Below are 139,113 nucleotides of genomic sequence, written 5' to 3'. Positions count from 1 at the left end.
GCAATCCGCCATCCAGAAGCGGGTCAGCTTACTTTTTTTTGCCAGGGAAACGGGCCGAGGTTTGTGTCTGGGGGCCTATGGCTGGGAGTGACCGGCTGGCTCCTGAAAAGCTACGATAGGCAGGATGGTGACAAGACCCATGGTGGCACCAGTGCCAAGTTGGGCTGGTTTGATAGTACCAAGTGGCTCCTGCAATCTGCCATCAAAATGTTGGCAGGCGAGTTTTGTTTGCCAGGGAAAAGCGCCGTTGTTTGTGTTTGGGGGCCTGTGGCTGGGAGTGGCCGGCTGGCTCCTTAGAATTCACGATACGCAGGATGGTTTCCAGACCAGAGGTGGCACCTGTGCCAAGTCGGGCTGGTTTGATGGTGCAAAGTGGCTCCTGCAATCTGCCATCCAGAAGCGGGGTAGCTTACTTTTGTTTGCCAGGGAAAAGGGCCGAGGTTTGTGTCTGGGGGCCTAAGGCTGGGAGTGACGTCTGGCTCCTGAAAAGCTACGATAGGCAGGATGGTTACCAGACCCATGCTGGCACCAGTGCCAAGATGGGCTGATTTGATAGTACCAAGTGGCTCCTGCAATCTGCCATCAAAAAGTTGGCAGGCGAGTTTTGTTTTCCAGGGAAAAGCGCTGTTGTTTGTGTTTGGGGGCCTTTGACTGGGAGTGGCCGGCTGTTTCCTGAAAATCCACGATACGCAGGATGCTTCCCAGAGCCAAGGTGGCACCAGTGCCAAGTCGGGCTGGTTTGATAGTACCAAGTGGCTCCTGCAATCTGCCATCCAGATGCGGAGCAGCTGAGTGCTGTTTGCCGGAGAAATGGGCCGAGGTTTGTGTTTGAGGTCCTATGGCCGGGAGTGGCCAGATGACTCCTGAAAATTAACCATACGCATGATGGCTTCCTGACCCAAGGTGGCACCAGTGCCAAGTCGGGCTTGTTTGATATTACCAAGTGCCTCCTGCAATTGGCCATCCAGAAGTGGGGCAGCTGAGTTTTGTTTGCCAAGGAAAATGGCCATGGTTTGTTTTGTGTGCCCTGTGGCTGGGAGTGACCGGCTGGCTCCTGAGAATCCATGATACGCAGGATGGTTCCTAGACCCAAGGTGGCACCAGTGCCAAGTAGGGCTGGTTTGACAGTGTAAAGTGCCTCCTGCAATCTCCCATCCAGAAGTGGGGCAGGTGAGTTTTTTTTGGCCAGGGAAACGGGCCGTTGTTTTTGATTGGGGTCTGTGGCCGAGAGTGGTCCGATGGCTCCTGACAACCCACAATACGCAGGATGGTTCCCAGACCCAAGGTGGCACCAGTGCCAAGTCGGGCTGGTTTGATACTACCAAGTGGTTCCTGCAATCTGCAATCCAGAAGCGGGGCAGCTTACTTTTGTTTGCCAGGGAACCAGGCCGAGGTTTGTGTTTGGGGGCCTGTGGCTGGGAGTGGCCGGCTGGCCCCTGAAAATCCACGATAGGCTGGATGGTTCCCAGATCCAAGGTGGCACCAGTGCCAAGTCCGGCTGGTTTGATGGTGCAAAGTGGCTCCTGCAATCTGCCATCCAGAAGCGGGGTCCTTGAGTTTTGTTTGCCAGGGAAATAGGCGGTGGTTTGTGTTTGGGGGCCTGTGGCTGGGAGTGGCCGGCTGTTTCCTGAAAATCCACGATACGCAGGATGGTGACCAGACCCATGGTGGCACCAGTTCCAAGTTGGGCTGGTTTGATAGTACCAGGTGGCTCCTGCAATCTGCCATAAAAGGTGGCAGGCGAGTTTTGTTTTCCAGGGAAAAGCGCCGTTGTTTCTGTTTGGGGGCCTGTGGCTGGGAGTGGCCGGCTGGCTCCTTAGAATCCACGATACGCAGGACGGTAACCAGAACCAAGGTGGCACGAGTGCCAAGTCGGGCTGTTTTTGTAGTACCAAGTGGCTCCTGCATTTTGCCATCCAAAAGAGAGGCAGTTGAGTTTTGCTTGCCAGAGAAAAGGGCCGTGGTTTGTGTTAGGGGGCCTATTGCTGAGAGTGACCCGCTGGCCCCTGAAAATCCACGATAGGCAGGATGGTTCCCGGAGCCAAGGTGGCACCAGTGCCAAGTCGGGCTGGTTTGATGGTGCAAAGTGGCTCCTGCAATCTGCCATCCAGAAGCGGGGTAGCTTACTTTTGTTTGCCAGGGAAACGGGCCGAGGTTTGTGTCTGGGGGCCTATGGCTGGGAGAGACCGGCTGGCTTCTGAAAACCTACGATAGGCAGGATGGTGACCAGACCCATGGTGGCACCAGTGCCAAGTTGGGCTGGTTTGATAGTACCAAGTGGCTCCTGCAATCTGCCATCAAAAAGTTGGCAGGCGAGTTTTGTTTTCCAGGGAAAAGCGCCGTTGTTTGTGTTTGGGGGCCTGTAGCTGGGAGTGGCCGGGCGGCTCCTTAGAATCCACGATACGCAGGATGGTTCCCAGACCCAAGGTGGCACCAGTGCCAAGTTGGGCTGGTTTGATAGTACCAAGTGCGTCCTGCAATCTTCCATCCAGAAGCGGGGCAGCAAAGATTTGTTTGCCAGAAAAAATGGCCGTGGTTTTTGTTGGGGGCCTGTGGCTGGGAGTGGCCGGCTGGCTCCTTAGAATCCACGATATGCAGGATGGTTCCCAGACCCAAGGTGGCGCCAGTGCCAAGTCGGGCTGGTTTGACAGTGTCAAGTGCCTTCTGCAATCTCCCATCCAGAATCGGGGCAGCTGAGTTTTTTTTGCCTGTGAAACAGGCCGTTGTTTTTGATTGGGGTCTGTGACCGAGAGTGGTCGGCTGGCTCGTGACCATCCACAATACGCAGGATGGTTCCCAGACCAAAGGTGGCACCAGTGCCAAGTCCGGCTGGTTTGATACTACCAAGTGGCTCCTGCAATTTGCCATCCAGAAGAGGGGCAGTCGAGTTTTGTTTACCAGAGTAAAGGGCCGTGGTTTTTGTTTGGGGGCACATGCCTGAGAGTGGCCTGCTGGCCGCTGAAAATCCACGATAGGCAGGATGGTTCCCAGATCCAAGGTGGCACCAGTGCCAAGTCGGGCTGGTTTGATGGTGCAAAGTGGCTCCTGCAATCTGCCATCCAGAAGCGGGTCAGCTTATTTTTGTTTTCCAGAGAAAATGGCTGTGGTTTGTGTTTGGGGGCCTGTGGCTGGCAGTGGCCGGCTGGCTCTTGAAAATCCATGATACGCAGCATGGTTCCCAGACCCAAGATGGCACCAGTGTCAAGTCGAGCTGGTTTGACAGTGTCAAGTGCCTTCTGCAATCTCCCATCCAGAATCGGGGCAGCTGAGTTTTTTTTGCCTGTGAAACAGGCCGTTGTTTTTGATTGGGGTCTGTGGCCGAGAGTGGTCGGCTGGCTCCTGACCATCCACAATACGCAGGATGGTTCCCAGACCCAAGGTGGCACCAGTGCCAAGTCCGGCTGGTTTGATACTACCAAGTGGCTCCTGCAATTTGCCATCCAGAAGAGGGGCAGTTGAGTTTTGTTTGCCAGAGAAAAGGGCCGTGGTTTGAGTTAGGGGGCCTATTGCTGAGAGTGACCGGCGGGCCCCTGAAAATCCACGATAGGCAGGATGCTTCCCAGATCCAAGGTGGCACCAGTGCCAAGTCGGGCTGGTTTGATGGTGCAAAGTGGCTCCTGCAATCTGCCATCCAGAAGCGGGGCAGGTGATTTTTGTTTGCAAGAGAAAAGGTCCGTGGTTGGTTTTTGGGGGCATATGGCTGGGAGTGGCCGGCTGGCTCCTTAAAAACCTCGATACGCAGGATGGTTCCCAGACCCAAGGTGGCACCAGTGCCAAGTCAGGCTGTTTTTGTAGTACCAAGTGCGTCCTGCAATTTGCCATCCAGAAGAGGGGCAGCTGAGTTTTGTTTGCCAGAGAAAGGGGCCGTGGTTTGTGTTGGGGGCATATGGATGAGAGTGGCCGGCTGGCGCCTGAAAATCCACGATAGGTAGGATGGTTCCCAGATAAAAGGTGGCACCAGTGCCAAGTCGGGCTGTTTTAAGTGTACTAAATAGCTCCGGCAATCTGCCATCCAGAAGCGGGGCAGCTTACTTTTGTTTGCCAGGGAAACGGGCCGAGGTTTGTGTCTGGGGGCCTATGGCTGGGAGTGGCCGGCTGGCTCCTGAAAAGCTACGATAGGCAGGATGGTTACCAGACCCATGGTGGCACCAGTGCCAAGTTGGGCTGGTTTGATAGTACCAAGTGGCTCCTGCAATCTGCCATCAAAAAGTTGGCAGATGAGTTTTGTTTTCCAGGGAAAACCGCTGTTGCTTGTGTTTGGGGGCTTGTGGCAGGGAGTGGCTGGCTGACTCCTTAGAATCCACGATAGGCAGGATGGTTCCCAGACCAGAGGTTGTACCAGTGCCAAGTTGGGCTGGTTTGATAGTACCAAGTGCGTCCTGCAATCTGCCATCCAGAAGCGGGGCAGCCTAATTTTGTTTGCCAGGGAAACGGGCCGAGGTTGCTGTCTGGGGGCCTATGGCTGGGAGTGACCGGCTGGCCCCTGAAAATCCACGATAGGCAGGATGGTTCCCGGAGCCAAGGTGGCACCAGTGCCATGTCGGGCTGGTTTGATTGTACTAAATAGCACCTGCAATCTGCCATCCAGAAGCGGGGCAGCTTACTTTTGTTTTCCAGGGAAACGGGCCGAGGTTTGTGTCTGGGGGCCTATGGCTGGGTGTGACCGGCTGGCTCCTGAAAAGCTACGATAGGCAGGATGGTTACCAGACCCATGTTGGCACCAGTGCCAAGATGGGCTGATTTGATAGTACCAAGTGGCTCCTGCAATCTGCCATCAAAAAGTTGGCAGGCGAGTTTTGTTTTCCAGGGAAAAGCGCTGTTGTTTGTGTTTGGGGGCCTTTGGCTGGGAGTGGCCGGCTGTTTCCTGAAAATCCACGAAACGCAGGATGGTTCCCACAGCCAAGGTGGCACCAGTGCCAAGTTGGGCTGGTTTGATAGTACCAAGTGGCTCCTGCAATCTGCCATCCAGATGCGGAGCAGCTGAGTGCTGTTTGCAGGAGAAATGGGCCGAGGTTTGTGTTTGAGGTCCTATGGCTGGGAGTGGCCAGATGACTCCTGAAAATTAACCATACGCATGATGGCTTCCTGACCCAAGGTGGCACCAGTGCCAAGTCCGGCTGGTTTAATACTACCAAGTGGCTCCTGCAATTTGCCATCCAGAAGAGGGGCAGTTGAGTTTTGTTTGCCAGAGAAAAGGGCCGTGTTTTGAGATAGGGGGCCTATTGCTGAGAGTGACCGGCTGGCCCCTGAAAATCCACGATAGGCAGCATGGTTCCCAGACCCAAGGTGGCACCAGTGCCAAGTCGGGCTGGTTTGACAGTGTCAAGTGCCTTCTGCAATCTCCCAACCAGAATCGGGGCAGCTGAGTATTTTCTGCCTGTGAAACGGGTCGTTGTTTTTGATTGGGGTCTGTGGCCGAGAGTGGTCGGCTGGCTCCTGACCATTCAAAATACGCAGGATGGTTCCCAGACCCAAGGTGGCACCAGTGCCATGTCCGGCTGGTTTGATACTACCAAGTGACTCCTGCAATTTGCCATCCAGAAGAGGGGCAGTTGAGTTTTGTTTGCCAGAGAAAAGGGGTGTGGTTTATGTTAGGGGGCCTATTGCTGAGAGTGGCCGGCTGGCCCCTGAAAATCCACGATAGGCAGGATGGTTCCCACACCCATGGTGGCACCAGTGCCAAGTCGGGCTGGTTTGATAGTGCAAAGTGGCTCCTGCAATCTGCCATCCAGAAGCGGGGTAGCTTACTTTTGTTTGCCAGGGAAACGGGCCGAGGTTGGTGTCTGGGGGCCTATGGCTGGGAGTGACCGGCTGGCTCCGGAAAATCGACGATAGGCAGGATGTTGACCAGACCCAAGGTGGCACCAGTGCGAAGTTGGGCTGGTTTGATAGTACCATGTGGCTCCTGCAATCTGCCATCAAAAAGTTGGCAGGCGAGTTTTGTTTTCCAGGGAAAAGCGCCGTTGATTTGTTTGGGGGCCTGTGGCTGGGAGTGGCCGGGCGGCTCCTTAAAATCCACGATATGCTTGATGGTTCCCAGACCCAAGGTGGCACCAGTGCCAAGTCGGGCTGGTTTGATACTACCAAGTGGTTCCTGCAATCTGCAATCCAGAAGCGGGGCAGCTTACTTTTGTTTGCCAGGGAACCAGGCCGAGGTTTGTGTTTGGGGGCCTGTGGCTGGGAGTGGCCGGCTGGCCCCTGAAAATCCACGATAGGCTGGATGGTTCCCAGATCCAAGGTGGCACCAGTGCCAAGTCCGGCTGGTTTGATGGTGCAAAGTGGCTCCTGCAATCTGCCATCCAGAAGCGGGGTCCTTGAGTTTTGTTTGCCAGGGAAATAGGCGGTGGTTTGTGTTTGGGGGCCTGTGGCTGGGAGTGGCCGGCTGTTTCCTGAAAATCCACGATACGCAGGATGGTGACCAGACCCATGGTGGCACCAGTGCCAAGTTGGGCTGGTTTGATAGTACCAGGTGGCTCCTGCAATCTGCCATCAAAAAGGTGGCAGGCGAGTTTTGTTTTCCAGGGAAAAGCGCCGTTGTTTCTGTTTGGGGGCCTGTGGCTGGGAGTGGCCGGCTGGCTAATTAGAATCCACAATACGCAGGATGGTTCCCAGAGCCAAGGTGGCACCAGCACCAAGTCGGGCTGGTTTGATGGTGCAAAGTGGCTCCTGCAATCTGCCATCCAGAAGCGGGGTAGCTTACTTTTGTTTGCCAGGGAAACGGGCCGAGGTTTGTGTCTAGGGGCCTATGGCTGGGAGTGACCGGCTGGCTCCTGAAAAGCTACGATAGGCAGGATGGTGACCAGACCCATGGTGGCACCAGTGCCAAGTTGGGCTGGTTTGATAGTACCAAGTGGCTCCTGCAATCTGCCATCAAAAAGTTGGCAGGCGAGTTTTGTTTTCCAGGGAAAAGCGCCGTTGTTTCTGTTTGGGGGCCTGTGGCTGGGAGTGGCCGGCTGGCTCCTTAGAATCCACGATACGCAGGACGGTAACCAGAACCAAGGTGGCACGAGTGCCAAGTCGGGCTGTTTTTGTAGTACCAAGTGGCTCCTGCATTTTGCCATCCAAAAGAGAGGCAGTTGAGTTTTGCTTGCCAGAGAAAAGGGCCGTGGTTTGTGTTAGGGGGCCTATTGCTGAGAGTGACCCGCTGGCCCCTGAAAATCCACGATAGGCAGGATGGTTCCCGGAGCCAAGGTGGCACCAGTGCCAAGTCGGGCTGGTTTGATGGTGCAAAGTGGCTCCTGCAATCTGCCATCCAGAAGCGGGGTAGCTTACTTTTGTTTGCCAGGGAAACGGGCCGAGGTTTGTGTCTGGGGGCCTATGGCTGGGAGAGACCGGCTGGCTTCTGAAAACCTACGATAGGCAGGATGGTGACCAGACCCATGGTGGCACCAGTGCCAAGTTGGGCTGGTTTGATAGTACCAAGTGGCTCCTGCAATCTGCCATCAAAAAGTTGGCAGGCGAGTTTTGTTTTCCAGGGAAAAGCGCCGTTGTTTGTGTTTGGGGGCCTGTAGCTGGGAGTGGCCGGGCGGCTCCTTAGAATCCACGATACGCAGGATGGTTCCCAGACCCAAGGTGGCACCAGTGCCAAGTTGGGCTGGTTTGATAGTACCAAGTGCGTCCTGCAATCTTCCATCCAGAAGCGGGGCAGCAAAGATTTGTTTGCCAGAAAAAATGGCCGTGGTTTTTGTTGGGGGCCTGTGGCTGGGAGTGGCCGGCTGGCTCCTTAGAATCCACGATATGCAGGATGGTTCCCAGACCCAAGGTGGCGCCAGTGCCAAGTCGGGCTGGTTTGACAGTGTCAAGTGCCTTCTGCAATCTCCCATCCAGAATCGGGGCAGCTGAGTTTTTTTTGCCTGTGAAACAGGCCGTTGTTTTTGATTGGGGTCTGTGACCGAGAGTGGTCGGCTGGCTCCTGACCATCCACAATACGCAGGATGGTTCCCAGACCAAAGGTGGCACCAGTGCCAAGTCCGGCTGGTTTGATACTACCAAGTGGCTCCTGCAATTTGCCATCCAGAAGAGGGGCAGTCGAGTTTTGTTTACCAGAGTAAAGGGCCGTGGTTTTTGTTTGGGGGCACATGCCTGAGAGTGGCCTGCTGGCCGCTGAAAATCCACGATAGGCAGGATGGTTCCCAGATCCAAGGTGGCACCAGTGCCAAGTCGGGCTGGTTTGATGGTGCAAAGTGGCTCCTGCAATCTGCCATCCAGAAGCGGGTCAGCTTATTTTTGTTTTCCAGAGAAAATGGCTGTGGTTTGTGTTTGGGGGCCTGTGGCTGGCAGTGGCCGGCTGGCTCTTGAAAATCCATGATACGCAGCATGGTTCCCAGACCCAAGATGGCACCAGTGTCAAGTCGAGCTGGTTTGACAGTGTCAAGTGCCTTCTGCAATCTCCCATCCAGAATCGGGGCAGCTGAGTTTTTTTTGCCTGTGAAACAGGCCGTTGTTTTTGATTGGGGTCTGTGGCCGAGAGTGGTCGGCTTGCTCCTGACCATCCACAATACGCAGGATGGTTCCCAGACCCAAGGTGGCACCAGTGCCAAGTCCGGCTGGTTTGATACTACCAAGTGGCTCCTGCAATTTGCCATCCAGAAGAGGGGCAGTTGAGTTTTGTTTGCCAGAGAAAAGGGCCGTGGTTTGAGTTAGGGGGCCTATTGCTGAGAGTGACCGGCGGGCCCCTGAAAATCCACGATAGGCAGGATGCTTCCCAGATCCAAGGTGGCACCAGTGCCAAGTCGGGCTGGTTTGATGGTGCAAAGTGGCTCCTGCAATCTGCCATCCAGAAGCGGGGCAGGTGATTTTTGTTTGCAAGAGAAAAGGTCCGTGGTTGGTTTTTGGGGGCATATGGCTGGGAGTGGCCGGCTGGCTCCTTAAAAACCTCGATACGCAGGATGGTTCCCAGACCCAAGGTGGCACCAGTGCCAAGTCAGGCTGTTTTTGTAGTACCAAGTGCGTCCTGCAATTTGCCATCCAGAAGAGGGGCAGCTGAGTTTTGTTTGCCAGAGAAAGGGGCCGTGGTTTGTGTTGGGGGCATATGGATGAGAGTGGCCGGCTGGCGCCTGAAAATCCACGATAGGTAGGATGGTTCCCAGATACAAGGTGGCACCAGTGCCAAGTCGGGCTGTTTTAAGTGTACTAAATAGCTCCGGCAATCTGCCATCCAGAAGCGGGGCAGCTTACTTTTGTTTGCCAGGGAAACGGGCCGAGGTTTGTGTCTGGGGGCCTATGGCTGGGAGTGGCCGGCTGGCTCCTGAAAAGCTACGATAGGCAGGATGGTTACCAGACCCATGGTGGCACCAGTGCCAAGTTGGGCTGGTTTGATAGTACCAAGTGGCTCCTGCAATCTGCCATCAAAAAGTTGGCAGATGAGTTTTGTTTTCCAGGGAAAACCGCTGTTGCTTGTGTTTGGGGGCTTGTGGCAGGGAGTGGCTGGCTGACTCCTTAGAATCCACGATAGGCAGGATGGTTCCCAGACCAGAGGTTGTACCAGTGCCAAGTTGGGCTGGTTTGATAGTACCAAGTGCGTCCTGCAATCTGCCATCCAGAAGCGGGGCAGCCTAATTTTGTTTGCCAGGGAAACGGGCCGAGGTTGCTGTCTGGGGGCCTATGGCTGGGAGTGACCGGCTGGCCCCTGAAAATCCACGATAGGCAGGATGGTTCCCGGAGCCAAGGTGGCACCAGTGCCATGTCGGGCTGGTTTGATTGTACTAAATAGCACCTGCAATCTGCCATCCAGAAGCGGGGCAGCTTACTTTTGTTTTCCAGGGAAACGGGCCGAGGTTTGTGTCTGGGGGCCTATGGCTGGGTGTGACCGGCTGGCTCCTGAAAAGCTACGATAGGCAGGATGGTTACCAGACCCATGTTGGCACCAGTGCCAAGATGGGCTGATTTGATAGTACCAAGTGGCTCCTGCAATCTGCCATCAAAAAGTTGGCAGGCGAGTTTTGTTTTCCAGGGAAAAGCGCTGTTGTTTGTGTTTGGGGGCCTTTGGCTGGGAGTGGCCGGCTGTTTCCTGAAAATCCACGATACGCAGGATGGTTCCCACAGCCAAGGTGGCACCAGTGCCAAGTTGGGCTGGTTTGATAGTACCAAGTGGCTCCTGCAATCTGCCATCCAGATGCGGAGCAGCTGAGTGCTGTTTGCAGGAGAAATGGGCCGAGGTTTGTGTTTGAGGTCCTATGGCTGGGAGTGGCCAGATGACTCCTGAAAATTAACCATACGCATGATGGCTTCCTGACCCAAGGTGGCACCAGTGCCAAGTCCGGCTGGTTTAATACTACCAAGTGGCTCCTGCAATTTGCCATCCAGAAGAGGGGCAGTTGAGTTTTGTTTGCCAGAGAAAAGGGCCGTGTTTTGAGATAGGGGGCCTATTGCTGAGAGTGACCGGCTGGCCCCTGAAAATCCACGATAGGCAGCATGGTTCCCAGACCCAAGGTGGCACCAGTGCCAAGTCGGGCTGGTTTGACAGTGTCAAGTGCCTTCTGCAATCTCCCAACCAGAATCGGGGCAGCTGAGTATTTTCTGCCTGTGAAACGGGTCGTTGTTTTTGATTGGGGTCTGTGGCCGAGAGTGGTCGGCTGGCTCCTGACCATCCAAAATACGCTGGATGGTTCCCAGACCCAAGGTGGCACCAGTGCCATGTCCGGCTGGTTTGATACTACCAAGTGACTCCTGCAATTTGCCATCCAGAAGAGGGGCAGTTGAGTTTTGTTTGCCAGAGAAAAGGGGTGTGGTTTATGTTAGGGGGCCTATTGCTGAGAGTGGCCGGCTGGCCCCTGAAAATCCACGATAGGCAGGATGGTTCCCACACCCATGGTGGCACCAGTGCCAAGTCGGGCTGGTTTGATAGTGCAAAGTGGCTCCTGCAATCTGCCATCCAGAAGCGGGGTAGCTTACTTTTGTTTGCCAGGGAAACGGGCCGAGGTTGGTGTCTGGGGGCCTATGGCTGGGAGTGACCAGCTGGCTCCGGAAAATCGACGATAGGCAGGATGTTGACCAGACCCAAGGTGGCACCAGTGCGAAGTTGGGCTGGTTTGATAGTACCATGTGGCTCCTGCAATCTGCCATCAAAAAGTTGGCAGGCGAGTTTTGTTTTCCAGGGAAAAGCGCCGTTGATTTGTTTGGGGGCCTGTGGCTGGGAGTGGCCGGGCGGCTCCTTAAAATCCACGATATGCTTGATGGTTCCTAGACCCAAGGTGGCACCGGTGCCAAGTTGGGCTGGTTTTGTAGTACCAAGTGGCTCCTGCAATTTGCCATCCAGAAGAGGGGCAGTTGAGTTTTGTTTACCAGAGTAAAGGGCTGTGGTTTTTGTTTGCGGGCACATGGCTGAGAGTGGCCTGCCGGCCCCTGAAAATCCACGATAGGCAGGATGGTTCCCAGATCCAAGGTGGCACCAGTGCCAAGTCGGGCTGGTTTGATGGTGCAAAGTGGCTCCTGCAATCTGCCATCCAGAAGCGGGGCAGCTGATTTTTGTTGTCAAGAGAAAAGGTCCGTGGTTGGTTTTTGGGGGCATATGGCTGGGAGTGGCCGGCTGGCTCCTTAAAAACCTCGATACGCAGGATGGTTCCCAGACCCAAGGTGGCACCAGTGCCAAGTCAGGCTGTGTTTGTAGTACCAAGTGGCTCCTGCAATTTGCCATCCAGAAGAGGGGCAGTTGAGTTTTGTTTGCCAGAGAAAGGGGCCATGGTTTGTGTTGGGGGCATATGGCTGAGAGTGGCTGGCTGGCCCCTGAAAATCCACGATAGGTAGGATGGTTCCCAGAGCGAAGGTGGCACCAGTGCCAAGTCGGGTTGTTTTAAGAGTACTAAATAGCACCTGCAATATGCCATCCAGAATCGGGGCAGCTTACTTTTGTTTGCTACGGAAACAGGCCGAGCTTTGTGTCTGGGGGCCTATGGCTGGGAGTGACCGGCTGGCTCCTGAAAAGCTACGATAGGCAGGATGGTTACCAGACCCATGGTGGCACCAGTGCCAAGTTGGGCTGGTTTGATACTACCAAGTGCCTCCTGCAATCGGCCATCAAAAAGTTGGCAGGCGAGTTTTGTTTTCCAGGGAAAAGCGCCGTTGTTTGTGTTTGGGGGCCTGAGGCTGCGAGTGGACGCCTGGCGCCTTAGAATCCACGTTACACAGCATGGTTCCCAGACCCAAGGTGGCACCAGTGCCAAGTCGGGCTGGTTTGATAGTACCAAGCGCGTCCTGCAATCTGCCATCCAGAAGCAGGGCACCTTCATTTTGTTTGCCAGGGAAAAGGGCCGAGGTTTGTGTCTGGGGCCCTATGGCTTGGAGTGACCGGCTGGCTCCTGAAAAGCTACGATAGGCCAGATGGTTACCAGACCCATGGTGGCACCAGTGCCAAGTTGGGCTGGTTTGATAGTACCAAGTGGCTCCTGCAATCTGCCATCAAAAAGGTGGAAGGCGAGTTTTGTTTTCCAGGGAAAAGCGCCGTTGTTTGTGTTTGGGGGCCTGTGGCTGGGAGTGGCCAGCTGGCTCCTTAAAATCCACGATACGAAGGATGGTTCCCAGACCCAAGGTGGCACCAGTGCCAAGTTGGGCTGGTTTGACAGCGTCAAGTGCCTCCTGCAATGTCCCATCCAGAAGCGGGGCAGCTGAGTTTTTTTTCCCTGTGAAACAGGCCGTTATTTTGATTGGGGTCTGTGGCCGAGAGTGGTCGGCTGGCTCCTGACAATCCACAATAGGCAGGATGGTTCCCAGACCCAAGGTGGCACCAGTGCCAAGTCGGGCTGGTTTGATAGTACCAAGTGGCTCCTGCAATCTGCCATCAAAAAGTCGGCAGGCAAGTTTTGTTTTCCAGGGAAAAGCGTCGTTGTTTGTGTTTGGGGGCCTGTGGCTCGGAGTGGCCGGGTGGCTCCTTAGAATCCATGATACGCAGGATGGTTCCCAGACCAGAGGTGGCACCAGTGCCAAGGGTGGCTGGTTTGATGGGGCAAAGTGGCTCCTGCAATCTGCCATCCAGAAGCGGGCCAGCTTACTTTTGTTTGCCAGGGAAACGGGCCGAGGTTTGTGTCTGGGGGCCTATGGCTGGGAGTGACCGGCTGGCTCCTGAAAAGCTACGATAGGCAGGATGGTGACCAGACCCATGGTGGCACCAGTGCCAAGTTGGGCTGGTTTGATAGTACCAAGTGGCTCCTGCAATCTGCCATCCAAAAGAGAGGCAGTTGAGTTTTGCTTGCCAGGGAAAAGCGCCGTTGTTTGTGTTTGGGGGCCTGTGGCTGGGAGTGGCCGGCTGGCTCCTTAGAACCCACGATACGCAGGATGGTTCCCAGACCAGAGGTGGCACTTGTGCCAAGTTGGGCTGGTTTGATAGTACCAAGTGCATCCTTCAATCTGCCATCCAGAAGCGGGGCAGCTTACTTTTGTTTGCCAGGGAAACGGGCCGAGGTTTGTGTCTGGGGACCTATGGCTGGGAGTGACCGGCTGGCTCCTGAAAAGCTACGATAGGCAGGATGGTTACCAGACCCATGGTGGCACCAGTGCCAAGTTGGGCTGGTTTGATAGTACCAAGTGGCTCCTGCAATCTGCCATCAAAATGTTGGCAGGCGAGTTTTGTTTTCCAGGGAAAAGCGCCGTTGTTTGTGTTTGGGGGCCTGTGGCTGGGACTGGCCGGCTGGCGTCTTAGAATACACGATACGCAGGATGGTTCCCAGACCAGAGGCGGCACCAGTGACAAGTCGGGCTGGTTTGATAGTACCAAGTGGTTCCTGCAATCTGCCATCCAGAAGAGGGGCAGCTTACTTTTGTTTTCCAGGGAAACGGGCCGAGGTTTGTGTCTGGGGGCCTATGGCTGGGAGTGACCGGCTAGGTCCTGAAAAGCTACGATAGGCAGGATGGTGACCAGACCCATGGTGGCACCAGTGCCAAGCTGGGCTGGTTTGATAGTACCAAGTGGCTCCTGCAATCTGCCATCAAAAAGTTGGCAGGCGAGTTTTGTTTTCCAGGTAAAAGCGCCGTTGTTTGTGTTTGGGGGCCTGTGGCTGGGAGTGGCCGGGTGGCTCCTTAGAATCCACGATACGCAGGATGGTTCCCAGACCAGAGGTGGCACCAGTGCCAAGGCGGGCTTGTTTATGGTGCAAAGTGGCTCCTGCAATCTGCCATCCAGAAGCGGGGTAGCTTACTTTTGTTTGCCAGGGAATCAGGCCGAGGTTTGTGTCTGGGGCCCAATGGCTGGGAGTGACCGGCTGGCCCATTAGAATCCACGATACGCAGGATGTTAACCACAACCCTGGTGGCACCAGTGCCAAGTTGGGCTGGTTTGATAGTACCGCGTGGCTCCTGCAATTTGCGATCAAAAATTTGGCAGTTGAGTTTTGTTTACCAGAGAAAAGGGCTGTTGTTTGTGTTTGGGGGCCTGTGGCTGGGAGTGGCCAGCTGGCTCCTGAAAATCCACGATACGCAGGATGTTTCCCAGATCCAAGGTGGCACCACTGCCAAGTCAGGCTGTTTTTGTAGTACCAAGTGCGTCCTGCAATCTGCCATCCAGAAGCGGGTCAGCTTAGTTTTGTTTGCCAAGGAAAATGCCCATGGTTTTTTTTGTGGGCCCTGTGGCTGGGAGTGGCAGGCTGGCTCCTGAAAATCCATGATACGCAGGATGGTTCCCAGAGCCAAGGTGGCACTAGTGTCAAGTCGGGCTGGTTTGACAGTGACAAGTGCCTCCTGCAATCTCCCATCCAGAAGCGAGGTAGCTGCGTTTTTTTTGCTAAGGAATCGGGCCGTTGTTTTTGATTGTGGTCTGTGGCCGAGAGTGGTCGGCTGGCTCCTGACAATCCACAATACGAAGGATGGTTCCCAGACCCAAGGTGGCACCACTGCCAAGTCAGCTGGTTTGATACTACCAAGTGGTTCCTGCAATCTGCAATCCAGAAGCGGGGCAGCTTACTTTTTTTTGCCAGGGAAACGGGCCGAGGTTTGCGTCTGGGGGCCTATGGCTGGGAGTGACCGGCTGGCTCCTGAAAAGCTACGATAGGCAGGATGGTGACCAGACCCATGGTGGCAGCAGTGCCAAGTTGGGCTGGTTTGATAGTACCAAGTGGCTCCTGCAATCTGCCATCAAAAAGTTGGCAGGCGAGTTTTGTTTGCGAGGGAAAAGCGCCGTTGTTTGTGTTTGGGGGCCTGTGGCTGGGAGTGGCCGGCTTGCTCCTTAGAATCCACGATACTCAGGATGCTTTCCAGATCAGAGGTGGCACCTGTGCCAAGTCGGGCTGGTTTAATGGTGCAAAGTGGCTCCTGCAATCTGCCATCCAGAAGCGGGGTAGCTTACTTTTGTTTGCCAGGGAAAAGGGCCGAGGTTTGTGTCTGGGGGCCTATGGCTGGGAGTGACCGGCTGGCTCCTGAAAAGCTACGATAGGCAGGATGGTGACCAGACCCATGGTGGCACCAGTGCCAAGATGGGCTGATTTGATAGTACCAAGTGGCTCCTGCAATCTGCCATCAAAATGTTGGCAGGCGAGTTTTGTTTGCGAGGGAAAAGCACCGTTGTTTGTGTTTGGGGGCCTGTAGCTGGGAGTGGCCGGGCGGCTCCTTAGAATCCACGATACGCAGGATGGTTCCCAGACCCAAAGTGGCACCAGTGCCAAGTTGGGCTGGTTTGATAGTACCAAGTGCGTCCTGCAATCTGCCACCCAGAAGCGGGGCAGCAAAGATTTGTTTGCTAGAAAAAAGGGCCGTGGTTTTTGTTGGGGGCCTGTGGCTGGGAGTGGCCGGCTGGCTCCTTAGAATCCACGATACGAAGGATGGTTCCCAGACCCAAGGTGGCGCCAGTGCCAAGTCGGGCTGGTTTGATAGTACCAAATGGCTCCTGCAATCTGCCATCCAGAAGCGGGTCAGCTTATTTTTGTTTTCCAGAGAAAATGGCTGTGGTTTGTGTTTGGGGGCCTGTGGCTGGCAGTGGCCGGCTGGCTCTTGAAAATCCATGATACGCAGCATGGTTCCCAGACCCAAGGTGGCACCAGTGCCAAGTCGGGCTGGTTTGACAGTGTCAAGTTCCTTCTGCAATCTCCCAGCCAGAATCGGGGCAGCTGAGTTTTTTTTGCCTGTGAAACAGGCCGTTGTTTATATTGGGGTCTGTGGCCGAGAGTGGTCGGCTGGCTCCTGACCATCCACAATACGCAGGATGGTTCCCAGACCCAAGGTGGCACCAGTGCCAAGTCCGGGTGGTTTGATACTACCAAGTGGCTCCTGCAATATGCCATCCAGAAGAGGGGCAGTTGAGTTTTGTTTGCCAGAGAAAAGGGCCGTGGTTTGAGTTAGGGGGTTTATTGCTGAGAGTGACCGGCTGGCCCCTGAAAATCCACGATAGGCAGGATGCTTCCCAGATCCAAGGTGGCACCAGTGCCAAGTCGGGCTGGTTTGATGGTGCAAAGTGGCTCCTGCAATCTGCCATCCAGAAGCGGGGCAGCTGATTTTTGTTTGCAAGAGAAAAGGTCCGTGGTTGGTTTGTGGGGGCATATGGCTGGGAGTGGCCGGCTGGCTCCTTAAAAACCTCGATACGCAGGATGGTTCCCAGACCCAAGGTGGCACCAGTGCCAAGTTGGGCTGGTTTGATAGTACCAAGTGGCTCCTGCAATCTGCCATCAAAAAGTTGGCAGGCGAGTTTTGTTTCCCTGGGAAAAGCGCCGTTGATTTTGTTTGGGGGCCTGTGGCTGGGAGTGGCCGGCTGGCTCCTTATAATCCACGATAAGCAGGATGGTTCCCAGACCACAGGTGGCACCAGGGCCACGTTGGGCTGGTTTGATAGTACCAAGTGGCTCCTGCAATCTGCCATCAAAATGTTGGCAGGCGAGTTTTGTTTTCCAGGGAAAAGCGCCGTTGTTGGAGTTTGGGGGCCTGTAGCTGGGAGTGGCCGCCTGGTGTCTTAGAATCTACGTTACGCAGGATGGCTCCCAGACCCAAGATGGCACCAGTGCCAAGTCGGGCTGGTTTGATAGTACCAAGTGGCTCCAGCAATCTGCCATCAATAAGTTGGCAGGCGAGTTTTCTTTTCCAGGGAAAAGCACCGTTGTTTGTGTTTGGGGGCCTGTGGCTTGGAGTGGCTGGCTGGCTCCTTAGAATCCACGATACGCAGGATAGTTCCCAGACCAGAGGTGGCACCAGTGCCAAGTCGGGCTGGTTTGATAGTACCAAGTGCGTCCTGCAATCTGCCATCCAGAAGCGGAGTAGCTTACTTTTGTTTGCCAGGGAAACGGGCCAAGGTTTGCGTCTGGGGGCCTATGGCTGGGAGTGACCGGCTGGCTCCTGAAAAGCTACGATAGGCAGGATGGTTACCAGACCCATGGTGGCACCAGTGCCAAGTTGGGCTGGTTTGATAGTACCAAGTGGCTCCTGCAATCTGCCGTCAAAAAGTTGGCAGGTAAATTTTGTTTTCCAGGGAAAAGCGCCGTTGTTTGTGTTTGGGGGCCTGTAGCTGGGAGTGGCCCCCTGGCGTCTTAGAATCTACGTTACGCAGCATGGTTCCAAGACCCAAGGTGGCACCAGTGCCAAGTCGGGCTGGTTTGATAGTACCAAGTGGCTCCTGCAATCTGCCATCCATAAGCGGGGCAGCTTACTTTTGTTTGCCAGGGAAACGGGCCGAGGTTTGTGTCTGGGGCCCAATGGCTGGGAGTGACCGGCTGGCTCCTGAAAAGCTACGATAGGCAGGATGGTTACCAGACCCATGGTGGCACCAGTGCCAAGTTGGGCTGGTTTGATAGTACCAAGTGGCTCCTGCAATCTGCCATCCAGAAGCAGGGCAGTTAAGTTTTGTTTGCCAGAAAAAAGTGCCGTGAATTATGTTGGGGGCCTATGGCTGGGAGTGACCGGCTGGCTCCTGAAAAGCTACGATAGGCAGGATGGTGACCAGACCCATGGTGGCACCAGTGCCAAGATGGGCTGGTTTGATAGTACCAAGTGGCTCCTGCAATCTGCCATCAAAAAGTTGGCAGGCGAGTTTTGTTTTCCAGGGAAAAGCGCCGATGTTTGTGTTTGGGGGCCTGTAGCTGGGAGTGGCCGCCTGGTGTCTGAGAATCTACGTTACGCAGGATGGCTCCCAGACCCAAGGTGGCACCAGTGCCAAGTCAGGCTGGTTTGATAGTACCAAGTGGCTCCTTCAATCTGCCATCAATAAGTTGGCAGGCGAGTTTTCTTTTCCAGGGAAAAGCGCCGTTGTTTGTGTTTGGGGGCCTGTGGCTGGGAGTGGCCGGCTGGCTCCTTAGAATCCACGATACGCAGGATGGTTCCCAGACCAGAGGTGGCACCAGCGCCAAGTTGGGCTGGTTTGATAGTACCAAGTGGCTCCTGCAATCTGCCATCCAGAAGCGGGGCAGCTTACTTTTGTTTGCCAGGGAAAAGGGCCGAGGTTTGTGTCTGGGGGCCTATGGCTGGGAGTGACCGGCTGGCTCCTGAAAAGCTACGATAGGCAGGATGGTGACCAGACCCATGGTGGCACCAGTGCAAACTTGGGCTGGTTTGATAGTACCAAGTGGCTCCTGCAATCTGCCATCAAAAAGTTGGCAGGCGAATTTTGTTTTCCAGGGAAAAGCGCCGTTGTTTGTGTTTGGGGGCCTGTGGCTGGGAGTGGCCGCCTGGTGTCTTAGAATCTACGTTACGCAGGATGGTTCCCAGACCCAAGGTGGCACCAGTGCCAAGTCGGGCTGGTTTGATAGTACCAAGTGGCTCCTGCAATCTGCCATCAAAAAGTTTGTAGGCGAGTTTTCTTTTCCAGGGAAAAGCGCCGCTGTTTGTGTTTGGGGGCCTGTGGCTGGGTGTGGCCGGCTGGCTCCTTAGAATCCACGATACGCAGGATGGTTCCCAGACCCAAGGTGGCACCAGTGCCAAGTCGGGCTGGTTTGATACTACCAAGTGGTTCCTGCAATCTGCCATCCAGTAGCGGGGCAGCTTACTTTTGTTTGCCAGGGAAACGGGCCGAGGTTTGTGTCTGGGGGCCTATGGCTGGGAGTGACCGGCTGGCTCCTGAAAAGCTACGATAGGCAGGATGGTGACCAGACCCATGGTGGCACCAGTGCCAAGTTGGGCTGGTTTGATAGTACCAAGTGGCTCCTGCAATCTGCCATCAAAAAGTTGGCAGGCGAGTTTTCTTTTCCTGGGAAAAGCGCCGTTGTTTGTGTTTGGGGGCCTGTGGCTTGGAGTGGCTGGCTGGCTCCTTAGAATCCACGATACGCAGGATAGTTCCCCGACCACAGGTGGCACCAGGGCCAAGTCGGGCTGGTTTGATAGTACCAAGTGGCTCCTGCAATCTGCCATCCAGAAGCGGGGCAGCTTACTTTTGTTTGCCAGGGAAACGGGCCGAGGTTTGTGCCTGGGGGCCTATGGCTGGGAGTGACCAGCTGGCTCCTGAAAAGCTACGATAAGCAGGATGGTTCCCAGACCCATGGTGGCACCAGTGCCAAGTTGGGCTGGTTTGATAGTACCAATTGGCTCCTGCAATCTGCCATCCAGCAGCGGGGCAGCTTATTTTTGTTTGCCAGGGAAACGGGCGTACCTTTGTGTCTGGGGGCCTATGGCGGGGAGTGACCGGCTGGCTCCTGAAAAGCTACGATAGGCAGGATGGTTACCAGACCCATGGTGGCACCAGTGCCAAGTTGGGCTGGTTTGATAGTACCAAGTGGCTCCTGCAATCTGCCATCCAGAAGCAGGGCAGTTAAGTTTTGTTTGCCAGAAAAAAGTGCCGTGAATTATGTTGGGGGCCTATGGCTGGGAGTGACAGGCTGGCTCCTGAAAAGCTACGATAGGCAGGATGGTGACCAGACCCATGGTGGCACCAGTGCCAAGATGGGCTGGTTTGATAGTACCAAGTGGCTCCTGCAATCTGCCATCAAAAAGTTGGCAGGCGAGTTTTGTTTTCCAGGGAAAAGCGCCGATGTTTGTGTTTGGGGGCCTGTAGCTGGGAGTGGCCGCCTGGTGTCTGAGAATCTACGTTACGCAGGATGGCTCCCAGACCCAAGGTGGCACCAGTGCCAAGTCAGGCTGGTTTGATAGTACCAAGTGGCTCCTTCAATCTGCCATCAATAAGTTGGCAGGCGAGTTTTCTTTTCCAGGGAAAAGCGCCGTTGTTTGTGTTTGGGGGCCTGTGGCTGGGAGTGGCCGGCTGGCTCCTTAGAATCCACGATACGCAGGATGGTTCCCAGACCAGAGGTGGCACCAGCGCCAAGTCGGGCTGGTTTGATACTACCATGTGGTTCCTGCAATCTGCCATCCAGAAGCGGGGCAGCTTACTTTTGTTTGCCAGGGAAACGGGCCGAGGTTTGTGTCTGGGGGCCTATGGCTGGCAGTGGCCGGCTGGCTCTTTAGAATCCACGATACGCAGGATGGTTCCCAGACCAGAGGTGACACCAGTGCCAAGATGGGCTGGTTTGATAGTACCAAGTGGCTCCTGCAATCTGCCATCCAGAAGCGGGGCAGCTTACTTTTGTTTGCCAGGGAAACGGGCCGAGGTTTGTGTCTGGGGGCCTATGGCTGGGAGTGACCGGCTGGCTCCTGAAAAGCTACGATAGGCAGGATGGTGACCAGACCCATGGTGGCACCAGTGCCAAGTTGGGCTGGTTTGATAGTACCAAGTGGCTCCTGCAATCTGCCATCAAAAAGTTGGCAGGCGAATTTTGTTTTCCAGGGAAAAGCGCCGTTGTTTGTGTTTGGGGGCCTGTGGCTGGGAGTGGCCGCCTGGTGTCTTAGAATCTACGTTACGCAGGATGGTTCCCAGACCCAAGGTGGCACCAGTGCCAAGTCGGGCTGGTTGGATAGTACCAAGTGGCTCCTGCAATCTGCCATCAAAAAGTTTGTAGGCGAGTTTTCTTTTCCAGGGAAAAGCGCCGCTGTTTGTGTTTGGGGGCCTGTGGCTGGGTGTGGCCGGATGGCTCCTTAGAATCCACGATACGCAGGATGGTTCCCAGACCCAAGGTGGCACCAGTGCCAAGTCGGGCTGGTTTGATACTACCAAGTGGTTCCTGCAATCTGCCATCCAGTAGCGGGGCAGCTTACTTTTGTTTGCCAGGGAAACGGGCCGAGGTTTGTGTCTGGGGGCCTATGGCTGGGAGTGACCGGCTGGCTCCTGAAAAGCTACGATAGGCAGGATGGTGACCAGACCCATGGTGGCACCAGTGCCAAGTTGGGCTGGTTTGATAGTACCAAGTGGCTCCTGCAATCTGCCATCAAATGTTGGCAGGCGAGTTTTCTTTTCCTGGGAAAAGCGCCGTTGTTTGTGATTGGGGGCCTGTGGCTTGGAGTGGCTGGCTGGCTCCTTAGAATCCACGATACGCAGGATAGTTCCCCGACCACAGGTGGCACCAGGGCCAAGTCGGGCTGGTTTGATAGTACCAAGTGGCTCCTGCAATCTGCCATCCAGAAGCGGGGCAGCTTACTTTTGTTTGCCAGGGAAACGGGCCGAGGTTTGTGTCTGGGGGCCTATGGCTGGGAGTGACCAGCTGGCTCCTGAAAAGCTACGATAAGCAGGATGGTTCCCAGACCCATGGTGGCACCAGTGCCAAGTTGGGCTGGTTTGATAGTACCAAGTGGCTCCTGCAATCTGCCATCCAGCAGCGGGGCAGCTTATTTTTGTTTGCCAGGGAAACGGGCGGACCTTTGTGTCTGGGGGCCTATGGCTGGGAGTGACCGGCTGGCTCCTGAAAAGCTACGATAGGCAGGATGGTGACCAGACCCATGGTGGCACCAGTGCCAAGTTGGGCTGGTTTGATAGTACCAAGTGGCTCCTGCAATCTGCCATCAAAAATTTGGCAGACGAGTTTTGTTTTCGAGGGAAAAGCGCCGTTTTTTGTGTTTGGAGGCCTGTGGCTGGGAGTGGCTGCCTGTCGTCTTAGAATCTACGTTACGCAGGATGGTTCCCAGAGCCAAGGTGGCACCAGTGCCAAGTTGGGCTGGTTTGATAGTACCAAGTGGCTCCTGCAATCTGCCATCCAGCAGCGGGGCAGCTTATTTTTGTTTGCCAGGGAAACGGGCCGACCTTTGTGTCTGGGGGCCTATGGCTGGGAGTGACCGGCTAGGTCCTGAAAAGCTACGATAGGCAGGATAGTTACCAGACCCAAGGTGGCACCAGTGCCAAGTCGGGCTGGTTTGATACTACCAAGTGGTTCCTGCAATCTGCCATCCAGAAGCGGGGCAGCTTACTTTTGTTTGCCAGGGAAACGGGCCGAGGTTTGTGTCTGGGGGCCTATGGCTGGGAGTGACCGGCTGGCTCCTGAAAAGCTACGATAGGCAGGATGGTGACCAGACCCATGGTGGCACCAGTGCCAAGTTGGGCTGCTTTGATAGTACCAAGTGGCTCCTGCAATCTTCCATCAAAAAGTTGGCAGGCGAGTTTTCTTTTCCTGGGAAAAGCGCCGTTGTTTGTGATTGGGGGCCTGTGGCTTGGAGTGGCTGGCTGGCTCCTTAGAATCCACGATACGCAGGATAGTTCCCAGACCACAGGTGGCACCAGGGCCAAGTTGGGCTGGTTTGATAGTACCAAGTGCGTCCTGCAATCTGCCATCCAGAAGCGGGGCAGCTTACTTTTGTTTGCCAGGGAAACGGGCCGAGGTTTGTGTCTGGGGGCCTATGGCTGGGAGTGACCGGCTGGCTCCTGAAAAGCTACGATAGGCAGGATGGTTCCCAGACCCATGGTGGCACCAGTGCCAAGTTGGGCTGGTTTGATAGTACCAAGTGGCTCCTGCAATCTGCCATCCAGCAGCGGGACAACTTATTTTTGTTTGCCAGGGAAACGGGCCGACCTTTGTGTCTGGGGGCCTATGGCTGGGAGTGACCGGCTGGCTCCTGAAAAGCTACGATAGGCAGGATGGTTACCAGACCCATGGTGGCACCAGTGCCAAGTTGGGCTGGTTTGATAGTACCAAGTGGCTCCTGCAATCTGCCATCAAAAAGTTGGCAGGCGAGTTTTGTTTTCCAGGGAAAAGCGCCGTTGTTTGTGTTTGGGGGCCTGTGGCTGGGAGTGGCCGCCTGGCTAATTAGAATCCACGATACGCAGGATGGTTCCCAGACCAGAGGTGGCACCAGTGCCATGTCGGGCTAGTTTGATGGTGCAAAGTGGCTCCTGCAATCTGCCATCCAGAAGCGGGGCAGCTTACTTTTGTTTTCCAGGGAAACGGGCCGAGGTTTTTGTCTGGGGGCCTATGGCTGGGAGTGACCGGCTAGGTCCTGAAAAGCTACGATACGCAGGATGGTTACCAGACCCATGGTGGCACCAGTGCCAAGTTGGGCTGGTTTGATAGTACCAAGTGGCTCCTGCAATCTGCCATCAAAATGTTGGCAGGCGAGTTTTGTTTTCCAGGGAAAAGTGCCGTTGTTTGTGTTTGGGGGCCTGTGGCTGGGAGTGGCCGGCTGGCTCCTTAGAATCTACGATACGCAGGATGGTTCCCAGACCCAAGGTGGCACCAGTGCCAAGTCGGGCTAGTTTGATGGTGCAAAGTGGCTCCTGCAATCTGCCATCCAGTAGCGGGGCAGCTTACTTTTGTTTGCCAGGGAAACGGGCCGAGGTTTGTGTCTGGGGGCCTATGGCTGGGAGTGACCGGCTGGCTCCTGAAAAGCTACGATAGGCAGGATGGTTCCCAGACCCATGGTGGCACCAGTGCCAAGTTGGGCTGGTTTGATAGTACCAAGTGGCTCCTGCAATCTGCCATCCAGCAGCGGGGCAGCTTATTTTTGTTTGCCAGGGAAACGGGCGGACCTTTGTGTCTGGGGGCCTATGGCTGGGAGTGACCAGCTGGCTCCTGAAAAGCTATGATAGGCAGGATGGTGACCAGACCCATGGTGGCACCAGTGCCAAGTTGGGCTGGTTTGATAGTACCAAGTGGCTCCTGCAATCTGCCATCAAAAATTTGGCAGACGAGTTTTGCTTTCGAGGGAAAAGCGCCGTTGTTTGTGTTTGGAGGCCTGTGGCTGGGAGTGGCTGCCTGTCGTCTTAGAATCTACGTTACGCAGGATGGTTCCCAGAGCCAAGGTGGCACCAGTGCCAAGTTGGGCTGGTTTGATAGTACCAAGTGGCTCCTGCAATCTGCCATCCAGCAGCGGGGCAGCTTATTTTTGTTTGCCAGGGAAACGGGCCGACCTTTGTGTCTGGGGGCCTATGGCTGGGAGTGACCGGCTAGGTCCTGAAAAGCTACGATAGGCAGGATAGTTACCAGACCCAAGGTGGCACCAGTGCCAAGTCGGGCTGGTTTGATACTACCAAGTGGTTCCTGCAATCTGCCATCCAGAAGCGGGGCAGCTTACTTTTGTTTGCCAGGGAAACGGGCCGAGGTTTGTGTCTGGGGGCCTATGGCTGGGAGTGACCGGCTGGCTCCTGAAAAGCTACGATAGGCAGGATGGTGACCAGACCCATGGTGGCACCAGTGCCAAGTTGGGCTGGTTTGATAGTACCAAGTGGCTCCTGCAATCTTCCATCAAAAAGTTGGCAGGCGAGTTTTCTTTTCCTGGGAAAAGCGCCGTTGTTTGTGATTGGGGGCCTGTGGCTTGGAGTGGCTGGCTGGCTCCTTAGAATCCACGATACGCAGGATAGTTCCCAGACCACAGGTGGCACCAGGGCCAAGTTGGGCTGGTTTGATAGTACCAAGTGCGTCCTGCAATCTGCCATCCAGAAGCGGGGCAGCTTACTTTTGTTTGCCAGGGAAACGGGCCGAGGTTTGTGTCTGGGGGCCTATGGCTGGGAGTGACCGGCTGGCTCCTGAAAAGCTACGATAGGCAGGATGGTTCCCAGACCCATGGTGGCACCAGTGCCAAGTTGGGCTGGTTTGATAGTACCAAGTGGCTCCTGCAATCTGCCATCCAGCAGCGGGACAACTTATTTTTGTTTGCCAGGGAAACGGGCCGACCTTTGTGTCTGGGGGCCTATGGCTGGGAGTGACCGGCTGGCTCCTGAAAAGCTACGATAGGCAGGATGGTTACCAGACCCATGGTGGCACCAGTGCCAAGTTGGGCTGGTTTGATAGTACCAAGTGGCTCCTGCAATCTGCCATCAAAAAGTTGGCAGGCGAGTTTTGTTTTCCAGGGAAAAGCGCCGTTGTTTGTGTTTGGGGGCCTGTGGCTGGGAGTGGCCGCCTGGCTAATTAGAATCCACGATACGCAGGATGGTTCCCAGACCAGAGGTGGCACCAGTGCCATGTCGGGCTAGTTTGATGGTGCAAAGTGGCTCCTGCAATCTGCCATCCAGAAGCGGGGTAGCTTACTTTTTTTTGTCAGGGAAACGGGCCGAGGTTTTTGTCTGGGGGCCTATGGCTGGGAGTGACCGGCTGGCTCCTGAAAAGCTACGATAGGCAGGATGGTTACCAGACCCATGGTGGCACCAGTGCCAAGTCAGGCTGGTTTGATAGTACCAAGTGGCTCCTGCAATCTGCCATCAAAAAGTTGGCAGGCGAGTTTTGTTTTCCAGGGAAAAGTGCTGTTGTTTGTGTTTAGGGGCCTGTGGCTGGGAGTGGCCGGCTGGCTCCTTAGAATCCACGATACGCAGCATGGTTCCCAGACCCAAGGTGGCACCAGTGCCAAGTCGGGCTGGTTTGATACTACCAAGTGGCTCCTGCAATCTGCCATCCAGAAGCGGGGCAGCTTACTTTTGTTTTCCAGGGAAACGGGCCGAGGTTTTTGTCTGGGGGCCTATGGCTGGGAGTGACCGGCTAGGTCCTGAAAAGCTACGATACGCAGGATGGTTACCAGACCCATGGTGGCACCAGTGCCAAGTTGGGCTGGTTTGATAGTACCAAGTGGCTCCTGCAATCTGCCATCAAAATGTTGGCAGGCGAGTTTTGTTTTCCAGGGAAAAGTGCCGTTGTTTGTGTTTGGGGGCCTGTGGCTGGGAGTGGCCGGCTGGCTCCTTAGAATCTACGATACGCAGGATGGTTCCCAGACCCAAGGTGGCACCAGTGCCAAGTCGGGCTAGTTTGATGGTGCAAAGTGGCTCCTGCAATCTGCCATCCAGAAGCGGGGTAGCTTACTTTTGTTTGCCAGGGAAACGGGCCGAGGTTTTTGTCTGGGGGCCTATGGCTGGGAGTGACCAGCTGGCTCCTGAAAAGCTACGATAGGCAGGATGGTTACCAGACCCATGGTGGCACCAGTGCCAAGTTGGGCTGGTTTGATAGTACCAAGTGGCTCCTGCAATCTGCCATCAAAAAGTTGGCAGGCGAGTTTTGTTTTCCAGGGAAAAGCGCCGTTGTTTGTGTTTGGGGGCCTGTGGCTGGGAGTGGCCGGCTGGCTCCTTAGAACCCACGATACGTAGCATGGTTCCCAGACCCAAGGTGGCACCAGTGCCAAGTTGGGCTGGTTTGATACTACCAAGTGCGTCCTGCAATCTGCCATCCAGAAGCGGGGTAGTTTACTTTTGTTTGCCAGGGAAACGGGCCGAAATTTTTGTCTGGGGGCCTATGGATGGGAGTGACCAGCTGGCTCCTGAAAAGCTACGATACGCAGGATGGTGACCAGACCCATGGTGGCACCAGTGCCAAGTTGGGCTGGTTTGATAGTACCAAGTGGCTCCTGCAATCTGCCATCAAAAAGTTGGCAGGTGAGTTTTGTTTGCCAGGGAAAAGCGCCGTTGTTTGTGTTTGGGGGCCAGTGGCTGGGAGTGGCCGGCTGGCTCCTTAGAATCCACGATACGCAGGATGGTTCCCAGACCAGAGGTGGCACCAGTGCCAAGTCAGGCTAGTTTGATGGTGCAAAGTGGCTCCTGCAATCTGCCATCCAGAAGCGGGGTAGCTTACTTTTTTTTGCCAGGGAAACGGGCCGAGGTTTGCGTCTGGGGGCCTATGGCTGGGAGTGACCGGCTGGCTCCTGAAAAGCTACGATAGGCAGGATGGTGACCAGACCCATGGTCGCACCAGTGCCAAGTTGGGCTGGTTTGATAGTACCAAGTGGCTCCTGCAATCTGCCATCAAAAACTTGGCAGGCGAGTTTTCTTTTCCTGGGAAAAGCGCCGTTGTTTGTGATTGGGGGCCTGTGGCTTGGAGTGGCTGGCTGGCTCCTTAGAATCCACGATACGCAGGATAGTTCCCAGACCACAGGTGGCACCAGGGCCAAGTCGGGCTGGTTTGATAGTACCAAGTGGCTCCTGCAATCTGCCATCCAGAAGCGGGGCAGCTTACTTTTGTTTGCCAGGGAAACGGGCCGAGGTTTGTGTCTGGGGACCTATGGCTGGGAGAGACCGGCTGGCTCCTGAAAAGCTACGATAGGCAGGATGGTTCCCAGACCCATGGTGGCACCAGTGCCAAGTTGGGCTGGTTTGATAGTACCAAGTGGCTCCTGCAATCTGCCATCCAGCAGCGGGGCAGCTTATTTTTGTTTGCCAGGGAAACGGCCCGAGGTTTTTGACTGGGGGTCTATGGCTGGGAGTGACTGGCTAGGCCCTGAAAAGCTACGATAGGCAGGATGGTGACCAGACCCATGGTGGCACCAGTGCCAAGTTGGGCTGTTTTGATAGTACCAAGTGGCTCCTGCAATCTGCCATCAAAAATTTGGCAGACGAGTTTTGTTTTCCGGGGAAAAGCGCCGTTGCTTGTGTTTGGGGGCCTGTGGATGGGAGTGGCCAGCTGGCTCCTTAGAATCCACGATACGCAGCATGGTTCCCAGACCCAAGGTGCCACAAGTGCCAAGTTGGGCTGGTTTGATAGTACCAAGTGGCTCCTGCAATCTGCCATCAAAAAGTGTGCAGGCGAGTTTTGTTTTCCAGGGAAAAGCGCCGTTGTTTGTGTTTGGGGGCCTGTGGCTGGGAGTGGCCGCCTGGCTAATTAGAATCCACGATACGCAGGATGGTTCCCAGACCAGAGGTGGCACCAGTGCCACGTCGGGCTAGTTTGATGGTGCAAAGTGGCTCCTGCAATCTGCCATCCAGAAGCGGGGTAGCTTACTTTTTTTTGTAAGGGAATTGGACCGAGGTTTTTGTCTGGGGGCCTATGGCTGGGAGTGACCGGCTGGCTCCTGAAAAGCTACGATAGGCAGGATGGTTCCCAGACCCATGGTGGCACCAGTGCCAAGTTGGGGTGATTTGATAGTACCAAGTGGCTCCTGCAATCTGCCATCAAAAAGTTGGCAGGCGAGTTTTGTTTTCCAGGGAAAAGTGCTGTTGTTTGTGTTTAGGGGCCTGTGGCTGGGAGTGGCCGGCTGGCTCCTTAGAATCCACGATACGCAGCATGGTTCCCAGACCCAAGGTGGCACCAGTGCCAAGTCGGGCTGGTTTGATACTACCGAGTGGCTCCTGCAATCTGCCATCCAGAAGCGGGGCAGCTTACTTTTGTTTGCCAGGGAAACGGGCCGAGGTTTTTGTCTGGGGGCCTATGGCTGGGAGTGACCGGCTAGGTCCTGAAAAGCTACGATACGCAGGATGGTTACCAGACCCATGGTGGCACCAGTGCCAAGTTGGGCTGGTTTGATAGTACCAAGTGGCTCCTGCAATCTGCCATCATAAAGTTGGCAGGCGAGTTTTGTTTTCCAGGGAAAAGCACCGTTGTTTGTGTTTGGAGGCCTGTGGCTGAGAGTGGCTGCTTGTCGTCTTAGAATCTACGTTACGTAGCATGGTTCCCAGAGACAAGGTGGCACCAGTGCCAAGTCAGGCTGGTTTGATAGTACAGAGTGGCTCCTGCAATCTGCCATCCAGAAGTGGGGTAGCTTACTTTTGTTTGCCAGGGAAACGGGCCGAGGTTTGTGTCTGGGAGCCTATGGCTGGGAGTGACTGGCTGGCTCCTGAAAAGCTACGATAGGCAGGATGGTTACCAGACCCATGGTGGCAGCAGTGCCAAGGGTGGCTGGTTTGATACTACCAAATGGCTCCTGTAATCTGCCATCCAGAAGCGGGGCAGCTTACTTTTGTTTGCCAGGGAAACGGCCCGAGGTTTTTGACTGGGGGTCTATGGCTGGGAGTGACTGGCTAGGCTCTGAAAAGCTACGATAGGCAGGATGGTGACCAGACCCATGGTGGCACCAGTGCCAAGTAGGCTGGTTTGATAGTACCAAGTGGCTCCTGCAATCTGCCATCAAAAAGTTGGCAGGCTAGTTTTGTTTTCCAGGGAAAAGCGCCGTTGTTTGTGTTTGGGGGCCGGTGGCTGGGAGTGGCCGGCTGGCTCCTTAGAACCCACGATACGTAGCATGGTTCCCAGACCCAAGGTGGCACCAGTGCCAAGTCGGGCTGGTTTGATACTACCAAGTGCGTCCTGCAATCTGCCATCCAGAAGCGGGGCAGCTTAATTTTGTTTGCCAGGGAAACGGGCCGAGGTTTGTGTCTGGGGGTCTATGGCTGGGAGTGACTGGCTAGGCCCTGAAAAGCTACGATAGGCAGGATGGTGACCAGACCCATGGTGGCACCAGTGCCAAGTAGGCTGGTTTGATAGTACCAAGTGCGTACTGCAATCTGCCATCAAGAAGTTGGCAGGTGAGTTTTGTTTTCCAGGGAAAAGCGCCGTTGTTTGTGTTTGGGGGCCTGTGGCTGGGAGTGGCCGCCGGGCTCCTTAGAACCCACGATACGCAAGATGGTTTCCAGACCAGAGGTGGCACCAGTGCCAAGCTGGGCTAGTTTGACACTACCAAGTGGTTCCTCCAATCTGCCATCCAGAAGCGGGGCAGCTGAGTTTTGTTTGCCATGGAAACGGGCCGAGGTTTGTGTCTGGGGGCCTATGGCTGGGAGTGACTGGCTGGCTCCTGAAAAGCTACGACAGGCGGGGTGGTTACCAGACCCATGGTGGCACCAGTGCCAAGTTGGGCTGATTTGATAGTACCGAGTGGCTCCTGCAATCTGCCATCAAAAAGTTGGCAGGCGAGTTTTGTTTTCCAGGGAAAAGCGCCGTTGTTTGTGTTTGGGGGCCTGTGGCTGGGAGTGGCCGGCTGGCTCCTTAAAACCCACGATACGCAGCATGGTTCCCAGACCCAAGGTGGCACCAGTGCCAAGTCGGGCTGGTTTGATAGTACCAAATGGTTCCTCCAATCTGCCATCCAGAAGCGGGGCAGCTTACTTTTGTTTGCCAGGGAAACGGGCCGAGGTTTGTGTCTGGGGGCCTATGGCTGGGTGTGACCGGCTGTCTCCTGAAAAGCTACGATAGGCAGGATGGTTACCAGACTCATGGTGGCACCAGTGCCAAGTTGGGCTGGTTTGATAGTACCAAGTGGCTCCTGCAATCTGCCATCAAAAAGTTTGCAGGCGAGTTTTGCTTTCCAGGGAAAAGCGCCGTTGTTTGTGTTTGGGGGCCTGTGGCTGGGAGTGGCCGGCTGGCTCCTTAGAACCCACGATACGCAGGATGGTTCCCAGACCAGAGGTGGCACCAGTGCCAAGTTGGGCAGGTTTGATAGCACCAAGTGGCTCCTGCAATATGCCATCCAGAAGTGGGGTAGCTTACTTTTGTTTGCCAGGGAAACGGGCCGAGGTTTGTGTCTGGGGGCCTATGGCTGGGAGTGACTGGCTGGCTCCTGAAAAGCTACGATAGGCAGGATGGTTACCAGACCTATGGTGGCACCAGTGCCAAGGGTGGCTGGTTTGATACTACCAAGTGGCTCCTGCAATCTGCCATCCAAAAGCGGGGTAGCTTACTTTTGTTTGCCTGGGAAACGGGCCGAGGTTTGTGTCTGGGGGCCTATTGCTGGGAGTGACCAGCTGGCTCCTGAAAAGCTACGATAGGCAGGATGGTTACCAGACCCATGGTGGCACCAGTGCCAAGTTGGGCTGGTTTGATAGTACCAAGTGGCTCCTGCAATCTGCCATCAAAAAGTTGGAAGGCGAGTTTTGTTTTCCAGGGAAAAGCGCCGTTGTTTGTGTTTGGGGGCCTGTGGCTGGGAGTGGCCGCCGGGCTCCTTAGAACCCACGATACGCAAGATGGTTTCCAGACCAGAGGTGGCACCAGTGCCAAGCTGGGCTAGTTTGACACTACCAAGTGGTTCCTCCAATCTGCCATCCAGAAGCGGGGCAGCTGAGTTTTGTTTGCCATGGAAACGGGCCGAGGTTTGTGTCTGGGGGCCTATGGCTGGGAGTGACTGGCTGGCTCCTGAAAAGCTACGACAGGCGGGGTGGTTACCAGACCCATGGTGGCACCAGTGCCAAGTTGGGCTGATTTGATAGTACCGAGTGGCTCCTGCAATCTGCCATCAAAAAGTTGGCAGGCGAGTTTTGTTTTCCAGGGAAAAGCGCCGTTGTTTGTGTTTGGGGGCCTGTGGCTGGGAGTGGCCGGCTGGCTCCTTAAAACCCACGATACGCAGCATGGTTCCCAGACCCAAGGTGGCACCAGTGCCAAGTCGGGCTGGTTTGATAGTACCAAGTGGTTCCTCCAATCTGCCATCCAGAAGCGGGGCAGCTTACTTTTGTTTGCCAGGGAAACGGGCCGAGGTTTGTGTCTGGGGGCCTATGGCTGGGTGTGACCGGCTGTCTCCTGAAAAGCTACGATAGGCAGGATGGTTACCAGACTCATGGTGGCACCAGTGCCAAGTTGGGCTGGTTTGATAGTACCAAGTGGCTCCTGCAATCTGCCATCAAAAAGTTTGCAGTCGAGTTTTGCTTTCCAGGGAAAAGCGCCGTTGTTTGTGTTTGGGGGCCTGTGGCTGGGAGTGGCCGGCTGGCTCCTTAGAACCCACGATACGCAGGATGGTTCCCAGACCAGAGGTGGCACCAGTGCCAAGTTGGGCAGGTTTGATAGCACCAAGTGGCTCCTGCAATATGCCATCCAGAAGTGGGGTAGCTTACTTTTGTTTGCCAGGGAAACGGGCCGAGGTTTGTGTCTGGGGGCCTATGGCTGGGAGTGACTGGCTGGCTCCTGAAAAGCTACGATAGGCAGGATGGTTACCAGACCTATGGTGGCACCAGTGCCAAGGGTGGCTGGTTTGATACTACCAAGTGGCTCCTGCAATCTGCCATCCAGAAGCGGGGTAGCTTACTTTTGTTTGCCTGGGAAACGGGCCGAGGTTTGTGTCTGGGGGCCTATTGCTGGGAGTGACCAGCTGGCTCCTGAAAAGCTACGATAGGCAGGATGGTTACCAGACCCATGGTGGCACCAGTGCCAAGTAGGGCTGGTTTGATAGTACCAAGTGGCTCCTGCAATCTGCCATCAAAAAGTTGGAAGGCGAGTTATGTTTTCCAGGGAAAAGCGCCGTTGTTTGTGTTTGGGGGCCTGTGGCTGGGAGTGGCCGGCTGGCTCCTTAGAACCCACGATACGTAGCATGGTTCCCAGACCAGAGGTGGCACCAGTGCCAAGTCGGGCTGGTTTGATACCACCAAGTGCGTCCTGCAATCTGCCATCCAGAAGCGGGGCAGCTTAATTTTGTTTGCCAGGGAAACGGGCCGAGGTTTGTGTCTGGGGGCCTATGGCTGGGAGTGACCGACTGGCTCTTGAAAAGCTACGATAGGCAGGATGGTTACCAGACCCATGGTGGCACCAGTGCCAAGTTGGGTGGGTTTGATAGTACAGAGTGGCTCCTGCAATCTGCCATAAAGAAGTTGGCAGGTGAGTTTGTTTTCCAGGGAAAAGCGCCGTTGTTTGTGTTTGGGGGCCTGTGGTTTGGAGTGGCCGGCTGGCTCCTTAGAACCCACGATACGTAGCATGGTTCCCAGACCCAAGGTGGCACCAGTGCCAAGTTTGGCTGGTTTGATACTACCAAGTGCGTCCTGCAATCTGCCATCCAGAAGCGGGGTAGTTTACTTTTGTTTGCCAGGGAAACGGGCCGAAATTTTTGTCTGGGGGCCTATGGCTGGGAGTGACCAGCTGGCTCCTGAAAAGCTACGATACGCAGGATGGTGACCAGACCCATGGTGGCACCAGTGCCAAGTTGGGCTGGTTTGATAGTACCAAGTGGCTCCTGCAATCTGCCATCAAAAAGTTGGCAGGTGAGTTTTGGTTTCCAGGGAAAAGCGCCGTTGTTTGTGTTTGGGGGCCAGTGGCTGGGAGTGGCCGGCTGGCTCCTTAGAATCCACGATACGCAGGATGGTTCCCAGACCAGAGGTGGCACCAGTGCAAAGTCAGGCTAGTTTGATGGTGCAAAGTGGCTCCTGCAATCTGCCATCCAGAAGTGGGGTAGCTTACTTTTTTTTGCCAGGGAAACGGGCCGAGGTTTGCGTCTGGGGGCCTATGGCTGGGAGTGACCGGCTGGCTCCTGAAAAGCTACGATAGGCAGGATGGTTACCAGACCCATGGTCGCACCAGTGCCAAGTTGGGCTGATTTGATAGTAACAAGTGGCTCCTGCAATCTGCCATCAAATGTTGGCAGGCGAGTTTTGTTTTCCAGGGAAAAGCGCTGTTGATTTTGTTTGGGGGCCTGTGGCTGGGAGTGGCCGCCGGGCTCCTTAGAATCCACGATAAGCAAGATGGTTTCCAGACCAGAGGTGGCACCAGTGCCAAGCTGGGCTAGTTTGACACTACCAAGTGGTTCCTCCAATCTGCCATCCAGAAGCGGGGCAGCTGAGTTTTGTTTGCCATGGAAACGGGCCGAGGTTTGTGTCTGGGGGCCTATGGCTGGGAGTGACTGGCTGGCTCCTGAAAAGCTACGACAGGCGGGGTGGTTACCAGACCCATGGTGGCACCAGTGCCAAGTTCGGCTGATTTGATAGTACCGAGTGGCTCCTGCAATCTGCCATCAAAAAGTTGGCAGGCGAGTTTTGTTTTCCAGGGAAAAGCGCCGTTGTTTGTGTTTGGGGGCCTGTGGCTGAGAGTGGCCGGCTGGCTCCTTAGAACCCACGATACGCAGGATGGTTCCCAGACCAGAGGTGGCACCAGTGCCAAGTTGGGCAGGTTTGATAGTACCAAGTGCGTCCTGCAATCTGCCATCCAGAAGCGGGGCAGCTTAATTTTGTTTGCCAGGGAAACGGGCCGAGGTTTGCGTCTGGGGGCCTATGGCTGGGAGTGACCGGCTGGCTCCTGAAAAGCTACGATAGGCAGGATGGTTACCAGACTCATGGTGGCACCAGTGCCAAGTTGCGTTGGTTTGATAGTACAGAGTGGCTCCTGCAATCTGCCATCAAAAAGTTGGCAGGCGAGTTTTGTTTGCCAGAGAAAATAGCCGTGGTTTGTGTTTGGGTGCCTATGGCTGAGAGTGGCCGGCTGGCCCCTGAAAATCCACGATAGGCAGGATGGTTCCCAGACCCATGGTGGCACCAGTGCCAAGTTGGGCTGGTTTGATAGTACCAAGTGGCTCCTGCAATCTGCCATCAAAAAGTTGGCAGGCGAGTTTTGCTTTCCAGGGAAAAGCGCCGTTGTTTGTGTTTGGGGGCCTGTGGCTGGGACTGGCCGGCTGGCTCCTTAGAATCCACGATACGCAGGATGGTTCCCAGACCAGAGGTGGCACCAGTGCCAAGTTGGGCTGGTTTGATAGTACCAAGTGCGTCCTGCAATCTGCCATCCAGAAGCGGGGCAGCTTAATTTTGTTTGCCAGGGAAACGGGCCGAGGTTTGTGTCTGGGGGCCTATGGCTGGGAGTGACCGGCTGGCTCCTGAAAAGCTACGATAGGCAGGATGGTTACCAGGCCCATGGTGGCACCAGTGCCAAGTTGGGTTGGTTTGATAGTACAGAGTGGCTCCTGCAATCTACCATCAAAAAGTTGGCAGGCGAGTTTTGTTTTCCAGGGAAAAGCGCTGTTGATTTTGTTTGGGGGCCTGAGGCTGGGAGTGGCCGCCTGGCTCCTTAGAATCCACGATACGCAGCATGGTTTCCAGACCAGAGGTGGCACCAGTGCCAAACTGGGCTTGTTTGACACTACCAAGTGGTTCCTCCAATCTGCCATCCAGAAGCGGGGCAGCTGAGTTTTGTTTGCCATGGAAACGGGCCGAGGTTTGTGTCTGGGGGCCTATGGCTGGGAGTGACCGGCTGGCTCCTGAAAAGCTATGACAGGCGGGATGGTTACCAGACCCATGGTGGCACCAGTGCCAAGTTGGGCTGATTTGATAGTACCGAGTGGCTCCTGCAATCTGCCATCAAAAATTTGGCAGGCGAGTTTTGTTTTCCAGGGAAAAGCGCCGTTGTTTGTGTTTGGGTGCCTGTGGCTGGGAGTGGCCGGCTGGCTCCTTAGAATCCACGATACGCAGCATGGTTCCCAGAGCCAAGGTGGCACCAGTGCCGAGTCGGGCTGGTTTGATAGTACCAAGTGGCTCCTGCAATCTGCCATCAAAAAGTTGGCAGGCGAGTTTTCTTTTCCTGGGAAAAGCGCCGTTGTTTGTGTTTGGGGGCCTGTGGCTGGGAGTGGCCGGCTGGCTCCTTAGAACCCACGATACGCAGGATGGTTCCCAGACCAGAGGTGGCCCCAATGCCAAGTTGGGCTGGTTTGATAGTACCAAGTGCGTCCTGCAATCTGCCATCCAGAAGCGGGGCAGCTTAATTTTGTTTGCCAGGGAAACGGGCCGAGGTTTGCGTCTGGGGGCCTATGGCTGGGAGTGACCGGCTGGCTCCTGAAAAGCTACGATAGGCAGGATGGTTACCAGACTCATGGTGGCACCAGTGCCATGTTGGGTTGGTTTGATAGTACCAAGTGGCTCCTGCAATCTGCCATCAAAAAGTTGGCAGGCGAGTTTTGTTTTCCAGGGAAAAGCGCCATTGTTTGTGTTTGGGGGCCTGTGGCTGGGAGTGGCCGGGTGGCTCCTTAGAATCCACGATACGCAGGATGGTTCCCAGACACAAGGTGGCACCAGTGCCAAGTTGGGCTGGTTCGATAGTACCAAGTGGCTCCTGCAATCTGCCATCCAGAAGAGGGGCAGTTGAGTTTTGTTTGCCAGAGAAAAGAGCCGTGGTTTGTGTTTGGGTGCCTATGGCTGAGAGTGGTCGGCTGGCCTCTGAAAATCCACGATAGGCAGGATGGTTCCCAGACCCAAGGTGGCACCAGTACCAAGTCGGGCTGGTTTGATAGTACCAAGTGGCTCCTGCAATCTGCCATCCAGAAGCGGCGCAGCTTACTTTTGTTTGCCAGGGAAACGGGCCGAGGTTTGGGTCTGGGGGCCTATGGCTGGGAGTGACTGGGTAGGTCCTTAAACGCTACGACAGGCGGGGTGGTTACCAGACCCATGGTGGCACCAGTGCCAAGGTCGGCTGATTTGATAGTACCGAGTGGCTCCTGCAATCTGCCATCAAAAAGTTGGCAGGCGAGTTTTGTTTTCCAGGGAAAAGCGCCGTTGTTTGTGTTTGGGGGCCTGTGGCTGGGAGTGGCCGCCTGGCTCCTTAGAACCCACGATACGCAGGATGGTTCTCAGACCAGAGGTGGCACCAGTGCCAAGTTGGGCAGGTTTGATAGTACCAAGTGCGTCCTGCAATCTGCCATCCAGAAGCGGGGCAGCTTAATTTTGTTTGCCAGGGAAACGGGCCGAGGTTTGCGTCTGGGGGCCTATGGCTGGGAGTGACCGGCTGGCTCCTGAAAAGCTACGATATGCAGGATGGTTACCAGACTCATGGTGGCACCAGTGCCAAGTTGGGTTGGTTTGATAGTACAGAGTGGCTCCTGCAATCTGCCATCAAAAAGTTGGCAGGCGAGTTTTGTTTGCCAGAGAAAATAGCCATGGTTTGTGTTTGGGTGCCTATGGCTGGGAGTGGCCAGCTGGCTCCTTAGAATCCACGATAGGCAGGATGGTTCCCAGACCCATGGTGGCACCAGTGCCAAGTTGGGCTGGTTTGATAGTACCAAGTGCGTCCTGCAATCTGCCATCCAGAAGCGGGGCAGCTTACTTTTGTTTGCCAGGGAAACGGGCCGAGGTTTGTGTCTGGGGGCCTATGGCTGGGAGTGACCGGCTGGCTCCTGAAAAGCTACGATAGGCAGGATGGTGACCAGACCCATGGTGGCACCAGTGCCAAGTTGGGCAGATTTGATAGTACCAAGTGGCTCCTGCAATCTACCATCAAAAAGTTGGCAGGCGAGTTTTGTTTTCCAGGGAAAAGCGCTGTTGATTTTGTTTGGGGGCCTGTGGCTGGGAGTGGCCGCCTGGCTCCTTAGAATCCACGATACGCAGCATGGTTTCCAGACCAGAGGTGGCACCAGTGCCAAGGTGGGCTTGTTTGACACTACCAAGTGGTTCCTCCAATCTGCCATCCAGAAGCGGGGCAGCTGAGTTTTGTTTGCCATGGAAACGGGCCGAGGTTTGTGTCTGGGGGCCTATGGCTGGGAGTGACTGGCTGGCTCCTGAAAAGCTACGACAGGCGGGATGGTTACCAGACCCATGGTGGCACCAGTGCCAAGTTGGGCTGATTTGATAGTACCGAGTGGCTCCTGCAATCTTCCATCAAAAATTTGGCAGGCGAGTTTTGTTTTCCAGGGAAAAGCGCCGTTGTTTGTGTTTGGGGGCCTGTGGCTGGGAGTGGCCGGCTGGCTCCTTAGAATCCACGATACGCAGCATGGTTCCCAGAGCCAAGGTGGCACCAGTGCCGAGTCGGGCTGGTTTGATAGTACCAAGTGGTTCCTCCAATCTGCCATCCAGAAGCGGGGCAGCTTACTTTTGTTTGCCAGGGAAACGGGCCGAGGTTTGTGTCTGGGGGCCTATGGATGGGTGTGACCGGCTGGCTCCTGAAAAGCTACGATAGGCAGGATGGTGACCAGACCCATGGTGGCACCAGTGCCAAGTTGGGCTGGTTTGATAGTACCAAGTGGCTCCTGCAATCTGCCATCAAAAAGTTGGCAGGCGAGTTTTGTTTTCCAGGGAAAAGCGCCATTGTTTGTGTTTGGGGGCCTGTGGCTGGGAGTGGCCGGGTGGCTCCTTAGAATCCACGATACGCAGGATGGTTCCCAGACACAAGGTGGCACCAGTGCCAAGTTGGGCTGGTTCGATAGTACAAAGTGGCTCCTGCAATCTGCCATCCAGAAGAGGGGCAGTTGAGTTTTGTTTGCCAGAGAAAAGAGCCGTGGTTTGTGTTTGGGTGCCTATGGCTGAGAGTGGTCGGCTGGCCTCTGAAAATCCACGATAGGCAGGATGGTTCCCAGACCCAAGGTGGCACCAGTACCAAGTCGGGCTGGTTTGATAGTACCAAGTGGCTCCTGCAATCTGCCATCCAGAAGCGGGGCAGCTTACTTTTGTTTGCCAGGGAAACGGGCCGAGGTTTGGGTCTGGGGGCCTATGGCTGGGAGTGACCGGCTAGGTCCTTAAACGCTACGATAGGCAGGATGGTTACCAGACCCATGGTGGCACCAGTGCCAAGTTGGGCTGGTTTGATAGTACCAAGTGGCTCCTGCAATCTGCCATCAAAAAGTTGGCAGGCGAGTTTTGCTTTCCAGGGAAAAGCGCCGTTTTTTGTGTTTGGGGGCATGTGGCTGGGAGTGGCCGGCTGGCTTCCTAGAATCCACGATATGCAGGATGGTTCCCAGACCAGAGGTGGCACCAGTGCCACGTCGGGCTGGTTTGATACTACCAAGTGGTTCCTGCAATCTGCCATCCAGAAGCGGGGCAGCTTACTTTTGTTTGCCAGGGAAACGGGCCGAGGTTCATGTCTGGGGGCCTGTGGCTGGGAGTGACCGGCTGGCTCCTGAAAAGCTACGATAGGCAGGATGGTGACCAGACCCATGGTGGCACCAGTGCCAAGTTGGGTGGGTTTGATAGTACAGAGTGGCTCCTGCAATCTGCCATCAAAATGTTGGCAGGCGAGTTTTGTTTTCCAGGGAAAAGCGTCGTTGTTTGTGTTTGGGGGCCTGTGGCTGGGAGTGGCCGGCTGTCTCCTTAGAATCCACGATACGCAGGATGGTTCCCAGACCAGAGGTGGCACCAGTGCCAAGTCGGGCTAGTTTGATGGAGCAAAGTGGCTCCTGCAATCTGCCATCCAGAAGCGGGGTAGCTTACTTTTGTTTGCCAGGGAAACGGGCCGAGGTTTTTGTCTGGGGGCCTATGGCTGGGAGGGACCGGCTGGCTCCTGAAAAGCTACGATAGGTAGGATGGTTACCAGACCCATGGTGGCACCAGTGCCAAGTTGGGCTGGTTTGATAGTACCAAGTGGCTCCTGCAATCTGCCATCAAAAAGTTGGCAGGCGAGTTTTGCTTTCCAGGGAAAAGCGCCGTTGTTTGTGTTTGGGGGCATGTGGCTGGGAGTGGCCGGCTGGCTCCTTAGAATCCACGATATGCAGGATGGTTCCCAGACCAGAGGTGGCACCAGTGCCACGTCGGGCTGGTTTGATACTACCAAGTGGTTCCTGCAATCTGCCATCCAGAAGCGGGGTAGCTTACTTTTGTTTGCCAGGGAAACGGGCCGAGGTTTGTGTCTGGGGGCCTATGGCTGGGAGTGACCGGCTGGCTCCTGAAATTTACGATAGGCAGGATGGTTACCAGACCCATGTTTGCACCAGTGCCAAGTCGGGCTGGTTTGATAGTACCAAGTGCCTCCTACCATCTGCCATCCAGTAGCGGGGCAGCTTACTTTTGTTTCCCAGGGAAACGGGCCGAGGTTTGTGTCTGGGGGCCTATGGCTGGGAGTGACCGGCTGGCTCCTGAAAAGCTACGATAGGCAGGATGGTGACCAGACCCATGGTGGCACCAGTGCCAAGTTGGGCTGGTTTGATAGTACCAAGTGGCTCCTGCAATCTGCCATCAAAAATTTGGCAGGCGAGTTTTGTTTTCCAGGGAAAAGCGCCGTTGTTTGTGTTTGGGGGCCTGTGGCTGGGAGTGGCCGGCTGGCTCCTTAGAATCCACGATACGCAGGATGGTTCCCAGACCAGAGGCGGCACCAGTGCCAAGTCGGGCTGGTTTGATACTACCAAATGGTTCCTGCAATCTGCCATCCAGAAGCGGGGCAGCTTACTTTTGTTTGCCAGGGAAACGAGCCGAGGTTTGTGTCTGGGGGCCTATGGCTGGGAGTGACCGGCTAGGTCCTGAAAAGCTACGATAGGCAGGATGGTTACCAGACCCATGGTGGCACCAGTGCCAAGTCGGGCTGGTTTGATAGTACCAAGTGGCTCCTGCAATCTGCCATCCAGAAGCGGGGCAGCTAAGTTTTGTTTGCCAGAAATAAAGGCCGTGGTTTTTGTTGGGGCCTGTGGCTGGGAGTGGCCGGCTGGCTCCTTAGAATCCACGATAGGCAGGATGGTTCCCAGACCCAAGTTGGCACCAGTGCCACGTCGGGCTGGTTTGATAGTACCAAGTGGCTCCTGCAATCTGCCATCCAGAAGCGGGGTGGCTTACTTTTGTTTGCCAGGGAAACGGGCCGAGGTTTTTGTATGGGGGCCTATGGTTGGGAGTGACCGGCTGGCTCCTGAAAAGCTACGATAGGTAGGGTGGTTACCAGACCCATGGTGGCACCAGTGCCACGTTGGGCTGGTTTGATAGTACCAAGTGGCTCCTGCAATCTGCCATCAAAAAGTTGGCAGGCGAGTTTTGTTTTCCAGGGAAAAGCGCCGTTGTTTGTGTTTGGGGGCCTGTGGCTGGGAGTGGCCGGCTGGCTCCTTAGAATCTTCGCTACACAGCATGGTTCCCAGACCCAAGTTGGCACCTGTGCCAAGTCGGGCTGGTTTGATAGTACCAAGTGGCTCCTGCAATCTGCCATCCAGTAGTGGGGTAGCTTACTTTTGTTTGCCAGGGAAACAGGCGGAGGTTTTTGTCTGGGGGCCTATGGCTGGGAGTGACCGGCTGGCTCCTTAGAATCCACGTTACGCAGGATGGTTCCAAGAGCAGAGGTGGCACCAGTGCCAAGTCGGGCTGGTTTGATGGGGCAAAGTGGCTCCTGCAATCTGCCATCCAGAAGCGGGGCAGCTAAGTTTTGTTTGCCAGAAAAAAGGGCCATGGTTTTTGTCGGGGCCTGTGGCTGGGAGTGGCCGGCTGGCTCCTTAGAATCCACGATACGCAGGATGGTTGCCAGACCCAAGGTGGCACCAGTGCAAAGTCAGGCTGGTTTGATATTACCAATTGGCTCCTGCAATCTGCCATCCAGAAGCGGGGCAGCTGAGTTTCGTTTGCCAGAGAAAAAGGTTATGGTTTGTGTTTGGGGGCCTGTGGCTGGGAGTGGCCGGCTGGCTCCTCAAAATCCATGATACGCAGCAAGGTTCCCAGACCCAAGGTGGCACCAGTGCCAAGTCGGGCTGGTTTGACAGTGTCAAGTGCCTCCTGCAATCTCCCATCCAGAAGCGGGGCAGCTGAGTTTTTTTTGCCTGTGAAACGGGCCGAGGTTTGTGTCTGGGGGCATACGGCTGGGAGTGGCCGGCTGGCTCCTTAAGAAGCTCGATAGGCAGGATGGTGACCAGACCCAAGGTGGCACCAGTGCCAAGTTGGGCTGTTTTTGTAGTACCAAGTTCGTCCTGCAATTTGCCATCCAGAAGAGGGGCAGTTGAGTTTCGTTTTCCAGAGAAAAGTGCCGTGGTTTGTGTTTGGGGGCATATGACTGACAGTGGCCGGCTGGCCCCTGAAAATCCACGATAGGCAGGATGGTTCCCAGAGCCAAGGTGGCACCAGTGCCAAGTTTGGCTGGTTTGATACTACCAAGTGGCTCCTGCAATCTGCCATCAAAAATTGGCAGGCGAGTTTTGTTTTCCAGGGAAAAGCACTGTTGTTTGTGTTTGGGGGCCTGTGGCTGGGAGTGGCCGCCTGGCGCCTTAGGATCTAGGTTACGCAGCATGGTTCCCAGACCCAAGGTGGCACCAGTACCAAGTCAGGCTGGTTTGATACTACCAAGTGGCTCCTGCAATCTGCCATCCAGAAGCGGGGCAGCTTACTTTTGTTTGCCAGGGAAACGGGCCGAGGTTTGTGTCTGGGGGCCTATGGCTGGGAGTGACCGGCTGGCTCCTGAAAAGCTACGATAGGCAGGATGGTTACCAGACCCGTGGTGGCACCAGTGCCAAGTTGGGCTGGTTTGATAGTAACAAGTGGCTCCTGCAATCTGCCATCAAAAAGTTGGCAGGCGAGTTTTGTTTTCCAGGGAAAAGCGCCGTTGTTTGTGTTTGGGGGCCTGTGGCTGGGAGTGGCCGCCTGGCTCCTGAAAAGCTACGATACGCAGGATGGTTCCCAGACCCAAGGTGGAATCAGTGCCAAGTTGGGCTGGTTTGATAGTACCAAGTGGCTCCTGCAATCTCCCATCCAGAAGCGGGGCAGCTAAGTTTTTTTTGCCTGTGAAACGGGCCGTTGTTTTTTATTGGGGTCTGTGGCCGAGAGTGGTCTGCTGGCTCCTGACAATCCACAATACGCAGGATGGTTTCCAGATCCAAGGTGGCACCAGTGCCAAGTTGGGCTGGTTTGATAGTACCAAGTGCGTCCTGCAATCTGCCATCCAGAAGCGGGGCAGCTTACTTTTGTTAGCCAGGGAAACGGGCCGAGGTTTGTGTCTGGGGGCCTATGGCTGGGAGTGACCACCTAGGTCCTGAAAAGCTACGATAGGCAGGATGGTTACCAGACCCATGGTGGCACCAGTGCCAAGTTGGGCTGGTTTGATAGTACCAAGTGGCTCCTGCAATCTGCCATCAAAAAGTTGGCAGGCGAGTTTTGTTTTCCAGGGAAAAGCGCCGTTGTTTGTGTTTGGGGGCCTGTGGCTGGGAGTGGCCGGCTGGCTCCATAGAACCCACGATACGTAGGATGGTTCCCAGACCAGAGGTGGCACCAGTGCCAAGTCGGGCTGGTTTGATAGTACCAAGTGGCTCCTGCAATCTGCCATCCAGAAGCGGGGCAGCTTACTTTTGTTTGCCAGGGAAACAGGCCGAGGTTTGTGTCTGGGGGCCTATGGCTGGGAGTGACCGGCTGGCTCCTGAAATTTACGATAGGCAGGATGGTTACCAGACCCATGGTGGCACCAGTGCCAAGTTGGGCTGGTTTGATAGTACCAAGTGGCTCCTGCAATCTGCCATCAAAAAGTTGGCAGGCGAGTTTTATTTTCCAGGGAAAAGCGCCGTTGTTTGTGTTTGGGGGCCTGTGGCTGGGAGTGGCCGGCTGGCTCCTTAGAATCTTCGCTACACAGCATGGTTCCCAGACCCAAGTTGGCACCAGTGCCAAGTCGGGCTGGTTTGACAGTACCAAGTGGCTCCTGCAATCCGCCATCCAGAAGCGGGGTAGCTTACTTTTGTTTGCCAGGGAAACAGGCGGAGGTTTGTGTCTGGGGGCCTATGGCTGGGAGTGACCGGCTGGCTCCTGAAAAGCTACAATAGGCAGGATGGTTACCAGACCCATGGTGGCAGCAGTGCTAGGTCGGGCTGGTTTGATAGTACCAAGTGGCTCCTGCAATCTGCCATCAAAAGTTGGCAGGCGAGTTTTGTTTTCCAGGGAAAAGCACCGTTGTTTGTGTTTGGGGGCCTGTGGCTGGGAGTGGCCAGCTGGCTCCATAGAATCCACGTTATGCAGGATGGTTCCAAGAGCACAGGTGGCACCAGTGCCAAGTCGGGCTGGTGTAATGGGGCAAAGTGGCTCCTGCAATCTGCCATCCAGAAGCGGGGCAGCTAAGTTTTGTTTGCCAGAAAAAAGGGCCGTGGTTTTTGTTGGGGCCTGTGGCTGGGAGTGGCCGGCTGGCTCCTTAGAATCCACGATACGCAGGATGGTTCCCAGACCCAAGGTGGCACCAGTGCAAAGTTGGGCTGGTTTGATAGTACCAAGTGGCTCCTGCAATCTGCCATCCAGAAGCGGGGCAGCTGAGTTTCGTTTGCCAGAGAAAAAGGCTATGGTTTGTGTCTGGGGGCCTGTGGCTGGGAGTGGACGGCTCGCTCCTGAAAATTCATGATACGCAGCATGGTTCCCAGACCCAAGGTGGCACCAGTGCAAAGTAGGGCTGGTTTGACAGTGTCAAGTGCCTCCTGCAATCTCCTATCCAGAAGCGGGGCAGCTGAGTTTTTTTTGCCTGTGAAACGGGCCGAGGTTTGTGTCTGGGGGCATACGGCTGGGAGTGGCCGGCTGGCTCCTTAAGAAGTTCGATAGGCAGGATGGTGACCAGACCCAAGGTGGCACCAGTGCCAAGTCGGGCTGTTTTTGTAGTACCAAGTGCGTCCTGCAATTTGCCATCCAGAAGAGGGGCAGTTGAGTTTCGTTTGCCAGAGAAAAGGGCCGTGGTTTGTGTTTGGGGGCATAAGACTGACAGTTGCCGGCTGGCCCCTGAAAATCCACGATAGGCAGGATGGTTCCCAGAGCCAAGGTGGCACCAGTGCCAAGTCGGGTTGGTTTGATAGTACTAAATAGCTCCTGCAATCTGCCATCCAGAAGCGGGGCAGCTTACTTTTGTTTGCCAGGGAAACGGGCCGAGCTTTGTGTTTGGGGGCCTATGGCTGGGAGTGACCGGCTGGCTCCTGAAAAGCTACGATAGGCAGGATGGTTACCAGACCCATGGTGGCACCAGTGCCAAGTTGGGCTGGTTTGATAGTACCAAGTGGCTCCTGCAATCTGCCATCAAAAAGTTGGCAGGCGAGTTTTGTTTTCCAGGGAAAAGCGCCATTGTTTGTGTTTGGGGGCCTGTGGCTGGGAGTGGCCGGCTGGCTCCTTAGAACCCACGATACGTAGCATGGTTCCCAGACCAGAGGTGGCACCAGTGCCAAGTCGGGCTGGTTTGATACTTCCAAGTGCGTCCTGCAATCTGCCATCCAGAAGCGGGGCAGCTTAATTTTGTTTGCCAGGGAAACGGGCCGAGGTTTGTGTCTGGGGGCCTATGGCTGGGAGTGACCGACTGGCTCCTGAAAAGCTACGATAGGCAGGATGGTTACCAGACCCATGGTGGCACCAGTGCCAAGTTGGGTTGGCTTGATAGTACAGAGTGGCTCCTGCAATCTGCCATCAAGAAGTTGGCAGGTGAGTTTGTTTTCCAGGGAAAAGCGCCGTTGTTTGTGTTTGGGGGCCTGTGGCTGGGAGTGGCCGGCTGGCTCCTTAGAACCCACGATACGTAGCATGGTTCCCGGTCCCAAGGTGGCACCAGTGCCAAGTTGGGCTGGTTTGATAGTACCAAGTGCGTCCTGCAATCTGCCATCCAGAAGCGGGGCAGTTTACTTTTGTTTGCCAGGGAAACGGGCCGAAATTTTTGTCTGGGGGCCTATGGCTGGGAGTGACCAGCTGGCTCCTGAAAAGCTACGATACGCAGGATGGTGACCAGACCCATGGTGGCACCAGTGCCAAGTTGGGCTGGTTTGATAGTACCAAGTGGCTCCTGCAATCTGCCATCAAAAAGTTGGCAGGTGAGTTTTGTTTTCCAGGGAAAAGCGCCGTTGTTTGTGTTTGGGGGCCAGTGGCTGGGAGTGGCCGGCTGGCTCCTTAGAATCCACGATACGCAGGATGGTTCCCAGACCAGAGGTGGCACCAGTGCCAAGTCAGGCTAGTTTGATGGTGCAAAGTGGCTCCTGCAATATGCCATCCAGAAGCGCGGTAGCTTACTTTTTTTTGCCAGGGAAACGGGCCGAGGTTTGCGTCTGGGGGCCTATGGCTGGGAGTGACCGGCTGGCTCCTGAAAAGCTACGATAGGCAGGATGGTTACCAGACCCATGGTCGCACCAGTGCCAAGTTGGGCTGGTTTGACAGTACCAAGTGGCTCCTGCAATCTGCCATCAAAAAGTTGGCAGGCGAGTTTTGTTTTCCAGGGAAAAGCGCTGTTGATTTTGTTTGGGGGCCTGTGGCTGGGAGTGGCCGCCGGGCTCCTTAGAATCCACGATAAGCAAGATGGTTTCCAGACCAGAGGTGGCACCAGTGCAAAGCTGGGCTAGTTTTACACTACCAAGTGGTTCCTCCAATCTGCCATCCAGAAGCGGGGCAGCTGAGTTTTGTTTGCCATGGAAACGGGCCGAGGTTTGTGTCAGGGGGCCTATGGCTGGGAGTGACTGGCTGGCTCCTGAAAAGCTACGACAGGCGGGGTGGTTACCAGACCCATGGTGGCACCAGTGCCAAGTTGGGCTGATTTGATATTACCGAGTGGCTCCTGCAATCTGCCATCAAAAAGTTGGCAGGCGAGTTTTGTTTGCCAGAGAAAAGAGCCGTGGTTTGTGTTTGGGTGCCTATGGCTGAGAGTGGCCGGCTGGCCCCTGAAAATCCACGATAGGCAGGATGGTTCCCAGACCCATGGTGGCACCAGTGCCAAGTTGGGCTGGTTTGATAGTACCAAGTGGCTCTTGCAATCTGCCATCCAGAAGCGGGGCAGCTTACTTTTGTTTGCCAGGGAAACGGGCCGAGGTTTGTGTCTGGGGGCCTATGGCTGGGAGTGACGGGCTGGCTCCTGAAATGCTACGATAGGCAGGATGGTGACGAGACCCATGGTGGCAACAGTGCCAAGTTGGGCTGGTTTGATAGTACCAAGTGGCTCCTGCAATCTGCCATCAAAAAGTTGGCAGGCGAGTTTTGCTTTCCAGGGAAAAGCGCCGTTGTTTGTGTTTGGGGGCCTGTGGCTGGGAGTGGCCGGCTGGCTCCTTAGAATCCACGATACGCAGGATGGTTCCCAGACCAGAGGTGGCACCAGTGCCAAGTTGGGCTGGTTTGATAGTACCAAGTGCGTCCTGCAATCTGCCATCCAGAAGCGGGGCAGCTTAATTTTGTTTGCCAGGGAAACGGGCCGAGGTTTGTGTCTGGGGGCCTATGGCTGGGAGTGACCGGCTGGCTCCTGAAAAGCTACGATAGGCAGGATGGTGACCAGACCCATGGTGGCACCAGTGCCAAGTTGGGCTGATTTGATAGTACCAAGTGGCTCCTGCAATCTGCCATCAAAAAGTTGGCAGGCGAGTTTTGTTTTCCAGGGAAAAGCGCTGTTGATTTTGTTTGGGGGCCTGTGGCTGGGAGTGGCCGCCTGGCTCCTTAGAATCCACGATACGCAGCATGGTTCCCAGACCCAAGGTGGCACCAGTGCCGAGTCGGGCTGGTTTGATAGTACCAAGTGGTTCCTCCAATCTGCCATCCAGAAGCGGGGCAGCTTACTTTTGTTTGCCAGGGAAACGGGCCGAGGTTTGTGTCTGGGGGCCTATGGCTGGGAGTGACCGGCTGGCTCCTGAAAAGCTACGAGAGGCAGGATGGTTACCAGACTCATGGTGGCACCAGTGCCAAGTTGGGTTGGTTTGATAGTAACAAGTGGCTCCTGCAATCTGCCATCAAAAAGTTGGCAGGCGAGTTTTGTTTTCCAGGGAAAAGCGCCATTGTTTGTGTTTGGGGGCCTGTGGCTGGGAGTGGCCGGGTGGCTCCTTAGAATCCACGATACGCAGGATGGTTCCCAGACACAAGGTGGCACCAGTGCCAAGTTGGGCTGGTTTGATAGTACCAAGTGGCTCCTGCAATCTGCCATCCAGAAGAGGGGCAGTTGAGTTTTGTTTGCCAGAGAAAAGAGCCGTGGTTTGTGTTTGGGTGCCTATGGCTGAGAGTGGCCGGCTGGCCTCTGAAAATCCACGATAGGCAGGATGGTTCCCAGACCCAAGGTGGCACCAGTACCAAGTCGGGCTGCTTTGATAGTACCAAGTGGCTCCTGCAATCTGCCATCCAGAAGCGGGGCAGCTTACTTTTGTTTGCCAGGGAAACGGGCCGAGGTTTGGGTCTGGGGGCCTATGGCTGGGAGTTACCGGCTAGGTCCTTAAACGCTACGATAGGCAGGATGGTTACCAGACCCATGGTGGCACCAGTGCCAAGTTGGGCTGGTTTGATAGTACCAAGTGGCTCCTGCAATCTGCCATCAAAAAGTTGGCAGGCGAGTTTTGCTTTCCAGGGAAAAGCGCCGTTGTTTGTGTTTGGGGGCATGTGGCTGGGAGTGGCCGGCTGGCTCCTTAGAATCCACGATATGCAGGATGGTTCCCAGACCAGAGGTGGCACCAGTGCCACGTCGGGCTGGTTTGATACTACCAAGTGGTTCCTGCAATCTGCCATCCAGAAGCGGGGCAGCTTACTTTTTTTTGCCAGGGAAACGGGCCGAGGTTCATGCCTGGGGGCCTATGGCTGGGAGTGACCGGCTGGCTCCTGAAAAGCTACGATAGGCAGGATGGTGACCAGACCCATGGTGGCACCAGTGCCAAGTTGGGCTGGTTTGATAGTACCAAGTGGCTCCTGCAATCTGCCATCAAAAAGTTGGCAGGCGAGTTTTGTTTTCCAGGGAAAAGCGTCGTTGTTTGTGTTTGGGGGCCTGTGGCTGGAAGTGGCCGGCTGGCTCCTTAGAATCCACGATACGCAGGATGGTTCCCAGACCAGAGGTGGCACCAGTGCCAAGTCGGGCTGGTTTGATGGTGCAAAGTGGCTCCTGCATTCTGCCATCCAGAAGCGGGGTAGCTTACTTTTGTTTGCCAGGGAAACGGGCCGAGGTTTTTGTCTGGGGGCCTATGGCTGGGAGGGACCGGCTGGCTCCTGAAAAGCTACGATAGGTAGGATGGTTACCAGAGCCATGGTGGCACCAGTGCCAAGTTGGTCTGGTTTGATAGTACCAAGTGGCTCCTGCAACCTGCCATCAAAAAGTTGGCAGGCGAGTTTTGCTTTCCAGGGAAAAGCGCCGTTGTTTTTGTTTGGGGGCATGTGGCTGGGAGTGGCCGGCTGGCTCCTTAGAATCCACGATATGCAGGATGGTTCCCAGACCAGAGGTGGCACCAGTGCCACGTCGGGCTGGTTTGATACTACCAAGTGGTTCCTGCAATCTGCCATCCAGAAGCGGGGCAGCTTACTTTTGTTTGCCAGGGAAACGGGCCGAGGTTCATGTCTGGGGGCCTATGGCTGGGAGTGACCGGCTGGCTCCTGAAAAGCTACGATAGGCAGGATGGTGACCAGACCCATGGTGGAACCAGTGCCAAGTTGGGCTGGTTTGATAGTAACAAGTGGCTCCTGCAATCTGCCATCCAGAAGCGGGGCAGCTGAGTTTTGTTTGCCAGAGAAACGGGCCGAGGTTTGTGTCTTGGGGCCTATGGCTGGGAGTGACCGGCTGGCTCCTGAAAAGCTACTATAGGCAGGATGGTGACCAGACCCATGGTGGCACCAGTGCCAAGTTGGGCTGGTTTGATGGTGCAAAGTGGCTCCTGCAATCTGCCATCAAAAAGTTGGCAGGCGAGTTTTCTTTTCCTGGGAAAAGCGCCGTTTTTTGTGTTTGGGGGCCTGTGGCTGGGAGTGGCCGGCTGGCTAAATAGAATCCACGATACACAGGATGGTTCCCAGAGCCAAGGTGGCACCAGTGCCAAGTCAGGCAGGTTTGATAGTACCAAGTGGCTCCTGCAATCTGCCATCCAGAAGCGGGGTAGCTTACTTTTGTTTGCCAGGGAAACGGGCCGAGGTTTGTGTCTGGGGGCCTATGGCTGGGAGTGACCGGCTGGCTCCTGAAATTTACGATAGGCAGGATGGTTACCAGACCCATGGTGGCACCAGTGCCAAGTCGGGCTGGTTTGATAGTACCAAGTGCCTCCTACCATCTGCCATCCAGTAGCGGGGCAGCTTACTTTTGTTTGCCAGGGAAACGGGCCGAGGTTTGTGTCTGGGGGCCTATGGCTGGGAGTGACCGGCTGGCTCCTGAAAAGCTACGATAGGCAGGATGGTGACCAGACCCATGGTGGCACCAGTGCCAAGTTGGGCTGGTTTGATAGTACCAAGTGGCTCCTGCAATCTGCCATCAAAAAGTTGGCAGGCGAGTTTTGTTTTCCAGGGAAAAGCGCCGTTGTTTGTGTTTGGGGGCCTGTGGCTGGGAGTGGCCGGCTGGCTCCTTAGAATCCACGATACGCAGGATGGTTCCCAGACCAGAGGCGGCACCAGTGCCAAGTCGGGCTGGTTTGATACTACCAAATGGTTCCTGCAATCTGCCATCCAGAAGCGGGGCAGCTTACTTTTGTTTGCCAGGGAAACGAGCCGAGGTTTGTGTCTGGGGGCCTATGGCTGGGAGTGACCGGCTAGGTCCTGAAAAGCTACGATAGGCAGGATGGTTACCAGACCCATGGTGGCACCAGTGCCAAGTTGGGCTGGTTTGATAGTACCAAGTGGCTCCTGCAATCTGCCATCAAAAAGTTGGCAGGCGAGTTTTGTTTTCCAGGGAAAAGCGCTGTTGATTTTGTTTGGGGGCCTGTGGCTGGGAGTGGCCGCCGGGCTCCTTAGAATCCACGATAAGCAAGATGGTTTCCAGACCAGAGGTGGCACCAGTGCAAAGCTGGGCTAGTTTTACACTACCAAGTGGTTCCTCCAATCTGCCATCCAGAAGCGGGGCAGCTGAGTTTTGTTTGCCATGGAAACGGGCCGAGGTTTGTGTCAGGGGGCCTATGGCTGGGAGTGACTGGCTGGCTCCTGAAAAGCTACGACAGGCGGGGTGGTTACCAGACCCATGGTGGCACCAGTGCCAAGTTGGGCTGATTTGATATTACCGAGTGGCTCCTGCAATCTGCCATCAAAAAGTTGGCAGGCGAGTTTTGTTTGCCAGAGAAAAGAGCCGTGGTTTGTGTTTGGGTGCCTATGGCTGAGAGTGGCCGGCTGGCCCCTGAAAATCCACGATAGGCAGGATGGTTCCCAGACCCATGGTGGCACCAGTGCCAAGTTGGGCTGGTTTGATAGTACCAAGTGGCTCTTGCAATCTGCCATCCAGAAGCGGGGCAGCTTACTTTTGTTTGCCAGGGAAACGGGCCGAGGTTTGTGTCTGGGGGCCTATGGCTGGGAGTGACGGGCTGGCTCCTGAAATGCTACGATAGGCAGGATGGTGACGAGACCCATGGTGGCAACAGTGCCAAGTTGGGCTGGTTTGATAGTACCAAGTGGCTCCTGCAATCTGCCATCAAAAAGTTGGCAGGCGAGTTTTGCTTTCCAGGGAAAAGCGCCGTTGTTTGTGTTTGGGGGCCTGTGGCTGGGAGTGGCCGGCTGGCTCCTTAGAATCCACGATACGCAGGATGGTTCCCAGACCAGAGGTGGCACCAGTGCCAAGTTGGGCTGGTTTGATAGTACCAAGTGCGTCCTGCAATCTGCCATCCAGAAGCGGGGCAGCTTAATTTTGTTTGCCAGGGAAACGGGCCGAGGTTTGTGTCTGGGGGCCTATGGCTGGGAGTGACCGGCTGGCTCCTGAAAAGCTACGATAGGCAGGATGGTGACCAGACCCATGGTGGCACCAGTGCCAAGTTGGGCTGATTTGATAGTACCAAGTGGCTCCTGCAATCTGCCATCAAAAAGTTGGCAGGCGAGTTTTGTTTTCCAGGGAAAAGCGCTGTTGATTTTGTTTGGGGGCCTGTGGCTGGGAGTGGCCGCCTGGCTCCTTAGAATCCACGATACGCAGCATGGTTCCCAGACCCAAGGTGGCACCAGTGCCGAGTCGGGCTGGTTTGATAGTACCAAGTGGTTCCTCCAATCTGCCATCCAGAAGCGGGGCAGCTTACTTTTGTTTGCCAGGGAAACGGGCCGAGGTTTGTGTCTGGGGGCCTATGGCTGGGAGTGACCGGCTGGCTCCTGAAAAGCTACGAGAGGCAGGATGGTTACCAGACTCATGGTGGCACCAGTGCCAAGTTGGGTTGGTTTGATAGTAACAAGTGGCTCCTGCAATCTGCCATCAAAAAGTTGGCAGGCGAGTTTTGTTTTCCAGGGAAAAGCGCCATTGTTTGTGTTTGGGGGCCTGTGGCTGGGAGTGGCCGGGTGGCTCCTTAGAATCCACGATACGCAGGATGGTTCCCAGACACAAGGTGGCACCAGTGCCAAGTTGGGCTGGTTTGATAGTACCAAGTGGCTCCTGCAATCTGCCATCCAGAAGAGGGGCAGTTGAGTTTTGTTTGCCAGAGAAAAGAGCCGTGGTTTGTGTTTGGGTGCCTATGGCTGAGAGTGGCCGGCTGGCCTCTGAAAATCCACGATAGGCAGGATGGTTCCCAGACCCAAGGTGGCACCAGTACCAAGTCGGGCTGCTTTGATAGTACCAAGTGGCTCCTGCAATCTGCCATCCAGAAGCGGGGCAGCTTACTTTTGTTTGCCAGGGAAACGGGCCGAGGTTTGGGTCTGGGGGCCTATGGCTGGGAGTTACCGGCTAGGTCCTTAAACGCTACGATAGGCAGGATGGTTACCAGACCCATGGTGGCACCAGTGCCAAGTTGGGCTGGTTTGATAGTACCAAGTGGCTCCTGCAATCTGCCATCAAAAAGTTGGCAGGCGAGTTTTGCTTTCCAGGGAAAAGCGCCGTTGTTTGTGTTTGGGGGCATGTGGCTGGGAGTGGCCGGCTGGCTCCTTAGAATCCACGATATGCAGGATGGTTCCCAGACCAGAGGTGGCACCAGTGCCACGTCGGGCTGGTTTGATACTACCAAGTGGTTCCTGCAATCTGCCATCCAGAAGCGGGGCAGCTTACTTTTTTTTGCCAGGGAAACGGGCCGAGGTTCATGCCTGGGGGCCTATGGCTGGGAGTGACCGGCTGGCTCCTGAAAAGCTACGATAGGCAGGATGGTGACCAGACCCATGGTGGCACCAGTGCCAAGTTGGGCTGGTTTGATAGTACCAAGTGGCTCCTGCAATCTGCCATCAAATAGTTGGCAGGCGAGTTTTGTTTTCCAGGGAAAAGCGTCGTTGTTTGTGTTTGGGGGCCTGTGGCTGGAAGTGGCCGGCTGGCTCCTTAGAATCCACGATACGCAGGATGGTTCCCAGACCAGAGGTGGCACCAGTGCCAAGTCGGGCTGGTTTGATGGTGCAAAGTGGCTCCTGCATTCTGCCATCCAGAAGCGGGGTAGCTTACTTTTGTTTGCCAGGGAAACGGGCCGAGGTTTTTGTCTGGGGGCCTATGGCTGGGAGGGACCGGCTGGCTCCTGAAAAGCTACGATAGGTAGGATGGTTACCAGACCCATGGTGGCACCAGTGCCAAGTTGGTCTGGTTTGATAGTACCAAGTGGCTCCTGCAACCTGCCATCAAAAAGTTGGCAGGCGAGTTTTGCTTTCCAGGGAAAAGCGCCGTTGTTTTTGTTTGGGGGCATGTGGCTGGGAGTGGCCGGCTGGCTCCTTAGAATCCACGATATGCAGGATGGTTCCCAGACCAGAGGTGGCACCAGTGCCACGTCGGGCTGGTTTGATACTACCAAGTGGTTCCTGCAATCTGCCATCCAGAAGCGGGGCAGCTTACTTTTGTTTGCCAGGGAAACGGGCCGAGGTTCATGTCTGGGGGCCTATGGCTGGGAGTGACCGGCTGGCTCCTGAAAAGCTACGATAGGCAGGATGGTGACCAGACCCATGGTGGAACCAGTGCCAAGTTGGGCTGGTTTGATAGTAACAAGTGGCTCCTGCAATCTGCCATCCAGAAGCGGGGCAGCTGAGTTTTGTTTGCCAGAGAAACGGGCCGAGGTTTGTGTCTTGGGGCCTATGGCTGGGAGTGACCGGCTGGCTCCTGAAAAGCTACTATAGGCAGGATGGTGACCAGACCCATGGTGGCACCAGTGCCAAGTTGGGCTGGTTTGATGGTGCAAAGTGGCTCCTGCAATCTGCCATCAAAAAGTTGGCAGGCGAGTTTTCTTTTCCTGGGAAAAGCGCCGTTTTTTGTGTTTGGGGGCCTGTGGCTGGGAGTGGCCGGCTGGCTAAATAGAATCCACGATACACAGGATGGTTCCCAGAGCCAAGGTGGCACCAGTGCCAAGTCAGGCAGGTTTGATAGTACCAAGTGGCTCCTGCAATCTGCCATCCAGAAGCGGGGTAGCTTACTTTTGTTTGCCAGGGAAACGGGCCGAGGTTTGTGTCTGGGGGCCTATGGCTGGGAGTGACCGGCTGGCTCCTGAAATTTACGATAGGCAGGATGGTTACCAGACCCATGGTGGCACCAGTGCCAAGTCGGGCTGGTTTGATAGTACCAAGTGCCTCCTACCATCTGCCATCCAGTAGCGGGGCAGCTTACTTTTGTTTGCCAGGGAAACGGGCCGAGGTTTGTGTCTGGGGGCCTATGGCTGGGAGTGACCGGCTGGCTCCTGAAAAGCTACGATAGGCAGGATGGTGACCAGACCCATGGTGGCACCAGTGCCAAGTTGGGCTGGTTTGATAGTACCAAGTGGCTCCTGCAATCTGCCATCAAAAAGTTGGCAGGCGAGTTTTGTTTTCCAGGGAAAAGCGCCGTTGTTTGTGTTTGGGGGCCTGTGGCTGGGAGTGGCCGGCTGGCTCCTTAGAATCCACGATACGCAGGATGGTTCCCAGACCAGAGGCGGCACCAGTGCCAAGTCGGGCTGGTTTGATACTACCAAATGGTTCCTGCAATCTGCCATCCAGAAGCGGGGCAGCTTACTTTTGTTTGCCAGGGAAACGAGCCGAGGTTTGTGTCTGGGGGCCTATGGCTGGGAGTGACCGGCTAGGTCCTGAAAAGCTACGATAGGCAGGATGGTTACCAGACCCATGGTGGCACCAGTGCCAAGTTGGGCTGGTTTGATAGTACCAAGTGGCTCCTGCAATCTGCCATCCAGAAGCGGGGCAGCTAAGTTTTGTTTGCCAGAAATAAAGGCCGTGGTTTTTGTTGGGGCCTGTGGCTGGGAGTGGCCGGCTGGCTCCCTAGAATCCACGATAGGCAGGATGGTTCCCAGACCCAAGTTGGCACCAGTGCCAAGTCGGGCTGGTTTGATAGTACCAAGTGCGTCCTGCAATCTGCCATCCAGAAGCGGGGCAGCTTACTTTTGTTTGCCAGGGAAACGGGCCGAGGTTTTTGTATGGGGGCCTATGGCTGGGAGTGACCGGCTGGCTCCTGAAAAGCTACGATAGGTAGGGTGGTTACCAGACCCATGGTGGCACCAGTGCCAAGTTGGGCTGGTTTGATAGTACCAAGTGGCTCCTGCAATCTGCCATCAAAAAGTTGGCAGGCGAGTTTTATTTTCCAGGGAAAAGCGCCGTTGTTTTTGTTTGGGGGCCTGTGGCTGGGAGTGGCTGGCTGGCTCCTTGGAATCCACGATACGCAGTAAGGTTCCGCGACCAGAGGTGGCACCAGTGCCAAGTCGGGCTGGTTTGATAGTACCAAGTGGCTCCGGCAATCTGCCATCCAGAAGCGGGGCAGCTTACTTTTGTTTGCCAGGGAAACGGGCCGAGGTTTGTGTCTGGGGGCCTATGGCTGGGAGTGACCGGCTGGCTCCTGAAAAGCTACGATAGGCAGGATGGTTACCAGACCCATGGTGGCACCAGTGCCAAGTTGGGCTGGTTTGATAGTACCAAGTGGCTCCTGCAATCTGCCATCAAAAAGTTGGCAGGCGAGTTTTGTTTTCCAGGGAAAAGCACCGTTGTTTGTGTTTGGGGGCCTGTGGCTGGGAGTGGCCGGCTGGCTCCTTAGAATCCACGATACGCAGGATGGTTCCCAGAGCCAAGGTGGCACCAGTGCCAAGTCAGGCTGGTTTGATAGTACCAAGTGGCTCCTGCAATCTGCCATCCAGAAGCGGGGCAGCTTACTTTTGTTTGCCAGGGAAACAGGCCGAGGTTTGTGTCTGGGGGCATATGGCTGGGAGTGACCGGCTGGCTCCTGAAATTTACGATAGGCAGGATGGTTACCAGACCCATGGTGGCAGCAGTGCTAGGTCGGGCTGGTTTGATAGTACCAAGTGGCTCCTGCAATCTGCCATCAAAAAGTTGGCAGGCGAGTTTTGTTTTCCAGGGAAAAGCACCGTTGTTTGTGTTTGGGGGCCTGTGGCTGGGAGTGGCCAGCTGGCTCCTTAGAATCCACGTTATGCAGGATGGTTCCAAGAGCAGAGGTGGCACCAGTGCCAAGTCGGGCTGGTGTAATGGGGCAAAGTGGCTCCTGCAATCTGCCATCCAGAAGCGGGGCAGCTAAGTTTTGTTTGCCAGAAAAAAGGGCCGTGGTTTTTGTTGGGGCCTGTGGCTGGGAGTGGCCGGCTGGCTCCTTAGAATCCACGATACGCAGGATGGTTCCCAGACCCAAGGTGGCACCAGTGCAAAGTCGGGCTGGTTTGATAGTACCAAGTGGCTCCTGCAATCTGCCATCCAGAAGCGGGGCAGCTGAGTTTCGTTTGCCAGAGAAAAAGGCTATGGTTTGTGTCTGGGGGCCTGTGGCTGGGAGTGGACGGCTCGCTCCTGAAAATTCATGATACGCAGCATGGTTCCCAGACCCAAGGTGGCACCAGTGCAAAGTAGGGCTGGTTTGACAGTGTCAAGTGCCTCCTGCAATCTCCTATCCAGAAGCGGGGCAGCTGAGTTTTTTTTGCCTGTGAAACGGGCCGAGGTTTGTGTCTGGGGGCATACGGCTGGGAGTGGCCGGCTGGCTCCTTAAGAAGTTCGATAGGCAGGATGGTGACCAGACCCAAGGTGGCACCAGTGCCAAGTCGGGCTGTTTTTGTAGTACCAAGTGCGTCCTGCAATTTGCCATCCAGAAGAGGGGCAGTTGAGTTTCGTTTGCCAGAGAAAAGGGCCGTGGTTTGTGTTTGGGGGCATAAGACTGACAGTTGCCGGCTGGCCCCTGAAAATCCACGATAGGCAGGATGGTTCCCAGAGCCAAGGTGGCACCAGTGCCAAGTCGGGTTGGTTTGATAGTACTAAATAGCTCCTGCAATCTGCCATCCAGAAGCGGGGCAGCTTACTTTTGTTTGCCAGGGAAACGGGCCGAGCTTTGTGTTTGGGGGCCTATGGCTGGGAGTGACCGGCTGGCTCCTGAAAAGCTACGATAGGCAGGATGGTTACCAGACCCATGGTGGCACCAGTGCCAAGTTGGGCTGGTTTGATAGTACCAAGTGGCTCCTGCAATCTGCCATCTAAAATTGGCAGGCGAATTTTGTTTTACAGGGAAAAGCGCCGTTGTTTGTGTTTGGGGGCCTGTGGCTGGGAGTGGCCGGCTGTTTCCTCAAAATACACGATACGCAGGATGGTTCCCGGTCCCAAGGTGCCACCAGTGCCAAGTCGGGCTGGTTTGATAGTGCCAAGTGGCTCCTGCAATCTGCCATCAAAAAGTTGGCAGGCGAGTTTTGTTTTCCAGAGAAAAGGACCGTGGGTTTTGTTGGGGGCCTGTGGCTGGGAGTAGCCGGCTGGGTCCTTTAAATGCACGATACGCAGGATGGCAACATGACCCAAGGTGGCACCAGTGCCAAATCGGGCTGTTTTTGTAGTACCAAGTGGCTCCTGCAATTTGCCATCCAGAAGAGGGGCAGTTGAGATTTGTTTGCCAGAGAAAAGGGCCGTGGTTTGTGTTTGGGGGCACATGGCTGAGAGTGGCCGGCTGGCCCCTGAAAATCCACGATGGGCAGGATGGTTCCCAGATCCAAGGTGGCACCAGTGCCAAATAGGGCTGGTTTAATGGTGCAAAGTGTCTCCTGCAATCTGCCATCCAGAAGCGGGGCAGCTGACTTTTTTTTGCTAGGGAAATGGGCCATGGTTTGTTTTTGGGAGCCTGTGGCTGGGAATGGCCGACTGTTTCCTCAAAATCCACGATACGCAGGATGGTTCCCAGACCAGAGGTGGCACCAGTGCCAAGTTGGGCTGGTTTGATAGTACCAAGTGGCTCCTGCAATCTGCCATCAAAAAGTCGGCAGGCGAGTTTTGTTTTCCAGGGAAAAGCGTCGCTGTTTGTGTTTGGGGGACTGTGGCTGGGAGTGGCCGGCTGGCTCCTTAGAATCCACGATACGCAGGATGGTTCCCAGACCAGAGGTGGAACCAGTGCCATGTCGGGCTGGTTTGATAGTACCAAGTGGCTCCTGCAATCTGCCATCCAGAAGCGGGGCAGCTTACTTTTGTTTGCCAGGGAAACGGGCCGAGGTTTGTGTCTGGGGGCCTATGGCTGGGGGTGACCGGCTGGCTCCTGAAAAGCTACGATAGGCAGGATGGTGACCAGACCCATGGTGGCACCAGTGCCAAGTTGGGCTGGTTTGATAGTACCAAGGGCGTCCTGCAATCTGCCATCCAGAAGCGGGGCAGGCGCGTTATCTTTTCCAGGGAAAAGCGCCTTTGTTTGTGTTTGGGGGCCTGTGGCTCGGAGTGGCCGGCTGGCTAACTAGAATCCATGATACGCAGGATGGTTCCCAGACCAGAGGTGGCAACAGTGCCAAGTTGGGCTGGTTTGATGGTGCAAAGTGGCTCCTGCAATCTGCCATCCAGAAGCGGGGTAGCTTACTTTTGTTTTCCAGGGAAAAGCGCCGTTGTTTGTGTTTGGGGGCCTGTGGCTGGGACTGGCCGGCTGGCTCCTTAGAACCCACGATACGCAGGATGGTTACCAGACCCATGGTGGCACCAGTGCCAAGTCGGGCTGGTTTGATAGTACCAAGTGCGTCCTGCAATCTGCCATCCAGAAGCGGGGCAGCTTAATTGTGTTTGCCAGGGAAACGGGCCGAGGTTTGTGTCTGGGGGTCTATGGCTGGGAGTGACCGGCTGGCTCCTGAAAACCTACGATAGGCAGGATGGTTAACAGACCCATGGTGGCACCAGTGCCAAGTTGGTCTGGTTTGATAGTACCAAGTGGCTCCTGCAATCTGCCATCAAAAAGTTGGCAGGCGAGTTTTGTTTTCCAGGGAAAAGCGAGGTTGTTTGTGTTTGGGGGCCTGTGGCTCGGAGTGGCCGGCTGGCTAACTAGAATCCACGATACGCAGGATGGTTCCCAGACCAGAGGTGGCACCAGTGCCAAGTCGGGCTAGTTTGATGGTTCAAGGTGGCTCCTGCAATCTGCCATCCAGAAGCGGGGTAGCTTACTTTTGTTTGCCAGGGAAACGGGCCGAGGTTTTTGTCTGGGGGCCTATGGCTGGGAGTGACCGGCTGGCTCCTGAAAAGCTACGATAGGCAGGATGGTTACCAGACCCATGGTGGCACCAGTGCCAAGTTGGGCTGGTTTGATAGTACCAAGTGGCTCCTGCAATCTGCCATCAAAAAGTTGGCAGGCGAGTTTTGTTTTCCAGGGAAAAGCGCCGTTGTTTGTGTTTGGGGACCGGTGGCTGGGAGTGGCAGGCTGGCTCCTTAGAACCCACGATACGCAGGATGGTTCCCAGACCCATGGTGGCACCAGTGCCAATTCGGGCTGGTTTGATAGTACCAAGTGCGTCCTGCAATCTGCCATCCAGAAGCGGGGCAGGCGCGTTTTCTTTTCCAGGGAAAAGCGCCTTTGTTTGTGTTTGGGGGCCTGTGGCTGGGAGTGGCCGGCTGGCTCCTTGGAATCCACGATACGCAGGATGGTTCCCAGACCAGAGGTGGCACCAGTGCCAAGTCGGGCTAGTTTGATGGTGCAAAGTGGCTCCTGCAATCTGCCATCCAGAAGTGGGGTAGCTTACTTTTGTTTGCCAGGGAAACGGGCCGAGGTTTGTTTCTGGGGGCCTATGGCTGGGAGTGACCGGCTGGCTCCTTAAAAGCTACGATAGGCAGGATGGTTACCAGACCCATTGTGGCACCAGTGCCAAGTTAGGCTGGTTTGATAGTACCAAGTGGCTCCTGCAATCTGCCATCAAAACGTTGGCAGGCGAGTTTTGTTTTCCAGGGAAAAGCGCCGTTGTTTGTGTTTGGGGGCCAGTGGCTGGGAGTGGCCGGCTGGCTCCTTAGAATCCACGATACGCAGCATGGTTCCCAGACCCAAGGTTGCACCAGTGCCAAGTCGGGCTGGTTTGATAGTACTAAATAGCTCCTGCAATCTGCCATCCAGAAGCGGGGTAGCTTACTTTTGTTTGCCAGGGAAACGGGCCGAGGTTTTTGTCTGGTGGCCTATGGCTGGGAGTGACCGGCTGGCTCCTGAAAAGCTACGATAGGCAGGATGGTGACCAGAGCCATGGTGGCACCAGTTCCAAGTTGGGCTGGTTTGATAGTACCAAGTGGCGCCTGCAATCTGCCATCAAAAAGTTGGCAGGCGAGTTTTGTTTTCCAGGGAAAAGCGCCGTTGTTTGTGTTTGGGGGCCATTGGCTGACAGTGGCCGCCTGGCGTCTTAGAACCCACGATACGCAGGATGGTTCCCAGACCAGAGGTGGCACCAGTGCCAAGTCGGGCTGGTTTGATAGTACCAAGTGGCTCCTGCAATCTGCCATCCAGAAGCGGGGCAGCTTAATTTTGTTTGCCAGGGAAACGGGCCGAGATTTGTGTCTGGAAGCCTATGGCTGGGAGTGACCGGCTGGCTCCTGAAAAGCTACGATAGGCAGGATGGTTACCAGACCCATGGTGGCACCAGTGCCAAGTTGGGCTGGTTTTATAGTACCAAGTGGCTCCTGCAATCTGCCATCAAAAAGTTGGCAGGCGAGTTTTGTTTTCCAGGGAAAAGCGCCGTTGTTTGTGTTTGGGGGCCTGTGGCTGGGACTGGCCGGCTGGCTCCTTAGAACCCACGATACGCAGGATGGTTCCCAGACCCATGGTGGCACCAGTGCCAAGTTGGGCTGGTTTGAGAGTACCAAGTGGCTCCTGCAATCTGCCATCCAGAAGCGGGGCAGCTTACTTTTGTTTGCCAAGGAAACGGGCCGAGGTTTTTGTCTGGGGGCCTATGGCTGGGAGTGACCGGCTGGCTCCTGAAAAGCTACGATAGGCAGGATGGTTACCAGACCCATGGTGGCACCAGTGCCAAGTTGGGCTGGTTTGAGAGTACCAAGTGGCTCCTGCAATCTGCCATCAAAAAGTTGGCAGGCGAGTTTTGTTTTCCAGGGAAAAGCGCCGTTGTTTGTGTTTGGGGGCCGGTGGCTGGGAGTGGCCGGCTGGCTCCTTAGAACCCACAATACGCAGGATGGTTCCCAGACCAGAGGTGGCACCAGTGCCAAGTTGGGCTGGTTTGATAGTACCAAGTGCGTCCTGCAATCTGCCATCAAAAAGTTGGCAGGCGAGTTTTGTTTTCCAGGGAAAAGCGCCGTTGTTTTTGTTTGGGGGCCGGTGGCTGGGAGTGGCCGGCTGGCTCCTTAGAACCCACAATACGCAGGATGGTTCCCAGACCAGAGGTGGCACCAGTGCCAAGTTGGGCTGGTTTGATAGTACCAAGTGCGTCCTGCAATCTGCCATCCAGAAGCGGGGCAGGCGCGTTTTCTTTTCCAGGGAAAAGCGCCTTTGATTGTGTTTGGGGGACTGTGGCTGGGAGTGGCCGGCTGGCTCCTTAGAATCCACGATACGCAGGATGGTTCCCAGACCAGAGGTGGCACCAGTGCCAAGTCGGGCTAGTTTGATGGTGCAAAGTGGGTCCTGCAATCTGCAATCTAGAAGCGGGGTAGCTTACTTTTGTTTGCCAGGGAAACGGGCCGAGGTTTGTGTCTGGGAGCCTATGGCTGGGAGTGACCGGCTGGCTCCTGAAAAGCTACGATAGGCAGGATGGTGACCAGACCCATGGTGGCACCAGTGCCAAGTTGGGCTGGTTTGATGGTGCAAAGTGGCTCCTGCAATCTGCCATCCAGAAGCGGGGTAGCTTACTTTTGTTTGCCAGGGAAACGGGCCGAGGTTTTTGTCTGGGGGCCTATGGCTGGGAGTGACCGGCTGGCTCCTGAAAAGCTACGATAGGCAGGATGGTTACCAGACCCATGGTGGCACCAGTGCCAAGTCGGGCTGCTTTGATAGTACCAAGTGCGTCCTGCAATCTGCCATCCAGAAGCGGGGCAGCTTAATTGTGTTTGCCAGGGAAACGGGCCGAGGTTTGTGTCTGGGGGCCTGTGGCTGGGAGTGACCGGCTGGCTCCTGAAAACCTACGATAGGCAGGATGGTTAACAGACCCATGGTGGCACCAGTGCCAAGTTGGGCTGGTTTGATAGTACCAAGTGGCTCCTGCAATCTGCCATCAAAAAGTTGGCAGGCGAGTTTTGTTTTCCAGGGAAAAGCGACGTTGTTTGTGTTTGGGGGCCTGTGGCTCGGAGTGGCCGGCTGGCTAACTAGAATCCACGATACGCAGGATGGTTCCCAGACCAGAGGTGGCACCAGTGCCAAGTCGGGCTAGTTTGATGGTTCAAAGTGGCTCCTGCAATCTGCCATCCAGAAGCGGGGTAGCTTACTTTTGTTTGCCAGGGAAACGGGCCGAGGTTTTTGTCTGGGGGCCTATGGCTGGGAGTGACCGGCTGGCTCCTGAAAAGCTACGATAGGCAGGATGGTTACCAGACCCATGGTGGCACCAGTGCCAAGTTGGGCTGGTTTGATAGTACCAAGTGGCTCCTGCAATCTGCCATCAAAAAGTTGGCAGGCGAGTTTTGTTTTCCAGGGAAAAGCGCCGTTGTTTGTGTTTGGGGACCTGTGGCTGGGAGTGGCCGGCTGGCTCCTTAGAATCCACGATACGCAGGATGGTTCCCAGACCCATGGTGGCACCAGTGCCAAGTTGGGCTGGTTTGATAGTACCAAGGGCGTCCTGCAATCTGCCATCCAGAAGCGGGGCAGGCGCGTTATCTTTTCCAGGGAAAAGCGCCTTTGTTTGTGTTTGGGGGCCTGTGGTTCGGAGTGGCCGGCTGGCTAACTAGAATCCACGATACGCAGGATGGTTCCCAGACCAGAGGTGGCACCAGTGCCAAGTCGGGCTAGTTTGATTGTGCAAAGTGGCTCCTGCAATCTGCCATCCAGAAGCGGGGTAGCTTACTTTTGTTTGCCAGGGAAACGGGCCGAGGTTTTTGTCTGGGGGCCTATGGCTGGGAGTGACCGGCTGGCTCCTGAAAAGCTACGATAGGCAGGATGGTTACCAGACCCATGGTGGCACCAGTGCGAAGTTGGGCTGGTTTGATAGTACCAAGTGGCTCCTGCAATCTGCCATCAAAAATTTGGCAGGCGAGTTTTGTTTTCCAGGGAAAAGCGCCGTTGTTTGTGTTTGGGGACCGGTGGCTGGGAGTGGCAGGCTGGCTCCTTAGAACCCACGATACGCAGGATGGTTCCCAGACCCATGGTGGCACCAGTGCCAATTCGGGCTGGTTTGATAGTACCAAGTGCGTCCTGCAATCTGCCATCCAGAAGCGGGGCAGGCGCGTTTTCTTTTCCAGGGAAAAGCGCCTTTGTTTGTGTTTGGGGGCCTGTGGCTGGGAGTGGCCGGCTGGCTCCTTAGAATCCACGATACGCAGGATGGTTCCCAGACCAGAGGTGGCACCAGTGCCAAGTCGGGCTAGTTTGATAGTACTAAATAGCTCCTGCAATCTGCCATCCAGAAGCGGGGTAGCTTACTTTTGTTTGCCAGGGAAACGGGCCGAGGTTTTTGTCTGGTGGCCTATGGCTGGGAGTGACCGGCTGGCTCCTGAAAAGCTACGATAGGCAGGATGGTGACCAGAGCCATGGTGGCACCAGTTCCAAGTTGGGCTGGTTTGATAGTACCAAGTGGCGCCTGCAATCTGCCATCAAAAAGTTGGCAGGCGAGTTTTGTTTTCCAGGGAAAAGCGCCGTTGTTTGTGTTTGGGGGCCTGTGGCTGACAGTGGCCGCCTGGCGTCTTAGAACCCACGATACGCAGGATGGTTCCCAGACCAGAGGTGGCACCAGTGCCAAGTCGGGCTGATTTGATAGTACCAAGTGGCTCCTGCAATCTGCCATCCAGAAGCGGGTCAGCTTAATTTTGTTTGCCAGGGAAACGGGCCGAGATTTGTGTCTGGAAGCCTATGGCTGGGAGTGACCGGCTGGCTCCTGAAAAGCTACGATAGGCAGGATGGTTCCCAGACCCATGGTGGCACCAGTGCCAAGTTGGGCTGGTTTGATAGTACCAAGTGCTTCCTGCAATCTGCCATCCAGAAGCGGGGCAGGCGCGTTTTCTTTTCCAGGGAAAAGCGCCGTTGTTTGTGTTTGGGGGCCTGTGGCTGACAGTGGCCGCCTGGCGTCTTAGAACCCACGATACGCAGGATGGTTCCCAGAGGCAAGGTGGCACCAGTTCCAAGTCGGGCTGGTTTGATAGTACCAAGTGGCTACTGCCATCTGCCATCCAGAAGCGGGGCAGCTTACTTTTGTTTGCCAAGGAAACGGGCCGAGGTTTTTGTCTGGGGGCCTATGGCTGGGAGTGACCGGCTGGCTCCTGAAAAGCTACGATAGGCAGGATGGTTACCAGACCCATGGTGGCACCAGTGCCAAGTTGGGCTGGTTTGATAGTACCAAGTGGCTCCTGCAATCTGCCATCAAAAAGTTGGCAGGCGAGTTTTGTTTTCCAGGGAAAAGCGCCGTTGTTTGTGTTTGGGGGCCGGTGGCTGGGAGTGGCCGGCTGGCTCCTTAGAACCCACAATACGCAGGATGGTTCCCAGACCAGAGGTGGCACCAGTGCCAAGTTGGGCTGGTTTGATAGTACCAAGTGCTTCCTGCAATCTGCCATCCAGAAGCGGGGCAGGCGCGTTTTCTTTTCCAGGGAAAAGCGCCTTTGATTGTGTTTGGGGGCCTGTGGCTGGGAGTGGCCGGCTGGCTCCTTAGAATCCACGATACGCAGGATGGTTCCCAGACCAGAGGTGGCACCAGTGCCAAGTCGGGCTAGTTTGATGGTGCAAAGTGGCTCCTGCAATCTGCCATCCAGAAGCAGGGTAGCTTACTTTCGTTTGCCAGGGAAACGGGCCGAGGTTTGTGTCTGGGGGCCTATGGCTGGCAGTGGCCGGCTGGCTCCTTAGAATCCACGATACGCAGGATAGTTCCCTGACCAGAGGTGGCAACAGTGCCAAGTTGGGCTGGTATGATAGTACCGAGTGGCTCCTGCAATCTGCCGTCCAGAAGCGGGGTAGCTTACTATTGTTTGCCAGGGAAACGGGCCGAGATTTGTGTCTGGGGCCCTATGGCTGGGAGTGACCGGCTGGCTCCTGAAAAGCTATGATAGGCAGGATGGTTCCCAGACCCATGGTGGCACTAGTGCCAAGTTGGGCTGGTTTGATACTACCAAGTGGCTCCTGCAATCTGCCATCAAAAAGTTGGCAGGCGAGTTTTGTTTTCCAGGGAAAAGCGCCGTTGTTTTTGTTTGGTGGCCTGTGGCTGGGAGTGGCCAGCTGGCTCCTTAGAATCCACGATACGCAGGATGGTTCCCAGACCCAAGGTGGCACCAGTGCCAAGTCGGGCTGTTTTGATAGTACCAAGTGGCTCCTGCAATCTGCCATCCAGAAGCGGGGTAGCATACTTTTGTTTGCCAGGGAAACGGGCCGAGGTTTTTGTCTGGTGGCCTATGGCTTGGAGTGACCGGCTGGCTCCTGAAAAGCTACGATAGGCAGGATGGTGACCAGAGCCATGGTGGCACCAGTTCCAAGTTGGGCTGGTTTGATAGTACCAAGTGGCGCCAGCAATCTGCCATCAAAATTTGGCAGGCGAGTTTTGTTTTCCAGGGAAAAGCGCCGTTGTTTGTGTTTGGGGGCCTGTGGCTGACAGTGGCCGCCTGGCGTCTTAGAACCCACGATACGCAGGATGGTTCCCAGACCAGAGGTGGCACCAGTGCCAAGTCAGGCTGGTTTGATAGTACCAAGTGGCTCCTGCAATCTGCCATCCAGAAGCGGGGCAGCTTAATTTTGTTTGCCAGGGAAACGGGCCGAGATTTGTGTCTGGAAGCCTATGGCTGGGAGTGACCGGCTGGCTCCTGAAAAGCTACGATAGGCAGGATGGTTACCAGACCCATGGTGGCACCAGTGCCAAGTTGGGCTGGTTTGATAGTACCAAGTGGCTCCTGCAATCTGCCATCAAAAAGTTGGCAGGCGAGTTTTGTTTTCCAGGGAAAAGCGCCGTTGTTTGTGTTTGGGGGCCTGTGGCTGGGACTGGCCGGCTGGCTCCTTAGAACCCACGATACGCAGGATGGTTCCCAGACCCATGGTGGCACCAGTGCCAAGTTGGGCTGGTTTGAGAGTACCAAGTGGCTCCTGCAATCTGCCATCCAGAAGCGGGGCAGCTTACTTTTGTTTGCCAAGGAAACGGGCCGAGGTTTTTGTCTGGGGGCCTATGGCTGGGAGTGACCGGCTGGCTCCTGAAAAGCTACGATAGGCAGGATGGTTACCAGACCCATGGTGGCACCAGTGCCAAGTTGGGCTGGTTTGAGAGTACCAAGTGGCTCCTGCAATCTGCCATCAAAAAGTTGGCAGGAGAGTTTTGTTTTCCAGGGAAAAGCGCCGTTGTTTGTGTTTGGGGGCCGGTGGCTGGGAGTGGCCGGCTGGCTCCTTAGAACCCACAATACGCAGGATGGTTCCCAGACCAGAGGTGGCACCAGTGCCAAGTTGGGCTGGTTTGATAGTACCAAGTGCGTCCTGCAATCTGCCATCAAAAAGTTGGCAGGCGAGTTTTGTTTTCCAGGGAAAAGCGCCGTTGTTTTTGTTTGGGGGCCGGTGGCTGGGAGTGGCCGGCTGGCTCCTTAGAACCCACAATACGCAGGATGGTTCCCAGACCAGAGGTGGCACCAGTGCCAAGTTGGGCTGGTTTGATAGTACCAAGTGCGTCCTGCAATCTGCCATCCAGAAGCGGGGCAGGCGCGTTTTCTTTTCCAGGGAAAAGCGCCTTTGATTGTGTTTGGGGGCCTGTGGCTGGGAGTGGCCGGCTGGCTCCTTAGAATCCACGATACGCAGGATGGTTCCCAGACCCATGGTGGCACCAGTGCCAAGTTGGGCTGGTTTGATAGTACCAAGTGGCTCCTGCAATCTGCCATCAAAAAGTTGGCAGGCGAGTTTTGTTTTCCAGGGAAAAGCGCCGTTGTTTGTGTTTGGGGGCCTGTGGCTGACAGTGGCCGCCTGGCGTCTTAGAACCCACGATACGCAGGATGGTTCCCAGAGCCAAGGTGGCACCAGTTCCAAGTCGGGCTGGTTTGATAGTACCAAGTGGCTCCTGCAATCTGCCATCCAGAAGCGGGGCAGCTTACTTTTGTTTGCCAAGGAAACGGGCCGAGGTTTTTGTCTGGGGGCCTATGGCTGGGAGTGACCGGCTGGCTCCTGAAAAGCTACGATAGGCAGGATGGTTACCAGACCCATGGTGGCACCAGTGCCAAGTTGGGCTGGTTTGATAGTACCAAGTGGCTCCTGCAATCTGCCATCAAAAAGTTGGCAGGCTAGTTTTGTTTTCCAGGGAAAAGCGCCGTTGTTTGTGTTTGGGGGCCGGTGGCTGGGAGTGGCCGGCTGGCTCCTTAGAACCCACAATACGCAGGATGGTTCCCAGACCAGAGGTGGCACCAGTGCCAAGTTGGGCTGGTTTGATAGTACCAAGTGCTTCCTGCAATCTGCCATCCAGAAGCGGGGCAGGCGCGTTTTCTTTTCCAGGGAAAAGCGCCTTTGATTGTGTTTGGGGGCCTGTGGCTGGGAGTGGCCGGCTGGCTCCTTAGAATCCACGATACGCAGGATGGTTCCCAGACCAGAGGTGGCACCAGTGCCAAGTCGGGCTAGTTTGATGGTGCAAAGTGGCTCCTGCAATCTGCCATCCAGAAGCGGGGTAGCTTACTTTTGTTTGCCAGGGAAACGGGCCGAGGTTTGGGTCTGGGGGCCTATGGCTGGCAGTGGCCGGCTGGCTCCATAGAATCCACGATACGCAGGATAGTTCCCTGACCAGAGGTGGCAACAGTGCCAAGTTGGGCTGGTATGATAGTACCAAGTGGCTCCTGCAATCTGCCGTCGAGAAGCGGGGTAGCTTACTTTTGTTTGCCAGGGAAACGGGCCGAGGTTTGTGTCTGGGGCCCTATGGCTGGGAGTGACCGGCTGGCTCCTGAAAAGCTACGATAGGCAGGATGGTGACCAGACCCATGGTGGCACTAGTGCCAAGTTGGGCTGGTTTGATACTACCAAGTGGCTCCTGCAATCTGCCATCAAAAAGTTGGCAGGCGAGTTTTGTTTTCCAGGGAAAAGCGCCGTTGTTTTTGTTTGGTGGCCTGTGGCTGGGAGTGGCCAGCTGGCTCCTTAGAATCCACGATACGCAGGATGGTTCCCAGACCCAAGGTGGCACCAGTGCCAAGTCGGGCTGTTTTGATACTACCAAGTGGCTCCTGCAATCTGCCATCCAGAAGCGGGGTAGCTTACTTTTGTTTGCCAGGGAAACTGGCCGAGGTTTGTGTCTGGGGGCCTATGGCTGGGAGTGACCGGCTGGCTCCTGAAAAGCTTTGATAGGCAGGATGGTTCCCAGACCCATGGTGGCACCAGTGCCAAGTTGGGCTGGTTTGATAGTACCAAGTGGCTCCTGCAATCTGCCATCCAGAAGCTGGGCAGCTAACTTTTGTTTGCCAGGGAAACGGGCCGAGGTTTGTGTCTGGGGGCCTATGGCTGGGAGTGACCAGCTGGCTCCTGAAAAGCTACGATAGGCAGGATGGTGACCAGACCAGAGGTGGCACCAGTGCCAAGTCGGGCTGTTTTTGTAGTACCAAGTTGCTCCTGCAATCTGCCATCAAAAAGTTGGCAGGCGAGTTCTGTTTTCCAGGGAAAAGCGCCGTTGTTTGTGTTTGGGGGCCTGTGGCTCGGAGTGGCCGGCTGGCTCCTTAGAACCCACGAGACGCAGGATGGTTCCCAGACCAGAGGTGGCACCAGTGCCAAGTTGGGCTGGTTTGATAGTACCAAGTGCGTCCTGCAATCTGCCATCCAGAAGCGGGGCAGCTTACTTTTGTTTGCCAGGGAAACGGGCCGAGGTTTGTGTCTGGGGGCCTATGGCTGGGAGTGACCGGCTGGCTCCTGAAAAGCTATGATAGGGAGGATGGTGACCAGACCCATGGTGGCACCAGTGCCAAGTTGGGCTGGTTTGATACTACCAAGTGGCTCCTGCAATCTGCCATCCAGAAGCGGGGCAGCTTACTTTTGTTTGCCAGGGAAACGGGCCGAGGTTTGTGTCTGGGGGCCTATGGCTGGGAGTGACCAGCTGGCTCCTGAAAAGCTACGATAGGCAGGATGGTGACCAGACCCATGGTGGCACCAATGCCAAGTTGGGCTGGTTTGATAGTACCAAGTGGCTCCTGCAATCTGCCATCAAAAAGTTGGCAGGCGAGTTTTGTTTTCCAGGGAAAAGCGCCGTTGTTTGTGTTTGGGGGCCTGTGGCTCGGAGTGGCCGGCTGGCTCCTTAGAACCCACGATACGCAGGATGGTTCCCAGAGCCAAGGTGGCACCAGTGCCAAGTCGGGCTGGTTTGATAGTACTAAGTGGCGCCTGCAATCTGCCATCCAGAAGCGGGGCAGGCGAGTTTTGTTTTCCCGGGAAAAGCGCCGTTGTTTGTGTTTGGGGGCCTGTGGCTGGGACTGGCCGGCTGGCTCCTTAGAACCCACGATACGCAGGATGGTTCCCAGACCCATGGTGGCACCAGTGCCAAGTTGAGCTGGTTTGAGAGTACCAAGTGGCTCCTGCAATCTGCCATCCAGAAGCGGGGCAGCTTACTTTTGTTTGCCAAGGAAACGGGCCGAGGTTTTTGTCTGGGGGCCTATGGCTGGGAGTGACCGGCTGGCTCCTGAAAAGCTACGATAGGCAGGATGGTTACCAGACCCATGGTGGCACCAGTGCCAAGTTGGGCTGGTTTGAGAGTACCAAGTGGCTCCTGCAATCTGCCATCAAAAAGTTGGCAGGAGAGTTTTGTTTTCCAGGGAAAAGCGCCGTTGTTTGTGTTTGGGGGCCGGTGGCTGGGAGTGGCCGGCTGGCTCCTTAGAACCCACAATACGCAGGATGGTTCCCAGACCAGAGGTGGCACCAGTGCCAAGTTGGGCTGGTTTGATAGTACCAAGTGCGTCCTGCAATCTGCCATCAAAAAGTTGGCAGGCGAGTTTTGTTTTCCAGGGAAAAGCGCCGTTGTTTCTGTTTGGGGGCCGGTGGCTGGGAGTGGCCGGCTGGCTCCTTAGAACCCACAATACGCAGGATGGTTCCCAGACCAGAGGTGGCACCAGTGCCAAGTTGGGCTGGTTTGATAGTACCAAGTGCGTCCTGCAATCTGCCATCCAGAAGCGGGGCAGGCGCGTTTTCTTTTCCAGGGAAATGCGCCTTTGATTGTGTTTGGGGGCCTGTGGCTGGGAGTGGCCGGCTGGCTCCTTAGAATCCACGATACGCAGGATGGTTCCCAGACCCATGGTGGCACCAGTGCCAAGTTGGGCTGGTTTGATAGTACCAAGTGGCTCCTGCAATCTGCCATCAAAAAGTTGGCAGGCGAGTTTTGTTTTCCAGGGAAAAGCGCCGTTGTTTGTGTTTGGGGGCCTGTGGCTGACAGTGGCCGCCTGGCGTCTTAGAACCCACGATACGCAGGATGGTTCCCAGAGCCAAGGTGGCACCAGTTCCAAGTCGGGCTGGTTTGATAGTACCAAGTGGCTCCTGCAATCTGCCATCCAGAAGCGGGGCAGCTTACTTTTGTTTGCCAAGGAAACGGGCCGAGGTTTTTGTCTGGGGGCCTATGGCTGGGAGTGACCGGCTGGCTCCTGAAAAGCTACGATAGGCAGGATGGTTACCAGACCCATGGTGGCACCAGTGCCAAGTTGGGCTGGTTTGATAGTACCAAGTGGCTCCTGCAATCTGCCATCAAAAAGTTGGCAGGCGAGTTTTGTTTTCCAGGGAAAAGCGCCGTTGTTTGTGTTTGGGGGCCGGTGGCTGGGAGTGGCCGGCTGGCTCCTTAGAACCCACAATACGCAGGATGGTTCCCAGACCAGAGGTGGCACCAGTGCCAAGTTGGGCTGCTTTGATAGTACCAAGTGCTTCCTGCAATCTGCCATCCAGAAGCGGGGCAGGCGCGTTTTCTTTTCCAGGGAAAAGCGCCTTTGATTGTGTTTGGGGGCCTGTGGCTGGGAGTGGCCGGCTGGCTCCTTAGAATCCACGATACGCAGGATGGTTCCCAGACCAGAGGTGGCACCAGTGCCAAGTCGGGCTAGTTTGATGGTGCAAAGTGGCTCCTGCAATCTGCCATCCAGAAGCGGGGTAGCTTACTTTTGTTTGCCAGGGAAACGGGCCGAGGTTTGGGTCTGGGGGCCTATGGCTGGCAGTGGCCGGCTGGCTCCATAGAATCCACGATACGCAGGATAGTTCCCTGACCAGAGGTGGCAACAGTGCCAATTTGGGCTGGTATGATAGTACCAAGTGGCTCCTGCAATCTGCCGTCCAGAAGCGGGGTAGCTTACTTTTGTTTGCCAGGGAAACGGGCCGAGGTTTGTGTCTGGGGCCCTATGGCTGGGAGTGACCGGCTGGCTCCTGAAAAGCTACGATAGGCAGGATGGTGACCAGACCCATGGTGGCACTAGTGCCAAGTTGGGCTGGTTTGATACTACCAAGTGGCTCCTGCAATCTGCCATCAAAAAGTTGGCAGGCGAGTTTTGTTTTCCAGGGAAAAGCGCCGTTGTTTTTGTTTGGTGGCCTGTGGCTGGGAGTGGCCAGCTGGCTCCTTAGAATCCACGATACGCAGGATGGTTCCCAGACCCAAGGTGGCACCAGTGCCAAGTCGGGCTGTTTTGATACTACCAAGTGGCTCCTGCAATCTGCCATCCAGAAGCGGGGTAGCTTACTTTTGTTTGCCAGGGAAACTGGCCGAGGTTTGTGTCTGGAGGCCTATGGCTGGGAGTGACCGGCTGGCTCCTGAAAAGCTATGATAGGCAGGATGGTTCCCAGACCCATGGTGGCACCAGTGCCAAGTTGGGCTGGTTTGATAGTACCAAGTGGCTCCTGCAATCTGCCATCCAGAAGCTGGGCAGCTAACTTTTGTTTGCCAGGGAAACGGGCCGAGGTTTGTGTCTGGGGGCCAATGGCTGGGAGTGACCAGCTGGCTCCTGAAAAGCTACGATAGGCAGGATGGTGACCAGACCAGAGGTGGCACCAGTGCCAAGTCGGGCTGTTTTTGTAGTACCAAGTTGCTCCTGCAATCTGCCATCAAAAAGTTGGCAGGCGAGTTTTGTTTTCCAGGGAAAAGCGCCGTTGTTTGTGTTTGGGGGCCTGTGGCTGGGAGTGGCCAGCTGGCTCCTTAGAATCCACGATACGCAGGATGGTTCCCAGACCCAAGGTGGCACCAGTGCCAAGTCGGGCAGGTTTGATACTACCAAGTGGCTCGTGCAATCTGCCATCCAGAAGCGGGGTAGCTTACTTTTGTTTGCCAGGGAAACGGGCCGAGGTTTGTGTCTGGGGGCCTATGGCTGGGAGTGACCGGCTGGCTCCTGAAAAGCTATGATAGGCAGGATGGTGACCAGACCCATGGTGGCACCAGTGCCAAGTTGGGCTGGTTTGATAGTACCAAGTGGCTCCTGCAATCTGCCATCCAGAAGCGGGACAGCTTACTTTTGTTTGCCAGGGAAACGGGCCGAGGTTTGTGTCTGGGGGCCTATGGCTGGGAGTGACCAGCTGGCTCCTGAAAAGCTACGATAGGCAGGATGGTGACCAGACCCATGGTGGCACCAATGCCAAGTTGGGCTGGTTTGATAGTACCAAGTGGCTCCTGCAATCTGCCATCAAAAAGTTGGCAGGCGAGTTTTGTTTTCCAGGGAAAAGCGCCGTTTTTTGTGTTTGGGGGCCTGTGGCTCGGAGTGGCCGGCTGGCTCCTTAGAACCCACGATACGCAGGATGGTTCCCAGAGCCAAGGTGGCACCAGTGCCAAGTCGGCCTATTTTGATAGTACTAAGTGGCGCCTGCAATCTGCTATCCAGAAGCGGGGCAGGCGAGTTTTGTTTTCCAGGGAAAAGCGCCGTTGTTTGTGTCTGGGGGCCTATGGCTGGGAGTGACCGGCTGGCTCCTGAAAAGCTATGATAGGCAGGATGGTGACCAGACCCATCGTGGCACCAGTGCCAAGTTGGGCTGGTTTGATAGTACCAAGTGGCTCCTGCAATCTGCCATCCAGAAGCGGGGCAGCTTAATTTTGTTTGCCAGGGAAACGGGCCGAGGTTTGTGTCTGGGGGCCTATGGCTGGGAGTGACCAGCTGGCTCCTGAAAAGCTACGATAGGCAGGATGGTGACCAGACCCATGGTGGCACCAATGCCAAGTTGGGCTGGTTTGATAGTACCAAGTGGCTCCTGCAATCTGCCATCAAAAAGTTGGCAGGCGAGTTTTGTTTTCCAGGGAAAAGCGCCGTTGTTTGTGTGTGGGGGCCTGTGGCTCGGAGTGGCCGGCTGGCTCCTTAGAATCAATGTTACACAGCATGGTTCCCAGACCCAAGGTGGCAACAGTGCCAAGTCGGGCTGGTTTGATAGTACCAAGTGGCTCCTGCAATCTGCCATCTAGAAGTGGGGTAGCTGAGTTTTGTTTGCCAGGGAAACGGGCCGAGGTTTGTGTCTGGGGCCCTATGGCTGGGAGTTACCGGCTGGCTCCTGAAAAGCTACGATAGCCAGGATGGTGACCAGACCCATGGTGGCACCAGTGCCAAGTTGGGCTGGTTTGATAGTACCAAGTGGCTCCTGCAATCTGCCATCAAAAAGTTGGCAGGTGAGTTATGTTTTCCAGGGAAAAGCGCCGTTGTTTGTGTTTGGGGGCCTGTGGCTGGGAGGGGCCGGCTGGCTCCTTAGAACCCACGATACGCAGGATGGTTCCCAGACCAGAGGTGGCACCTGTGCCAAGTTGGGCTGGTTTGATACTACCAAGTGGTTCCTGCAATCTGCCATCCAGAAGTGGGGCAGCTTACTTTTGTTTGCCAGGGAAACGGGCCGAGGTTTGTGTCTGGGGGCCTATGGCTGGCAGTGCCCGGCTGGCCCATTAGAATCCACGATACGCAGGATGGTTCCCAAACCCAAAGTGGCACCAGTGCCAAGTTGGACTGGTTTGATACTACCAAGTGGCTCTTGCTATCTGCCATCAAAAAGTTGGCAGGCGAGTTTTGTTTTCCAGGGAAAAGCGCCGTTGTTTTTGTTTGGTGGCCTGTGGCTGGGAGTGGCCAGCTGGCTCCTTAGAATCCACGATACGCAGGATGGTTCCCAGACACAAGGTGGCACCAGTGCCAAGTCGGGCTGGTTTGATACTACCAAGTGGCTCCTGCAATCTGCCATCCAGCAGCGGGGCAGCTTACTTTTGTTTGCCAGGGAAACGGGCCGAGGTTTATGTCTGGGGGCCTATGGCTGGGAGTTACCGGCTGGCTCCTGAAAAGCTACGATAGGCAGGATGGTGACCAGACCCATGGTGGCACCAATGCCAAGTTGGGCCGAGGTTTGATAGTACCAAGTGGCTCCTGCAATCTGCCATCAAAAAGTTGGCAGGCGAGTTTTTTTTTCCAGGGAAAAGCGCCGTTGTTTGTGTTTGAGGGCCTGTGGCTCGGAGTGGCCGGCTGGCTCCTTAGAACCCACGATACGCAGGATGGTTCCCAGACCAGAGGTGGCACCAGTGCCAAGTTGGGCTGGTTTGATAGTACCAAGTGGCTCCTGCAATCTGCCATCCAGAAGCTGGGCAGCTAACTTTTGTTTGCCAGGGAAACGGGCCGAGGTTTGTGTCTGGGGGCCTATGGCTGGGAGTGACCGGCTGGTTCCTGAAAAGCTACGATAGGCAGGATGGTGACCAGACCCATGGTGGCACCAGTTCCAAGTTGGGCTGGTTTGATAGTACCAAGTGGCTCCTGCAATCTGCCATCAAAAAGTTGGCAGGCGAGTTTTGTTTTCCAGGGAAAAGCGCCGTTGTTTGTGTTTGGGGGCCTGTGGCTGACAGTGGCCGCCTGGCGTCTTAGAACCCACGATACGCAGGATGATTCCCACACCAGAGGTGGCACCAGTGCCAAGTCGGGCTGGTTTGATAGTACCAAGTGGCTCCTGCAATCTGCCATCCAGAAGCGGGGCAGCTTACTTTTGTTTGCCAGGGAAACGGGCCGAGGTTTGTGTCTGGGGGCCTATGGCTGGGAGTGACCGGCTGGCTCCTGAAAAGCTACGATAGGCAGGATGGTGACCAAACCCATGGTAGCACAAGTGCCAAGTTGGGCTGGTTTGATAGTACCAAGTGGCTCCTGCAATCTGCCATCAAAAAGTTGACAGGCGAGTTTTGTTTTCCAGGGAAAAGCGCCGTTGTTTGTGTTTGGGGGCCTGTGGCTCGGAGTGGCCGGCTGGCTCCTTGGAACCCACGATACGCAGGATGGTTCCCAGACCAGAGGTGGCACCAGTGCCAAGTTGGGCTGGTTTGATAGTACCAAGTGGCTCCTGCAATCTGCCATCCAGAAGCGGGGCAGGCGAGTTTTGTTTTCCAGGGAAAAGCGCCGTTGTTTGTGTGTGGGGGCCTGTGGCTGGGAGTGGCAGGCTGGCTCCTTAGAACCCACAATACGCAGGATGGTTCCCAGACCAGAGGTGGCACCAGTGCCAAGTTGGGCTGGTTTGATAGTACCAAGTGCTTCCTGCAATCTGCCATCCAGAAGCGGGGCAGGCGCGTTTTCTTTTCCAGGGAAAAGCGCCTTTGATTGTGTTTGGGGGCCTGTGGCTGGGAGTGGCCGGCTGGCTCCTTAGAATCCACGATACGCAGGATGGTTCCCAGACCAGAGGTGGCACCAGTGCCAAGTCGGGCTAGTTTGACGGTGCAAAGTGGCTCCTGCAATCCGCCATCCAGAAGCGGGGTAGCTTACTTTTGTTTGCCAGGGAAACGGGCCGAGGTTTGGGTCTGGGGGCCTATGGCTGGCAGTGGCCGGCTGGCTCCTTAGAATCCACGATACGCAGGATAGTTCCCTGACCAGAGGTGGCAACAGTGCCAAGTTGGGCTGGTATGATAGTACCAAGTGGCTCCTGCAATCTGCCGTCCAGAAGCGGGGTAGCTTACTTTTGTTTGCCAGGGAAACGGGCCGAGGTTTGTGTCTGGGGCCCTATGGCTGGGAGTGACCGGCTGGCTCCTGAAAAGCTATGATAGGCAGGATGGTTCCCAGACCCATGGTGGCACCAGTGCCAAGTTGGGCTGGTTTGATAGTACCAAGTGGCTCCTGCAATTTGCCATCCAGAAGCTGGGCAGCTAACTTTTGTTTGCCAGGGAAACGGGCCGAGGTTTGTGTCTGGGGGCCTATGGCTGGGAGTGACCAGCTGGCTCCTGAAAAGCTACGATAGGCAGGATGGTGACCAGACCAGAGGTGGCACCAGTGCCAAGTCGGGCTGTTTTTGTAGTACCAAGTTGCTCCTGCAATCTGCCATCAAAAAGTTGGCAGGCGAGTTCTGTTTTCCAGGGAAAAGCGCCGTTGTTTGTGTTTGGGGGCCTGTGGCTCGGAGTGGCCGGCTGGCTCCTTAGAACCCACGAGACGCAGGATGGTTCCCAGACCAGAAGTGGCACCAGTGCCAAGTTGGGCTGGTTTGATAGTACCAAGTGCGTCCTGCAATCTGCCATCCAGAAGCGGGGCAGCTTACTTTTGTTTGCCAGGGAAACGGGCCGAGGTTTGTGTCTGGGGGCCTATGGCTGGGAGTGACCGGCTGGCTCCTGAAAAGCTATGATAGGGAGGATGGTGACCAGACCCATGGTGGCACCAGTGCCAAGTTGGGCTGGTTTGATACTACCAAGTGGCTCCTGCAATCTGCCATCAAAAATTTGGCAGGCGAGTTTTGTTTTCCAGGGAAAAGCGCCGTTGTTTGTGTTTGGGGGCCTGTGGCTTGGAGTGGTCGGCTGGCTCCTTAGAATCGACGATAGGCAGGATGGTTCCCAGACCAGAGGTGGCACCAGTGCCAAGTTGAGCTGGTTTGATACTACCAAGTGGTTCCTGCAATCTGCCATCCAGAAGCGGGGCAGCTTACTTTTGTTTGCCAGGGAAACGGGCCGAGGTTTGTGTCTGGGGGCCTATGGCTGGCAGTGGCCGGCTGGCTCATTAGAATCCACGATACGCAGGATGGTTCCCAAACCCAAAGTGGCACCAGTGCCAAGTCGGGCTGGTTTGATACTACCAAGTGGCTCCTGCTATCTGCCATCAAAAAGTTGGCAGGCGAGTTTTGTTTTCCAGGGAAAAGCGCCGTTGTTTATGTTTGGGGGCCTGTGGCTGGGAGTGGCCAGCTGGCTCCTTAGAATCCACGATACGCAGGATGGTTCCCAGACCCAAGGTGGCACCAGTGCCAAGTCGGGCTGGTTTGATACTACCAAGTGGCTCGTGCAATCTGCCATCCAGAAGCGGGGTAGCTTACTTTTGTTTGCCAGGGAAACGGGCCGAGGTTTGTGTCTGGGGGCCTATGGCTGGGAGTGACTGGCTGGCTCCTGAAAAGCTATGATAGGCAGGATGGTGACCAGACCCATGGTGGCACCAGTGCCAAGTTGGGCTGGTTTGATAGTACCAAGTGGCTCCTGCAATCTGCCATCCAGAAGCGGGGCAGCTTACTTTTGTTTGCCAGGGAAACGGGCCGAGGTTTGTGTCTGGGGGCCTATGGCTGGGAGTGACCAGCTGGCTCGTGAAAAGCTACGATAGGCAGGATGGTGACCAGACCCATGGTGGCACCAATGCCAAGTGTGGCTGGTTTGATAGTACCAAGTGGCTCCTGCAATCTGCCATCAAAAAGTTGGCAGGCGAGTTTTGTTTTCCAGGGAAAAGCGCCGTTGTTTGTGTTTGGGGGCCTGTGGCTCGGAGTGGCCGGCTGGCTCCTTAGAACCCACGATACGCAGGATGGTTCCCAGACCAGAGGTGGCACCAGTGCCAAGTTGGGCTGGTTTGATAGTACCAAGTGGCTCCTGCAATCTGCCATCCAGAAGCGGGGCAGCTTAATTTTGTTTGCCAGGGAAACGGGCCGAGGTTTGTGTCTGGGGGCCTATGGCTGGGAGTGACCAGCTGGCTCCTGAAAAGCTACGATAGGCAGGATGGTGACCAGACCCATGGTGGCACCAATGCCAAGTTGGGCTGGTTTGATAGTACCAAGTGGCTCCTGCAATCTGCCATCAAAAAGTTGGCAGGCGAGTTTTGTTTTCCAGGGAAAAGCGCCGTTGTTTGTGTGTGGGGGCCTGTGGCTCGGAGTGGCCGGCTGGCTCCTTAGAATCAATGTTACACAGCATGGTTCCCAGACCCAAGGTGGCAACAGTGCCAAGTCGGGCTGGTTTGATAGTACCAAGTGGCTCCTGCAATCTGCCATCTAGAAGCGGGGTAGCTGAGTTTTGTTTGCCAGGGAAACGGGCCGAGGTTTGTGTCTGGGGCCCTATGGCTGGGAGTTACCGGCTGGCTCCTGAAAAGCTACGATAGCCAGGATGGTGACCAGACCCATGGTGGCACCAGTGCCAAGTTGGGCTGGTTTGATAGTACCAAGTGGCTCCTGCAATCTGCCATCAAAAAGTTGGCAGGTGAGTTATGTTTTCCAGGGAAAAGCGCCGTTGTTTGTGTTTGGGGGCCTGTGGCTGGGAGGGGCCGGCTGGCTCCTTAGAACCCACGATACGCAGGATGGTTCCCAGACCAGAGGTGGCACCTGTGCCAAGTTGGGCTGGTTTGATACTACCAAGTGGTTCCTGCAATCTGCCATCCAGAAGCAGGGCAGCTTACTTTTGTTTGCCAGGGAAACGGGCCGAGGTTTGTGTCTGGGGGCCTATGGCTGGCAGTGCCCGGCTGGCCCATTAGAATCCACGATACGCAGGATGGTTCCCAAACCCAAAGTGGCACCAGTGCCAAGTTGGACTGGTTTGATACTACCAAGTGGCTCTTGCTATCTGCCATCAAAAAGTTGGCAGGCGAGTTTTGTTTTCCAGGGAAAAGCGCCGTTGTTTTTGTTTGGTGGCCTGTGGCTGGGAGTGCCCAGCGGGCTCCTTAGAATCCACGATACGCAGGATGGTTCCCAGACACAAGGTGGCACCAGTGCCAAGTCGGGCTGGTTTGATACTACCAAGTGGCTCCTGCAATCTGCCATCCAGCAGCGGGGCAGCTTACTTTTGTTTGCAAGGGAAACGGGCCGAGGTTTATGTCTGGGGGCCTATGGCTGGGAGTTACCGGCTGGCTCCTGAAAAGCTACGATAGGCAGGATGGTGACCAGACGCATGGTGGCACCAATGCCAAGTTGGGCCGAGGTTTGATAGTACCAAGTGGCTCCTGCAATCTGCCATCAAAAAGTTGGCAGGCGAGTTTTGTTTTCCAGGGAAAAGCGCCGTTGTTTGTGTTTGAGGGCCTGTGGCTCGGAGTGGCCGGCTGGCTCCTTAGAACCCACGATACGCAGGATGGTTCCCAGACCAGAGGTGGCACCAGTGCCAAGTTGGGCTGGTTTGATAGTACCAAGTGGCTCCTGCAATCTGCCATCCAGAAGCGGGGCAGCTTACTTTTGTTTGCCAGGGAAACGGGCCGAGGTTTGTGTCTGGGGGCCTATGGCTGGGAGTGACCGGCTGGTTCCTGAAAAGCTACGATAGGCAGGATGGTGACCAGAGCCATGGTGGCACCAGTTCCAAGTTGGGCTGGTTTGATAGTACCAAGTGGCTCCTGCAATCTGCCATCAAAAAGTTGGCAGGCGAGTTTTGTTTTCCAGGGAAAAGCGCCGTTGTTTGTGTTTGGGGGCCTGTGGCTGACAGTGGCCGCCTGGCGTCTTAGAACCCACGATACGCAGGATGATTCCCACACCAGAGGTGGCACCAGTGCCAAGTCGGGCTGGTTTGATAGTACCAAGTGGCTCCTGCAATCTGCCATCCAGAAGCGGGGCAGCTTACTTTTGTTTGCCAGGGAAACGGGCCGAGGTTTGTGTCTGGGGGCCTATGGCTGGGAGTGACCGGCTGGCTCCTGAAAAGCTACGATAGGCAGGATGGTGACCAAACCCATGGTAGCACAAGTGCCAAGTTGGGCTGGTTTGATAGTACCAAGTGGCTCCTGCAATCTGCCATCAAAAAGTTGACAGGCGAGTTTTGTTTTCCAGGGAAAAGCGCCGTTGTTTGTGTTTGGGGGCCTGTGGCTCGGAGTGGCCGGCTGGCTCCTTGGAACCCACGATACGCAGGATGGTTCCCAGACCAGAGGTGGCACCAGTGCCAAGTTAGGCTGGTTTGATAGTACCAAGTGGCTCCTGCAATCTGCCATCCAGAAGCGGGGCAGCTTACTTTTGTTTGCCAGGGAAACGGGCCGAGGTTTTTGTCTGGGGGCCTATGGCTGGGAGTGACCGGCTGGTTCCTGAAAAGCTACGATAGGCAGGATGGTGACCAGAGCCATGGTGGCACCAGTTCCAAGTTGGGCTGGTTTGATAGTACCAAGTGGCTCCTGCAATCTGCCATCAAAAAGTTGGCAGGCGAGTTTTGTTTTCCAGGGAAAAGCGCCGTTGTTTGTGTTTGGGGGCCTGTGGCTGACAGTGGCCGCCTGGCGTCTTAGAACCCACGATACGCAGGATGATTCCAACACCAGAGGTGGCACCAGTGCCAAGTCGGGCTGGTTTGATAGTACCCAGTGGCTCCTGCAATCTGCCATCCAGAAGCGGGGCAGCTTACTTTTGTTTGCCAGGGAAACGGGCCGAGGTTTGTGTCTGGGGGCCTATGGCTGGGAGTGACCGGCTGGCTCCTGAAAAGCTACGATAGGCAGGATGGTGACCAAACCCATGGTAGCACAAGTGCCAAGTTGGGCTGGTTTGATAGTACCAAGTGGCTCCTGCAATCTGCCATCAAAAAGTTGACAGGCGAGTTTTGTTTTCCAGGGAAAAGCGCCGTTGTTTGTGTTTGGGGGCCTGTGGCTCGGAGTGGCCGGCTGGCTCCTTGGAACCCACGATACGCAGGATGGTTCCCAGACCAGAGGTGGCACCAGTGCCAAGTTGGGCTGGTTTGATAGTACCAAGTGGCTCCTGCAATCTGCCATCCAGAAGCGGGGCAGGCGAGTTTTGTTTTCCAGGGAAAAGCGCCGTTGTTTGTGTCTGGGGGCCTATGGCTGGGAGTGACCGGCTGGCTCCTTAGAATCCACGATATGCAGGATGGTTCCCAGACCAGAGGTGGCACCAGTGCCAAGTCGGGCTAGATGATGGTGCAAAGTGGCTCCGGCAATCTGCCATCCAGAAGTGGGGTAGCTTACTTTTGTTTGCCAGGGAAACGGGCCGAGGTTTGTGTCTGGGGGCCTATGGCTGGGAGTGACCGGCTGGCTCCTGAAAAGCTACGATAGGCAGGATGGTTACCAGACCCATGGTGGCACCAGTGCCAAGTTAGGCTGGTTTGATAGTACCAAGTGGCTCCTGCAATCTGCCATAAAAACGTTGCCAGGCGAGTTTTTTTTTCCAGGGAAAAGCGCCGTTGTTTATGTTTGGGGGCCTGTGGACTGGAGTGGCCGGCTGGCTCCTTAGAATCCACGATACGCAGGATGGTTCCCAGACCAGAGGTGGCACCAGTGCCAAGTTGGGCTGGTTTGATAGTACCAAATGGCTCCTGCAATCTGCCGTCCAGAAGCGGGGCAGCTGAGTTTTGTTTGCCAGGGAAACGGGCCGAGGTTTGTGTCTGGGGGCCTATGGCTGGGAGTGACCGGCTGGCTCCTGAAAAGCTACGATAGGGAGGATGGTGACCAGACCCATGGTGGCACCAGTTCCAAGTTGGGCTGGTTTGACAGTACCAAGTGGCTCCTGCAATCTGCCATGAAAAAGTTGGCAGGCGAGTTTTGTTTTCCAGGGAAAAGCGCCGTTGTTTGTGTTTGGGGGCCTGTGGCTGGGAGTGGCCGGCTGGCTCCTTAGAATCCACGATACGCAGGATGGTTCCCAGACCCAAGGTGGCACCAGTGCCAAGTCGGGCTGGTTTGATACTACCAAGTGGCTCCTGCAATCTGCCATCCAGAAGCGGGGTAGCTTACTTTTGTTTGCCAGGGAAACGGGCCGAGGTTTGTGTCTGGGGGCCTATGGCTGGGAGTGACCGGCTGGCTCCTGAAAAGCTATGATAGGCAGGATGGTGACCAGACCCATGGTGGCACCAGTGCCAAGTTGGGCTGGTTTGATAGTACCAAGTGGCTCCTGCAATCTGCCATCCAGAAGCGGGGCAGCTTACTTTTTTTTGCCAGGGAAACGGGCCGAGGTTTATGTCTGGGGGCCTATGGCTGGGAGTGACCGGCTGGCTCCTGAAAAGCTACGATAGGCAGGATGGTGACCAGACCCATGGTGGCACCAATGCCAAGTTGGGCCGAGGTTTGATAGTACCAAGTGGCTCCTGCAATCTGCCATCAAAAAGTTGGCAGGCGAGTTTTGTTTTCCAGGGAAAAGCGCCGTTGTTTGTGTTTGAGGGCCTGTGGCTCGGAGTGGCCGGCTGGCTCCTTAGAATCAATGTTACACAGCATGGTTCCCAGACCCAAGGTGGCAACAGTGCCAAGTCGGGCTGGTTTGATAGTACCAAGTGGCTCCTGCAATCTGCCATCTAGAAGCAGGGTAGCTGAGTTTTGTTTGCCAGGGAAACGGGCCGAGGTTTGTGTCTGGGGCCCTATGGATGGGAGTTACCGGCTGGCTCCTGAAAAGCTACGATAGGCAGGATGGTGACCAGACCCATGGTGGCACCAGTGCCAAGTTGGGCTGGTTTGATAGTACCAAGTGGCTCCTGCAATCTGCCATCAAAAATTTGGCAGGCGAGTTTTGTTTTCCAGGGAAAAGCGCCGTTGTTTGTGTTTGGGGGCCTGTGGCTGGGAGGGGCCGGCTGGCTCCTTAGAACCCACGATACGCAGGATGGTTCCCAGACCAGAGGTGGCACCTGTGCTAAGTTGGGCTGGTTTGATCCTACCAAGTGGTTCCTGCAATCTGCCATCCAGAAGCGGGGCAGCTTACTTTTGTTTGCCAGGGAAACGGGCCGTTGTTTGTGTCTGGGGGCCTATGGCTGGCAGTGGCCGGCTGGCCCATTAGAATCCACGATACGCAGGATGGTTCCCAAACCCATAGTGGCACCAGTGCCAAATTGGACTGGTTTGATACTACCAAGTGGCTCCTGCTATCTGCCATCAAAAAGTTGGCAGGCGAGTTTTGTTTTCCAGGGAAAAGCGCCGTTGTTTTTGTTTGGTGGCCTGTGGCTGGGAGTGGCCAGCTGGCTCCTTAGAATCCACGATACGCAGGATGTTTCCCAGACCAAAGGTGGCACCAGTGCCAAGTCGGGCTGGTTTGATACTACCAAGTGGCTCCTGCAATCTGCCATCCAGAAGCGGGGTAGCTTACTTTTGTTTGCCAGGGAAACGGGCCGAGGTTTCTGTCTGGGGGCCTATGGCTGGGAGTGACCGGCTGGCTCCTGAAAAGCTATGATAGGCAGGATGGTGACCAGACCCATGGTGGCAACAGTGCCAAGCTGGGCTGGTTTGATAGTACCAAGTGGCTCCTGCAATCTGCCATCCAGAAGCGGGGCAGCTTACTTTTGTTTTCCAGGGAAACGGGCCGAGGTTTGTGTCTGGGGGCCTATGGCTGGGAGTGACCGGCTGGCTCCTGAAAAGCTACGATAGGGAGGATGGTGACCAGACCCATGGTGGCACCAATGCCAAGTCGGGCCGAGGTTTGATAGTACCAAGTGGCTCCTGCAATCTGCCATCAAAATGTTGGCAGGTGAGTTTTGTTTTCCAGGGAAAAGCGCCGTTGTTTGTGTTTGGGGGCCTGTGGCTGGGAGTGGCCGGCTGGCTCCTTAGAATCTATGTTACACAGCATGGTTCCCAGACCCAAGGTGGCAACAGTGCCAAGTCGGGCTGGTTTGATAGTACCAAGTGGCTCCTGCAATCTGCCATCTAGAAGCGAGGTAGCTTACTTTTGTTTGCCAGGGAAACGGGCCGAGGTTTGTGTCTGGGGCCCTATGGCTGGGAGGGGCCGGATGGCTCCTGAAAAGCTACGATAGGCAGGATGGTGACCAGACCCATGGTGGCACCAGTGCCAAGTTGGGCTGGTTTGATAGTACCAAGTGGCTCCTGCAATCTGCCATCAAAAATTTGGCAGGCGAGTTTTGTTTTCCAGGGAAAAGCGCCGTTGTTTGTGTTTGGGGGCCTGTGGCTGGGAGTGGCCGGCTGGCTCCTTAGAATCCACGATACGCAGGATGGTTCCCAGAGCCAAGGTGGCACCAGTGCCAAGTCGGGCTGGTTTGACGGTGCAAAGTGGCTCCTGCAATCTGCCATCCAGAAGCGGGGTAGCTTACTATTGTTTGCCAGGGAAACGGGCCGAGGTTTGTGTCTGGGGGCCTATGGCTGGGAGTGACCGGCTGGCTCCTGAAAAGCTATGATAGGCAGGATGGTGACCAGACCCATGGTGGCACCAGTGCCAAGTTGGGCTGGTTTGATAGTACCAAGTGGCTCCTGCAATCTGCCATCCAGAAGCGGGGCAGCTTACTTTTGTTTGCCAGGGAAACGGGCCGAGGTTTGTGTCTGGGGGCCTATGGCTGGGAGTGACCAGCTGGCTCCTGAAAAGCTACGATAGGCAGGATGGTGACCAGACCCATGGTGGCACCAATGCCAAGTTGGGCTGGTTTGATAGTACCAAGTGGCTCCTGCAATCTGCCATCAAAAAGTTGGCAGGCGAGTTTTGTTTTCCAGGGAAAAGCGCCGTTGTTTATGTTTGGGGGCCTGTGGCTCGGAGTGGCCGGCTGGCTCCTTAGAACCCACGAGACGCAGGATGGTTCCCAGACCAGAGGTGGCACCAGTGCCAAGTTGGGCTGGTTTGATAGTACCAAGTGCGTCCTGCAATCTGCCATCCAGAAGCGGGGCAGCTGAGTTTTGTTTGCCAGGGAAACGGGCCGAGGTTTGTGTCTGGGGGCCTATGGCTGGGAGTGACCAGCTGGCTGCTGAAAAGCTACGATAGGCAGGATGGTTACCAGACCCATGGTGGCACCAGTGCCAAGTTGGGCTGGTTTGATAGTACCAAGTGGCTCCTGCAATCTGCCATCAAAAAGTTGGCAGGCGAGTTTTGTTTTCCAGGGAAAAGCGCCGTTGTTTGTGTTTGGGGGCCTGTGGCTGGGAGTGGCCGGCTGGCTCCTTAGAATCTATGTTACACAGCATGGTTCCCAGACTCAAGGTGGCAACAGTGCCAAGTCGGGCTGGTTTGATAGTACCAAGTGGCTCCTGCAATCTGCCATCCAGAAGCGGGGCAGCTTACTTTTGTTTGCCAGGGAAACGGGCCGAGGTTTGTGTCTGGGGGCCTATGGCTGGGAGTGACCAGCTGGCTCCTGAAAAGCTACGATAGGCAGGATGGTGACCAGACCCATGGTGGCACCAAAGCCAAGTTAGGCTGGTTTGATAGTACCAAGTGGCTCCTGCAATCTGCCATCAAAAATTTGGCAGGCGAGTTTTGTTTTCCAGGGAAAAGCGCCGTTGTTTGTGTTTGGGGGCCTGTGGCTCGGAGTGGCCGGCTGGCTCCTTAGAACCCACGATACGCAGGATGGTTCCCAGACCAGAGGTGGCACCAGTGACAAGTTGGGCTGGTTTGATAGTACCAAGTGGCTCCTGCAATCTGCCATCCAGAAGCGGGGCAGGCGTGTTTTGTTTTCCAGGGAAAAGCGCCGTTGTTTGTGTCTGGGGGCCTATGGCTGGGAGTGACCGGCTGGCTCCTGAAAAGCTATGATAGGCAGGATGGTGACCAGACCCATCGTGGCACCAGTGCCAAGTTGGGCTGGTTTGATAGTACCAAGTGGCTCCTGAAATCTGCCATCCAGAAGCGGGGCAGCTTACTTTTGTTTGCCAGGGAAACGGGCCGAGGTTTGTGTCTGGGGGCCTATGGCTGGGAGTGACCAGCTGGCTCCTGAAAAGCTACGATAGGCAGGATGGTGACCAGACCCATGGTGGCACCAAAGCCAAGTTAGGCTGGTTTGATAGTACCAAGTGGCTCCTGCAATCTGCCATCAAAATTTGGCAGGCGAGTTTTGTTTTCCAGGGAAAAGCGCCGTTGTTTGTGTGTGGGGGCCTGTGGCTGGGAGTGGCCGGCTGGCTCCTTAGAACCCACGATACGCAGGATGGTTCCCAGACCAGAGGTGGCACCAGTGCCAAGTTGGGCTGGTTTGATAGTACCAAGTGCGTCCTGCAATCTGCCATCCAGAAGCGGGGCAGCTGAGTTTTGTTTGCCAGGGAAACGGGCCGAGGTTTGTGTCTGGGGGCCTATGGCTGGGAGTGACCAGCTGGCTCCTGAAAAGCTACGATAGGCAGGATGGTTCCCAGACCCATGGTGGCACCAGTGCCAAGTTGGGCTGTTTTGACAGTACCAAGTGGCTCCTGCAATCTGCCATCAAAAATTTGGCAGGCGAGTTTTGTTTTCCAGGGAAAAGCGCCGTTGTTTGTGTTTGGGGGACTGTGGCTTGGAGTGGCCGGCTGGCTCCTTAGAATCCACGATACGCAGCATGGTTCCCAGACCCAAGGTGGCACCAGTGCCAAGTCGGGCTGGTTTGATAGTACTAAGTGGCGCCTGCAATCTGCCATCCAGAAGCGGGGCAGCTTAATTTTGTTTGCCAGGGAAACGGGCCGAGGTTTGTGTCTGGGGGCCTATGGCTGGGAGTGACCGGCTGGCTCCAGAAAAGTCACGATAGGCAGGATGGTTACCAGACCCATGGTGGCACCAGTGCCAAGTTGGTCTGGTTTGATAGTACCAAGTGGCTCCTGCAATCTGCCATCAAAAAGTTGGCAGGCGAGTTTTGTTTTCCAGGGAAAAGCGCCGTTGTTTGTGTTTGGGGGCCTGTGGCTGGGAGTGGCCGGCTGGCTAATTAGAATCAATGTCACACAGCATGGTTCCCAGACCCAAGGTGGCAACAGTGCCAAGTCGGGCTGGTTTGATAGTACCAAGTGGCTCCTGCAATCTGCCATCTAGAAGCGGGGTAGCTGAGTTTTGTTTGCCAGGGAAACGGGCCGAGGTTTGTGTCTGGGGCCCTATGGCTGGGAGTTACCGGCTGGCTCCTGAAAAGCTACGATAGGCAGGATGGTGACCAGACCCATGGTGGCACCAGTGCCAAGTTGGGCTGGTTTGATAGTACCAAGTGGCTCCTGCAATCTGCCATCAAAAAGTTGGCAGGCGAGTTTTGTTTTCCAGGGAAAAGCGCCGTTGTTTGTGTTTGGGGGCCTGTGGCTGGGAGTGGCCGGCTGGCTCCTTAGAATCTATGTTACACAGCATGGTTCCCAGACTCAAGGTGGCAACAGTGCCAAGTCGGGCTGGTTTGATAGTACCAAGTGGCTCCTGCAATCTGCCATCCAGAAGCGGGGCAGCTTACTTTTGTTTGCCAGGGAAACGGGCCGAGGTTTGTGTCTGGGGGCCTATGGCTGGGAGTGACCAGCTGGCTCCTGAAAAGCTACGATAGGCAGGATGGTGACCAGACCCATGGTGGCACCAAAGCCAAGTTAGGCTGGTTTGATAGTACCAAGTGGCTCCTGCAATCTGCCATCAAAAATTTGGCAGGCGAGTTTTGTTTTCCAGGGAAAAGCGCCGTTGTTTGTGTTTGGGGGCCTGTGGCTCGGAGTGGCCGGCTGGCTCCTTAGAACCCACGATACGCAGGATGGTTCCCAGACCAGAGGTGGCACCAGTGCCAAGTTGGGCTGGTTTGATAGTACCAAGTGGCTCCTGCAATCTGCCATCCAGAAGCGGGGCAGGCGTGTTTTGTTTTCCAGGGAAAAGCGCCGTTGTTTGTGTCTGGGGGCCTATGGCTGGGAGTGACCGGCTGGCTCCTGAAAAGCTATGATAGGCAGGATGGTGACCAGACCCATCGTGGCACCAGTGCCAAGTTGGGCTGGTTTGATAGTACCAAGTGGCTCCTGAAATCTGCCATCCAGAAGCGGGGCAGCTTACTTTTGTTTGCCAGGGAAACGGGCCGAGGTTTGTGTCTGGGGGCCTATGGCTGGGAGTGACCAGCTGGCTCCTGAAAAGCTACGATAGGCAGGATGGTGACCAGACCCATGGTGGCACCAAAGCCAAGTTAGGCTGGTTTGATAGTACCAAGTGGCTCCTGCAATCTGCCATCAAAAAGTTGGCAGGCGAGTTTTGTTTTCCAGGGAAAAGCGCCGTTGTTTGTGTGTGGGGGCCTGTGGCTCGGAGTGGCCGGCTGGCTCCTTAGAACCCACGATACGCAGGATGGTTCCCAGACCAGAGGTGGCACCAGTGCCAAGTTGGGCTGGTTTGATAGTACCAAGTGCGTCCTGCAATCTGCCATCCAGAAGCGGGGCAGCTGAGTTTTGTTTGCCAGGGAAACGGGCCGAGGTTTGTGTCTGGGGGCCTATGGCTGGGAGTGACCAGCTGGCTCCTGAAAAGCTACGATAGGCAGGATGGTTCCCAGACCCATGGTGGCACCAGTGCCAAGTTGGGCTGGTTTGACAGTACCAAGTGGCTCCTGCAATCTGCCATCAAAAAGTTGGCAGGCGAGTTTTGTTTTCCAGGGAAAAGCGCCGTTGTTTGTGTTTGGGGGACTGTGGCTTGGAGTGGCCGGCTGGCTCCTTAGAACCCACGATACGCAGGATGGTTCCCAGACCCAAGGTGGCACCAGTGCCAAGTTGGGCTGGTTTGATAGTACCAAGTGGCTCCTGCAATCTGCCATCAAAAATTTGGCAGGCGAGTTTTGTTTTCCAGGGAAAAGCGCCGTTGTTTGTGTTTGGGGGCCTGTGGCTCGGAGTGGCCGGCTGGCTCCTTAGAACCCACGATACGCAGGATGGTTCCCAGACCAGATGTGGCACCAGTGCCAAGTTGGGCTGGTTTGATAGTACCAAGTGGCTCCTGCAATCTGCCATCCAGAAGCGGGGCAGGCGTGTTTTGTTTTCCAGGGAAAAGCGCCGTTGTTTGTGTCTGGGGGCCTATGGCTGGGAGTGACCGGCTGGCTCCTGAAAAGCTATGATAGGCAGGATGGTGACCAGACCCATCGTGGCACCAGTGCCAAGTTGGGCTGGTTTGATAGTACCAAGTGGCTCCTGAAATCTGCCATCCAGAAGCGGGGCAGCTTACTTTTGTTTGCCAGGGAAACGGGCCGAGGTTTGTGTCTGGGGGCCTATGGCTGGGAGTGACCAGCTGGCTCCTGAAAAGCTACGATAGGCAGGATGGTGACCAGACCCATGGTGGCACCAAAGCCAAGTTAGGCTGGTTTGATAGTACCAAGTGGCTCCTGCAATCTGCCATCAAAAAGTTGGCAGGCGAGTTTTGTTTTCCAGGGAAAAGCGCCGTTGTTTGTGTGTGGGGGCCTGTGGCTCGGAGTGGCCGGCTGGCTCCTTAGAACCCACGTTACGCAGGATGGTTCCCAGACCAGAGGTGGCACCAGTGCCAAGTTGGGCTGGTTTGATAGTACCAAGTGCGTCCTGCAATCTGCCATCCAGAAGCGGGGCAGCTGAGTTTTGTTTGCCAGGGAAACGGGCCGAGGTTTGTGTCTGGGGGCCTATGGCTGGGAGTGACCAGCTGGCTCCTGAAAAGCTACGATAGGCAGGATGGTTCCCAGACCCATGGTGGCACCAGTGCCAAGTTGGGCTGGTTTGACAGTACCAAGTGGCTCCTGCAATCTGCCATCAAAAAGTTGGCAGGCGAGTTTTGTTTTCCAGGGAAAACCGCCGTTGTTTGTGTTTGGGGGACTGTGGCTTGGAGTGGCCGGCTGGCTCCTTAGAACCCACGATACGCAGGATGGTTCCCAGACCCAAGGTGGCACCAGTGCCAAGTCGGGCTGGTTTGATAGTACTAAGTGGCGCCTGCAATCTGCCATCCAGAAGCGGGGCAGCTTAATTTTGTTTGCCAGGGAAACGGGCCGAGGTTTGTGTCTGGGGGCCTATGGCTGGGAGTGACCGGCTGGCTCCAGAAAAGTCACGATAGGCAGGATGGTTACCAGACCCATGGTGGCACCAGTGCCAAGTTGGTCTGGTTTGATAGTACCAAGTGGCTCCTGCAATCTGCCATCAAAAAGTTGGCAGGCGAGTTTTGTTTTCCAGGGAAAAGCGCCGTTGTTTGTGTTTGGGGGCCTGTGGCTGGGAGTGGCCGGCTGGCTAATTAGAATCAATGTCACACAGCATGGTTCCCAGACCCAAGGTGGCAACAGTGCCAAGTCGGGCTGGTTTGATAGTACCAAGTGGCTCCTGCAATCTGCCATCTAGAAGCGGGGTAGCTGAGTTTTGTTTGCCAGGGAAACGGGCCGAGGTTTGTGTCTGGGGCCCTATGGCTGGGAGTTACCGGCTGGCTCCTGAAAAGCTACGATAGGCAGGATGGTGACCAGACCCATGGTGGCACCAGTGCCAAGTTGGGCTGGTTTGATAGTACCAAGTGGCTCCTGCAATCTGCCATCAAAAATTTGGCAGGCGAGTCTTCTTTTCCAGGGAAAAGCGCCGTTGTTTGTGTTTGGGGGCCTGTGGCTGGGAGGGCCCGGCTGGCTCCTTAGAACCCACGATACGCAGGATGGTTCCCAGACCAGAGGTGGCACCTGTGCCAAGTTGGGCTGGTTTGATACTACCAAGTGGTTCCTGCAATCTGCCATCCAGAAGCGGGGCAGCTTACTTTTGTTTGCCAGGGAAACGGGCCGAGGTTTGTGTCTGGGGGCCTATGGCTGGCAGTGCCCGGCTGGCCAATTAGAATCCACGATACGCAGGATGGTTCCCAAACCCAAAGTGGCACCAGTGCCAAGTTGGACTGGTTTGATACTACCAAGTGGCTCCTGCTATCTGCCATCAAAAAGTTGGCAGGCGAGTTTTGTTTTCCAGGGAAAAGCGCCGTTGTTTTTGTTTGGTGGCCTGTGGCTGGGAGTGGCCAGCTGGCTCCTTAGAACCCACGAGCTGCAGGATGGTTCCCAGACCCAAGGTGGCACCAGTGCCAAGTCGGGCTGGTTTGATAGTACCAAGTGGCTCCTGCAATCTGCCATCCAGAAGAGGGGTAGCTTACTTTTGTTTGCCAGGGAAACGGGCCGAGGTTTGTGTCTGGGGGCCTATGGCTGGGAGTGACCGGCTGGCTCCTGAAAAGCTATGATAGGCAGGATGGTGACCAGACCCATGGTGGCACCAGTGCCAAGTTGGGCTGGTTTGATAGTACCAAGTGGCTCCTGCAATCTGCCATCCAGAAGCGGGGTAGCTTACTTTTGTTTGCCAGGGAAACGGGCCGAGGTTTGTGTCTGGGGGCCTATGGCTGGGAGTGACCGGCTGGCTCCTGAAAAGCTATGATAGGCAGGATGGTGACCAGACCCATGGTGGCACCAATGCCAAGTCGGGCCGAGGTTTGATAGTACCAAGTGGCTCCTGCAATCTGCCATCAAAAAGTTGGCAGGCGAGTTTTGTTTTCCAGGGAAAAGCGCCGTTGTTTGTGTTTGGGGGCCTGTGGCTCGGAGTGGCCGGCTGGCTCCTTAGAACCCACGATACGCAGGATGGTTCCCAGACCAGAGGTGGCACCAGTGCCAAGTTGGGCTGGTTTGATAGTACCAAGTGCGTCCTGCAATCTGCCATCCAGAAGCGGGGCAGCTGAGTTTTGTTTGCCAGGGAAACGGGCCGAGGTTTGTGTCTGGGGCCCTATGGCTGGGAGTGACCGGCTGGCTCCTGAAAAGCTATGATAGGCAGGATGGTGACCAGACCCATGGTGGCACCAGTGCCAAGTTGGGCTGGTTTGATAGTACCAAGTGGCTCCTGCAATCTGCCATCCAGAAGCGGGGCAGCTTACTTTTGTTTGCCAGGGAAACGGGCCGAGGTTTATGTCTGGGGGCCTATGGCTGGGAGTGACCGGCTGGCTCCTGAAAAGCTACGATAGGCAGGATGGTGACCAGACCCATGGTGGCACCAATGCCAAGTTGGGCCGAGGTTTGATAGTACCAAGTGGCTCCTGCAATCTGCCATCAAAAAGTTGGCAGGCGAGTTTTGTTTTCCAGGGAAAAGCGCCGTTGTTTGTGTTTGAGGGCCTGTGGCTCGGAGTGGCCGGCTGGCTCCTTAGAATCAATGTTACACAGCATGGTTCCCAGACCCAAGGTGGCAACAGTGCCAAGTCGGGCTGGTTTGATAGTACCAAGTGGCTTCGGCAATCTGCCATCTAGAAGCGGGGTAGCTGAGTTTTGTTTGCCAGGGAAACGGGCCGAGGTTTGTGTCTGGGGGCCTGTGGCTGGGAGTGGCCTGCTGGCCCATTAGAATCCACGATACGCAGGATGGTTCCCAAACCCATAGTGGCACCAGTTCCAAATTGGACTGGTTTGATACTACCAAGTGGCTCCTGCTATCTGCCATCAAAAAGTTGGCAGGCGAGTTTTGTTTTCCAGGGAAAAGCGCCGTTGTTTGTGTTTGGGGGCCTGTGGCTGGGAGGGGCCGGCTGGCTCCTTAGAACACACGATACGCAGGATGGTTCCCAGACCAGAGGTGGCACCTGTGCCAAGTTGGGCTGGTTTGATCCTACCAAGTGGTTCCTGCAATCTGCCATCCAGAAGCGGGGCAGCTTACTTTTGTTTGCCAGGGAAACGGGCCGTTGTTTGTGTCTGGGGGCCTGTGGCTGGGAGTGGCCTGCTGGCCCATTAGAATCCACGATACGCAGGATGGTTCCCAAACCCATAGTGGCACCAGTTCCAAATTGGACTGGTTTGATACTACCAAGTGGCTCCTGCTATCTGCCATCAAAAAGTTGGCAGGCGAGTTTTGTTTTCCAGGGAAAAGCGCCGTTGTTTTTGTTTGGTGGCCTGTGGCTGGGAGTGGCCAGCTGGCTCCTTAGAATCCACGATACGCAGGATGGTTCCCAGACCCAAGGTGGCACCAGTGCCAAGTCGGGCTGGTTTGATACTACCAAGTGGCTCCTGCAATCTGCCATCCAGAAGCGGGGTAGCTTACTTTTGTTTGCCAGGGAAACGGGCCGAGGTTCCTGTCTGGGGGCCTATGGCTGGGAGTGACCGGCTGGCTCCTGAAAAGCTATGATAGGCAGGATGGTGACCAGACCCATGGTGGCAACAATGCCAAGCTGGGCTGGTTTGATAGTACCAAGTGGCTCCTGCAATCTGCCATCCAGAAGCGGGGCAGCTTACTTTTGTTTTCCAGGGAAACGGGCCGAGGTTTGTGTCTGGGGGCCTATGGCTGGGAGTGACCGGCTGGCTCCTGAAAAGCTACGATAGGCAGGATGGTGACCAGACCCATGGTGGCACCAATGCCAAGTCGGGCCGAGGTTTGATAGTACCAAGTGGCTCCTGCAATCTGCCATCAAAATGTTGGCAGGTGAGTTTTGTTTTCCAGGGAAAAGCGCCGTTGTTTGTGTTTGGGGGCCTGTGGCTGGGAGTGGCCGGCTGGCTCCTTAGAATCTATGTTACACAGCATGGTTCCCAGACCCAAGGTGGCAACAGTGCCAAGTCGGGCTGGTTTGATAGTACCAAGTGGCTCCTGCAATCTGCCATCTAGAAGCGGGGTAGCTTACTTTTGTTTGCCAGGGAAACGGGCCGATGTTTGTGTCTGGGGCCCTATGGCTGGGAGTTACCGGATGGCTCCTGAAAAGCTACGATATGCAGGATGGTGACCAGACCCATGGTGGCACCAGTGCCAAGTTGGGCTGGTTTGATAGTACCAAGTGGCTCCTGAAATCTGCCATCAAAAATTTGGCAGGCGAGTTTTGCTTTCCAGGGAAAAGCGCCGTTGTTTGTGTTTGGGTGTCTGTGGCTCGGAGTGGCCGGCTGGCTCCTTAGAACCCACGAGACGCAGGATGGTTCCCAGACCAGAGGTGGCACCAGTGCCAAGTTGGGCTGGTTTGATAGTACCAAATGGCTCCTGCAATCTGCCATCCAGAAGCGGGGCAGCTGAGTTTTGTTTGCCAGGGAAACGGGCCGAGGTTTGTGTCTGGGGGCCTATGGCTGGGAGTGACCGGCTGGCTCCTGAAAAGCTATGATAGGCAGGATGGTGACCAGATCCATGGTGGCACCAGTGCCAAGTTGGGCTGGTTTGATAGTACCAAGTGGCTCCTGCAATCTGCCATTAAAAAGTAGGCAGGCGAGTTTTGTTTTCCAGGGAAAAGCGCCGTTGTTTGTGATTGAGGGCCTGTGGCTGGGAGGGGCCGGCTGGCTCCTTAGAACCCACGATACGCAGGATGGTTCCCAGACCAGAGGTGGCACCTGTGCCAAGTTGGGCTGGTTTGATACTACCAAGTGGTTCCTGCAATCTGCCATCCAGAAGCGGGGCAGCTTACTTTTGTTTGCCAGGGAAACGGGCCGAGGTTTGTGTCTGGGGGCCTATGGCTGGGAGTGACCGGCTGGCTCCTGAAAAGCTATGATAGGCAGGATGGTGACCAGACCCATGGTGGCACCAGTGCCAAGTTGGGCTGGTTTGATAGTACCTAGTGGCTCCTGCAATCTGCCATCCAGAAGCGGGGCAGCTTACTTTTGTTTGCCAGGGAAACGGGCCGAGGTTTGTGTCTGGGGGCCTATGACTGGGAGTGACCGGCTGGCTCCTGAAAAGCTACGATAGGCAGGATGGTTACCAGACCCATGGTGGCACCAGTTCCAAGTTGGGCTGGTTTGATAGTACCAAGTGGCTCCTGCAATCTGCCATCAAAAAGTTGGCAGGCGAGTTTTGTTTTCCAGGGAAAAGCGCCGTTGTTTGTGTTTGGGGGCCTGTGGCTGGGAGTGGCCGGCTGGCTCCTTAGAATCTATGTTACACAGCATGGTTCCCAGACCCAAGGTGGCAACAGTGCCAAGTCGGGCTGGTTTGATAGTACCAAGTGGCTCCTGCAATCTGCCATCCAGAAGCGGGGCAGCTTACTTTTGTTTGCCAGGGAAACGGGCCGAGGTTTGTGTCTGGGGGCCTATGGCTGGGAGTGACCAGCTGGCTCCTGAAAAGCTACGATAGGCAGGATGTTGACCAGACCCATGGTGGCACCAGTGCCAAGTTAGGCTGGTTTGATAGTACCAAGTGGCTCCTGCAATCTGCCATCAAAAATTTGGCAGGCGAGTTTTGTTTTCCAGGGAAAAGCGCCGTTGTTTGTGTTTGGGGGCCTGTGGCTGGGAGTGGCCGGCTGGCTCCTTAGAATCCACGATACGCAGCATGGTTCCCAGACCAGAGGTGGCACCAGTGCCAAGTCGGGCTGGTTTGATGGTGCAAAGTGGCTCCTGCAATCTGCCATCCAGAAGCGGTGTAGCTTACTTTTGTTTGCCAGGGAAACGGGCCGAGATTTGTGTCTGGGGCCCTATGGCTGGGAGTGACCGGCTGGCTCCTGAAAAGCTACGATAGGCAGGATGGTGACCAGACCCATCGTGGCACCAGTGCCAAGTTGGGCTGGTTTGATAGTACCAAGTGGCTCCTGCAATCTGCCATCGAGAAGCGGGGCAGCTTACTTTTGTTTGCCAGGGAAACGGGCCGAGGTTTGTGTCTGGGGGCCTATGGCTGGGAGTGACCGGCTGGCTCCTGAAAAGCTATGATAGGCAGGATGGTTACCAGATCCATGGTGGCACCAGTGCCAAGTTGGGCTGGTTTGATAGTACCAAGTGGCTCCTGCAATCTGCCATCAAAAATTTGGCAGGCGAGTTTTGTTTTCCAGGGAAAAGCGCCGTTGTTTGTGTTTGAGGGCCTGTGGCTGGGAGGGGCCGGCTGGCTCCTTAGAACCCACGATACGCAGGATGGTTCCCAGGCCAGAGGTGGCACCTGTGCCAAGTTGGGCTGGTTTGATACTACCAAGTGGTTCCTGCAATCTGCCATCCAGAAGCGGGGCAGCTTACTTTTGTTTGCCAGGGAAACGGGCCGAGGTTTGTGTCTGGGGGCCTATGGCTGGCAGTGGCCTGCTGGCCCATTAGAATCCACGATACGCAGGATGGTTCCCAAACCCAAAGTGGCACCAGTGCCAAGTTGGACTGGTTTGATACTACCAAGTGGCTCCTGCTATCTGCCATCAAAAAGTTGGCAGGCGAGTTTTGTTTTCCAGGGAAAAGCGCCGTTGTTTTTGTTTGGTGGCCTGTGGCTGGGAGTGGCCAGCTGGCTCCTTAGAATCCACGATACGCAGGATGGTTCCCAGACCCAAGGTGGCACCAGTGCCAAGTCGGGCTGGTTTGATACTACCAAGTGGCTCCTGCAATCTGCCATCCAGAAGCGGGGTAGCTTACTTTTGTTTGCCAGGGAAACGGGCCGAGGTTTGTGTCTGGGGGCCTATGGCTGGGAGTGACCGGCTGGCTCCTGAGAAGCTATGATAGGCAGGATGGTGACCAGACCCATGGTGGCACCAGTGCCAAGTTAGGCTGGTTTGATAGTACCAAGTGGCTCCTGCAATCTGCCATCCAGAAGCGGGGCAGCTTACTTTTGTTTGCCAGGGAAACGGGCCGAGGTTTGTGTCTGGGGGCCTATGGCTGGGAGTGACCGGCTGGCTCCTGGAAAGCTACGATAGGCAGGATTGTGACCAGACCCATGGTGGCACCAATGCCAAGTCGGGCCGAGGTTTGATAGTACCAAGTGGCTCCTGCAATCTGCCATCAAAAAGTTGGCAGGCGAGTTTTGTTTTCCAGGGAAAAGCGCCGTTGTTTGTGTTTGGGGGCCTGTTGCTCGGAGTGGCCGGCTGGCTCCTTAGAATCCACGAGACGCAGGATGGTTCCCAGACCAGAGGTGGCACCAGTGCCAAGTTGGGCTGGTTTGATAGTACCAAGTGCGTCCTGCAATCTGCCATCCAGAAGCGGGCAGCTTACTTTTGTTTGCCAGGGAAACGGGCCGAGGTTTGTGTCTGGGGGCCTATGGCTGGGAGTGACCGGCTGGCTCCTGAAAAGCTATGATAGGCAGGATGGTGACCAGACCCATGGTGGCACCAGTGCCAAGTTGGGCTGGTTGGATAGTACCAAGTGGCTCCTGCAATCTGCCATCTAGAAGCGGGGTAGCTTAGTTTTGTTTGCCAGGGAAACGGGCCGAGGTTTGTGTCTGGGGGCCTATGGCTGGGAGTGACCAGCTGGCTGCTGAAAAGCTACGATAGGCAGGATGGTGACCAGACCCATGGTGGCACCAGTGCCAAGTTGGGCTGGTTTGATAGTACCAAGTGGCTCCTGCAATCTGCCATCAAAAAGTTGGCAGACGAGTTTTGTTTTCCAGGGAAAAGCGCCGTTGTTTGTGTTTGGGGGCCTGTGGCTGGGAGTGGCCGGCTGGCTCCTTAGAATCTATGTTACACAGCATGGTTCCCAGACCCAAGGTGGCAACAGTGCCAAGTCGGGCTGGTTTGATAGTACCAAGTGGCTCCTGCAATCTGCCATCCAGAAGCGGGGCAGCTTACTTTTGTTTGCCAGGGAAACGGGCCGAGGTTTGTGTCTGGGGGCCTATGGCTGGGAGTGACCAGCTGGCTCCTGAAAAGCTACGATAGGCAGGATGTTGACCAGACCCATGGTGGCACCAGTGCCAAGTTGGGCTGGTTTGATAGTACCAAACGCCTCCTGCAATCTGCCATCAAAATGTTGGCAGGCGAGTTTTGTTTTCCAGGGAAAAGCGCCGTTGTTTGTGTTTTGGGGCCTGTGGCTGGGAGTGCCCCCCTGGCGTCTTAGAATCCACGATACGCAGCATGGTTCCCAGACCCCAGGTGTCACCAGTGCCAAGTCGGGCTGGTTTGATGGTGCAAAGTGGCTCCTGCAATCTGCCATCCAGAAGCGGTGTAGCTTACTTTTGTTTGCCAGGGAAACGGGCCGAGATTTGTGTCTGGGGCCCTATGGCTGGGAGTGACCGGCTGGCTCCTGAAAAGCTACGATAGGCAGGATGGTGACCAGACCCATCGTGGCACCAGTGCCAAGTTGGGCTGGTTTGATAGTACCAAGTGGCTCCTGCAATCTGCCATCGAGAAGCGGGGCAGCTTACTTTTGTTTGCCAGGGAAACGGGCCGAGGTTTGTGTCTGGGGGCCTATGGCTGGGAGTGACCGGCTGGCTCCTGAAAAGCTATGATAGGCAGGATGGTTACCAGATCCATGGTGGCACCAGTGCCAAGTTGGGCTGGTTTGATAGTACCAAGTGGCTCCTGCAATCTGCCATCAGAAATTTGGCAGGCGAGTTTTGTTTTCCAGGGAAAAGCGCCGTTGTTTGTGTTTGGGGGCCTGTGGCTCGGAGTGGCCGGCTGGCTCCTTGGAACCCACGATACGCAGGATGGTTCCCAGACCAGAGGTGGCACCAGTGCCAAGTTGGGCTGGTTTGATAGTACCAAGTGGCTCCTGCAATCTGCCATCCAGAAGCGGGGCAGCTTACTTTTGTTTGCCAGGGAAACGGGCCGAGGTTTTTGTCTGGGGGCCTATGGCTGGGAGTGACCGGCTGGTTCCTGAAAAGCTACGATAGGCAGGATGGTGACCAGAGCCATGGTGGCACCAGTTCCAAGTTGGGCTGGTTTGATAGTACCAAGTGGCTCCTGCAATCTGCCATCAAAAAGTTGGCAGGCGAGTTTTGTTTTCCAGGGAAAAGCGCCGTTGTTTGTGTTTGGGGGCCTGTGGCTGACAGTGGCCGCCTGGCGTCTTAGAACCCACGATACGCAGGATGATTCCCACACCAGAGGTGGCACCAGTGCCAAGTCGGGCTGGTTTGATAGTACCAAGTGGCTCCTGCAATCTGCCATCCAGAAGCGGGGCAGCTTACTTTTGTTTGCCAGGGAAACGGGCCGAGGTTTGTGTCTGGGGGCCTATGGCTGGGAGTGACCGGCTGGCTCCTGAAAAGCTACGATAGGCAGGATGGTGACCAAACCCATGGTAGCACAAGTGCCAAGTTGGGCTGGTTTGATAGTACCAAGTGGCTCCTGCAATCTGCCATCAAAAAGTTGACAGGCGAGTTTTGTTTTCCAGGGAAAAGCGCCGTTGTTTGTGTTTGGGGGCCTGTGGCTCGGAGTGGCCGGCTGGCTCCTTGGAACCCACGATACGCAGGATGGTTCCCAGACCAGAGGTGGCACCAGTGCCAAGTTGGGCTGGTTTGATAGTACCAAGTGGCTCCTGCAATCTGCCATCCAGAAGCGGGGCAGGCGAGTTTTGTTTTCCAGGGAAAAGCGCCGTTGTTTGTGTCTGGGGGCCTATGGCTGGGAGTGACCGGCTGGCTCCTTAGAATCCACGATATGCAGGATGGTTCCCAGACCAGAGGTGGCACCAGTGCCAAGTCGGGCTAGATGATGGTGCAAAGTGGCTCCTGCAATCTGCCATCCAGAAGTGGGGTAGCTTACTTTTGTTTGCCAGGGAAACGGGCCGAGGTTTGTGTCTGGGGGCCTATGGCTGGGAGTGACCGGCTGGCTCCTGAAAAGCTACGATAGGCAGGATGGTTACCAGACCCATGGTGGCACCAGTGCCAAGTTAGGCTGGTTTGATAGTACCAAGTGGCTCCTGCAATCTGCCATAAAAACGTTGCCAGGCGAGTTTTTTTTTCCAGGGAAAAGCGCCGTTGTTTATGTTTGGGGGCCTGTGGCTCGGAGTGGCCGGCTGGCTCCTTAGAATCCACGATACGCAGGATGGTTCCCAGACCAGAGGTGGCACCAGTGCCAAGTTGGGCTGGTTTGATAGTACCAAATGGCTCCTGCAATCTGCCGTCCAGAAGCGGGGCAGCTGAGTTTTGTTTGCCAGGGAAACGGGCCGAGGTTTGTGTCTGGGGGCCTATGGCTGGGAGTGACCGGCTGGCTCCTGAAAAGCTACGATAGGGAGGATGGTGACCAGACCCATGGTGGCACCAGTTCCAAGTTGGGCTGGTTTGACAGTACCAAGTGGCTCCTGCAATCTGCCATGAAAAAGTTGGCAGGCGAGTTTTGTTTTCCAGGGAAAAGCGCCGTTGTTTGTGTTTGGGGGCCTGTGGCTGGGAGTGGCCGGCTGGCTCCTTAGAATCCACGATACGCAGGATGGTTCCCAGACCCAAGGTGGCACCAGTGCCAAGTCGGGCTGGTTTGATACTACCAAGTGGCTCCTGCAATCTGCCATCCAGAAGCGGGGTAGCTTACTTTTGTTTGCCAGGGAAACGGGCCGAGGTTTGTGTCTGGGGGCCTATGGCTTGGAGTGACCGGCTGGCTCCTGAAAAGCTATGATAGGCAGGATGGTGACCAGACCCATGGTGGCACCAGTGCCAAGTTGGGCTGGTTTGATAGTACCAAGTGGCTCCTGCAATCTGCCATCCAGAAGCGGGGCAGCTTACTTTTTTTTGCCAGGGAAACGGGCCGAGGTTTATGTCTGGGGGCCTATGGCTGGGAGTGACCGGCTGGCTCCTGAAAAGCTACGATAGGCAGGATGGTGACCAGACCCATGGTGGCACCAATGCCAAGTTGGGCCGAGGTTTGATAGTACCAAGTGGCTCCTGCAATCTGCCATCAAAAAGTTGGCAGGCGAGTTTTGTTTTCCAGGGAAAAGCGCCGTTGTTTGTGTTTGAGGGCCTGTGGCTCGGAGTGGCCGGCTGGCTCCTTAGAATCAATGTTACACAGCATGGTTCCCAGACCCAAGGTGGCAACAGTGCCAAGTCGGGCTGGTTTGATAGTACCAAGTGGCTCCTGCAATCTGCCATCTAGAAGCAGGGTAGCTGAGTTTTGTTTGCCAGGGAAACGGGCCGAGGTTTGTGTCTGGGGCCCTATGGATGGGAGTTACCGGCTGGCTCCTGAAAAGCTACGATAGGCAGGATGGTGACCAGACCCATGGTGGCACCAGTGCCAAGTTGGGCTGGTTTGATAGTACCAAGTGGCTCCTGCAATCTGCCATCAAAAATTTGGCAGGCGAGTTTTGTTTTCCAGGGAAAAGCGCCGTTGTTTGTGTTTGGGGGCCTGTGGCTGGGAGGGGCCGGCTGGCTCTTTAGAACCCACGATACGCAGGATGGTTCCCAGACCAGAGGTGGCACCTGTGCTAAGTTGGGCTGGTTTGATCCTACCAAGTGGTTCCTGCAATCTGCCATCCAGAAGCGGGGCAGCTTACTTTTGTTTGCCAGGGAAACGGGCCGTTGTTTGTGTCTGGGGGCCTATGGCTGGCAGTGGCCGGCTGGCCCATTAGAATCCACGATACGCAGGATGGTTCCCAAACCCATAGTGGCACCAGTGCCAAATTGGACTGGTTTGATACTACCAAGTGGCTCCTGCTATCTGCCATCAAAAAGTTGGCAGGCGAGTTTTGTTTTCCAGGGAAAAGCGCCGTTGTTTTTGTTTGGTGGCCTGTGGCTGGGAGTGGCCAGCTGGCTCCTTAGAATCCACGATACGCAGGATGTTTCCCAGACCAAAGGTGGCACCAGTGCCAAGTCGGGCTGGTTTGATACTACCAAGTGGCTCCTGCAATCTGCCATCCAGAAGCGGGGTAGCTTACTTTTGTTTGCCAGGGAAACGGGCCGAGGTTTCTGTCTGGGGGCCTATGGCTGGGAGTGACCGGCTGGCTCCTGAAAAGCTATGATAGGCAGGATGGTGACCAGACCCATGGTGGCAACAGTGCCAAGCTGGGCTGGTTTGATAGTACCAAGTGGCTCCTGCAATCTGCCATCCAGAAGCGGGGCAGCTTACTTTTGTTTTCCAGGGAAACGGGCCGAGGTTTGTGTCTGGGGGCCTATGGCTGGGAGTGACCGGCTGGCTCCTGAAAAGCTACGATAGGGAGGATGGTGACCAGACCCATGGTGGCACCAATGCCAAGTCGGGCCGAGGTTTGATAGTACCAAGTGGCTCCTGCAATCTGCCATCAAAATGTTGGCAGGTGAGTTTTGTTTTCCAGGGAAAAGCGCCGTTGTTTGTGTTTGGGGGCCTGTGGCTGGGAGTGGCCGGCTGGCTCCTTAGAATCTATGTTACACAGCATGGTTCCCAGACCCAAGGTGGCAACAGTGCCAAGTCGGGCTGGTTTGATAGTACCAAGTGGCTCCTGCAATCTGCCATCTAGAAGCGAGGTAGCTTACTTTTGTTTGCCAGGGAAACGGGCCGAGGTTTGTGTCTGGGGCCCTATGGCTGGGAGTTACCGGATGGCTCCTGAAAAGCTACGATAGGCAGGATGGTGACCAGACCCATGGTGGCACCAGTGCCAAGTTGGGCTGGTTTGATAGTACCAAGTGGCTCCTGCAATCTGCCATCAAAAATTTGGCAGGCGAGTTTTGTTTTCCAGGGAAAAGCGCCGTTGTTTGTGTTTGGGGGCCTGTGGCTGGGAGTGGCCGGCTGGCTCCTTAGAATCCACGATACGCAGGATGGTTCCCAGAGCCAAGGTGGCACCAGTGCCAAGTCGGGCTGGTTTGACGGTGCAAAGTGGCTCCTGCAATCTGCCATCCAGAAGCGGGGTAGCTTACTATTGTTTGCCAGGGAAACGGGCCGAGGTTTGTGTCTGGGGGCCTATGGCTGGGAGTGACCGGCTGGCTCCTGAAAAGCTATGATAGGCAGGATGGTGACCAGACCCATGGTGGCACCAGTGCCAAGTTGGGCTGGTTTGATAGTACCAAGTGGCTCCTGCAATCTGCCATCCAGAAGCGGGGCAGCTTACTTTTGTTTGCCAGGGAAACGGGCCGAGGTTTGTGTCTGGGGGCCTATGGCTGGGAGTGACCAGCTGGCTCCTGAAAAGCTACGATAGGCAGGATGGTGACCAGACCCATGGTGGCACCAATGCCAAGTTGGGCTGGTTTGATAGTACCAAGTGGCTCCTGCAATCTGCCATCAAAAAGTTGGCAGGCGAGTTTTGTTTTCCAGGGAAAAGCGCCGTTGTTTGTGTTTGGGGGCCTGTGGCTCGGAGTGGCCGGCTGGCTCCTTAGAACCCACGAGACGCAGGATGGTTCCCAGACCAGAGGTGGCACCAGTGCCAAGTTGGGCTGGTTTGATAGTACCAAGTGCGTCCTGCAATCTGCCATCCAGAAGCGGGGCAGCTGAGTTTTGTTTGCCAGGGAAACGGGCCGAGGTTTGTGTCTGGGGGCCTATGGCTGGGAGTGACCAGCTGGCTGCTGAAAAGCTACGATAGGCAGGATGGTTACCAGACCCATGGTGGCACCAGTGCCAAGTTGGGCTGGTTTGATAGTACCAAGTGGCTCCTGCAATCTGCCATCAAAAAGTTGGCAGGCGAGTTTTGTTTTCCAGGGAAAAGCGCCGTTGTTTGTGTTTGGGGGCCTGTGGCTGGGAGTGGCCGGCTGGCTCCTTAGAATCTATGTTACACAGCATGGTTCCCAGACTCAAGGTGGCAACAGTGCCAAGTCGGGCTGGTTTGATAGTACCAAGTGGCTCCTGCAATCTGCCATCCAGAAGCGGGGCAGCTTACTTTTGTTTGCCAGGGAAACGGGCCGAGGTTTGTGTCTGGGGGCCTATGGCTGGGAGTGACCAGCTGGCTCCTGAAAAGCTACGATAGGCAGGATGGTGACCAGACCCATGGTGGCACCAAAGCCAAGTTAGGCTGGTTTGATAGTACCAAGTGGCTCCTGCAATCTGCCATCAAAAATTTGGCAGGCGAGTTTTGTTTTCCAGGGAAAAGCGCCGTTGTTTGTGTTTGGGGGCCTGTGGCTCGGAGTGGCCGGCTGGCTCCTTAGAACCCACGATACGCAGGATGGTTCCCAGACCAGAGGTGGCACCAGTGCCAAGTTGGGCTGGTTTGATAGTACCAAGTGGCTCCTGCAATCTGCCATCCAGAAGCGGGGCAGGCGTGTTTTGTTTTCCAGGGAAAAGCGCCGTTGTTTGTGTCTGGGGGCCTATGGCTGGGAGTGACCGGCTGGCTCCTGAAAAGCTATGATAGGCAGGATGGTGACCAGACCCATCGTGGCACCAGTGCCAAGTTGGGCTGGTTTGATAGTACCAAGTGGCTCCTGAAATCTGTCATCCAGAAGCGGGGCAGCTTACTTTTGTTTGCCAGGGAAACGGGCCGAGGTTTGTGTCTGGGGGCCTATGGCTGGGAGTGACCAGCTGGCTCCTGAAAAGCTACGATAGGCAGGATGGTGACCAGACCCATGGTGGCACCAAAGCCAAGTTAGGCTGGTTTGATAGTACCAAGTGGCTCCTGCAATCTGCCATCAAAAAGTTGGCAGGCGAGTTTTGTTTTCCAGGGAAAAGCGCCGTTGTTTGTGTGTGGGGGCCTGTGGCTCGGAGTGGCCGGCTGGCTCCTTAGAACCCACGATATGCAGGATGGTTCCCAGACCAGAGGTGGCACCAGTGCCAAGTTGGGCTGGTTTGATAGTACCAAGTGCGTCCTGCAATCTGCCATCCAGAAGCGGGGCAGCTGAGTTTTGTTTGCCAGGGAAACGGGCCGAGGTTTGTGTCTGGGGGCCTATGGCTGGGAGTGACCAGCTGGCTCCTGAAAAGCTACGATAGGCAGGATGGTTCCCAGACCCATGGTGGCACCAGTGCCAAGTTGGGCTGTTTTGACAGTACCAAGTGGCTCCTGCAATCTGCCATCAAAAATTTGGCAGGCGAGTTTTGTTTTCCAGGGAAAAGCGCCGTTGTTTGTGTTTGGGGGACTGTGGCTTGGAGTGGCCGGCTGGCTCCTTAGAATCCACGATACGCAGCATGGTTCCCAGACCCAAGGTGGCTCCAGTGCCAAGTCGGGCTGGTTTGATAGTACTAAGTGGCGCCTGCAATCTGCCATCCAGAAGCGGGGCAGCTTAATTTTGTTTGCCAGGGAAACGGGCCGAGGTTTGTGTCTGGGGGCCTATGGCTGGGAGTGACCGGCTGGCTCCAGAAAAGTCACGATAGGCAGGATGGTTACCAGACCCATGGTGGCACCAGTGCCAAGTTGGTCTGGTTTGATAGTACCAAGTGGCTCCTGCAATCTGCCATCAAAAAGTTGGCAGGCGAGTTTTGTTTTCCAGGGAAAAGCGCCGTTGTTTGTGTTTGGGGGCCTGTGGCTGGGAGTGGCCGGCTGGCTAATTAGAATCAATGTCACACAGCATGGTTCCCAGACCCAAGGTGGCAACAGTGCCAAGTCGGGCTGGTTTGATAGTACCAAGTGGCTCCTGCAATCTGCCATCTAGAAGCGGGGTAGCTGAGTTTTGTTTGCCAGGGAAACGGGCCGAGGTTTGTGTCTGGGGCCCTATGGCTGGGAGTTACCGGCTGGCTCCTGAAAAGCTACGATAGGCAGGATGGTGACCAGACCCATGGTGGCACCAGTGCCAAGTTGGGCTGGTTTGATAGTACCAAGTGGCTCCTGCAATCTGCCATCAAAAAGTTGGCAGGCGAGTTTTGTTTTCCAGGGAAAAGCGCCGTTGTTTGTGTTTGGGGGCCTGTGGCTGGGAGTGGCCGGCTGGCTCCTTAGAATCTATGTTACACAGCATGGTTCCCAGACTCAAGGTGGCAACAGTGCCAAGTCGGGCTGGTTTGATAGTACCAAGTGGCTCCTGCAATCTGCCATCCAGAAGCGGGGCAGCTTACTTTTGTTTGCCAGGGAAACGGGCCGAGGTTTGTGTCTGGGGGCCTATGGCTGGGAGTGACCAGCTGGCTCCTGAAAAGCTACGATAGGCAGGATGGTGACCAGACCCATGGTGGCACCAAAGCCAAGTTAGGCTGGTTTGATAGTACCAAGTGGCTCCTGCAATCTGCCATCAAAAATTTGGCAGGCGAGTTTTGTTTTCCAGGGAAAAGCGCCGTTGTTTGTGTTTGGGGGCCTGTGGCTCGGAGTGGCCGGCTGGCTCCTTAGAACCAACGATACGCAGGATGGTTCCCAGACCAGAGGTGGCACCAGTGCCAAGTTGGGCTGGTTTGATAGTACCAAGTGGCTCCTGCAATCTGCCATCCAGAAGCGGGGCAGGCGTGTTTTGTTTTCCAGGGAAAAGCGCCGTTGTTTGTGTCTGGGGGCCTATGGCTGGGAGTGACCGGCTGGCTCCTGAAAAGCTATGATAGGCAGGATGGTGACCAGACCCATCGTGGCACCAGTGCCAAGTTGGGCTGGTTTGATAGTACCAAGTGGCTCCAGAAATCTGCCATCCAGAAGCGGGGCAGCTTACTTTTGTTTGCCAGGGAAACGGGCCGAGGTTTGTGTCTGGGGGCCTATGGCTGGGAGTGACCAGCTGGCTCCTGAAAAGCTACGATAGGCAGGATGGTGACCAGACCCATGGTGGCACCAAAGCCAAGTTAGGCTGGTTTGATAGTACCAAGTGGCTCCTGCAATCTGCCATCAAAAAGTTGGCAGGCGAGTTTTGTTTTCCAGGGAAAAGCGCCGTTGTTTGTGTTTGGGGGCCTGTGGCTCGGAGTGGCCGGCTGGCTCCTTAGAACCCACGATACGCAGGATGGTTCCCAGACCAGAGGTGGCACCAGTGCCAAGTTGGGCTGGTTTGATAGTACCAAGTGCGTCCTGCAATCTGCCATCCAGAAGCGGGGCAGCTGAGTTTTGTTTGCCAGGGAAACGGGCCGAGGTTTGTGTCTGGGGGCCTATGGCTGGGAGTGACCAGCTGGCTCCTTAGAACCCACGATACGCAGGATGGTTCCCAGACCAGAGGTGGCACCAGTGCCAAGTTGGGCTGGTTTGATAGTACCAAGTGGCTCCTGCAATCTGCCATCCAGAAGCGGGGCAGGCGTGTTTTGTTTTCCAGGGAAAAGCGCCGTTGTTTGTGTCTGGGGGCCTATGGCTGGGAGTGACCGGCTGGCTCCTGAAAAGCTATGATAGGCAGGATGGTGACCAGACCCATCGTGGCACCAGTGCCAAGTTGGGCTGGTTTGATAGTACCAAGTGGCTCCTGAAATCTGCCATCCAGAAGCGGGGCAGCTTACTTTTGTTTGCCAGGGAAACGGGCCGAGGTTTGTGTCTGGGGGCCTATGGCTGGGAGTGACCAGCTGGCTCCTGAAAAGCTACGATAGGCAGGATGGTGACCAGACCCATGGTGGCACCAAAGCCAAGTTAGGCTGGTTTGATAGTACCAAGTGGCTCCTGCAATCTGCCATCAAAAAGTTGGCAGGCGAGTTTTGTTTTCCAGGGAAAAGCGCCGTTGTTTGTGTGTGGGGGCCTGTGGCTCGGAGTGGCCGGCTGGCTCCTTAGAACCCACGATACGCAGGATGGTTCCCAGACCAGAGGTGGCACCAGTGCCAAGTTGGGCTGGTTTGATAGTACCAAGTGCGTCCTGCAATCTGCCATCCAGAAGCGGGGCAGCTGAGTTTTGTTTGCCAGGGAAACGGGCCGAGGTTTGTGTCTGGGGGCCTATGGCTGGGAGTGACCAGCTGGCTCCTGAAAAGCTACGATAGGCAGGATGGTTCCCAGACCCATGGTGGCACCAGTGCCAAGTTGGGCTGTTTTGACAGTACCAAGTGGCTCCTGCAATCTGCCATCAAAAATTTGGCAGGCGAGTTTTGTTTTCCAGGGAAAAGCGCCGTTGTTTGTGTTTGGGGGACTGTGGCTTGGAGTGGCCGGCTGGCTCCTTAGAATCCACGATACGCAGCATGGTTCCCAGACCCAAGGTGGCACCAGTGCCAAGTCGGGCTGGTTTGATAGTACTAAGTGGCGCCTGCAATCTGCCATCCAGAAGCGGGGCAGCTTAATTTTGTTTGCCAGGGAAACGGGCCGAGGTTTGTGTCTGGGGGCCTATGGCTGGGAGTGACCGGCTGGCTCCAGAAAAGTCACGATAGGCAGGATGGTTACCAGACCCATGGTGGCACCAGTGCCAAGTTGGTCTGGTTTGATAGTACCAAGTGGCTCCTGCAATCTGCCATCAAAAAGTTGGCAGGCGAGTTTTGTTTTCCAGGGAAAAGCGCCGTTGTTTGTGTTTGGGGGCCTGTGGCTGGGAGTGGCCGGCTGGCTAATTAGAATCAATGTCACACAGCATGGTTCCCAGACCCAAGGTGGCAACAGTGCCAAGTCGGGCTGGTTTGATAGTACCAAGTGGCTCCTGCAATCTGCCATCTAGAAGCGGGGTAGCTGAGTTTTGTTTGCCAGGGAAACGGGCCGAGGTTTGTGTCTGGGGCCCTATGGCTGGGAGTTACCGGCTGGCTCCTGAAAAGCTACGATAGGCAGGATGGTGACCAGACCCATGGTGGCACCAGTGCCAAGTTGGGCTGGTTTGATAGTACCAAGTGGCTCCTGCAATCTGCCATCAAAAAGTTGGCAGGCGAGTTTTGTTTTCCAGGGAAAAGCGCCGTTGTTTGTGTTTGGGGGCCTGTGGCTGGGAGTGGCCGGCTGGCTCCTTAGAATCTATGTTACACAGCATGGTTCCCAGACTCAAGGTGGCAACAGTGCCAAGTCGGGCTGGTTTGATAGTACCAAGTGGCTCCTGCAATCTGCCATCCAGAAGCGGGGCAGCTTACTTTTGTTTGCCAGGGAAACGGGCCGAGGTTTGTGTCTGGGGGCCTATGGCTGGGAGTGACCAGCTGGCTCCTGAAAAGCTACGATAGGCAGGATGGTGACCAGACCCATGGTGGCACCAAAGCCAAGTTAGGCTGGTTTGATAGTACCAAGTGGCTCCTGCAATCTGCCATCAAAAATTTGGCAGGCGAGTTTTGTTTTCCAGGGAAAAGCGCCGTTGTTTGTGTTTGGGGGCCTGTGGCTCGGAGTGGCCGGCTGGCTCCTTAGAACCAACGATACGCAGGATGGTTCCCAGACCAGAGGTGGCACCAGTGCCAAGTTGGGCTGGTTTGATAGTACCAAGTGGCTCCTGCAATCTGCCATCCAGAAGCGGGGCAGGCGTGTTTTGTTTTCCAGGGAAAAGCGCCGTTGTTTGTGTCTGGGGGCCTATGGCTGGGAGTGACCGGCTGGCTCCTGAAAAGCTATGATAGGCAGGATGGTGACCAGACCCATCGTGGCACCAGTGCCAAGTTGGGCTGGTTTGATAGTACCAAGTGGCTCCTGAAATCTGCCATCCAGAAGCGGGGCAGCTTACTTTTGTTTGCCAGGGAAACGGGCCGAGGTTTGTGTCTGGGGGCCTATGGCTGGGAGTGACCAGCTGGCTCCTGAAAAGCTACGATAGGCAGGATGGTGACCAGACCCATGGTGGCACCAAAGCCAAGTTAGGCTGGTTTGATAGTACCAAGTGGCTCCTGCAATCTGCCATCAAAAAGTTGGCAGGCGAGTTTTGTTTTCCAGGGAAAAGCGCCGTTGTTTGTGTGTGGGGGCCTGTGGCTCGGAGTGGCCGGCTGGCTCCTTAGAACCCACGATACGCAGGATGGTTCCCAGACCAGAGGTGGCACCAGTGCCAAGTTGGGCTGGTTTGATAGTACCAAGTGCGTCCTGCAATCTGCCATCCAGAAGCGGGGCAGCTGAGTTTTGTTTGCCAGGGAAACGGGCCGAGGTTTGTGTCTGGGGGCCTATGGCTGGGAGTGACCAGCTGGCTCCTGAAAAGCTACGATAGGCAGGATGGTTCCCAGACCCATGGTGGCACCAGTGCCAAGTTGGGCTGGTTTGACAGTACCAAGTGGCTCCTGCAATCTGCCATAAAAAAGTTGGCAGGCGAGTTTTGTTTTCCAGGGAAAAGCGCCGTTGTTTGTGTTTGGGGGACTGTGGCTTGGAGTGGCCGGCTGGCTCCTTAGAACCCACGATACGCAGGATGGTTCCCAGACCCAAGGTGGCACCAGTGCCAAGTTGGGCTGGTTTGATAGTACCAAGTGGCTCCTGCAATCTGCCATCAAAAATTTGGCAGGCGAGTTTTGTTTTCCAGGGAAAAGCGCCGTTGTTTGTGTTTGGGGGCCTGTGGCTCGGAGTGGCCGGCTGGCTCCTTAGAACCCACGATACGCAGGATGGTTCCCAGACCAGAGGTGGCACCAGTGCCAAGTTTGGCTGGTTTGATAGTACCAAGTGGCTCCTGCAATCTGCCATCCAGAAGCGGGGCAGGCGTGTTTTGTTTTCCAGGGAAAAGCGCCGTTGTTTGTGTCTGGGGGCCTATGGCTGGGAGTGACCGGCTGGCTCCTGAAAAGCTATGATAGGCAGGATGGTGACCAGACCCATCGTGGCACCAGTGCCAAGTTGGGCTGGTTTGATAGTACCAAGTGGCTCCTGAAATCTGCCATCCAGAAGCGGGGCAGCTTACTTTTGTTTGCCAGGGAAACGGGCCGAGGTTTGTGTCTGGGGGCCTATGGCTGGGAGTGACCAGCTGGCTCCTGAAAAGCTACGATAGGCAGGATGGTGACCAGACCCATGGTGGCACCAAAGCCAAGTTAGGCTGGTTTGATAGTACCAAGTGGCTCCTGCAATCTGCCATCAAAAAGTTGGCAGGCGAGTTTTGTTTTCCAGGGAAAAGCGCCGTTGTTTGTGTGTGGGGGCCTGTGGCTCGGAGTGGCCGGCTGGCTCCTTAGAACCCACGATACGCAGGATGGTTCCCAGACCAGAGGTGGCACCAGTGCCAAGTTGGGCTGGTTTGATAGTACCAAGTGCGTCCTGCAATCTGCCATCCAGAAGCGGGGCAGCTGAGTTTTGTTTGCCAGGGAAACGGGCCGAGGTTTGTGTCTGGGGGCCTATGGCTGGGAGTGACCAGCTGGCTCCTGAAAAGCTACGATAGGCAGGATGGTTCCCAGACCCATGGTGGCACCAGTGCCAAGTTGGGCTGGTTTGACAGTACCAAGTGGCTCCTGCAATCTGCCATCAAAAAGTTGGCAGGCGAGTTTTGTTTTCCAGGGAAAACCGCCGTTGTTTGTGTTTGGGGGACTGTGGCTTGGAGTGGCCGGCTGGCTCCTTAGAACCCACGATACGCAGGATGGTTCCCAGACCCAAGGTGGCACCAGTGCCAAGTCGGGCTGGTTTGATAGTACTAAGTGGCGCCTGCAATCTGCCATCCAGAAGCGGGGCAGCTTAATTTTGTTTGCCAGGGAAACGGGCCGAGGTTTGTGTCTGGGGGCCTATGGCTGGGAGTGACCGGCTGGCTCCAGAAAAGTCACGATAGGCAGGATGGTTACCAGACCCATGGTGGCACCAGTGCCAAGTTGGTCTGGTTTGATAGTACCAAGTGGCTCCTGCAATCTGCCATCAAAAAGTTGGCAGGCGAGTTTTGTTTTCCAGGGAAAAGCGCCGTTGTTTGTGTTTGGGGGCCTGTGGCTGGGAGTGGCCGGCTGGCTAATTAGAATCAATGTCACACAGCATGGTTCCCAGACCCAAGGTGGCAACAGTGCCAAGTCGGGCTGGTTTGATAGTACCAAGTGGCTCCTGCAATCTGCCATCTAGAAGCGGGGTAGCTGAGTTTTGTTTGCCAGGGAAACGGGCCGAGGTTTGTGTCTGGGGCCCTATGGCTGGGAGTTACCGGCTGGCTCCTGAAAAGCTACGATAGGCAGGATGGTGACCAGACCCATGGTGGCACCAGTGCCAAGTTGGGCTGGTTTGATAGTACCAAGTGGCTCCTGCAATCTGCCATCAAAAATTTGGCAGGCGAGTCTTCTTTTCCAGGGAAAAGCGCCGTTGTTTGTGTTTGGGGGCCTGTGGCTGGGAGGGCCCGGCTGGCTCCTTAGAACCCACGATACGCAGGATGGTTCCCAGACCAGAGGTGGCACCTGTGCCAAGTTGGGCTGGTTTGATACTACCAAGTGGTTCCTGCAATCTGCCATCCAGAAGCGGGGCAGCTTACTTTTGTTTGCCAGGGAAACGGGCCGAGGTTTGTGTCTGGGGGCCTATGGCTGGCAGTGCCCGGCTGGCCAATTAGAATCCACGATACGCAGGATGGTTCCCAAACCCAAAGTGGCACCAGTGCCAAGTTGGACTGGTTTGATACTACCAAGTGGCTCCTGCTATCTGCCATCAAAAAGTTGGCAGGCGAGTTTTGTTTTCCAGGGAAAAGCGCCGTTGTTTTTGTTTGGTGGCCTGTGGCTGGGAGTGGCCAGCTGGCTCCTTAGAACCCACGAGCTGCAGGATGGTTCCCAGACCCAAGGTGGCACCAGTGCCAAGTCGGGCTGGTTTGATAGTACCAAGTGGCTCCTGCAATCTGCCATCCAGAAGAGGGGTAGCTTACTTTTGTTTGCCAGGGAAACGGGCCGAGGTTTGTGTCTGGGGGCCTATGGCTGGGAGTGACCGGCTGGCTCCTGAAAAGCTATGATAGGCAGGATGGTGACCAGACCCATGGTGGCACCAGTGCCAAGTTGGGCTGGTTTGATAGTACCAAGTGGCTCCTGCAATCTGCCATCCAGAAGCGGGGTAGCTTACTTTTGTTTGCCAGGGAAACGGGCCGAGGTTTGTGTCTGGGGGCCTATGGCTGGGAGTGACCGGCTGGCTCCTGAAAAGCTATGATAGGCAGGATGGTGACCAGACCCATGGTGGCACCAATGCCAAGTCGGGCCGAGGTTTGATAGTACCAAGTGGCTCCTGCAATCTGCCATCAAAAAGTTGGCAGGCGAGTTTTGTTTTCCAGGGAAAAGCGCCGTTGTTTGTGTTTGGGGGCCTGTGGCTCGGAGTCGCCGGCTGGCTCCTTAGAACCCACGATACGCAGGATGGTTCCCAGACCAGAGGTGGCACCAGTGCCAAGTTGGGCTGGTTTGATAGTACCAAGTGCGTCCTGCAATCTGCCATCCAGAAGCGGGGCAGCTGAGTTTTGTTTGCCAGGGAAACGGGCCGAGGTTTGTGTCTGGGGCCCTATGGCTGGGAGTGACCGGCTGGCTCCTGAAAAGCTATGATAGGCAGGATGGTGACCAGACCCATGGTGGCACCAGTGCCAAGTTGGGCTGGTTTGATAGTACCAAGTGGCTCCTGCAATCTGCCATCCAGAAGCGGGGCAGCTTACTTTTGTTTGCCAGGGAAACGGGCCGAGGTTTATGTCTGGGGGCCTATGGCTGGGAGTGACCGGCTGGCTCCTGAAAAGCTACGATAGGCAGGATGGTGACCAGACCCATGGTGGCACCAATGCCAAGTTGGGCCGAGGTTTGATAGTACCAAGTGGCTCCTGCAATCTGCCATCAAAAAGTTGGCAGGCGAGTTTTGTTTTCCAGGGAAAAGCGCCGTTGTTTGTGTTTGAGGGCCTGTGGCTCGGAGTGGCCGGCTGGCTCCTTAGAATCAATGTTACACAGCATGGTTCCCAGACCCAAGGTGGCAACAGTGCCAAGTCGGGCTGGTTTGATAGTACCAAGTGGCTTCGGCAATCTGCCATCTAGAAGCGGGGTAGCTGAGTTTTGTTTGCCAGGGAAACGGGCCGAGGTTTGTGTCTGGGGCCCTATGGATGGGAGTTACCGGCTGGCTCCTGAAATGCTACGATAGGCAGGATGGTGACCAGACCCATGGTGGCACCAGTGCCAAGTTGGGCTGGTTTGATAGTACCAAGTGGCTCCTGCAATCTGCCATCAAAAATTTGGCAGGCGAGTTTTGTTTTCCAGGGAAAAGCGCCGTTGTTTGTGTTTGGGGGCCTGTGGCTGGGAGGGGCCGGCTGGCTCCTTAGAACACACGATACGCAGGATGGTTCCCAGACCAGAGGTGGCACCTGTGCCAAGTTGGGCTGGTTTGATCCTACCAAGTGGTTCCTGCAATCTGCCATCCAGAAGCGGGGCAGCTTACTTTTGTTTGCCAGGGAAACGGGCCGTTGTTTGTGTCTGGGGGCCTGTGGCTGGGAGTGGCCTGCTGGCCCATTAGAATCCACGATACGCAGGATGGTTCCCAAACCCATAGTGGCACCAGTGCCAAATTGGACTGGTTTGATACTACCAAGTGGCTCCTGCTATCTGCCATCAAAAAGTTGGCAGGCGAGTTTTGTTTTCCAGGGAAAAGCGCCGTTGTTTTTGTTTGGTGGCCTGTGGCTAGGAGTGGCCAGCTGGCTCCTTAGAATCCACGATACGCAGGATGGTTCCCAGACCCAAGGTGGCACCAGTGCCAAGTCGGGCTGGTTTGATACTACCAAGTGGCTCCTGCAATCTGCCATCCAGAAGCGGGGTAGCTTACTTTTGTTTGCCAGGGAAACGGGCCGAGGTTCCTGTCTGGGGGCCTATGGCTGGGAGTGACCGGCTGGCTCCTGAAAAGCTATGATAGGCAGGATGGTGACCAGACCCATGGTGGCAACAATGCCAAGCTGGGCTGGTTTGATAGTACCAAGTGGCTCCTGCAATCTGCCATCCAGAAGCGGGGCAGCTTACTTTTGTTTTCCAGGGAAACGGGCCGAGGTTTGTGTCTGGGGGCCTATGGCTGGGAGTGACCGGCTGGCTCCTGAAAAGCTACGATAGGCAGGATGGTGACCAGACCCATGGTGGCACCAATGCCAAGTCGGGCCGAGGTTTGATAGTACCAAGTGGCTCCTGCAATCTGCCATCAAAATGTTGGCAGGTGAGTTTTGTTTTCCAGGGAAAAGCGCCGTTGTTTGTGTTTGGGGGCCTGTGGCTGGGAGTGGCCGGCTGGCTCCTTAGAATCTATGTTACACAGCATGGTTCCCAGACCCAAGGTGGCAACAGTGCCAAGTCGGGCTGGTTTGATAGTACCAAGTGGCTCCTGCAATCTGCCATCTAGAAGCGGGGTAGCTTACTTTTGTTTGCCAGGGAAACGGGCCGATGTTTGTGTCTGGGGCCCTATGGCTGGGAGTTACCGGATGGCTCCTGAAAAGCTACGATATGCAGGATGGTGACCAGACCCATGGTGGCACCAGTGCCAAGTTGGGCTGGTTTGATAGTACCAAGTGGCTCCTGAAATCTGCCATCAAAAATTTGGCAGGCGAGTTTTGCTTTCCAGGGAAAAGCGCCGTTGTTTGTGTTTGGGTGTCTGTGGCTCGGAGTGGCCGGCTGGCTCCTTAGAACCCACGAGACGCAGGATGGTTCCCAGACCAGAGGTGGCACCAGTGCCAAGTTGGGCTGGTTTGATAGTACCAAATGGCTCCTGCAATCTGCCATCCAGAAGCGGGGCAGCTGAGTTTTGTTTGCCAGGGAAACGGGCCGAGGTTTGTGTCTGGGGGCCTATGGCTGGGAGTGACCGGCTGGCTCCTGAAAAGCTATGATAGGCAGGATGGTGACCAGATCCATGGTGGCACCAGTGCCAAGTTGGGCTGGTTTGATAGTACCAAGTGGCTCCTGCAATCTGCCATCAAAAATTTGGCAGGCGAGTTTTGTTTTCCAGGGAAAAGCGCCGTTGTTTGTGATTGAGGGCCTGTGGCTGGGAGGGGCCGGCTGGCTCCTTAGAACCCACGATACGCAGGATGGTTCCCAGACCAGAGGTGGCACCTGTGCCAAGTTGGGCTGGTTTGATACTACCAAGTGGTTCCTGCAATCTGCCATCCAGAAGCGGGGCAGCTTACTTTTGTTTGCCAGGGAAACGGGCCGAGGTTTGTGTCTGGGGGCCTATGGCTGGGAGTGACCGGCTGGCTCCTGAAAAGCTATGATAGGCAGGATGGTGACCAGACCCATGGTGGCACCAGTGCCAAGTTGGGCTGGTTTGATAGTACCTAGTGGCTCCTGCAATCTGCCATCCAGAAGCGGGGCAGCTTACTTTTGTTTGCCAGGGAAACGGGCCGAGGTTTGTGTCTGGGGGCCTATGGCTGGGAGTGACCGGCTGGCTCCTGAAAAGCTACGATAGGCAGGATGGTTACCAGACCCATGGTGGCACCAGTTCCAAGTTGGGCTGGTTTGATAGTACCAAGTGGCTCCTGCAATCTGCCATCAAAAAGTTGGCAGGCGAGTTTTGTTTTCCAGGGAAAAGCGCCGTTGTTTGTGTTTGGGGGCCTGTGGCTGGGAGTGGCCGGCTGGCTCCTTAGAATCTATGTTACACAGCATGGTTCCCAGACCCAAGGTGGCAACAGTGCCAAGTCGGGCTGGTTTGATAGTACCAAGTGGCTCCTGCAATCTGCCATCCAGAAGCGGGGCAGCTTACTTTTGTTTGCCAGGGAAACGGGCCGAGGTTTGTGTCTGGGGGCCTATGGCTGGGAGTGACCAGCTGGCTCCTGAAAAGCTACGATAGGCAGGATGTTGACCAGACCCATGGTGGCACCAGTGCCAAGTTAGGCTGGTTTGATAGTACCAAGTGGCTCCTGCAATCTGCCATCAAAAATTTGGCAGGCGAGTTTTGTTTTCCAGGGAAAAGCGCCGTTGTTTGTGTTTGGGAGCCTGTGGCTGGGAGTGGCCGGCTGGCTCCTTAGAATCCACGATACGCAGCATGGTTCCCAGACCAGAGGTGGCACCAGTGCCAAGTCGGGCTGGTTTGATGGTGCAAAGTGGCTCCTGCAATCTGCCATCCAGAAGCGGTGTAGCTTACTTTTGTTTGCCAGGGAAACGGGCCGAGATTTGTGTCTGGGGCCCTATGGCTGGGAGTGACCGGCTGGCTCCTGAAAAGCTACGATAGGCAGGATGGTGACCAGACCCATCGTGGCACCAGTGCCAAGTTGGGCTGGTTTGATAGTACCAAGTGGCTCCTGCAATCTGCCATCGAGAAGCGGGGCAGCTTACTTTTGTTTGCCAGGGAAACGGGCCGAGGTTTGTGTCTGGGGGCCTATGGCTGGGAGTGACCGGCTGGCTCCTGAAAAGCTATGATAGGCAGGATGGTTACCAGATCCATGGTGGCACCAGTGCCAAGTTGGGCTGGTTTGATAGTACCAAGTGGCTCCTGCAATCTGCCATCAAAAAGTTGGCAGGCGAGTTTTGTTTTCCAGGGAAAAGCGCCGTTGTTTTTGTTTGGTGGCCTGTGGCTGGGAGGGGCCGGCTGGCTCCTTAGAACCCACGATACGCAGGATGGTTCCCAGGCCAGAGGTGGCACCTGTGCCAAGTTGGGCTGGTTTGATACTACCAAGTGGTTCCTGCAATCTGCCATCCAGAAGCGGGGCAGCTCACTTTTGTTTGCCAGGGAAACGGGCCGAGGTTTGTGTCTGGGGGCCTATGGCTGGCAGTGGCCTGCCGGCCCATTAGAATCCACGATACGCAGGATGGTTCCCAAACCCAAAGTGGCACCAGTGCCAAGTTGGACTGGTTTGATACTACCAAGTGGCTCCTGCTATCTGCCATCAAAAAGTTGGCAGGCGAGTTTTGTTTTCCAGGGAAAAGCGCCGTTGTTTTTGTTTGGTGGCCTGTGGCTGGGAGTGGCCAGCTGGCTCCTTAGAATCCACGATACGCAGGATGGTTCCCAGACCCAAGGTGGCACCAGTGCCAAGTCGGGCTGGTTTGATACTACCAAGTGGCTCCTGCAATCTGCCATCCAGAAGCGGGGTAGCTTACTTTTGTTTGCCAGGGAAACGGGCCGAGGTTTGTGTCTGGGGGCCTATGGCTGGGAGTGACCGGCTGGCTCCTGAGAAGCTATGATAGGCAGGATGGTGACCAGACCCATGGTGGCACCAGTGCCAAGTTAGGCTGGTTTGATAGTACCAAGTGGCTCCTGCAATCTGCCATCCAGAAGCGGGGCAGCTTACTTTTGTTTGCCAGGGAAACGGGCCGAGGTTTGTGTCTGGGGGCCTATGGCTGGGAGTGACCGGCTGGCTCCTGGAAAGCTACGATAGGCAGGATTGTGACCAGACCCATGGTGGCACCAGTGCCAAGTCGGGCCGAGGTTTGATAGTACCAAGTGGCTCCTGCAATCTGCCATCAAAAATTTGGCAGGCGAGTTTTGTTTTCCAGGGAAAAGCGCCGTTGTTTGTGATTGAGGGCCTGTGGCTGGGAGGGGCCGGCTGGCTCCTTAGAACCCACGATACGCAGGATGGTTCCCAGACCAGAGGTGGCACCTGTGCCAAGTTGGGCTGGTTTGATACTACCAAGTGGTTCCTGCAATCTGCCATCCAGAAGCGGGGCAGCTTACTTTTGTTTGCCAGGGAAACGGGCCGAGGTTTGTGTCTGGGGGCCTATGGCTGGGAGTGACCGGCTGGCTCCTGAAAAGCTATGATAGGCAGGATGGTGACCAGACCCATGGTGGCACCAGTGCCAAGTTGGGCTGGTTTGATAGTACCTAGTGGCTCCTGCAATCTGCCATCCAGAAGCGGGGCAGCTTACTTTTGTTTGCCAGGGAAACGGGCCGAGGTTTGTGTCTGGGGGCCTATGGCTGGGAGTGACCGGCTGGCTCCTGAAAAGCTACGATAGGCAGGATGGTTACCAGACCCATGGTGGCACCAGTTCCAAGTTGGGCTGGTTTGATAGTACCAAGTGGCTCCTGCAATCTGCCATCAAAAAGTTGGCAGGCGAGTTTTGTTTTCCAGGGAAAAGCGCCGTTGTTTGTGTTTGGGGGCCTGTGGCTGGGAGTGGCCGGCTGGCTCCTTAGAATCTATGTTACACAGCATGGTTCCCAGACCCAAGGTGGCAACAGTGCCAAGTCGGGCTGGTTTGATAGTACCAAGTGGCTCCTGCAATCTGCCATCCAGAAGCGGGGCAGCTTACTTTTGTTTGCCAGGGAAACGGGCCGAGGTTTGTGTCTGGGGGCCTATGGCTGGGAGTGACCAGCTGGCTCCTGAAAAGCTACGATAGGCAGGATGTTGACCAGACCCATGGTGGCACCAGTGCCAAGTTAGGCTGGTTTGATAGTACCAAGTGGCTCCTGCAATCTGCCATCAAAAATTTGGCAGGCGAGTTTTGTTTTCCAGGGAAAAGCGCCGTTGTTTGTGTTTGGGAGCCTGTGGCTGGGAGTGGCCGGCTGGCTCCTTAGAATCCACGATACGCAGCATGGTTCCCAGACCAGAGGTGGCACCAGTGCCAAGTCGGGCTGGTTTGATGGTGCAAAGTGGCTCCTGCAATCTGCCATCCAGAAGCGGTGTAGCTTACTTTTGTTTGCCAGGGAAACGGGCCGAGATTTGTGTCTGGGGCCCTATGGCTGGGAGTGACCGGCTGGCTCCTGAAAAGCTACGATAGGCAGGATGGTGACCAGACCCATCGTGGCACCAGTGCCAAGTTGGGCTGGTTTGATAGTACCAAGTGGCTCCTGCAATCTGCCATCGAGAAGCGGGGCAGCTTACTTTTGTTTGCCAGGGAAACGGGCCGAGGTTTGTGTCTGGGGGCCTATGGCTGGGAGTGACCGGCTGGCTCCTGAAAAGCTATGATAGGCAGGATGGTTACCAGATCCATGGTGGCACCAGTGCCAAGTTGGGCTGGTTTGATAGTACCAAGTGGCTCCTGCAATCTGCCATCAAAAAGTTGGCAGGCGAGTTTTGTTTTCCAGGGAAAAGCGCCGTTGTTTTTGTTTGGTGGCCTGTGGCTGGGAGGGGCCGGCTGGCTCCTTAGAACCCACGATACGCAGGATGGTTCCCAGGCCAGAGGTGGCACCTGTGCCAAGTTGGGCTGGTTTGATACTACCAAGTGGTTCCTGCAATCTGCCATCCAGAAGCGGGGCAGCTTACTTTTGTTTGCCAGGGAAACGGGCCGAGGTTTGTGTCTGGGGGCCTATGGCTGGCAGTGGCCTGCTGGCCCATTAGAATCCACGATACGCAGGATGGTTCCCAAACCCAAAGTGGCACCAGTGCCAAGTTGGACTGGTTTGATACTACCAAGTGGCTCCTGCTATCTGCCATCAAAAAGTTGGCAGGCGAGTTTTGTTTTCCAGGGAAAAGCGCCGTTGTTTTTGTTTGGTGGCCTGTGGCTGGGAGTGGCCAGCTGGCTCCTTAGAATCCACGATACGCAGGATGGTTCCCAGACCCAAGGTGGCACCAGTGCCAAGTCGGGCTGGTTTGATACTACCAAGTGGCTCCTGCAATCTGCCATCCAGAAGCGGGGTAGCTTACTTTTGTTTGCCAGGGAAACGGGCCGAGGTTTGTGTCTGGGGGCCTATGGCTGGGAGTGACCGGCTGGCTCCTGAGAAGCTATGATAGGCAGGATGGTGACCAGACCCATGGTGGCACCAGTGCCAAGTTAGGCTGGTTTGATAGTACCAAGTGGCTCCTGCAATCTGCCATCCAGAAGCGGGGCAGCTTACTTTTGTTTGCCAGGGAAACGGGCCGAGGTTTGTGTCTGGGGGCCTATGGCTGGGAGTGACCGGCTGGCTCCTGGAAAGCTACGATAGGCAGGATTGTGACCAGACCCATGGTGGCACCAATGCCAAGTCGGGCCGAGGTTTGATAGTACCAAGTGGCTCCTGCAATCTGCCATCAAAAAGTTGGCAGGCGAGTTTTGTTTTCCAGGGAAAAGCGCCGTTGTTTGTGTTTGGGGGCCTGTTGCTCGGAGTGGCCGGCTGGCTCCTTAGAATCCACGAGACGCAGGATGGTTCCCAGACCAGAGGTGGCACCAGTGCCAAGTTGGGCTGGTTTGATAGTACCAAGTGCGTCCTGCAATCTGCCATCCAGAAGCGGGCAGCTTACTTTTGTTTGCCAGGGAAACGGGCCGAGGTTTGTGTCTGGGGGCCTATGGCTGGGAGTGACCGGCTGGCTCCTGAAAAGCTATGATAGGCAGGATGGTGACCAGACCCATGGTGGCACCAGTGCCAAGTTGGGCTGGTTGGATAGTACCAAGTGGCTCCTGCAATCTGCCATCTAGAAGCGGGGTAGCTTAGTTTTGTTTGCCAGGGAAACGGGCCGAGGTTTGTGTCTGGGGGCCTATGGCTGGGAGTGACCAGCTGGCTGCTGAAAAGCTACGATAGGCAGGATGGTGACCAGACCCATGGTGGCACCAGTGCCAAGTTGGGCTGGTTTGATAGTACCAAGTGGCTCCTGCAATCTGCCATCAAAAAGTTGGCAGACGAGTTTTGTTTTCCAGGGAAAAGCGCCGTTGTTTGTGTTTGGGGGCCTGTGGCTGGGAGTGGCCGGCTGGCTCCTTAGAATCTATGTTACACAGCATGGTTCCCAGACCCAAGGTGGCAACAGTGCCAAGTCGGGCTGGTTTGATAGTACCAAGTGGCTCCTGCAATCTGCCATCCAGAAGCGGGGCAGCTTACTTTTGTTTGCCAGGGAAACGGGCCGAGGTTTGTGTCTGGGGGCCTATGGCTGGGAGTGACCAGCTGGCTCCTGAAAAGCTACGATAGGCAGGATGTTGACCAGACCCATGGTGGCACCAGTGCCAAGTTGGGCTGGTTTGATAGTACCAAACGCCTCCTGCAATCTGCCATCAAAATGTTGGCAGGCGAGTTTTGTTTTCCAGGGAAAAGCGCCGTTGTTTGTGTTTTGGGGCCTGTGGCTGGGAGTGCCCCCCTGGCGTCTTAGAATCCACGATACGCAGCATGGTTCCCAGACCCCAGGTGTCACCAGTGCCAAGTCGGGCTGGTTTGATGGTGCAAAGTGGCTCCTGCAATCTGCCATCCAGAAGCGGTGTAGCTTACTTTTGTTTGCCAGGGAAACGGGCCGAGATTTGTGTCTGGGGCCCTATGGCTGGGAGTGACCGGCTGGCTCCTGAAAAGCTACGATAGGCAGGATGGTGACCAGACCCATCGTGGCACCAGTGCCAAGTTGGGCTGGTTTGATAGTACCAAGTGGCTCCTGCAATCTGCCATCGAGAAGCGGGGCAGCTTACTTTTGTTTGCCAGGGAAACGGGCCGAGGTTTGTGTCTGGGGGCCTATGGCTGGGAGTGACCGGCTGGCTCCTGAAAAGCTATGATAGGCAGGATGGTTACCAGATCCATGGTGGCACCAGTGCCAAGTTGGGCTGGTTTGATAGTACCAAGTGGCTCCTGCAATCTGCCATCAGAAATTTGGCAGGCGAGTTTTGTTTTCCAGGGAAAAGCGCCGTTGTTTGTGTTTGAGGGCCTGTGGCTGGGAGGGGCAGGCTGGCTCCTTAGAACCCACGATACGCAGGATGGTTCCCAGGCCAGAGGTGGCACCTGTGCCAAGTTGGGCTGGTTTGATACTACCAAGTGGTTCCTGCAATCTGCCATCCAGAAGCGGGGCAGCTTACTTTTGTTTGCCAGGGAAACGGGCCGAGGTTTGTGTCTGGGGGCCTATGGCTGGGAGTGACCGGCTGGCTCCTGAAAAGCTATGATAGGCAGGATGGTGACCAGACCCATGGTGGCACCAGTTCCAAGTTGGGCTGGTTTGATAGTACCAAGTGGCTCCTGCAATCTGCCATCAAAAATTTGGCAGGCGAGTTTTGTTTTCCAGGGAAAAGCGCCGTTGTTTGTGTTTGGGGGCCTGTGGCTGGGAGTGGCCTGCTGGCTCCTTAGAATCAATGTTACACAGCATGGTTCCCAGACCCAAGGTGGCAACAGTGCCAAGTCGGGCTGGTTTGATAGTACCAAGTGGCTCCTGCAATCTGCCATTAAAAAGTTGGCAGGCGAGTTTTGTTTTCCAGGGAAAAGCGCCGTTGTTTGTGTTTGGGGGCCTGTGGCTGGGAGGGGCCGGCTGGCTCCTTAGAACCCACGATACGCAGGATGGTTCCCAGACCAGAGGTGGCACCAGTGCCAAGTTGGGCTGGTTTGATAGTACCAAGTGCGTCCTGCAATCTGCCATCAAAAAGTTGGGAGGCGAGTTTTGTTTTCCAGGGAAAAGCGCCGTTGTTTGTGTTTGGGGGCCTGTGGCTCGGAGTGGCCGGCTGGCTCCTTAGAACCCACGAGACGCAGGATGGTTCCCAGACCAGAGGTGGCACCAGTGCCAAGTTGGGCTGGTTTGATAGTACCAAGTGCGTCCTGCAATCTGCCATCCAGAAGCGGGGCGGCTGAGTTTTGTTTGCCAGGGAAACGGGCCGAGGTTTGTGTCTGGGGGCCTATGGCTGGGAGTGACCGGCTGGCTCCTTAGAATCCACGATACGCAGCATGGTTCCCAGACCCAAGGTGGCACCAGTGCCAAGTCGGGCTGGTTTGATAGTACTAAGTGGCTCCTGCAATCTGCCATCCAGAAGCGGGGCAGCTTACTTTTGTTTGCCAGGGAAACGGGCCGAGGTTTGTGTCTGGGGGCCTATGGCTGGGAGTGACCGGCTGGCTCCTGAAAAGCTATGATAGGCAGGATGGTGACCAGACCCATGGTGGCACCAGTTCCAAGTTGGGCTGGTTTGATAGTACCAAGTGGCTCCTGCAATCTGCCATCAAAATGTTGGCAGGCGAGTTTTGTTTTCTCAGGGAAAAGCGCCATTGTTTGTGTTTGGGGGCCTGTGGCTGGGAGTGGCCGGCTGGCTCCTTAGAATCTATGTTACACAGCATGGTTCCCAGACCCAAGGTGGCAACAGTGCCAAGTCGGGCTGGTTTGATAGTACCAAGTGGCTCCTGCAATCTGCCATCCAGAAGCGGGGCAGCTTACTTTTTTTTGCCAGGGAAACGGGCCGAGGTTTGTGTCTGGGGGCCTATGGCTGGGAGTGACCAGCTGGCTCCTGAAAAGCTACGATAGGCAGGATGGTGACCAGACCCATGGTGGCACCAAAGCCAAGTTAGGCTGGTTTGATAGTGCCAAGTGGCTCCTGCAATCTGCCATCAAAAATTAGGCAGGCGAGTTTTGTTTTCCAGGGAAAAGCGCCGTTGTTTGTGTTTGGGGGCCTGTGGCTCGGAGTGGCCGGCTGGCTCCTTAGAACCCACGATACGCAGGATGGTTCCCAGACCAGAGGTGGCACCAGTGCCAAGTTGGGCTGGTTTGATAGTACCAAGTGCGTACTGCAATCTGCCATCCAGAAGCGGGGCAGGCGAGTTTTGTTTTCCAGGGAAAAGCGCCGTTGTTTGTGTCTGGGGGCCTATGGCTGGCAGTGACCAGCTGGCTCCTGAAAAGCTATGATAGGCAGGATGGTGACCAGACCCATCGTGGAACCAGTGACAAGTTGGGCTGGTTTGATAGTACCAAGTGGCTCCTGCAATCTGCCATCCAGAAGCGGGGCAGCTTACTTTTGTTTGCCAGGGAAACGGGCCGAGGTTTGTGTCTGGGGGCCTATGGCTGGGAGTGACCAGCTGGCTCCTGAAAAGCTACGATAGGCAGGATGGTGACCAGAGCCATGGTGGCACCAATGCCAAGTTGGGCTGGTTTGATAGTACCAAGTGGCTCCTGCAATCTGCCATCAAAACGTTGGCAGGCGAGTATTGTTTTCCAGGGAAAAGCGCCGTTGTTTGTGTGTGGGGGCCTGTGGCTGGGAGTGGCCGGCTGGCTCCTTAGAATCCACGATACGCAGGATGGTTCCCAGACCAGAGGTGGCACCAGTGCCAAGTTGGGCTGGTTTGATAGTACCAAGTGCGTCCTGCAATCTGCCATCAAAAAGTTGGGAGGCGAGTTTTGTTATCCAGGGAAAAGCGCCGTTGATTGTGTTTGGGGGCCTGTGGCTTGGAGTGGCCGGCTGGCGCCTTAGAATCCACGATACGCAGCATGGTTCCCAGACCCAAGGTGGCACCAGTGCCAAGTCGGGCTGGTTTGATAGTACTAAGTGGCTCCTGCAATCTGCCATCCAGAAGCGGGGCAGCTTAATTTTGTTTGCCAGGGAAACGGGCCGAGGTTTGTGTCTGGGGGCCTATGGCTGGGAGTGACCGGCTGGCTCCAGAAAAGTCACGATAGGCAGGATGGTTACCAGACCCATGGTGGCACCAGTGCCAAGTTGGTCTGGTTTGATCGTACCAAGTGGCTCCTGCAATCTGCCATCAAATAGTTGGCAGGCGAGATTTGTTTTCCAGGGAAAAGCGCCGTTGTTTGTGTTTGGGGGCCTGTGGCTGGGAGTGGCCTGCTGGCTCCTTAGAATCAATGTTACACAGCATGGTTCCCAGACCCAAGGTGGCAACAGTGCCAAGTCGGGCTGGTTTGATAGTACCAAGTGGCTCCTGCAATCTGCCATCCAGAAGCGGGGCAGCTTACTTTTGTTTGCCAGGGAAACGGGCCGAGGTTTGTGTCTGGGGGACTATGGCTGGGAGTGACCAGCTGGCTCCTGAAAAGCTACGATAGGCAGGATGGTGACCAGACCCATGGTGGCACCAATGCCAAGTTGGGCTGGTTTGATAGTACCAAGTGGCTCCTGCAATCTGCCATCAAAAAGTTGGCAGGCGAGTTTTGTTTTCCAGGGAAAAGCGCCGTTGTTTGTGTGTGGGGGCCTGTGGCTGGGAGTGGCCGGCTGGCTCCTTAGAATCCACGATACGCAGGATGGTTCCCAGACCAGAGGTGGCACCAGTGCCAAGTTGGGCTGGTTTGATAGTACCAAGTGCGTCCTGCAATCTGCCATCAAAAAGTTGGGAGGCGAGTTTTGTTTTCCAGGGAAAAGCGCCGTTGTTTGTGTTTGGGGGCCTGTGGCTTGGAGTGGCCGGCTGGCTCCTTAGAATCCACGATACGCAGCATGGTTCCCAGACCAGAGGTGGCACCAGTGCCAAGTTGGGCTGGTTTGATAGTACCAAGTGCGTCCTGCAATCTGCCATCCAGAAGCGGGGCAGGCGAGTTTTGTTTTCCAGGGAAAAGCGCCGTTGTTTGTGTCTGGGGGCCTATGGCTGGGAGTGACCAGCTGGCTCCTGAAAAGCTATGATAGGCAGGATGGTGACCAGACCCATCGTGGAACCAGTGACAAGTTGGGCTGGTTTGATAGTACCAAGTGGCTCCTGCAATCTGCCATCCAGAAGCGGGGCAGCTTACTTTTGTTTGCCAGGGAAACGGGCCGAGGTTTGTGTCTGGGGGCCTATGGCTGGGAGTGACCAGCTGGCTCCTGAAAAGCTACGATAGGCAGGATGGTGACCAGAGCCATGGTGGCACCAATGCCAAGTTGGGCTGGTTTGATAGTACCAAGTGGCTCCTGCAATCTGCCATCAAAACGTTAGCAGGCGAGTATTGTTTTCCAGGGAAAAGCGCCGTTGTTTGTGTGTGGGGGCCTGTGGCTGGGAGTGGCCGGCTGGCTCCTTAGAATCCACGATACGCAGGATGGTTCCCAGACCCAAGGTGGCACCACTGCCAAGTTGGGCTGGTTTGATAGTACCAAGTGCGTCCTGCAATCTGCCATCAAAAAGTTGGGAGGCGAGTTTTGTTATCCAGGGAAAAGCGCCGTTGATTGTGTTTGGGGGCCTGTGGCTTGGAGTGGCCGGCTGGCTCCTTAGAATCCACGATACGCAGCATGGTTCCCAGACCCAAGGTGGCACCAGTGCCAAGTCGGGCTGGTTTGATAGTACTAAGTGGCTCCTGCAATCTGCCATCCAGAAGCGGGGCAGCTTAATTTTGTTTGCCAGGGAAACGGGCCGAGGTTTGTGTCTGGGGGCCTATGGCTGGGAGTGACCGGCTGACTCCAGAAAAGTCACGATAGGCAGGATGGTTTCCAGACCCATGGTGGCACCAGTGCCAAGTTGGTCTGGTTTGATCGTACCAAGTGGCTCCTGCAATCTGCCATCAAAAAGTTGGCAGGCGAGATTTGTTTTCCAGGGAAAAGCGCCGTTGTTTGTGTTTGGGGGCCTGTGGTTGGGAGTGGCCTGCTGGCTCCTTAGAATCAATGTTACACAGCATGGTTCCCAGACCCAAGGTGGCAACAGTGCCAAGTCGGGCTGGTTTGATAGTACCAAGTGGCTCCTGCAATCTGCCATCCAGAAGCGGGGCAGCTTAATTTTGTTTGCCAGGGAAACGGGCCGAGGTTTGTGTCTGGGGGCCTATGGCTGGGAGTGACCAGCTGGCTCCTGAAAAGCTACGATAGGCAGGATGGTGACCAGACCCATGGTGGCACCAATGCCAAGTTGGGCTGGTTTGATAGTACCAAGTGGCTCCTGCAATCTGCCATCAAAAAGTTGGCAGGCGAGTTTTGTTTTCCAGGGAAAAGCGCCGTTGTTTGTGTGTGGGGGCCTGTGGCTGGGAGTGGCCGGCTGGCTCCTTAGAATCCACGATACGCAGGATGGTTCCCAGACCAGAGGTGGCACCAGTGCCAAGTTGGGCTGGTTTGATAGTACCAAGTGCGTCCTGCAATCTGCCATCAAAAAGTTGGGAGGCGAGTTTTGTTTTCCAGGGAAAAGCGCCGTTGTTTGTGTTTGGGGGCCTGTGGCTTGGAGTGGCCGGCTGGCTCCTTAGAATCCACGATACGCAGCATGGTTCCCAGACCCAAGGTGGCACCAGTGCCAAGTCGGGCTGGTTTGATAGTACTAAGTGGCTCCTGCAATCTGCCATCCAGAAGCGGGGCAGCTTACTTTTGTTTGCCAGGGAAACGGGCCGAGGTTTGTGTCTGGGGGCCTATGGCTGGGAGTGACCGGCTGGCTCCTGAAAAGCTATGATAGGCAGGATGGTGACCAGACCCATGGTGGCACCAGTTCCAAGTTGGGCTGGTTTGATAGTACCAAGTGGCTCCTGCAATCTGCCATCAAAATGTTGGCAGGCGAGTTTTTTTTTCTCAGGGAAAAGCGCCATTGTTTGTGTTAGGGGGCCTGTGGCTGGGAGTGGCCGGCTGGCTCCTTAGAATCTATGTTACACAGCATGGTTCCCAGACCCAAGGTGGCAACAGTGCCAAGTCGGGCTGGTTTGATAGTACCAAGTGGCTCCTGCAATCTGCCATCCAGAAGCGGGGCAGCTTACTTTTGTTTGCCAGGGAAACGGGCCGAGGTTTGTGTCTGGGGGCCTATGGCTGGGAGTGACCAGCTGGCTCCTGAAAAGCTACGATAGGCAGGATGGTGACCAGACCCATGGTGGCACCAAAGCCAAGTTAGGCTGGTTTGATAGTACCAAGTGGCTCCTGCAATCTGCCATCAAAAATTAGGCAGGCGAGTTTTGTTTTCCAGGGAAAAGCGCCGTTGTTTGTGTTTGGGGGCCTGTGGCTCGGAGTGGCCGGCTGGCTCCTTAGAACCCACGATACGCAGGATGGTTCCCAGACCAGAGGTGGCACCAGTGCCAAGTTGGGCTGGTTTGATAGTACCAAGTGCGTCCTGCAATCTGCCATCCAGAAGCGGGGCAGGCGAGTTTTGTTTTCCAGGGAAAAGCGCCGTTGTTTGTGTCTGGGGGCCTATGGCTGGGAGTGACCGGCTGGCTCCTGAAAAGCTATGATAGGCAGGATGGTGACCAGACCCATCGTGGAACCAGTGACAAGTTGGGCTGGTTTGATAGTACCAAGTGGCTCCTGCAATCTGCCATCCAGAAGCGGGGCAGCTTACTTTTGTTTGCCAGGGAAACGGGCCGAGGTTTGTGTCTGGGGGCCTATGGCTGGGAGTGACCAGCTGGCTCCTGAAAAGCTACGATAGGCAGGATGGTGACCAGAGCCATGGTGGCACCAATGCCAAGTTGGGCTGGTTTGATAGTACCAAGTGGCTCCTGCAATCTGCCATCAAAACGTTGGCAGGCGAGTATTGTTTTCCAGGGAAAAGCGCCGTTGTTTGTGTGTGGGGGCCTGTGGCTGGGAGTGGCCGGCTGGCTCCTTAGAATCCACGATACGCAGGATGGTTCCCAGACCAGAGGTGGCACCAGTGCCAAGTTGGGCTGGTTTGATAGTACCAAGTGCGTCCTGCAATCTGCCATCAAAAAGTTGGGAGGCGAGTTTTGTTATCCAGGGAAAAGCGCCGTTGATTGTGTTTGGGGGCCTGTGGCTTGGAGTGGCCGGCTGGCTCCTTAGAATCCACGATACGCAGCATGGTTCCCAGACCCAAGGTGGCACCAGTGCCAAGTCGGGCTGGTTTGATAGTACTAAGTGGCTCCTGCAATCTGCCATCCAGAAGCGGGGCAGCTTAATTTTGTTTGCCAGGGAAACGGGCCGAGGTTTGTGTCTGGGGGCCTATGGCTGGGAGTGACCGGCTGGCTCCAGAAAAGTCACGATAGGCAGGATGGTTACCAGACCCATGGTGGCACCAGTGCCAAGTTGGTCTGGTTTGATCGTACCAAGTGGCTCCTGCAATCTGCCATCAAAAAGTTGGCAGGCGAGATTTGTTTTCCAGGGAAAAGCGCCGTTGTTTGTGTTTGGGGGCCTGTGGCTGGGAGTGGCCTGCTGGCTCCTTAGAATCAATGTTACACAGCATGGTTCCCAGACCCAAGGTGGCAACAGTGCCAAGTCGGGCTGGTTTGATAGTACCAAGTGGCTCCTGCAATCTGCCATCCAGAAGCGGGGCAGCTTACTTTTGTTTGCCAGGGAAACGGGCCGAGGTTTGTGTCTGGGGGCCTATGGCTGGGAGTGACCAGCTGGCTCCTGAAAAGCTACGATAGGCAGGATGGTGACCAGACCCATGGTGGCACCAATGCCAAGTTGGGCTGGTTTGATAGTACCAAGTGGCTCCTGCAATCTGCCATCAAAAAGTTGGCAGGCGAGTTTTGTGTTCCAGGGAAAAGCGCCGTTGTTTGTGTGTGGGGGCCTGTGGCTGGGAGTGGCCGGCTGGCTCCTTAGAATCCACGATACGCAGCATGGTTCCCAGACCCAAGGTGGCACCAGTGCCAAGTCGGGCTGGTTTGATAGTACTAAGTGGCTCCTGCAATCTGCCATCCAGAAGCGGGGCAGCTTACTTTTGTTTGCCAGGGAAACGGGCCGAGGTTTGTGTCTGGGGGCCTATGGCTGGGAGTGACCGGCTGGCTCCTGAAAAGCTATGATAGGCAGGATGGTGACCAGACCCATGGTGGCACCAGTTCCAAGTTGGGCTGGTTTGATAGTACCAAGTGGCTCCTGCAATCTGCCATCAAAATGTTGGCAGGCGAGTTTTGTTTTCTCAGGGAAAAGCGCCATTGTTTGTGTTTGGGGGCCTGTGGCTCGGAGTGGCCGGCTGGCTCCTTAGAATCTATGTTACACAGCATGGTTCCCAGACCCAAGGTGGCAACAGTGCCAAGTCGGGCTGGTTTGATAGTACCAAGTGGCTCCTGCAATCTGCCATCCAGAAGCGGGGCAGCTTACTTTTGTTTGCCAGGGAAACGGGCCGAGGTTTGTGTCTGGGGGCCTATGGCTGGGAGTGACCAGCTGGCTCCTGAAAAGCTACGATAGGCAGGATGGTGACCAGACCCATGGTGGCACCAAAGCCAAGTTAGGCTGGTTTGATAGTACCAAGTGGCTCCTGCAATCTGCCATCAAAAATTAGGCAGGCGAGTTTTGTTTTCCAGGGAAAAGCGCCGTTGTTTGTGTTTGGGGGCCTGTGGCTCGGAGTGGCCGGCTGGCTCCTTAGAACCCACGATACGCAGGATGGTTCCCAGACCAGAGGTGGCACCAGTGCCAAGTTGGGCTGGTTTGATAGTACCAAGTGCGTCCTGCAATCTGCCATCCAGAAGCGGGGCAGGCGAGTTTTGTTTTCCAGGGAAAAGCGCCGTTGTTTGTGTCTGGGGGCCTATGGCTGGGAGTGACCGGCTGGCTCCTGAAAAGCTATGATAGGCAGGATGGTGACCAGACCCATCGTGGAACCAGTGACAAGTTGGGCTGGTTTGATAGTACCAAGTGGCTCCTGCAATCTGCCATCCAGAAGCGGGGCAGCTTACTTTTGTTTGCCAGGGAAACGGGCCGAGGTTTGTGTCTGGGGGCCTATGGCTGGGAGTGACCAGCTGGCTCCTGAAAAGCTACGATAGGCAGGATGGTGACCAGAGCCATGGTGGCACCAATGCCAAGTTGGGCTGGTTTGATAGTACCAAGTGGCTCCTGCAATCTGCCATCAAAACGTTGGCAGGCGAGTATTGTTTTCCAGGGAAAAGCGCCGTTGTTTGTGTGTGGGGGCCTGTGGCTGGGAGTGGCCGGCTGGCTCCTTAGAATCCACGATACGCAGGATGGTTCCCAGACCAGAGGTGGCACCAGTGCCAAGTTGGGCTGGTTTGATACTACCAAGTGGCTCCTGCAATCTGCCATCCAGAAGCGGGGCAGCTTAATTTTGTTTGCCAGGGAAACGGGCCGAGGTTTGTGTCTGGGGGCCTATGGCTGGGAGTGACCGGCTGGCTCCAGAAAAGTCACGATAGGCAGGATGGTTACCAGACCCATGGTGGCACCAGTGCCAAGTTGGTCTGGTTTGATCGTACCAAGTGGCTCCTGCAATCTGCCATCAAAAAGTTGGCAGGCGAGATTTGTTTTCCAGGGAAAAGCGCCGTTGTTTGTTTTTGGGGGCCTGTGGCTGGGAGTGGCCTGCTGGCTCCTTAGAATCAATGTTACACAGCATGGTTCCCAGACCCAAGGTGGCAACAGTGCCAAGTCGGGCTGGTTTGATAGTACCAAGTGGCTCCTGCAATCTGCCATCTAGAAGCGGGGTAGCTGAGTTTTGTTTGCCAGGGAAACGGGCCGAGGTTTGTGTCTGGGGGCCTATGGCTGGGAGTGACCGGCTGGCTCCTGAAAAGCTACGATAGGCAGGATGGTGACCAGACCCATGGTGGCACCAGTGCCAAGTTGGGCTGGTTTGATAGTACCAAGTGGCTCCTGCAATCTGCCATTAAAAAGTTGGCAGGCGAGTTTTGTTTTCCAGGGAAAAGCGCCGTTGTTTGTGTTTGGGGGCCTGTGGCTGGGAGGGGCCGGCTGGCTCCTTAGAACCCACGATACGCAGGATGGTTCCCAGACCAGAGGTGGCACCTGTGCCAAGTTGGGCTGGTTTGATACTACCAAGTGGTTCCTGCAATCTGCCATCCAGAAGCGGGGCAGCTTACTTTTGTTTGCCAGGGAAACGGGCCGAGGTTTGTGTCTGGGGGCCTATGGCTGGCAGTGGCCTGCTGGCCCATTAGAATCCACGATACGCAGGATGGTTCCCAAACCCAAAGTGGCACCAGTGCCAAGTTGGACTGGTTTGATACTACCAAGTGGCTCCTGCTATCTGCCATCAAAAAGTTGGCAGGCGAGTTTTGTTTTCCAGGGAAAAGCGCCGTTGTTTTTGTTTGGTGGCCTGTGGCTGGGAGTGGCCAGCTGGATCCTTAGAATCCACGATACGCAGGATGGTTCCCAGACCAGAGGTGGCACCTGTGCCAAGTCGGGCTGGTTTGATACTACCAAGTGGCTCCTGCAATCTGCCATCCAGAAGTGGGGTAGCTTACTTTTGTTTGCCAGGGAAACGGGCCGAGGTTTGTATCTGGGGGCCTATGGCTGGGAGTGACCGGCTGGCTCCTGAGAAGCTATGATAGGCAGGATGGTGACCAGACCCATGGTGGCACCAGTGCCAAGTTGGGCTGGTTTGATAGTACCAAGTGGCTCCTGCAATCTGCCATCCAGAAGCGGGGCAGCTTACTTTTGTTTGCCAGGGAAACGGGCCGAGGTTTGTGTCTGGGGGCCTATGGCTGGGAGTGACCGGCTGGCTCCTGAAAAGCTACGATAGGCAGGATGGTGACCAGACCCATGGTGGCACCAATGCCAAGTCGGGCCGAGGTTTGATAGTACCAAGTGGCTCCTGCAATCTGCCATCAAAAAGTTGGCAGGCGAGTTTTGTTTTCCAGGGAAAAGCGCCGTTGTTTGTGTTTGGGGGCCTGTGGCTCGGAGTCGCCCGCTGGCTCCTTAGAACCCACGATACGCAGGATGGTTCCAGGACCAGAGGTGGCACCAGTGCCAAGTTGGGCTGGTTTGATAGTACCAAGTGCGTCCTGCAATCTGCCATCCAGAAGCGGGCAGCTTACTTTTGTTTGCCAGGGAAACGGGCCGAGGTTTGTGTCTGGGGGCCTATGGCTGGGAGTGACCGGCTGGCTCCTGAAAAGCTATGATAGGCAGGATGGTTCCCAGACCCAAGGTGGCACCAGTGCCAAGTTGGGCTGGTTTGATAGTACCAAGTGGCTCCTGCAATCTGCCATCAAAAAGTTGGCAGGCGAGTTTTGTTTTCCAGGGAAAAGCGCCGTTGTTTTTGTTTGGGGGCCTGTGGCTGGGAGTGGCCGGCTGGCTCCTTAGAATCCACGATACGCAGGATGGTTCCCAGAGCCAAGGAGGCACCAGTGCCAAGTCGGGATGGTTTGATGGTGCAAAGTGGCTCCTGCAATCTGCCATCCAGAAGCGGGGTAGCTTACTTTTGTTTGCCAGGGAAACGGGCCGAGGTTTGTGTCTGGGGGCCTATGGCTGGGAGTGACCGGCTGGCTCCTGAAAAGCTATGATAGGCAGGATGGTGACCAGACCCATGGTGGCACCAGTGCCAAGTTGGGCTGATTTGATAGTAGCAAGTGGCTCCTGCAATCTGCCATCCAGAAGCGGGGCAGCTTACTTTTGTTTGCCAGGGAAACGGGCCGAGGTTTGTGTCTGGGGGCCTATGGCTGGGAGTGACCAGCTGGCTCCTGAAAAGCTACGATAGGCAGGATGGTGACCAGACCCATGGTGGCACCAATGCCAAGTTTGGCTGGTTTGATAGTACCAAGTGGCTCCTGCAATCTGCCATCAAAATGTTGGCAGGCGAGTTTTGTTTTCCAGGGAAAAGCGTCGTTGTTTGTGTTTGGCGGCCTGTGGCTCGGAGTGGCCGGCTGGCTCCTTAGAACCCACGAGACGCAGGATGGTTCCCAGACCAGAGGTGGCACCAGTGCCAAGTTGGGCTGGTTTGATAGTACCAAGTGCGTCCTGCAATCTGCCATCCAGAAGCGGGGCGGCTGAGTTTTGTTTGCCAGGGAAACGGGCCGAGGTTTGTGTCTGGGGGCCTATGGCTGGGAGTGACCGGCTGGCTCCTGAAAAGCTATGATAGGCAGGATGGTGACCAGACCCATGGTGGCACCAGTGCCAAGTTGGGCTGGTTTGATAGTACCAAGTGGCTCCTGCAATCTGCCATCAAAAATTTGGCAGGTGAGTTTTGTTTTCCAGGGAAAAACGCCGTTGTTTGTGTTTGGGGGCCTATGGCTGGAAGTTACCGGCTGGCTCCTTAGAACCCACTATACGCAGGATGGTTCCCAGACCAGAGGTGGCACCAGTGCCAAGTTGGGCTGGTTTGATACTACCAAGTGGTTCCTGCAATCTGCCATCCAGAAGCGGGGCAGCTTACTTTTGTTTGCCAGGGAAATAGGCCGAGGTTTGTGTCTGGGGGCCTATGGCTGGCAGTGGCCGGCTGGCCCATTAGAATCCACGATACGCAGGATGGTTCCCAAACCCAAAGTGGCACCAGTGCCAAGTTGGACTGGTTTGATACTACCAAGTGGCTCCTGCTATCTGCCATCAAAAAGTTGGCAGGCGAGTTTTGTTTTCCAGGGAAAAGCGCCGTTGTTTTTGTTTGGTGGCCTGTGGCTGGGAGTGGCCAGCTGGCTCCTTAGAATCCACGATACGCAGGATGGTTCCCAGACCCAAGGTGGCACCAGTGCCAAGTCGGGCTGGTTTGATACTACCAAGTGGCTCCTGCAATCTGCCATCCAGAAGCGGGGTAGCTTACTTTTGTTTGCCAGGGAAACGGGCCGAGGTTTGTGTCTGGGGGCCTATGGCTGGGAGTGACCGGCTGGCTCCTGAAAAGCTATGATAGGCAGGATGGTGACCAGACCCATGGTGGCACCAGTGCCAAGTTGGGCTGGTTTGATAGTACCAAGTGGCTCCTGCAATCTGCCATCCAGAAGCGGGGCAGCTTACTTTTGTTTGCCAGGGAAACGGGCCGAGGTTTGTGTCTGGGGGCCTATGGCTGGGAGTGACCGGCTGGCTCCTGAAAAGCTACGATAGGCAGGATGGTGACCAGACCCATGGTGGCACCAATGCCAAGTCGGGCCGAGGTTTGATAGTACCAAGTGGCTCCTGCAATCTGCCATCAAAAAGTTGGCAGGCGAGTTTTGCTTTCCAGGGAGAAGCGCCGTTGTTTGTGTTTGGGGGCCTGTGGCTCGGAGTGGCCGGCTGGCTCCTTAGAACCCACGATACGCAGGATGGTTCCCAGACCAGAGGTGGCACCAGTGCCAAGTTGGACTGGTTTGATAGTACCAAGTGCGTCCTGCAATCTGCCATCCAAAAGCGGGGTAGCTTACTTTTGTTTGCCAGGGAAACGGGCCGAGGTTTGTGTCTGGGGGCCTATGGCTGGGAGTGACTGGCTGGCTCCTGAAAAGCTATGATAGGAAGGATGGTGACCAGACCCATGGTGGCACCAGTGCCAAGTTGGGCTGGTTTGATAGTACCAAGTGCGTCCTGCAATCTGCCATCAAAAAGCTGGGAGGCGAGTTTTGTTTTCCAGGGAAAAGCGCCGTTGTTTGTGTTTGGGGGCCTGTGGCTTGGAGTGGCCGGCTGGCTCCTTAGAATCCACGATACGCAGCATGGTTCCCAGACCCAAGGTGGCACCAGTGCCAAGTCGGGCTGGTTTGATAGTACTAAGTGGCTCCTGCAATCTGCCATCCAGAAGCGGGGCAGCTTAATTTTGTTTGCCAGGGAAACGGGCCGAGGTTTGTGTCTGGGGGCCTATGGCTGGGAGTGACCGGCTGGCTCCAGAAAAGTCACGATAGGCAGGATGGTTACCAGACCCATGGTGGCACCAGTGCCAAGTTGGGCTGGTTTGATAGTACCAAGTGGCTCCTGCAATCTGCCATCAAAAAGTTGGCAGGCGAGTTTTGTTTTCCAGGGAAAAGCGCCGTTGTTTGTGTTTGGGGGCCTGTGGCTGGGAGTGGCCTGCTGGCTCCTTAGAATCAATGTTACACAGCATGGTTCCCAGACCCAAGGTGGCAACAGTGCCAAGTCGGGCTGGTTTGATAGTACCAAGTGGCTCCTGCAATCTGCCATCTAGAAGCGGGGTAGCTGAGTTTTGTTTGCCAGGGAAACGGGCCGAGGTTTGTGTCTGGGGGCCTATGGCTGGGAGTTACCGGCTGGCTCCTGAAAAGCTACGATAGGCAGGATGGTGACCAGACCCATGGTTGCACCAGTGCCAAGTTGGGCTGGTTTGATAGTACCAAGTGGCTCCTGCAATCTGCCATTAAAAAGTTGGCAGGCGAGTTTTGTTTTCCAGGGAAAAGCGCCGTTGTTTGTGTTTGGGGGCCTGTGGCTGGGAGGGGCCGGCTGGCTCCTTAGAACCCACGATACGCAGGATGGTTCCCAGACCAGAGGTGGCACCTGTGCCAAGTTGGGCTGGTTTGATACTACCAAGTGGTTCCTGCAATCTGCCATCCAGAAGCGGGGCAGCTTACTTTTGTTTGCCAGGGAAACGGGCCGAGGTTTGTGTCTGGGGGCCTATGGCTGGCAGTGGCCTGCTGGCCCATTAGAATCCACGATACGCAGGATGGTTCCCAAACCCAAAGTGGCACCAGTGCCAAGTTGGACTGGTTTGATACTACCAAGTGGCTCCTGCAATCTGCCATCAAAAAGTTGGCAGGCGAGTTTTGTTTTCCAGGGAAAAGCGCCGTTGTTTTTGTTTGGTGGCCTGTGGCTGGGAGTGGCCAGCTGGATCCTTAGAATCCACGATACGCAGGATGGTTCCCAGACCAGAGGTGGCACCTGTGCCAAGTCGGGCTGGTTTGATACTACCAAGTGGCTCCTGCAATCTGCCATCCCGAAGTGGGGTAGCTTACTTTTGTTTGCCAGGGAAACGGGCCGAGGTTTGTGTCTGGGGGCCTATGGCTGGGAGTGACCGGCTGGCTCCTGAGAAGCTATGATAGGCAGGATGGTGACCAGACCCATGGTGGCACCAGTGCCAAGTTGGGCTGGTTTGATAGTACCAAGTGGCTCCTGCAATCTGCCATCCAGAAGCGGGGCAGCTTACTTTTGTTTGCCAGGGAAACGGGCCGAGGTTTGTGTCTGGGGGCCTATGGCTGGGAGTGACCGGCTGGCTCCTGAAAAGCTACGATAGGCAGGATGGTGACCAGACCCATGGTGGCACCAATGCCAAGTTGGGCCGAGGTTTGATAGTACCAAGTGTCTCCTGCAATCTGCCATCCAGAAGCGGGGCAGCTTACTTTTGTTTGCCAGGGAAACGGGCCGAGGTTTGTGTCTGGGGGCCTATGGCTGGGAGTGACCAGCTGGCTGCTGAAAAGCTACGATGGGCAGGATGGTTACCAGACCCATGGTGGCACCAGTTCCAAGTTGGGCTGGTTTGATAGTACCAAGTGGCTCCTGCAATCTGCCATCAAAAAGTTGGCAGGCGAGTTTTGTTTGCCAGGGAAAAGCGCCGTTGTTTGTGTTTGGGGGCCTGTGGCTGGGAGTGGCCGGCTGGCTCCTTAGAATCCACGATACGCAGGATGGTTCCCAGAGCCAAGGAGGCACCAGTGCCAAGTCGGGCTGGTTTGATGGTGCAAAGTGGCTCCTGCAATCTGCCATCCAGAAGCGGGCAGCTTACTTTTGTTTGCCAGGGAAACGGGCCGAGGTTTGTGTCTGGGGGCCTATGGCTGGGAGTGACCGGCTGGCTCCTGAAAAGCTATGATAGGCAGGATGGTGACCAGACCCATGGTGGCACCAGTGCCAAGTTGGGCTGGTTTGATAGTACCAAGTGGCTCCTGCAATCTGCCATCCAGAAGCGGGGCAGCTTACTTTTGTTTGCCAGGGAAACGGGCCGAGGTTTGTGTCTGGGGGCCTATGGCTGGGAGTGACCAGCTGGCTGCTGAAAAGCTACGATGGGCTGGATGGTTACCAGACCCATGGTGGCACCAGTTCCAAGTTGGGCTGGTTTGATAGTACCAAGTGGCTCCTGCAATCTGCCATCAAAAAGTTGGCAGGCGAGTTTTGTTTTCCAGGAAAAAGCGCCGTTGTTTGTGTTTGGGGGCCTGTGGCTGGGAGTGGCCGGCTGGCTCCTTAGAATCTATGTTACACAGCATGGTTCCCAGACCCAAGGTGGCAACAGTGCCAAGTCGGGCTGGTTTGATAGTACCAAGTGGCTCCTGCAATCTGCCATCTAGAAGCGGGGTAGCTTAGTTTTGTTTGCCAGGGAAACGGGCCGAGGTTTGTGTCTGGGGCCCTATGGCTGGGATTTACCGGCTGGCTCCTGAAAAGCTACGATAGGAAGGATGGTGACCAGACCCATGGTGGCACCAGTGCCAAGTTGGGCTGGTTTGATAGTACCAAGTGGCTCCTGCAATCTGCCATCAAAAAGTTGGCAGGCGAGTTTTGTTTTCCAGGGAAAAGCGCCGTTGTTTGTGTTTGGGGGCCTGTGGCTGGGAGTGGCCGGCTGGCTCCTTAGAATCCACGATACGCAGGATGGTTCCCAGAGCCAAGGAGGCACCAGTGCCAAGTCGGGCTGGTTTGATGGTGCAAAGTGGCTCCTGCAATCTGCCATCCAGAAGCGGGGTAGCTTACTTTTGTTTGCCAGGGAAACGGGCCGAGGTTTGTGTCTGGGGGCCTATGGCTGGGAGTGACCGGCTGGCTCCTGAAAAGCTACGATAGGCAGGATGGTGACCAGACCCATGGTGGCACCAGTGCCAAGTTGGGCTGATTTGATAGTACCAAGTGGCTCCTTCAATCTGCCATCCAGAAGCGGGGCAGCTTTCTTTTGTTTGCCAGGGAAACGGGCCGAGGTTTGCGTCTGGGGGCCTATGGCTGGGAGTGACCTGCTGGCTCCTGAAAAGCTACGATAGGCAGGATGGTGACCAGACCCATGGTGGCACCAATGCCATGTTTGGCTGGTTTGATAGTACCAAGTGGCTCCTGCAATCTGCCATCAAAAAGTTGGCAGGCGAGTTTTGTTTTCCAGGGAAAAGCGCCGTTGTTTGTGTTTGGGGGCCTGTGGCTCAAAGTGGCTGGCTGGCTCCTTAGAACCCACGAGACGCAGGATGGTTCCCAGACCAGAGGTGGCACCAGTGCCAAGTCGGGCTGGTTTGATAGTACCAAGTGCGTCCTGCAATCTGCCATCCAGAAGCGGGGCGGCTGAGTTTTGTTTGCCAGGGAAACGGGCCGAGGTTTGTGTCTGGGGGCCTATGGCTGGGAGTGACCGGCTGGCTCCTGAAAAGCTATGATAGGCAGGATGGTGACCAGACCCATGGTGGCACCAGTGCCAAGTTGGGCTGGTTTGATAGTACCAAGTGGCTCCTGCAATCTGCCATCAAAAATTTGGCAGGTGAGTTTTGTTTTCCAGGGAAAAGCGCCGTTGTTTGTGTTTGGGGGCCTATGGCTGGAAGTTACCGGCTGGCTCCTTAGAACCCACGATACGCAGGATGGTTCCCAGACCAGAGGTGGCACCAGTGCCAAGTTGGGCTGGTTTGATACTACCAAGTGGTTCCTGCAATCTGCCATCCAGAAGCGGGGCAGCTTACTTTTGTTTGCCAGGGAAACAGGCCGAGGTTTGTGTCTGGGGGCCTATGGCTGGCAGTGGCCGGCTGGCCCATTAGAATCCACGATACGCAGGATGGTTCCCAAACCCAAAGTGGCACCAGTGCCAAGTTGGACTGGTTTGATACTACCAAGTGGCTCCTGCTATCTGCCATCAAAAAGTTGGCAGGCGAGTTTTGTTTTCCAGGGAAAAGCGCCGTTGTTTTTGTTTGGTGGCCTGTGGCTGGGAGTGGCCAGCTGGCTCCTTAGAATCCACGATACGCAGGATGGTTCCCAGACCCAAGGTGGCACCAGTGCCAAGTCGGGCTGGTTTGATACTACCAAGTGGCTCCTGCAATCTGCCATCCAGAAGCGGGGTAGCTTACTTTTGTTTGCCAGGGAAACGGGCCGAGGTTTGTGTCTGGGGGCCTATGGCTGGGAGTGACCGGCTGGCTCCTGAGAAGCTATGATAGGCAGGATGGTGACCAGACCCATGGTGGCACCAGTGCCAAGTAAGGCTGGTTTGATAGTACCAAGTGGCTCCTGCAATCTGCCATCCAGAAGCGGGGCAGCTTACTTTTGTTTGCCAGGGAAACGGGCCGAGGTTTGTGTCTGGGGGCCTATGGCTGGGAGTGGCCGGCTGGCTCCTGAAAAGCTACGATAGGCAGGATGGTGACCAGACCCATGGTGGCACCAATGCCAAGTCGGGCCGAGGTTTGATAGTACCAAGTGGCTCCTGCAATCTGCCATCAAAAAGTTGGCAGGCGAGTTTTGTTTTCCAGGGAAAAGCGCCGTTGTTTGTGTTTGGGGGCCGGTGGCTCGGAGTGGCCGGCTGGCTCCTTAGAACCCACGATACGCAGGATGGTTCCCAGACCAGAGGTGGCACCAGTGCCAAGTTGGGCTGGTTTGATAATACCAAGTGCGTCCTGCAATCTGCCATCAAAATGTTGGCAGGCGCGTTTTCTTTTCCAGGGAAAAGCGACTTTGTTTGTGTTTGGGGGCCTGTGGCTGGGAGTGGCCGGCTGGCTCCTTAGAATCCACGATACGCAGGATGGTTCCCAGACCAGAGGTGGCACCAGTGCCAAGTCGGGCTAGTTTGATGGTGCAAAGTGGCTCCTGCAATCTGCCATCCAGAAGCGGGGTAGCTTACTTTTGTTTGCCAGGGAAACGGGCCGAGGTTTGTGTCTGGGGACCTATGGCTGGGAGTGACCGGCTGGCTCCTGAAAAGCTACGATAGGCAGGATGGTTCCCAGACCCATGGCGGCACCAGTGCCAAGTTAGGCTGGTTTGATAGTACCAAGTGGCTCCTGCAATCTGCCATAAAAACGTTGGCAGGCGAGTTTTGTTTTCCTGGGAAAAGCTCCGTTGTTTGTGTTTGGGGGCCTGTGGCTGGGAGTGGCCGGCTGGCTCCTTAGAATCCACGATACGCAGGATGGTTCCCAGACCAGAGGTGGCACCAGTGCCAAGTTGGGCTGGTTTGATACTACCAAGTGGCCCCTGCAATCTGCCATCCAGAAGCGGGGTAGCTTACTTTTGTTTTCCAGGGAAACGGGCCGAGGTTTGTGTCTGGGGGCCTATGGCTGGGAGTGACCGGCTGACTCCTGAAAAGCTATGATAGGCCGGATGGTGACCAGGCCCATGGTGGCACCAGTGCCAAGTTGGGCTGGTTTGATAGTACCAAGTGGCT

The sequence above is a fragment of the Melospiza melodia genome, chromosome W (assembly GCF_035770615.1).
Source record: "Melospiza melodia melodia isolate bMelMel2 chromosome W, bMelMel2.pri, whole genome shotgun sequence".
Lineage (NCBI taxonomy): Eukaryota > Metazoa > Chordata > Aves > Passeriformes > Passerellidae > Melospiza > Melospiza melodia.
This window is presented reverse-complemented; position numbering follows the sequence as displayed.